The sequence below is a fragment of the Euleptes europaea genome, chromosome 11 (genome assembly GCF_029931775.1).
Source record: "Euleptes europaea isolate rEulEur1 chromosome 11, rEulEur1.hap1, whole genome shotgun sequence".
Taxonomy (NCBI): domain Eukaryota; kingdom Metazoa; phylum Chordata; class Lepidosauria; order Squamata; family Sphaerodactylidae; genus Euleptes; species Euleptes europaea.
The window spans coordinates 71,887,188-72,031,366 of NC_079322.1; the positions used below are offsets into that span (position 1 = coordinate 71,887,188).

Here is a 144,179-nt window from a genome sequence, read left to right on the forward strand (position 1 = left end):
CCAAGGCAAAACCTCCCGTGCATAAAGTTGACTTTTGAGAATTGAGATGGGGGAAATGTGCATGTAAAGAGCAGCAAATCCAAGGCAAAAACCTCCCGTGCAGAAAGTTGAGTTTTGAGAATTGAGATGGGGGAAATGTGCATCTACAGAGCAGCAAATCCAAGACAAAACCTCCCGTGCATAAAGTTGAGTTTTGAGAATTGAGATGGGGGAAATGTGCATGTAAAGAGCAGCAAATCCAAAGCAAAACCTCCCGTGCATAAAGTTGACTTTTGAGAATTGAGATGGGGGAAATGTGCATCTACAGAGCAGCAAATCCAAGGCAAAACCTCCCGTGCATAAATGGCTAAAATGCTGCCTCTGATGGACCGAGGGTCTGGTCCGGTGGAAGGCAGCTTCGTGCGTTCGGCCAAGGAACGCGAGGCTGCAGCGAGCCCGGCGCGAAGAAGAGGCCGGCGGGCCTGCGCCTTCCGGGCCGCCGCCGCCGGGTGAATAGTCCGCCGGGCCTGGGTGATGATTACCCGCAGCCGAGGGAGGGACGCGGGCGGGCGAAAGCGAGCGGCCTCGGCGCTTCCAGGAACCCGCCCGGCCAGGGGGTGAGCGGGGCCGCGGCTCCCTTCCCGCCGAGCCCCGGGGGAGGAAGAGGCCTAGGCCCGCTCGGCGCTCTCCCCGCCGGCCTGCCGCCGTCGCCATGGCAACGGCTCCCGAGGCCTACTACTTGGGCTTCGACTTCAGCACGCAGCAGGTAAGGCGGCCCAGGCGGCCGGGCCGGGAAGGGCTCGCCCGCCCGCCTTTCCCCGCAGCGGAAGCGCCAGGGCCGCGGCTGCCTTCCCTCCCTCCCGGCTTGGCTGCGCTGCTGGGGTGGGGGGCTCGGCCCTGGGCCGGGGAGGAGAGAGGGCCGGGCGCTGGGACGGGAATAGGGTTGCCAGGTCCCTCTTCGCCATCGGCGGGAGGTTTTTGGGGCGGAGCTTGACCAGGGCGGGGTTTGGGGAGGGGAGGGACTTCAATGCCACAGAGCCCAACGGCCCAAACGGCCATTTTTCTCCCGGGGAACTGATCTCTATTGGCTGGAGATCAGTTGTCATAGCAGGAGCTCTCCAGCTAGTGCCTGGAGGTTGTTAGAAAAAGCAAAACCAGCACAAATATCAAATGCAATCGCATATATTAAGTGCAGAAAAACTGAAAGACAAACAATACAATATTTACAATAAGTGCAGACTAACAACAAAAATCTAGCAATGAACAATATATGTAATAATTTATCCTATTTGTCTTCTTTAAAATAGGATAAGATTATTATATATATTGTTCATTGCTAGATTTTTGTTGTTAGTCTGCACTTATTGTAAATATTGTATTGTTTGGTTCTTGTAGGTTATCCGGGCTGTGTGACCGTGGTCTTGGTGTTTTCTTTCCTGACGTTTTGCCAGCAGCTGTGGCAGGCATCTTCAGAGGAGGAACACCCTTCCTACACACTTGACACTGAGAGACACTGTCCTTCAGTGTTACTCCTCTGAAGATGCCGGCCACAGCTGCTGGTGAAACGTCAGGAAAGAAAATACCAAGACCACGGTCACACAGCCCGGATAACCTACAAGAACCGATGAACTCTGACCGTGAAAGCCTTTGACAATAATGTATTGTTTGTCTTTCAGTTTTTCTGCACTTAATACATGTGATTGCATTTGATATTTGTGCTGGTTTTGTTTTTTGTAACATTATATACAGCACAGAGCTTCTTTTTTTCTGGTTAGTTCCTGGAGGTTGGCAATCCAAAAAGAAGGCACCTCTGTGCTAATAACCGTAGGTTAGGAAAAATTGCACAGGAGTCTACAAGTACGAAAGAATCAAAATGCTTATTGTTGTTTAAACATATAACATCTACAGAGCACAGTGGGAACTATTCGGCTACACTTTGAGGAGTATCCCACGTGGAACTGAATACTGTGTGTGATATATAATTGATTGTTACATAACTGAAAATGGAACTTTAAATGGGGCTGAAGAAAAGAATCTGAAACGGCCGTCCCCCATCTTTTCCCCAAGGAAAAAAGGCATCTTTTGGGGAATTTTGTATCATTCATGGACTTGTTGAAGATCAGTTAAGAGATATAAACCGAGAAGATTTCAACACCAATTTGAATTGCATAGAGACTGCATCAAAATTACATGTGTATATATTGTATATATTCTCTAAGATTTATGTTTATGTATCCCACTGTGTTCTGTAGATGTTATGTTTAAACACCAATAAGCATTTTGATACTTTTGTACTTGTAGACTCCAGTACCTGGAGGTTGGCAACCCTAGCCGGGAGGGAAGGCTCTGCCTCCTCTCTTCCCCGGCGCCCTGGCTCTGGTTTGGTGGGCGTGGCAGGGAGAGGCGCTCTTCTTCCTGCTCAGAGGAAGAGCCTTTTCCTCTCTCAGTGCTTGCTTTCACCAGGCTGTGGGTTCAACGTAATAACGTTAAGAAAAGCTAGGGTTGCCAGGTCCGGGTTGGGGAATAACTGGAGGTTTTGGGGGGTGGAGCCTGCGGACAGCGGGGTTTGGGGAGGGGAGGGTCTGCAATGCCGTAGAGTCCAATTGCCAAAGCGGCCTTTTTTCTCCAGGGGAACTGATCTCTGTCGCCTGGAGATCAGTTGTAATAGCAGGAGATCTCCAGCCACCACCTGGAGGTTGGCAACCCTAAGAAAAGCCCTGTAGGATCAGACCAAGGTCCATTAAGTCCAGCAGTCTGCTCACACAGTGGCCAGCCAGGTGCCTCTAGGAAGCCCACAAGCAAGATGGCTGCAGCAGCATTGTCCTGCCTGTGTTCCACAGCACCTACTATAACGCGTATGCTCCTCTGATCCTGGAGAGAATAGGTATGCACCAGGACTAGTATCCGTTTGGACTAGTAGCCATCAATAGCCCCATCCTCCGTAAGAAAAGCCCGGAGGGATCAGACCAAGGTCCATCAAGTCCAGCAGTCTGTTCACACAGTGGCCAACCAGGTGCCTCTAGGAAGCCCACAAGCAAGATGGCTGCAGCAGCATTGTCCTGCCTGTGTCCACAGCACCTAATATAATAGGCATGCTCATCTGATTCAGTACAAGGCAGATGAATCAAGCAGAAAAGAACTGCAAACACGCCAGTCCTATACCCAGAAGGTTCCTATGCAATTCAAGTTCAATTCAAGTAGTGATCCTGTGCCAAAATTAGTCACTACTGAGAGTCTTCAGGATTGTATAAGGCTTAAATCTGCAGTCGGTGTGCCACGTTCCTCTGCTCGTCTTCCCTTCTACTCAGTGTCACAACCTTTATTGGCATAGACAATATCCGCCGAGGACATAATTGTACAGTTTCACTCAACAAAGTTCACCTGTTCCCGTTAACAATAACATTCACGAATCCTCATTGCACGCTACAAAAACTTGGCTATATAGTCAATTGTGGCCACATCCTGGGTAGCCAGAAGAAAAGCTACCTTATGCTCAACAGGTTGCCACTCCTTACTAGTGAACAACGGTTGAAAAAACTTAAGGCAGATTATCTGATAAAGGGGACAGCGCAAAAGAACATGTACAACCGATCCTATATAGTTCGTTCCACAAGGGCATAACCTTGCTGCGAGTGGCATTGTTTGAAATCTCCCCTGTAATATGGTGCAGAGTGGGAAGCTGCAGTACTGCAGTCAAAAGCTCTGCTCACGACCTGAGTTTGATCCCGACGGAAGTGGTTTCAGGTAACGGCTCAAGTCTGACTCAGCCTTTCATCCTTCCAAGGTCAGTAAAATGAGTAACCAGTTTGCTGGGGGGAAAGTAGAGACAGCTGGGGAAGGCAATGGCAAACCATAAAAAAAAAAAAAAAACCAGCCTAGTAAACGTCGGGATGTGATGTCACCCCATGGGTCAGTAATGACCCAGTGCTTGCACAGGGGACTACCTTTACCTTTAATATTGCTGATGGTAACACGTTAAATCTTGCTAGCATATACGTCCTCCTTTCTTCCCTTCTGCTCTCTTTGCTACCCTGCTGCGGGGCAAAATTAGAACCGGTGGCATGTGAAGGGGAAGAGTGCAAGAGCACAGGTGGGGGTGGGGGCGGGATTGGGCTTCCTCAATGCAGTCCTAAACAGAGTGAAGCTCTTCTGAGCCTGATGACCTCCATGGTCTTATAGAAAGGTGTCCCTGTTCGTAGGATTGCACTTTTAGTTCCAGAAGAAGGGTAGCCACGTTAGTCTGTTGCTGTTCAAATAAGTGGACTCTTTGTGGCACCTTAAAGAATCATAGAATCATAGAGTTGGAAGAGGCCATAGAGGCCATCTAGTCCAACCCCCTGCTCAATGCAGGAGCAGCCCAGAGCATCCCTGACAAGTGCTTGTCCAGCCTCTGCTTAAAGACCGCCAGTGAGGGGGAGCTCATCACCTCCCTAGGCAGCCGATTCCACTGTTGAACAACCCTTACTGTAAACATTTTTTTCCTAATATTCAACCAGTGCCTCTCTGCTTGCAATTTAAACCCATTATTCCGAGTGCTGCTGACAGGAACAGCTCCCTGCCCTCCTCTAAGTGACTTAACATGTTTTAATTCTAGACTCCCCCCCAAAAAAAAAAAGGTTTTATTTTTAAAACGATAGAGTACAAACTAAGCATACAATGAACACTTGAAACTGAATCAGACCCTTGGTCCCTCAGTATTGTCTACTCAGACCAGCAGCGGCTCTCCAGGGTTTCAGGCAGAGGTCTTTCACATCACCTACCCGCCTAGTGCCTTTAACTGGAGATGCCGGGGATTGAACCTGAGACCTTCTGCATGCCAAGCAGATGCTCTGCCACTGAGCCACAGCCCCTCCCTGATATATATAACACCATGACATACATAACACAACACAATGCAGTACAGTATGCCAAAACATACTTTGCCAGGGTGCACTTAAAACATATGATTTTATTGTAAGTTCTATCTTATAATATAGAAATCTAATATACTGTTATTGCTAACTGACTTTTATGATAACACTCCAATCATGATATCCATGCTTTACCTTTGCCTTGTTATCTTGCCCTTAATTCTAGACTTGTGTAAGCTTTTGTAGACTAGCTCCACAATCATTTGATGAAGCAGATGTTATCCCAAGAAAGTTTATGCTAGAATATGGTCTTGAAGCTGCTGTGAGACTCCAGTGCATTTAAACATATAAACACTATTTCCACATCTGGAAACGTTATTGACAACGAAGAATACTTATCACTGTTAGCCCGCAGGTCTGTGGTACTTGGTTGGTCACTGTTAAAGATTGAACACCATGGTGGACCGTTGATCTTACCCAACGTAGCAGTTGGCTCAGTTTTTGGGTTGTGTAGCATTTGGAAGTTCAGCTAGCCAAAGCTTGACATCTCTAAAATTTTGTTGCCGTCCTGAACTTTAGCTTTGCAGGGGTTCATCTCTGTGGACCCTTAACTTGCACGAGACTATGCGAAGATACAGAGAGAGGAGAGGAGTCTTAAAACATTTCCCCAGGACCGTGAAGTAGCCATAGCTGAGCCAAGGCAGAGGCACACTTCCCTTCCCCCCTCCCCCCAAAGTTAGCAGCAGAAATAATGAAGTGTATACGATGAGTAAAGGTAAAGGTCCCCTGTGCAAGCACCGGGTCATTCCTGACCCATGGGGTGACGTCACATCCTGACGTTTACTAGGCAGACTTCGTTTACGGGGTGGTTTGCCAGTGCCTTCCCCAGTCATCTTCCCTTTACCCTAGTAGATTTGCACAAAATCAGCTTGTAAAAAAAGAATGAGAGACAGGCTGTAATAATGACGGCGGAAGAGCAGGGCATGGATGGGAAACTGCAACTTTATTTCTGAACTAATCAGGGAAGCTTACTATCTTCTTTGCGAGGTTCTAATTTGCACCCTGGAAGCGGAGCGCTAATCAGTTGCAATCACTTTCAGAGCGTTGTACAAAGTGAAGAACGAGCCAGGTCCTCGCTCTGTTTTCAGGGGACGATCTTGCGAAATAATCATTTCTTCCAAATGGTGATATGCATCTTAGAAATCAATGATGTCTTCTCTTTTCTCTCTCCAGCTGAAAGTCATTGTGATAGATGAACAACTGCGAGTCATCCACGAGAACCATGTCAACTTTGACAAAGAACTTCCAGAATTTCGGTATGTTTCTTCGCCTGGAGCCATTGTTTGGTCTTACTAAGTTGTCTTGCGCTTGGACCTTTCAACTATTTAAGTGTCTCAGATGCTGTACAGGAAAGAACAGGATCTGAACAAAACCAGACATTATTCACACTCTCTTCCCTGCTCCTTCCTGACTTCTAACAGACTTTCTAACAGTTAGAGCGGTTCCTCAGTGGAACAGGCTTCCTCGGGAAGTTGTGAGCTCTCCTTCCCTGGAGGTTTTAAAGAAGAAGTTAAATGGACATCTATCAGCAATGCTGATTCTGTGACCTTAAGCAGATGATGAGAGGAAGGGCATCTTCTGGGCATGGAGTAGGGGTCACTGGGGGTGTGGGAGGGTAGTTGTGAATTTCCTGCATTGTGCAGGGGGTTGGACTAGATGACCCTGGTGGTCCCTTCCAACTCTATGACTCTATGATTCTACATACAAGGAAATTGGGAACAGGTCATTGCAGTTCCATGTGTTTGTGTGAGTTTGGAAAATGAGATACCAGGGATGCATGTATATTCCATAGTCAAGTATTTTCATGGGATGCTTGCTACTGAGTCAGAGGTATTATTCTGTGCTGATACATGCTTCTGGACAAGATGTTCCTTTTTAATGCTTTTCTCCAGTCACTTGATGAATGCCTCTCTCCTCTCCTCGGCTGTCCTCAAGTGAATCACTGTGACCCTTGTTAAAGTCGCTGGGCCTTGCTCGCTCAATTCTAGTAACTTGGGTAGCAGCAGATGTCCTAAACCAACCTAGTAAAAGGCGTAACCATTTACAAGATTTTAATGGAGCCATCCCCCCTGTGTTATTTATTTTCTATATCAATGGGTTAGTCAGTCAGCTGAACAACCCAGACTTTCACCCCCGAGAGTAGCACTTAGACACATTCCGGTTCTTCTGCATGCAGATGACGCGGTGATACTATCTAGAATGTGAGTTGGCCTGAGTAGGGCAATGCAGGAACTTGTCAATTTCTGTCAGACCAAGCAGCTTAGGCTGAATTTTCAAAAGACTAAAATTATGGTTTTTGGCAGAAGGCCAAAGATACAAAAGTGGAGTCTAAATGGTCAGAACATAGAGCAAATGAAGTGCTTCAAATATCTAGGGGTCAGGATGCAGGCTTCGGGTTTGAGGGCTGAGCATTTGAAAGGGGTGGCAGCCGAAGGCCAGAGGTCTGCTAATAATATAGTAAAGTTTTTGCAGGTAAAAGGTGGTCATTACGTCCCCGCAGCCCTCAAACTATTTAGGGCGAAATCCCTGACACAGCTCCTGTATGGGTCATGGCTGGGTGCCCCTTCATCACAATTTGCACCTCTAGAAAGGGTACAATCTAAATTTCTAAGAACAGCCCTCCAAGTCCCTAGTTCTGTGTCAAACGCTAACATCCGCCTGAAGATGGGGATGGTGAGGGTGGAGGCCAGTGTAAGCCTGACATCTATCTTAATGTGGCTTAAAATGATCACCAACCCAATGGGATTTTCCGCCCTGATTCTAAAGGATATTTTCAAATCATCATGGCTTCAGGCAGTCTTTAGGAAGCTGGTTAGAATAGGACTGGACCCACAGGGCGTGTCTCAGATGGGATACGAACAGGGTAAAAGTCTAATAAAACAGAGGATCTGGGACATAGAAAGACAGGAGGATGTGGGGAGGTGTCCTGCCTTCATATCAACAGAGAATAATAGGTACAAAGTAGCCCCAGCATCCTATCTGTTTCAGTTGGAAGGAGGAAGCCATAGGAGAGCATTTACTTTAGCACATGTCCAGGCTCTCCCTTCGGCTATGTTGGAGGGCCGTTTTAGGAAGATACCAATATCAGAGAGACTCTGCCCCTGTGGGTCAGGAGAGCTGGAATCAGTGGCACATGTTTTATTTGGTTGTCCCTGGTATAATGAGGCTTGTGTCCAGCTCATTTTCCCCCTAATAAAAGGTGTCACAGGGGTACCGCAAGCAGATTTATTGCAGATGTTGTTATTGGGGGAAAACAAGCAGGTTACATCCTCCACTGCCAGGTTCTGTGCAGTAGCGATTAAAATTCGCCAATCTAAGAGTATTCCTAAGGAGTGTAAGGATTAACCTCAAAAGGGTGTCCATCGGTTATGTAATTATGTATTCAGACTATTTAGGACTGAGTTCCCAGAAAGAAGGATTATGTTGTAAAAGCATATAGTATGTATATGAGTATATTTGCCCATTGAACTAACCATATGTATTTTTCTGGCAAGGCCGTAATAAAGTGTTTGTTTGTTTGTTTGTTTAATGGAGCCGTCCTGTCTTGTGTTCCAAAACCTTGGAGGATTAAGACATGCATTGACAAACAAGGTGTACCAATCCCTTATTTTAAAGTGCTGGCGCTTGGGGGTATCCGTTATTTTCATGCTTCTGAAAATCACGGTCCTTCTAGGCTTCTGCTTTCATGGTTGGTTTTGTGTCTTACATTCCCCTATAGTATTAGTGCCTTTTTGTGCAGTAGTATTTAACTGTATTTCAAGTTTCCTGTTTGACCTCTTAAATATAAAAAGCACTACAGAATGCTAGTCTGAAAATAAATCATATGCAGCAGTGCCATTGCTATTTCAAATCCACTGGCATGAACTCCTGAGTCAATACCAACAGGAATTGACTTTCAATAGAGCCAGCATGGTGTAGTGGTTAAGAGCAGTGGCTTGGATCAGTGGACTCTAAACTGGAGAACCGGGTTTGATTCCCCACTCCTCCACATGAGCAACAGACGCTAATCTGGTGAACCGGGTTGGTTTCCCCACTCCTACACATGAGTGCCAGATGCCAATCTGGTGAGCCGGGTTGGTTTCCCCACTCCTACACATGAAGCCAGCTTGGTGACCTTGGGCTAGTCACATCTCTCTTAGCCCCATCTAACTCAGTGTGTCTGTTGGGGGGAGGGGAAGGGAAGGAGATTGTAAGCCAGTTTGATTCTTCCTTAAGTGGTGAGAAAGTCGGCATATAAAAACCAACTCTTCTTCTTCCTCCTCCTCTTCTTCCTCTTCCTCTATATGTAGGGATCCACATTAGCGTAGCTCTTATTGAAGGGTGAGGGAATAGTGCTTAAGAGTTTTTATATGCATTCCTTCCGGAGGGTTTCCATTTGTGTTCTTCCACCGAGTTGTCAAGGTTGGTTGGTGTTATTATGCACAAGATTTCCTGAGTGTGTTCTGGCCGCAAATGACCGCAAGAGGAGAATTTGCTAAGGGAAATGTTCAAGTAAAGGATGGATTGTTTGATTTGATTGAATGTTGTGTTTCCTGCAGCACGCAAGGTGGTGTCAATATTCACAAAGACAGGCTGACGGTAACTTCTCCCGTATTAATGTGGATCAAGGTGAGTCCTGTTGGCAGTGTGGGGAAAGAAGGGCAGGAGGCTTGCTGCCCCATGCCTTTTCTGAATATACCATGTTGCCCATTTGCCTAGGTAAAAGAGGCCCCCTTGATTCTGTGACGTGTCATCGGGGAAAAGAAACAGATTGAGTTCTGAGAGACACGGGGTAAAGAGGAATGAAGAGAATTTCTCTGAACTGCTCTACTGATGAGCTGTGTTTAGTTCTCAAGCTGGCCTGGCCTGAGAAGGGGATAAATGGGGAGCGGTGGACTCTAATCTGGAGAACCGGGTTAGTTTCCCCACTCCTACACATGAAGCTAGCTAGGTAACCTTGGGCTAGTCACAGCTCTCTTAGCGCTCTCTCAGCCCCACCTTACCTCACAGGGGGTCTGTTGTGTGGAGGGGAAGGGAAGGTGATTGTAAGCCGGTAGAGAAAGTCAGCATATAAAAACCAACTCCTCCTCCCCCTCCCCCTTCTCCTCTTCTTCCTCTTCTTGTTCTTCCTCTTCATCCTCCTCTTCTTGTTTTTCCTCTTCCTCTTCTTCTCCCCCTTCTTCTCCTTCTTCCTCTTCTCCTTCCTCTTCCTCCTCTTCTTCCTCCCCCTAGCATGTGTCCAGTTGGTATTGTGGCACCCACCAACACCTTTCATGGTGCCCACCAAGTGTTTTTAGGAAGTGAGTGGGGACAGGAGGGGTTTTCAACCAGCAAGATTTCTGATTGCAAATCGAGATGTGACTGGATGTGTGGATTAAAAAAAATGTTGCTTTGGCAGCAGCTGCCTCTACAGCCCAAGGATCTTTGCTGCGTAACTAAAGGTCAGCTGCCACAGACATATTGTGGCTGGCTCCGCCTCCTGCAGAAGCCATTTTATGGCAGCCATTTTGCGGCTTCGCCCACTACCCTGTGGCACAATTCCAAAGGTGCCTGCAGGCTTTAAAGGTTTGGGAACCCCTGGGGTTAGGGTTGCCAGCTCTGGGTTGGGAAATACCTGGAGATTTTGGGGGCGGAGCCTGAGGAGGACGGGGTTTGGGGAGAGACTTCAATGCCATAGAGCCCAATTGCCAAAGCGGCCGTTTTCTCCAGGTGAACTGATCTCTATCAGCTGGAGATCAGTTGTAATAGCAGGAGATCTCCAGCTAATACCTGGAGGTTGGCAACCCTACCTGGGCCTGGGATAGATTGTTATCCCTGGGAAGTAGGTTTGCCAACCTCCTGGTAATAGCTGGAGATCTCCTGCTATTACAACTGATCTCCAGCCAATAGAGATCAGTTCACCTGGAGAAAATTGCCACTTTGGCAATTGGACTCCATGGTATTGAAGTCCCTCCCCTCCCCAAACCCCGCCCTCCTCTGGCTTCGCCCCAAAAACTTCCCGTTGGTAGCAAGAGGGACCTGGCAACCGTACTGGGAAGGAAACCCAAAAGGATGGATGTGTTCACCCATAGGGTGGGAGAAGAGAGCCCATGCGGTCTTCTGTAGATGATTGCTTGTCTGCTCCCCTTCTTGCAACGGGGTGGGAGGAGGAGGAAACAGGAGTGTGAAGCAATTCTCCAGCATAAACTCTAGAGAAAGGGAGGCTGGCAACTCCCTCCTTAATTAGAAATTGCCTTTGTTTTAAATATCAACTGTTTGGCTCTGTCTGTGTCATTAGATGAATCAGCACCGTACTCAGCATTATTAAAATTTGGGCTCTACAAGAAACCATTACATTTGCTAGACAATTAATCATTTGCTTGTTTTCTGTCTCTGTTTGGGTGTTGTTAAGATTTCTTTTGACACTGCAGTTTCCTTCTCCGTGCCGTTTAGTTTTCTGAAGCTGTCACGTTTGTGTGCCATTGTTTGCAATAATAGATGTGTTCATTTACAAATGATGTCGAAATTGTTTTGGATTAAACTGAATTTTGGCACAATCACATTCTCTCCTCACTCCGCCAGTGTTAAAGCTGAAATGCTTTCCCCATATTTTAATAATAAGCGGTGTTTTTCTATCTCTTCACTTTGTGATGAAGAGCCGGCAGTTTGGCTCAACGTGTTCCTTATTTATTTAGAACCACAGCTTGTTCAGTAGCTGTTTTCGCTTTTACATCTCAGACCTAAGCGTGGTTATTTGAGAGCGAAACCCCTGAAGTTCTTCTTCATTTAGTTAGATCTGTACTCCCAAAAGGTGAAAAGGAGGTTTTTTACTGTGTGGAAAAATTAACAGTCTCTGGCTGTGCCTTTTTTTCACTACACAGCTATAAATCAGGTAGTTGTGCAAGAATTATAGGATTTCTCACCTTGTGGCGAGGTTTCTCTTTTAAACGTGAACACGAACCCATCAGAAATAACGACAGCGGATCTGCAAACGAGGAACGCTTTTCCAGACGGGAACGTATTATTGCTTGTGGTGTAGTGGTTAATGTATCACGTTAGGACTTGGAAGACTGAGTTCAAATGTTACTCATCCATGAAGCTCAGTGAGTGACCTAGGGCCCGTCACTCTCTTTCATCCTAACTTACCTCGCAGGACTGTTCTGACCATAAAATGGAAGTGGAGAGAACCATGTACACCATCCTGATCGCCTTAGGGGGTCTCCAGCGTGGTCTCTGGGGGCACCTTACTACCTGCTGACACCTTTCCAGGGGCCCACTGAGGGTTTTTACAAAGTGCGTGAGGCTAGAACATAAGAACATAAGAAAAGCCCTGCTGGAACAGACCAAGCTCCATCAAGTCCAACAGTCTGTTCACACAGGGGCCAACCAGGTACCTCTAAGGAAGCCCACAAACAAGATGACTAGGTGGGATTTTTGCCCATGAAGGCTACTGATTGGCTATTGTACATTTGATTGGCTGAGCATTAGCTGCCACTGCAGCTCAAGAACTTCACTGTGTGACTGAAGGTAAGAAGAAGAGTTGGTTTTTATCTGCTGACTTTCTCTGTCACTTAAGGAAGACTCAAACCGGCTTACAATCACCTTCCCCTCCCCACAATGGACACCCTGTGAGGTAGATGGGGCTGAGAGAGCTGTGACTAGCCCAAGGTCACCCAGCTGGCTTCGTGTGTAGGAGTGGGGAAACCAACCCGGTTCACCAGATTAGCCTCCGCCACTCATGTGGAGGAGTGGGGAATCAAACCCGGTTCTCCAGATTAGAGTCCGCCGCTCCAAACCACCGCTCTTAACCACTGCACCTCACTGGCTACACCAGTCTGGGGCAGCCATTTCATAGCAGCCATTTTTGTGTCTGTGTCCACTACAGTCGTGCCAGACCTCCAAAGGTGCCTGTTGGCTCAAAAAGGTTGGGGATCCCCTGCCTTAGAGGAAATTTTATTTATTTATTTATTTGTTCCACTTGTATTCCTTCCTTTCCCAACTCAAGTCAGGCTCAGGGTGGCTAACAATACTAAAACAGCACACAATCATGAATTGAATAAAAGAAGAAGGTTGGTTCTTTATATGCCGACTTTCTCTACGTCTTAAGGGAGACTCAAACTGGCTTACAATCACCTCCCCTTCCCCACAACAGACTCCCTGTGAGGTAGGTGGGGCTGATAGAGCTCTAAGAGAGCTGTGACTAGCCCAATGTCACCCAGCTGGCTTCATGTGGAGGAGTGGAGAAACCAACCCGGTTCACCAGATTAGCCTCCGCCACTCATGTGGAGGAGTGGGGAATCAAAGCCGGTTCTCCAGATCTGAGTCCACCGCTCCAAACCACCACTCTTAACCACTACACCACGCTGGCTTATTTTTATATTATATAAAAATGTAGTAGATGTCACACCTAAAATCACATATACATCTGTAAAGGGAAGGTGATTGTAAGCCGCTTTGAGACTCCTTATGGTAGAGAAAAGCGGGGTATAAAAACCAACTCTTACTCTTCTTATAATCACTGTTTGACTCTGTGGAGCTACAAATTCATGGGCTGGCCGAACATTTAGCTGTGCACCGATGCGTAGCTCAATGCAGCCGAGGTCAAACATTAGCCACGTGTCATGCGAATCTGCCCGGCAGAACTGTACAGTCTGGCTGCTTTTCCAGCATGTGCTTGGTTTCAGGAGTTGCCTTGGGACGGGATTGTTCTGTGCCCCATTTGCCCTTGGGTTCCGGGCAACCGTGAGTCTTTGTATCACGTGCCGCTGCTTGGTAGCCGGAGCTTCTGTTTGCCCTGATGCAAACCTCTGCAGAAGTGCTGAAGCACAAAGGGAGTTTTTTTGCGCAAGTAAAGGCGGTCCTGTCCAGGGGAGATGAACATTTAGAGCGGGCTCCAGTCTGAAATGGGGTGAGGGTGAGAGATTCAAAACAGAAGGTGAGAGATTCAAAACAGATGAAAGGAAGTATTTCTTCACACAATGCATAGTTAAATTGTGGAACTCCCTGCCCCAGGATGTAGTGATGGCTGGCAACTGGTGGGAGGGGCTGTGGGTCAGTGGTAGAGCATCTGGATGGCATGTAGAAGGTCCAAGGTTCAATCCCCAGCTTCTCCAGTTAAAGGGACTCGGCAAGTAGGTGATGTGAATGACCTCTGCCTGAGACCCTGGAGAGCCGCTGCTGGTCTGAGTAGACAATACTGACTTGGATGGACCGAGGGTCCGATGCAGTAGAAGGCAGCTTCATGTGTTCAAAACTTGCAAGGCTTGAAGAGGGGAGTGGACGTGTTCATGGACGAGAGGGCTATCCATGGCTGCTAGTTAAAATGGATCCTAGTCATGATGCATACCTGTTCTCTCCAGGATCAGAGGAGCATGCCGATTATATGAGGTGTTTTGGAGCACAGGCAGGATAATGCTGCTGCAGTCGTCTTGTTTGTGGGCTTCCTAGAGGCTCCTGGTTGGCCACTGTGTGAACAAACTGCTGGGCTTGATGGGCCTTGGTCTGATCCAACTTTTCCTTTCTTATGTTCTTATGAGGGGAAACTCTTGCTACATGTGAGCAGGTTGGAGCACAGCGAACCACTGAATTGGGGCTGTTGTGAATGAGAGCATTGACTTGGGAAACTTCATTTCTTTGAAAAGAGTTAGCAAATGCAAAACAGGTGTGCCGCTTTTTTCTCTCTTTCACCAACCTTGACAGTGTCTCTCTTGTATATCGGTGCCCTTTGAAGACTAAACAAGGGAAGGGGCCAAACTAAATATTTCAGATTAGCCACGTGTAACGTTGGCCTAGCAGCTGTTGCTCCTGGGCAAGGCACCCTCGGGAGGGGGTGGTTTTGAAGCAGGAGAAGTGTAGTAGGGCAGTGAGGCAGCTGCCAGGCTGCGAAGTGCCCTGGGCCAGGGCATGGCCCGAGGCTGCTGGAGATAGATGTAGGGTTGCCAGGTCCCTCTCCGCCAGTGGCGGGAGGTGTTTGGGGCAGAGCCTGAGGAGGGTGGGGTTTGGGGAGGGGAGGGACATCAATGCCATAGAGTCCAATTGCCAAAGCGGTCATTTTTCTCCAGGTGAACTGATCTCTATTGGCTGGCGATCAGTTGTAATAGCGGGAGATCTCCAGCTACTACCTGGAGGTTGGCAACTCTAGGTAGGCGGAGGAGGCGGGGCAGCTGAAGTGGGAGGTGCATTCCCCTACTTTGCTGTGGCACCACCGCCTAGGCACACTGGCTAGGGCACGAGGAGGCCAGAGGCTGGGGTATGGTTAGGGTTGCCAATTTCCAGGTGTTGGCTGGAGATCTCCCACCATTACAGCTGATCTCCAGGCGACAGAGATTAGTTCTCCTGGAGAAAATGGCTGCTTTGGAAGGTGGACTCTATGGCATTATACCCTGTTGAAGTCCCTCCCCATCCCAAACCCTGCCCTCCTCAGGCACCACCCCCAAAATCTCCTGGTATTTCCCAACCTGGAGCTGGCAACCTTAGGTATGGTGGAAAGGCTCTGGAGCCAAGGCAGAAGAAGAGTTGGTTTTTATCAAACTGGCTTGCAATTACCTTACCTTCCCCTCCCCACAACAGACACCCTGTGAGGTAGGTGGGGTTGAGAGAGCTGTGACTAGTCCAAGGTCACCCAGCTGGCTTTGTGTGTAGGAGTGGGAAAACAAATCCAGTTCACCAGATTAGCCTCCGCCGCTCGTGTGGAGGAGTGGGGAATCAAACCCGGTTCTCCAGATCAGAGTCCACCACTCCAAACCACCGCTCTTAACCCCTACACCACACAGGTAAAATGCCCTGGCCTTTGTCTCCAGAGTCCTCCACTGGTGTGGGTGAAGAGGGGCACAGCGATGCCCCTTTCCCGGGGCTGTTTTACCTTTCCAGTCCATTCTTATTTCCCCTCCTTTTTGTACTGAATTTCCAGCCTGATTAAAGATTCTACAGAACTCGAAAGCTTGCTCCCTTGTGGAGTAGTAACTTGGTCAATTCTAATAAAGAAGTGCCCTGTCCTAAATGGCCCAGGCCAACCCATTCTCATCAAATCTAGAAAGCTAAGAGAGCCAGCGTGGTGTAGTGGTTAAGAGCAGTGGTTTGGAGCAGTGGACTCTAAACTGGAGAACCGGGTTTGATTCCCCACTCCTCCACATGAGCAACGGACGCTAATCTGGTGAACAGGATTTGTTGCCCCACTCCTACACATGAAGCCAGCTGGGTGACCTTGGGCTAGTCACAGGTCTCTCAGAGCTCTCTCAGGCCCACCTACCTCACAGAGTGTCTGTTGTGGGGAGGGGAAGGGAAGGAAATTGTAAGCCGGTTTGATTCTTCCTTAAGTGGTAGAGCAAGCTGGCATATAAAAACCAACTCTTCTTTTTCTAAGAAGGGTCAGCCCTAGTTAGTACTTGGAAGGTGATAACGCAGAAGCAGGCAATGGCAAACCACCTCTGCTTGTCTTTTGCCTTGAAATCCCGATGGGGTCACCGTAAGCTGGCAGCAACTTTGACGGCCCTTTCCACCACCAATAAAGAAGCTTGATGTGACTGATGATTTTGGAACTTTCCTAGTCATTAGTGAAATCATTGTTGCCCTTGTTGTCAGAGGTTTTCATTACTGATGGTAGGCATTTACTCCCTGTAGTTCAAAGGTATGGCAGAGCTCTTCCCTCCCCCCCCCAGGACACTGCATCTTGATGGGGCATCTATCTGATCTGCATCTATCTTGATCGTGTTTCTTTTTTTTAGGCCCTGGATATGATCTTGGCGAAGATGAAGTCTTCCGGATTTAACTTCTCTAGAGTGAAAGCTTTGTCTGGAGCTGGACAGGTTAGCTTAAAAGAGGGGTGGGGTGGGGATTTCATACCTGGGTTTTCTGCTTAAAAAGAAAGAAAGAAAAGGATTAAAATGCTGCGGTGTTATGCAAATTATGTACATTTGTTTTGATAAACCCCTGCCAAGCTGACTTAGAATGTGTTAGACCATTGGCATATCAAGGTCAGTCGAGTCTACTTTGATTGGCAGCAGGTCTCAGACGACCTTCCAAGTAGTCTACACTTCACCCCCAGCAAGCTGGGTACTCATTTTACCGACCTCGGAAGGATGGAAGGCTGAGTCAACCTTGAGCCGGCTACCTGAAACCACTTTCTGTAGGGCTCAAACTCAGGCTGTGAGCAGAACCTTTGACTGCAGTACTGCCGCTTACCACGGGGCTCTTTTCTTTCATCTTACAGAGTTTTAGGCCACATTTATTTACATTTAATTGATTCTGTTCAGGATCTAGATATGAGAGTGAATGTGTAACCCAGCTCTGGTTTATACATAACTCTTCTCTTTTAACTTTCAGCAACATGGGAGTGTCTATTGGAACGACGGAGCAAGCTTGATTTTACAGAATTTACCATCTGATGTCCCTTTGCATCAGGCACTGAAGGTAACGGCTTTGTGGAGTTTGGGCAGGAAGTTCATCTCTGCTCTCATTCTTCCTCATTGATCTTTGATGCTTGTATTCCCACCCCCACCCTGCTTGTTGACGATAGAAAAACGCTCAAGCGTGCTTTGCAGTCTTATTGGTTAAAGGCAAATACGAACGCTAACACGTGTCACTTATCATATTTTCTTGGCCCTTAAATGACAACAACCCGTAAAACATCATGGTGATTAAACATTTCTAAAAACAGCCTCATAAAGAGCAACTTCAGGGCAGCAATAAGGTAGAATCAGCGGGGCCCTGTTTTAGAAATTCATCATCAGATGTCAGGGTAAAACAGAATTTGGGATTAACTAAATGCTCTGGAAAACAAAGCCATCTTGATCTGGGGCTTAAAAGTCAAACAGATTTGGTGCCAAATGACCCTCTTTGGGGAGGGAATGTTGCCTAACCCCAGCCCCTTCGTGGTAGTATCAGGTAGAGATTTATATTTATATGCTGTTGGCTGAATAATTGGGTGATGTATTATTTTGCTGGTTTATCTGGTGTTTAATTATAATGTTGGTTAGCTCATTCATATGTAACCTTGTGAAGTTTCCTACCCCACTGTTTCCTACTCCACTGTTGAACACATGAAGCTGCCTTCTACTGAATCAGACCCTTGGTCCATCAAAGTCAGTATTGTCTGCTCAGAACAGCTGCAGCTCTCCAGGGTCTCAGGCAGAGGTCTTTCACATCACCTACTTGCCTAGTCCCTTTAACTGGAGATGCCGGGGACTGAACCTAGAACCTTCTGCTTGCCAAGCAGATGCTCTACCATTGAGCCACAGCCCCTTCCCCATCTATGTTCTGCTTACATAAAATTTGGTTGCTTAATTTTTATGCTTGGGGGCTGTTCTTAAGTTGTTTTTAGTATAGTTTTGTTGCTACATATTGCTTTTTTGGTGGGTTTTGGTGGCGTTTTATTTTATTTGGTTTTTATTGTGTGTTGAACTGCGCCCAAGAGTTATGGGACGGGATATAAACTTTCAGATAAATAAACATAACTAAATCTTTGGAGCCACAACCAAAAAGGCCCTTGAGTATGGTTGCCAACTTCCAGGTTGGGGAGGGGGGCATTCTCCCAGAATGACAGCTGATCTCCAGATGACAGAAGATCAGTTCCCCTGGAGGAAATGGCAGCTTTGGAGGGCAGACTGTATGACATCACACCTCGGGGAGCTTCATATAACGGGCATGCTCCTCTAATCCTGGAGAGAATAGATACTAGTCATGATGCGTACCTCAATCAATCAATCAATCAATCAATCAATCTTTATTAAAAACAGTCATAGACCAGCACAGCACAATTTACCATTAAAACCCTTAGTGTTACGCTCTACCCACAGGTTAATACAAATAGTAAAAAAGTTGTTTGGAATCTTTGCAAACTATATAAACTACCCATTAAAAATTATTGACACACCGGTGTTCTCAGCAGCGTCTGGCGGGTTCTACAGGCCGCTGCACAAAACTTAGCCGTTCCTACCGTAACCTGTTGTCATGGGCCCTGCCTTCGGAGCTGAGGACCCGGAGGACTCTGAAGCTGAAGTGGAGGAACAGGTTGCCTCTGGGCCTTCAGTACCTCCATTGCAGTCAGTAGTACAGGAGCCTGCAACAACTCAGCAGGAACCACAGCTAGGCAGAGAGATGGAACAAAGGCAGACAGAAGCTACTCGTCCCCCAACTCCTGCAGTGGAAGCTGAGAATGGCAGCCCTCCAAGCTCACCTGAACCTGATAGGCATATCAGGACTCGCCAGCGTATAGTTTTGCAGGTTAGGCGAAGGAGTGCTCGCCTGGAAAGCCTAAGCAGACAGAGAACTGGTGCTGAGTCGTTGCAGGATGAAGCCTAGCTTGGAAGTGCACTGACTGATAAAGGCAGCGCAGGCACGCTTTCACTTTGCGGAAGCAAGCGTGCAATTTCCCTGCCTTCTTGCTACTGCTATGATTGATCTTTCCGGCCGTTGACTCCTGCCTGTTTTGACGACGCCTCTGAATACTGACCTTGGGAGATAGCAGAATCTTTGTTGCCTGCTCCGAAAGGGGCTAGATACCCCCCCGCACGTCTGAGGACTGCGGGCACCGCCCAGCCCTTGGCCTACGCCGGCACACCTGTGGATTTTTGTCTATAAGCGACATTTTAGTTTGCTCCTGACCTGAATGGCTGGAATGCCGACTAAGCCAGGGGGAGATAAACTTAGAACGAACCTCTTGGTATAATGGACAGCGCAGTAGGACATGCTCTGTTGTTTCAATTTCCTTTAAAGCACAGGGACATATCCTATCCTCCAGGGGAACCTTTCTGTATCTCCCATCCACAACCGCTGAGGGAAGAGCTTGGCATCTGGCAAGGGTGAATGCTTTCCTATATCTAAAGATCTCTAATTGGGAGAGGTAGGTGGCAGGAGAGGCTTCATATCTGGATGGTTCTGCTGACAGGAAAGTTGGTGCCTTCTCTAGATCTTTTTGGCGCTCCATATCCATGATGCGTACCTATTCTCAACAGGATCAGAGGAGCATGCCCATTATATGAGGTGCTGTGGAACACAGGCAGGATGGTGCTGCTGCAGTTGTCTTGTTTGTGGGTTTCCACTGTGTGAACAGACTGCTGGACTTGATGGACCTTGGTCTGATCCAGCATGGCCTATCTCATGTTCTTATGTTCCTATGCCACTGTGTTTGCTAGCCCGAATCTGTACGGTGTTGACATCCTCTTTCTGGCATTGTATGTTTCTCACACACCCTCCCCCCGCATAGTCCTGCTTTTCCGTCAACAACAGCCCTGTTTGGATGGATTCCAGCACAGGTGAGCAGTGCTCCTCTCTAGAAGAAGCCGTTGGAGGTGCTCAGAAACTCGTGGAAATCACTGGATCACGGGCCTACGAGGTGAGGGGGGGAAAAATAAAGACTTCAGTGAGCCACACAAAGGCTTGTGAGGTTCCTGTCTGGCCTTAGCCCATGAGTAGAATAAGAGGCTTCTAGGGGCCAGTGTGGTGTAGTGGTTAAGAGCAGTAGACTATCTAATCTGGAGAACTTGGTTTGATTCCCCACTTCTCCACATGAGCGACTGACTCTGATTTGGAGAACCAGGTTCGAGTCCCCTCTCCTCCACAGGAAGCTTCCGCATTATTATTGTTGTTGTTGTTATAGATTTTATTTAAAAACAGAACAGCTGTGGCAGCTTAACTGCTGGCTACAAGTCTTAAAAACATTGAATAGGCTTGTCCCACCACATACACCCCCCCTGCCCCCCCAGCACAAGACTCAACTGACTAAGGTAGGGACTGCTCAAGCTAACCGGAATTGCTCCATCTTAATTAAAAACGCCGCAGACAAGTCCTCGTTTGTGGAGGGATTCTGTTCCGAGCGAGCAGCCCATCTTGGATATTAAAATGTTTCCTCAAATGTGATTATCTCGTCCAGTGCTGGGGCAGCACAGTGATACTGGCGGCAAGTTTTTCACCTTGAACTTGATCCGCTATTCCAGCTGGAGCCAGTGCAGTTGTTTCAGCACTGGCGTTATGTCATCTCACAGCAAGGACCCCGTAAGGAGCCTCGCCGCAGCATTTTGCACCATTTGCAAACAACAGCCTTGTATATTAGGCCTGTGCTGTTGCTGAAAGTTTGAGAGGAGGCTTTCTACAGGCCGTTCAGCATGCTCTCCATATATCTAACGGACTCCTTGCTTAACTGAATTGCGCAACGTGGGTGATTGTAATCTCATAGAATTATAGAGTTGGAAGGGACCACCAGGGTCATCTAGTCCAACCCCCTGCAAAATGCAGGAAATTCCAAACTACCTCCCCCAACACCCCCAGTGACCTCCATGCCCAGAAAATGGCCAAGGTGACCTTCCTCTCATGATCTGCCTAAGGTAATAGAATCAGCATTGCTGACAGATGGCCCTTCTAGCCTCTGCTTAAAAACCTCCAGGGAAGGAGAGGTTACCACCTCCTGAGGAAGGCTGTTCCACTGAGGAACCACTCTAACTGTTAGAAGATTCTTCCTAATATCTAGACAGAAACTCTTTTGATTTAATTTCAACCCGTTGGTTCTGGTCTGACCTTCTGAAGCAACAGAAAACAACTTGGCACCATCCTCTATATGACAGCCCTTCAAGTACTTGAAGATGGTTATCATATCCCCTCTCAGTCTTCTCCTCTTCAGGCTAAACATACCCAGCTCCTTCAACCTTTCCTCATAGGATTTGGTCTCCAGACCCCTCACCATCTTCGTTGCCCTCCTCTGGACACGTTCCAGCTTGTCTACATCCTTCTTAAATTGCGGTGCCCAAAACTGACCACAATACTCTGTTGGGGACCTGGAGATGGCGCTACTTTGTGCTGGGGTCCTATCTAGGTAACATGGCTAATTCATCCCTTTGGCTCATCATATCTGGTGGAAATGGAAATTGTGGCTGGGAATGCTTTTTCTGCAGCCTTTTCCTTTTGAACGGTGAGCAAAATCCTCATAATGAGGCCATGCGTTATAGTCTGCTTAATGCCCGCTGCAGCCCAACAGCAACTTTTCATCATGCATCAAACAAATTAAATATCCAAAGTGCAACGTACCAAACTCATTACCCCCGAGTTAATGATTATTGACTCCATTTAAGAGTTTTGTGTTCCTAAGCACCGGCTTGTCTTCTCTCAGCGTTTTACAGGAAACCAGATAGCGAAGATTTACAGCCAGAACCCCGAGGTCTACGCACAGACGGAGGTTGGCGACTCTTCTGTTCGTTTATTGGAAAGCGCGACGGGTTTTGGTTTTATGTTTTGGAAGGGGAGCTTCCTGCAAATATTTGTGAAAATCGCTTTATAAATAAACCACAATTAAAAAAAAACCCACAAGGGGCAAATGAGGGGTGGTTTAGTAAGAGCCACAGCCGAGGCGTCCGTCACGGTGACCTTGGCCGTAGCCTCACCCACATGATCAAAGAGGCTTTAGGTTCTATGCCAGAGACGATGTAACTCTATCCCAGGGTGTAACCCATTGCCCAGGTGAGAGGTGGCATTTTTTTCCCTTTTGGAAGAGCAGTTTAACATCCATCAGAGACAGGAGATTGCAGCATGAAAGGCTAAATTAGGATTCATAAAGAAGTTTGATGCTGTTCTCCCAATGACTTACAAAAGTCCTTGTGGAACAGGCTTCCTCCGGAGGGGGTTAGCTCTCCTTCCCTGTAGGTTTTTAAGCAGAGGCTAGATGGCCATCTATCAGCAATGATAATTCTGTGACCTTAGGCAGATCATGAGAGGGAGGGCATCTTGGCCATCTTCTGGGCATGGAGTAGGGGGTCACTGGGGGTGTGAGGTAGTTGTGAATTTCCTGAATTGTACAGGGGGTTGGACTAGATGACCCTGGTGGTCCCTTCCAACTCTATGATTCTAAAAGGATCTGGGATTCCTTAGCCATTGCTGGCATTGGTCAGTTTAGCAAATGAAGGAAAAAATAGCATTATCTCTGAATTTTAATCCTAATCATGTACTACAGGTTGATTATTCCTTATCCGGACATCTGATATCCAGACTGATCTGAAAACCGGACCTTTTGAGCCGGCATGCTGGCATTGCTCACAGGCCCTCAGCAGTGCCGTTGATGGATCAATGTACACAAAGAAATTAAAAATATTGTTTACAATTACATTCAGGCTATGTGTATAAAGTATATATAAAACATGAATGAATTTCCTGTTTAGACTTGGGCCCCATCTCCAAGGTATCTCATTACGAATATGCAAAAATTCAAATATTCTAAAATATGGAAAGATCCAAAATATGGACCACTTCTGGTCCCAAGCAGTCCAGATAAGAGATACGTGGCCTGCATAATGAATAAAAATGATAATTGTGTGCTGTCAAGTTGCAACCGATTCATAGTGACCCCAGGCCGAAGGGGTTTTCAAGGCAAGAGATGAACAGCGTAGGTTTGCCATTACCTTCTTCTACACAGCAATCTTGATCTTCCTTGGTAGTCTCCCATCCAAGTACTAACTGTGGTCAGCCCTGCTTAGCTTCCAAGTTCACAACTTGGGCTAGTGTGGGCTATTCAGGCTGCTTTTAAAAGAAAGCATAAGTATATGCAAGGGAACCGAGCATGTAGCCTTCCACTGTTTATTAACCTCTCCCCCCCCATCTTTCTCCCCTTTCTCTTGTGCCTCCTCCGTGCTACATTTTAGATTGTAACCTCCTTGAGGCAGGAACGTCTCTCTTTGTTGTTGCTCTGTGGGAGGGGCTGTGGCTCAGTGGTAGAGCATCTGCTTGGCATGCGGAAGGTCCCAGGTTCAATACTCGGCATCTCCAGTTAAAGGGACTAGGCAAGTAGGTGATATGAAAGACCACTGCCTGAGACCCTAGAGCAGGGGTGTCGAACTCATTTGTTATGAGGGCCGGAAAGGACATAAATGTCACGTGGCTGGGCCAGGCCATGCCTCGCCAGCCCAGATTAAGTGTGTGTGTGGGGGGGCTGCCCCAGCTGGCTTGTGGGCTTGATAAAAGCTCTCAAGGGGCCAGATCCGGCCCTCGGCCCTTATGTTTGACACCCCTGCTGCCGGTCTGAGCAGACAATACTGTCTTCAATGGACCCAGGGTCTGATTCAGAATAAGGCATCTTCACGTGTTCATGTGAATGCCACGGACATTTCAGGGTGCTATGTAAAATGAGTACTAGCAGTTGTCGGCTGTCTCCTCAGTGGGGCTTTGCTCAAGCCATTGATGGATCGCTTTGTACAGCCTGTGAAAAATACACCGTGGGTTGTCCTCCGCAGACCTCCACAGGTTGAGTGGCCCTACGCAGGGAATGGGTCTGTTTTATGTTACGAAGTGTTTGAGTGGATTGCTCAGCTCATTTTGCGTGTTCGTTTTCCTTTCCCCTTGCATGGCGCCTCAGTTTCCTCAACGCTGCCTTGCACTTGTACACTTGGGGGCACGATCAGTGAATGTTAAGTACTTTTAAGTCCCATTGATTTCGGCTGGAGGCCTTAAGCATGTGGCTCCTTGGAAATCAATGGGATTGAACAAAAGGCTTAATTTTTGCTTGATCGTGCCCTTGATCTGCAGATAAAGTGTAGTGAAACGTATTTGGGGAATTCACTTCCTCGTTTTCTCTTTCTCTTCCAGAGGATCTCTTTGGTCAGCAGCTTCGCGGCCTCTCTGTTTCTCGGGGCTTACGCTCGCATTGACTACAGTGACGGTAAGCGTCTTCTGCTTTGTAAAAATGAGCTCAGCTCAACCTTGTTAGAAGCTTTGCCTGGGCTAATGCAAAGAAAGGAAATGATCTCACAGAATCATAGAGTTGGAAGGGGCCATACAGGCCATCTAATCCAACCCCCTGCTCAATACAGGATCAAGAGCATCCCTGACAAGTGCTTGTCCAGCCTCTGCTTAAAGACTGCCAGTGACGGGGAGCTCACCACCTCCCAAGGTAGCTGATTCCACTGTTGAACAACTCTTACTGTAAAAATTTCCCTCCTAATATCCAGCAGGTATCTTTCGTCCCACAATTTAAACCTATTGCAAGTCCTATCCTCTACTGCCAACAAGAACAGCTCCCTGCCCTCCTCTAAGTGACTTAACATGTTTTAATTCTAGACTCCCCCCAAGTTTTATTTTTAAAACTATAGAGTACAAACTAAACATACAATTAACACTTGAAGCTGCCTTATTGTAATAATTTTTTTCTTAATATCTAGCCTGTACCTTTCCGCCCACAATTTAAACCCATTATTGCGAGTCCTATCCTCTGCTGCCAACAAGAACAGCTCCCTGCACTCCTCTAAGTCACAGCCCTTCAAATACTTCAAAAGAGCAATCATGTCCCCCCCCCCCTCAACCTCCTCTTCTCCAGACTGAACATTCCCAAGTCCCTCGGCCTTTTCTCGTAGGGCTTGGTCTCCAGGCCCCTGATCATCCTAGTCGCTCTCCTCCGCACCTGCTCGATTCTGTCGATCTGTATACTCGTCCCCTTTATTTCCTGGCAGATATAAAAGCCAGAGTTCATTCTTGAAGAGTGAAATGAGTAAACAAAGAGCCAATCTGGCCAAGTCAGTCAAGCATCAGCCAGCGTGGTATAGTTTTAAGAGCAACAAACTCTCATCTGGAGAACCGGGTTCGATTCCCCTCTTCTCCACATGAAGAGGTCAGGAAGACAGTGAACACATGCATTTGCCTTCTACTGAATCAGACCCTTGGTCCATCAAGGTCAGCCTCCATGTGGTGGATACAGTGTGTGACAGGCTGAATGCTGCTTGCGTTTTCCTGAGTCTCTTTGTTCCTTTACATTACTTGTTATCTCTAAATATAAAGGATACCATATGTTTTGCAAATCATCTTCAGGTAAAACACAGTTGTTTGCCCTTTCCTCCTTTTTGTAGGGTTATAACATTTAAATGGTAGTGAGTTGTTTAGCATTCCAGTAAGAAAACACCAGGAACTCCAGCAAGAAAGTGTCTCTGTGTCTCTGTGTGTGTGTGTGTGTGAGAGAGAGAAAACAAAATGCAGAATGGAGTTCAGTTTTTTTTAAAAAAAAGGCCAATTCCAGGAGGCGCTAATCTCTTCCTGTAAAACGCTTTGCACTTTTGTTGATTGATTTTTTTAAAATGCCAAAAAGCTATATTAGAATGATAAATTATTTCCATTTATACTGTGTGGATTTTTTTCTTAAGTAAGATACTCTTAACACTAAGTAAGTTAAATGTGTCGTTTGATGCATTGTCCTCTTCAAAAGTGACCCCCCCTCACACACACACTTTTTAAACGGCAGCGTCTTTCCCCGTGGTGGTGGTGGGGTAAGGATTGCACTGTCCAGTGGATTGACAGAAGCTGTACCAGCACGGACATAATGAGGTTGCTACATGCTAAGGAATAAGCGGCATGATACAACCAACATATGTTGGGTCACTGGCATGTGACTGGACTTGCAGTCTGATGTACATTGGAGGAATTCACCTGACCTGCAGCCCTTTTCGTGCAGTGTTTTACCTTCTTCTTCTTTTTTTGCAACCCTAGTTAAGATTGCATTAACATTTGTACAATCCCTATAAAAATCCCAGCTGCAATCCTGGGCCATCTTGAGCAACTAATCAATAGCGCTTTGCAAGGGAGATACTGCATGGCCATTTACGCAGGGTCAGTTTTGATGCTCGCTCATTCGTTTGTTTGCATAGCCATTAGCATGTGCCTAGTTAACGCGCCGCTGTTGTTTTGCATGGTGCCCTTTGGTTATTCTTCCCAGCAGCGGCAGAGCAAACACAAAAGGTTGCACTAAGTGGGCTCTTGTGTAATGCGAAGCAGGTCTGCGCTGGCTTCGCAGTCACTTCCAGAATGACAGTTCAGCGTGCAAAATTCAAAAAAATCTGTGGGGCGATTCAGCCTGGAACGCGCTGCTAGTTACCATGCAAAAATGGCCTATCTTTCCCATCTGCTTATTGACCTCCTCTATTCATCCACGCATTGGAAGCCACTTTTCATCCATTCATTGACCTCTCTTTTCATCCATCCGTGGGACGGGGAGGGCTATTCATGGCTTCTTTCGCCTTTATACAGAGCTGCAGGCAGAACTGTTAAGCAACTGAATACCTCTTGTTGTCGATAGCCTTGAGGTGGAACCAGTTCTTCAGATTGTTCCTTAGTGCAGGTTGTAGCAAGAATGGCTCTTTCTTTCCTTTTTTACACTTCTGCCTCAAACAATATCTCTGCATACAGGTCAGAGCAAAAAAACGAGGAGACAGTTCTAAGCCCTTAGCAGGTCTACTCATAAGTAAGTTTCATTTTATTCAGTGGGGCTTCTAGGAATGTCTTCTTAGGATCGTGGTCTTTATCTCAACAGCTGATGGAATACACAGTAGGCCACTATAGCAGACTATAATTTACTAAGAAAGGAAATTCTCTTAGGTATATTGGTCTCTGGTGGTAGGGAATTGAGGGTAACACTTGGCACTTCAATTTGGGATTGAATAGGATATTGTAAGTGCGTGTATGGCCGGGCTTTGGGCCAAAACAGTCTTTGGGCTCTGTAACTGGACCCCTCCCTCCAAAACACTATCCATAGAGAGCATAGTTTAGTATCAGGAATATCCACGTAACAAATATATTATATTGTTTGTGATGCTGGAAAGTGCTTTCAGGTTGTAGCAGACCTATGACGACCCTGTGGGGTTTTCAAGGCAAGAGACATTTGGAGATGGTTTGCCATTACCTGTCTCTGCTTCATGTCGAGGACTGGGGAATCGAGCCCGGTTCTCCAAACTAGAGTCCGCCGCTCTTCACCGCTCTTCACCGCTACACCACGCTGGCTCTCATTATAGTGTTTAGTAGGTAGTATTTCCTGATGATAAATGGCCTAAACCATGAATGCCGGTTCTCTAGGTGGGCAAGTGGGCTACCTATTGACTGTAAGCAACTGTCCTGAAGGTCACGCACCACCATAGCTGTCAGCCTCATGGAACAGTTTTCTCCCTTGGCCTCTGCTCCCTGCACCCCTACATGGCTGGATCACAAGTCAGTTTTTAACCATTTTAGAATAAGATGTTATTGCTAGGGTTGCCAGGTCCCTCTTCACCACTGGTGGGAGGTTTCTGAGGTGGAGCCTGAGGAGGGCGGAGCTTGGGGAGGGGGAGGGACTTCAATACCATAGAGTCCAATTGCTAGGGTTGCCAGCTCCCTCTTCACCACCGACAGGGTGTTTTTGGGGCAGAGCCTGAGAAGGTTTGGGGAGGGACTTCAATGCCGTAGAGTCCAATTGCCAAGGTGGCCATTTTCTCCAGGGGAATTGATCTCTAGTGGCTGGAGATCAGTTGTAATAGCAGGACATCTCCAGTTAGTACCTGGAGGTTGGCAACCCTAGTTATTGTCAGTATTTGTGACATCTGCGCTGAAGACTGCAAGATCAAGAGTACAGACTATTTTTAAAAGTGTCGCGGCAAAATAATTCTCTTAAATTAAATCGACAGCTGGCAAGTAGAGAGCAATCATCCCGAATAAAAAACCTCTTTAGTTACTATAAAAGATCCTTTTGTCCTCATCCTATGCTGATGAAAGTAATTGACAGCAGTGTAAATCTTAACCTGCAGAAAATATAGATTCAGTCAAAGTATACTTCTATGTTTTCCTTCTTAGTTGAAAAATATATTTTCCAGTATTATGCTGTTAAATTACACCAACCTGTATCTCTATCTAGTAAATTTTTATCGTGCCCTTCTGTCAAGGAACTTGGGTGGTGTACATGGTTCTCCCTTTTGCAATTTATCCTTCCATTTTTTGCATGTCTTTTAATTCTCTTATTCAACTAATGGGGCTTGGAAGGGCCTAGTTGTGGCTTAATTATTCCCATGTTTTAAATCTACAACCCTTGTTTTGAAATCACTCGTTTTCAGCCTGTTTTCAGGCAGGCTCCTCTGATCCTGGAGAGAATAGGTACGCACCATGACTAGTATCCATTTTGACTAGTAGCCATGGATAGCCCTCTCCTCCATGAACACGTCCACTCCCCTCTTTAAGCCTTCCAAGTTGGCAGCCATCACCACATCCTGGGTCAGGGAGTTCCACCATTTAACTATGCGTTGTGTGAAGAAATACTTCCTTTTATCTGTTTTGAATCTCTCACCCTCCAGCTTCAGCAGATGACCCCGCATTCTAGTATCATGAGAGAGGGAGAAAAGCTTCTCTCTGTCCACTCTCTCCATATCATGCATAGATTTATAGACCTCTGTTATGTGTCCCCTTAACCACCTTCTTTCCAGGCTAAACAGCCCTAAGAGTTTTAACTGCTCTTTATAGGGTAGTTGCTCTAGTCCCCTGATCATTTTGGTTGCTCTTTTCTGCACCTTCCCAAGCTCTGCAATATCCTTTTTTAGGTGTGGTGTGACCAGAACTGTACGCAGTATTCCAAGTGTGGTCTCACTGTTCTCTCCCCCATCCCTTCTGACTGCTTTATGGGACACTAGGAATCTTGCCCAGGGTTGCTAACCTCCAGGTGGTGGCTGGAGATCTCTTGCTATTACAGCTGATCTCCAGGCGACAGAGATCAGTTCCCCTGGAGAAAAATGGTCACTTTGGCAATTGGACTCTGTGGCATTGTACCCCATTGAAGCCCCTCCCCAAACCCCACCCTCCTCAGGCTCCACCAACCAGAATCCCCAGGTAATTCCCAACCCGGAGCTGGAAACCCTAGTTTCCCTTCATACCTGGTGGCTGAAGGAGCAGTTTTCACATGTGGGGTATAAGAAGAAGAGGAGGAAGAAGAAGAGTTGGTTTTTATATGCCGACTTTCTCTACCACTTAAGAAGAGTCAAGCTGGCTTCAATCACCTTCCCTTCCCCTCCCCACAACAGACACCCTGTGAAGTAGGTGGGGCTGAGAGCTGTAAGAGAGCTGTGACTAGCCCAAGGTCACCCAGCTGGCTTCATGTGTAGGAGTGGGGAAACCAACCCGGTTCACCAGATTCGCCTCCGCCGCTCATGTGGAGGAGCAGGGAATCGAACCTGGTTCTCCGGATCAGAGTCCACCGCTCCTAACCACTGCTCTTAACCACTACACCACGCTGGCTCCTATAAAGGGGAAAGGGAAGCTGCTTCATCACATTTTGTTCACCGGTAGGTTTATAGTGCCCTCCTAAACAGAGGTGCATCCTTTCAATCCAATTTACTTCCAAGGGTTTAGAAGGGTGTAACTCCACTTAGGGTGCCTTGGTTGCAGAAGGAATCTCTGAGTTCCAGCCTGCTACCCTTTGCTTTAGGACTTCCAAACCCTTAGCATCACAAATTGGCCTGGTGAAAGGTATCACTTTACCTTTGTGTTCCTCCTTTCTCACTTATAGCGACTAGGTCAGTGATGGATTACACCAAAATGTGTTAATAGGTCATGATTTTTCTCCCCCCCCCACCCCAAAGTCAAACATGCCCTTTTCAGCTGGCCATTGTTAGTGGGAGTCATTATTTCCAGATGAGGGGCTGGGAAAGTTGGTCTTTGGATTGTTTAGCAATCCAAATTTTCCTTGGCTGGTGGTTTAGCGTACCATTCAGATAGCTTTACTGTTCACTGTGCTACAAGCCCTATTGAAGTATACTAAATTACTTGAAACGCTAAATAAATATTCTTAGGTGTACAATGCAAGCATTAGCGGGCTGGTTTAACTGGTTTTGTTGGTCCAGAGGCAGCGTTTTGCAAAGGGGAGATTAGAGAATTATGTACAGATGGAGTTTAAAGATTGGGGCTGTCGTGCCCTTTGCAAACTGGCACAAGAGAATTCTGATTAAATGTTTCTCAGGGTTCAGAAAAGTCAGGGATTTCATCTTAAAATCGCCATATGTTACTTTAAAACTGCAGTTGCTCATGGAATAAATTAATCTGTCAACTCTTGGGTGTTTTTTTTTTTTTTTACAATTGGCATTAAAAAAATAAACCCCTTAAACTAGGTGCAGAAGAACAAAGCAAACAGAAAATATCACGTCCACATTCAGGAACTGAGTTGGGATGAAGAGCCAAAAGAAATACAGGGCGGAAGAAAGGCTAAAGTTATTTAATGCACTTACTTGGCCATATCAAATGGTTAATCGACCAAGTGTTAGCCATTCAGCCCAAAGCATTTGTATTAATTGACTAGGAAAGAAAAGGGGAAAACTTTTTTCCCCCTTTTCTGAGCAGTTGGATAGAGACAATGCCTATTCTGCTTTTCCTCTAAGTGGAAGGAGTGGGGCATGAAACCCGGTTCTTCAGATTAGAGTCCACCGCTCATGTGGAGGAGTGGGGCATGAAACCCGTTTCTCTGAATTAGAGTCCACCGCTCATATGGAGGAGTGGGGAATGAAACCCGGTTCTCCGGATTAGAGTCCACCGCTCATGTGGAGGAGCGGGGAATCAAACCCGGTTCTCCAGATTAGAGTCCATTGCGCTTAACCACAGATTAGAGTCCATGCGCTTAACCATTGTACTTAACCATGCTGGCCCTATACCTTTCAGACTATGAGCCTTGTTTGCAGGGATTCTTAAATTTCGACCTATGTGCAGCGCCTGATATGTTTTAGGTGTTGTTAAGGGGTGGCGGTGATGAATGTATTGTACGCTGAGCTGGAGGGAGCCCCGGGTGTGCTGCTTTCTGTCCAGCAGCTCACACCCATGTGTTAGCTGTCTGAGCGGTGCTCGTGCTCCTTATCCCAACGAAATAAATGCCCGTGGAACAACGCCAGGCCACTAATTGCTTCCTGGTCCACGGCAAGGGAGCCAGTTCAGCCTTGTGCCAGTTGGCAGCACGTTTCGATGTCTTCTTCCTCCAGAAGTAACCGGAGAACTGGCAGGGTCCCAGAGAGAAGAGAAGATTTAATAGTGCTCTAAAAAAAAAGAGGGGGGGGGGAGGTAGAAAGAAGTCCCAAGGAAATTGGGACCTACAAGCTCGACTTCTGCACCTTGGAAGATACCAGAACAAATGTCTACAGGGGAAAGGGAGGGTGTTGCCAATTGCAGAGTGAGACTTGGGAGGCAGAGAATAACTGAACTGAAGCTGGAAAAATGAAGAAAAGCAGAAGGGGGTGGAAAAGAAAGAGCCATGGGAAATATCAGCATAAAAAGAGGAGGTTTCCATGCTTGTTTTTAAAGAAAGAAGGTGGGGTAGAAGACACAGAAGAAGAGTTGGTTTTTATATGCCAGCTTTCTCTACCTCTTAAGGGAGAATCAAACCGGCTTACAATCACCTTCCCAGACACCATGTGAGGTAGGTGAGGCTAAGAGAGTGTGACTAGCCCACGGTCACACAACCGGCTTCATGTGTAGGAGTGGGGAAACAAATCCAGTTCACCAGATTAGCCTCCACTGCTCATGTGGAGGAGTGGGGAATCAAACCCGGAAACCCATTATTGCGAGTCCTATCCTCTGCTGCACACAGGAACAGCTCCCTGCCCTCCTCTAAGTGACCGCCCTTCAAATACTTAAAGAGAGCAATCCTGTCTCTCCTCAGTCTCTTCCAAACTGAACATTCCCAACTCCCTCAGCCTTTCCTCGTAGGGCTTGGTCTTGGTAGAGCAGAGCTTTTGACTGCAGTACTGCAGTTTACCACTCTGCACCATGGGGCATTTGAGGGGTTATTAGGATAACATTTTCCCCATTCCTCCCGGCCAATGAAATTACATCATATAATCAGTAGTTCTTGCTTTTTTTTTAAAAAAATACTGTTTTCCTCCTCAGGTTCTGGCATGAATTTACTACATATCCGTGAGAAAACATGGAGTTCGGCCTGTCTTGATGCTTGTGCGCCTGGATTAGAAAAAAAGTTGGGCATTCCTGTACCCTGCAGCAAAATACTGGTCCGTACATACTGCTGTGTAGATGGCTATTCAAGAGTTAGTCCAAAGTTAGTCGTTCTCAGAACTGAAGTCTTGGACCCAAACTTACGTGACAGAGAAGTTCCTTGACTGGAACTCCCAATGTGTCATATGACCCTAAAGACGGTGTGTGAGTGTCTCTCTGTGTGTGTGGTGTGTGAGAGAGAGATTTGGAATGGGGCTATGGTGGTGTTGGGGGGGGGGCATTAGAGATTTGAACGCTTTCTGCCCAACACAATTTTGTCAGAAGTGTCCCTGCCTAGGGCTGCTTTAAGCCCCAGTAGGGAGAAAAGACGTGTATTGATCGATCAATATCTACCTATCTGTTCCCCCCGCCCAAATCAGTGTGGGGCCACAATCCAACAGGAGAAATGGCATTGGGAAGATCAGGCATCGGGAAGATCAGGCCCAAACCACAAGGTCAGAGGGGTAGTCTTCCCAATGCCATTTCTCCTGTTTTTTCTTTCCAATCTCTTCACGGAGCACTAGGAGATGCTTCGCAGAGAACCAAATGCTCCTTGGAGCACAGTTTGGGAACCTCTGCACGAAGCAAGCTGTCTGTTACTTGTCCCCCCCCCCCCCTAAATCAATCTTCATTTTGCACATTCTCCCCCCATTTAGGGTTCTGTGTCGCCGTATTACGTTAAGCGCTATGGTTTTAATCCCAACTGCAAAGTTGTCGCCTTTACAGGTGACAACCCAGGTGAGAAACTGATGGCTTTTCTGTTTACAGTCTGAGGCTTTGTACGATTGAATCCCATGAATAATTTTCTCTTGCCCTCATATAATCCGAATGTTCAAATATTGTTTATTTGGGAAACGCTTCAGTTCTCGATGGATTGCAGCCATACAGGAAAGCCCTATTAAGAGCAATTGGATGTGCAGCTTATGTCTATGCGTAGGGTTGCCAACCTCCAGGTACTTGCTGGAGACCTCCTGCTATTACATTTGATCTCCAGCCGATAGAGATCTGGAGTTAAGCTGGAGAAAATGGCCACTTTGGCAATTGGACTCTATGGCATTGAAGTCCCTCCCCTCTCCAAACTCCGCCCTCAGGCTCCACCCCAAAAATCTCCCGCCAGTAGCGAAGAGGGATCTGGTAACCCTACCTATGTGTGTTTACTTGACAATAAGTCCCCCTAACTATTCAGTAGACCTTACTTACAAGTACAGGGTCACAGCACTAACGGTACAATTCAATGTGTAAGTGCTGTTGATATGAATGGTTTTTTTCTATTAGATCAGGATTTTCTTCCTGATCTTTTAAAATGGACTGAGCTTGACCCTTTTGTGTCCTCTTGGACAAAGATAGTAGACAAAAGACTTTAAAGTTTACAGATTTCCTATCCAAGTTTTCCCTTAGACCTCCCTTTAGTAACGAATAAGATACTCATGGACTTAAAACGAAGGGACCATCTTGAATTATGTGGTGATGCCAGAAGGAAATGTGCACCCTCCTTCTGGGGACAAAGCAGCCCATCTTTTCCAGCGCTCCCAGATTATCTTAAATTCTTAACCATTCCGACTTTTCGCAGACTTCTCGGCCAGACACAATGCCTTACCCCTCCATGAATTAACTGGCAGGTTTTTTGAAAACCCCAATCGAACAGAGAGTCTGCCCATGCGGAAAGGCAAAACCAGAAAAACTTACCCATTTTTTATTCAGTTGTGATTTATATTCTTCTATAAGATCTTCTTTGATTATTCCATTGATTTCACACTTTCCTGTATGTTCTCATGACCACTGCTTAATCTATCTGCTGCCTGGTAACGATAAGGCTGTTAACTTTATCAGTAGTTTACTACTTAACAGCCACTTTGAAGATATGCCGAAAGTTATAATCAAGTTACGCCTAAATGCTCATTTGCATTCAGGAGCTCTTTTTGCACTGGAACTGGATATGAATGGGGTTTTTCTGTCTTTTTGATCATGGTCTTCATGGCAGTCTCATCTTGACCTCTTACACAAAACCTAACTTGGTGTTTAATTGAACTCTTATTTGCATTTGCAGCATCTCTGGCAGGAATGAGGCTTGCAGAAGGGGACATCGCAGTAAGTGTCAACACTTTTTTTAAAGAAACATGTAGACAAGCTGGAATGTGTCCAGAGGAGGGCAACAAAGATGGTGAAGGGTCTGGAGGCCAAGTCTTAGGAGGAAAGGTTGAAGGAGCTGGGTATGTTTAGCCTGAAGAGGAGAAGACTGAGAGGTGATATGAGAACCGTCTTCAAGTACTTGAAGGGCTGTCATATAGAGGAGGGTGCCGAGTTGTTTTCTGTTGCCCCAGAAGGTCGGACCAGAACCAACAGGTTGAAATGAAATCAAAAGAGTTTCTGTCTAGACATTAGGAAGAACTTTCTAAGAGAGCAGTTCCTCAGTGGAACAGGCTTCCTCAGGAGGAGGTAAGCTCTCCTTCCCTGGAGGTTTTTAAGGCTAGATGGCCATCTGTCAGCAAAGCTGATTCTATGATCTTAAGCAGATCATGAGAGGGAGGACACCTTGGCTATCTTCTGGGCATGGAGTAGGGCTCACGGGGAGTGTGGGGGCAGGTAGTTGTGAATTTCCTGCATTGTGCAGGGAGTTGGACTAGATGACCCTGGTGGTCCCTTCTAGCTCTATGAGTCTACGTCTATGCTGACTGTTCACATTGGCCGGTCCAATTAGATTAGGCACCCTGCGAAGTATGAGGTAGTGACCTTGGATTGCAATGTTAACTTTGGCTGGAGGTGAACTCAGCTAGGTAAACTCAGCTAGGCACCGTTGATTTTTGTGGAGGAGATTTCAGCACACCTGTACATTTTCTCCGTGGAGATCAAGGGCGCTTAAGTACTTACGTTCGACCGGATTGTGCCTGATACCAAGATCGGAGGTGTGTGCTGCTTTTAAATTGATTTCATTTCTGCTGAGTAAAGTACTTCAAGCGAGTTCTTGGAACAGTGCTTCAAGAGTGTTGAAACACAAGGTTGGGAGGGGACCTGTAGCTGAGTGGTGGAGCACGTACCTTGCAAGTAGAATGTCTCAGGTTCAATCTCAAGTAGCTCCAGTTAAAAGGTTTCCCAGGTAGCAAGGCTGGAGAGCTACTGCCAGTCAGAGCAGCTCATAGAGTCATAGAATCATAGAGTTGGAAGGGGCCATACAGGCCATCTTGTCCAACCCCCTGCTCAATGCAGGATCACCCTAGAGCAGTGATGGTGAACCTTTTAGAGACTGAGTGCCCAAACTGCAACCCCAAACCCACTTATTTATCACCAAGTGCCAACACAGCAATTTAACCTGAATACTGAGGTTTTAGTTTAGAAAAAACAACTCATACATTAACTTCCCCACTTCATCTGATGCTAGCGGAGTCGCTCTGCACAGGATTGCGTGGCCGGACAGTCTCCGGGGGGCGCCCCCCTCACCTTATAGAGCGCGTAGTGCAGGTACAGGTAAGGGGTGCATCGCTGTAAGTCACGCAGGGTCTCGGGTGGCAGGGAAGCGGAGCTGGAAGACGAACAGGCCACGCTTGCAGCGCTGCAGGCAGGAGGAGCGCCGCAGTACGCGCCCGAAGAGCTCCAGCTCAGCCAGCCCCTTGTCCGGTGTGGCGCCAGGGCCTGGCTCTCCAAAGGCCGGCTCCCCAAGCCAGGGCATCTCCTGGCACCTCGCCGCTGGTGCACTCCTGGTAGCAGTGTGCCTCGCTGTCGCGCAGCAGGCGGTGGAGGTGCAGGCTGGCCTCCAGGGCGCAGATGCTCTCCTTCCAGCCCTTGCCCTTGTACTGCTCCAGCGCATAGGCATGGTGCAGCGACAGCAGCTCGGCCGCCGGTAAGCCGCGGAAGCTGTACTTCTCGTACTGCGCGCTGGCCTGGGCGGGCAGCGGCAGCAGCCCCTGGTTTTGCCGCTCCAATCCCGCCCCTCTGCCACCTGCTGCTGCTCCGGAGCTGTTTGGAGGCCCATCGGGAGGCTCCGGGAAGCAGGGGGGAAAGGAAGGCGGGAGGCAGGCCTGGGGGGATCCCGCAGGATCTTAGCGCGGCCGGCGGGTGAGGGACCTAATGGCCAAAACGCACGGGAGGGTTTGCCTTGGATTTGCAACTCTCTAGATGTGCTGGGGCGACAGCGCGTGTGCCCACAGAGAGGGCTCTGCGGGACACAGGTTCGCCACCTCTGCCCTAGAGCATCCCTGACAAGTGCTTGTTCAGCCTCTGCTTAAAGACTCCCAGTGAGGGGGAGCTCACCACCTCCCTAGGCAGCAGATTCCACTGACAATCAACTCTTACTGTAAAAAATATTCCCCTAATATCCAGCTGGAACCTTTCCGCCCTCAATTTAAACCCATTATTGTGAGTCCTATCCTCTGCTGCCAACAGGAACAGCTCCCTGCCCTCCTCTAAGTGACAGCCCTTCAGATACTTAAAGAGAGCCATCATGTTCCCCCTCAACCTCTTCTTCTCCAGACTCAACATTCCCAACTCCCTCAGACTTTCCTCATAGGGCTTGGTCTCCATTGCTGGGAAGCATGGGCCAACCGTGTGGCTCAGTCTAAGCCAGTTTTATATGTTCAAGGACTGATTCACAGATGCATCCAATGCTCTTCAGGGTCTCCCTCACTCGATATCTCAAGGCGGAATGTATAAAGAGTCCATTGATTCTTGTAGGTTATCTGGGCTGTGTAACCGTGGTCTTGGTATTTTCTTTCCTGACATTTCGCCAGCAGCTGTGGCAGGCATCTTCAGAGTAACACTGAAGGACAGTGTCTCTCAGTGTTACTCCTCTGAAGATGCCTGCCACAGCTGCTGGCGAAACGTCAGGAAAGAAAATACCAAGACCACGGTCACACAGCCCGGATAACCTACAAGAACCAATTAACTCTGACCGTGAAAGCCTTCGACAATATAAAGAGTCCATTTAAAAGTCTAGCTTTGGACAATTCCCTACCTGGTGTATGATCGGGGCGGGGGGAGTTTCATTCATGCAAGCGGGGCATCAATGTTGCCATCTTTTGGCAACGGATCCTCAAGTGTGAGGTTGCCCCCCGAGGCCTTTCCATCTGCTTATTCTCTGGCTTTAATCTTTATCTTCCGCTTGAAGGTGACAAACCAAGCCGATACCTCAAGAATCCCATTGCCTTAATGTGTAATTTAAAGATAATTAGTACTGTTAATGGGTGGCCTTAATTTAATTTCTGTATTGCTTTTTGTGCACATTGTGCTAACTCCTCCGTCACTTCCTCCCACAGATTAGCCTTGGCACGAGTGATACATTGTTCCTGTGGATCAGAGAACCAAAGCCCGCTTTAGACGGCCACATCCTTTGCAGTCCAATGGAGACAAATGCCTACATGGCCTTGCTGTGGTAGAGCACCTTTTATTGTGGTTTTGCCTGTGAATTTGAGAGGTGTCTTTATACTGAGTCTATTGGCCCCATCTACACCAGGGTTGTCTCCTCTGATTGGCCCATTGGTCCATTGTCACCAGTGTTGTCTCCTCTGATTGGCCCACCTATCCGTCGACACCAGTGTTGTCTTCTCTGATTGGCCCACTGCTCCGGCGACACCAGTGTTGTCTCCTCTGATTGGCCCATTGTTCCGTTGACACCAGTGTTGTCTCCTCTGATTGGCCCACTTGTCCGTCGACTCCAGTGATGTCTCCTTAGACTGGCCCATTGGTCCGTTGACACCAGTGTTGTCTCCTCAGATTGGCCCATTGGTCTGTTGACACCAGTGTTGTCTCCTCTGATTGGCCCACTGGTCTGTCGACACCAGTGTTGTCTCCTCTGATTGGCCCATTGACACCAGTGTTGTCTCCTCAGATTGGTCCATTGACAGCAGTGTTGCCTCCTCTGATTGGCCCACTGGTCCGTCGACTCCAGTGTTGTCTCCTTAGATTGGTCCATTGGTCCATTGACACCAGTGTTGTCTCCTCAGATTGGTCCATTGACACCAGTGTTGTCTCCTCAGATTGGTCCATTGACACCAGTGTTGTCTCCTCAGATTAGCCCACTGGTCCGTCGACACCAGTGTTGTCTCCTCTGATTGGCCCAGTGCTCTGTCGCACCAGTGTTGTCTCCTTAGATTGGCCTATTGGTCCGTTGACATCAATGTTGTCTCCTTAGATTGGCCCATTGGTCCGTTGACTCCAGTGTTGTCTCCTCTGATTGGCCCACTGGTCCGTCGACACCAGTGTTGTCTCCTCTGATTGGCCCACTGGTTCATCGACACCAGTGTTGTCTCCTCTGATTGGCTTATTGGTCCATCGACACCAGTGTTGTCTCCTCTGATTGGCCCACTGGTTCGTCGACACCAATGTTGTCTCCTCTGATTGGCCCATTGGTCCATCTACTCCAGTGTTGTCTCCTTAGATTGGCCCATTGGTCCGTTGACACCAGTGTTGTCTCCTCTGATTAGCCCATTGGTCCGTCGACACCAGTGTTGTCTCCTCTGATTGGCCACTGCCCACAAAGGCCTTGGGCAAAACCTCCCCTCCAACCCTACGCTTTAATGGAAAATATAGGCAATTGATCCCTGGTCCTTCTGTGTGCAAAAATATATCATCTTACACTAAGCTGTTGTTCTCAACTTGGAGAACAGTGATTGGTAGATAACTGATAAGATGCATGTTCTTGAACAAGTGGCCCAAACAATGCTTTCTGCCATTTTGATGTAATCACTCAAGGATATGCAGTGGAAAAGCCGCCGTTCTTTAATTAGATGAAAGCCTAATTTTACAGAAATGTTCTTGTTCCATGTCGCCTGTCCCTGAACATATCTTGGATCAGGGCACTGACTTAGGGAAACTTTCTGCTTTCTCCAGAACAATACCTTCTGTAGGAACAGCTAGAAGAATCTCTCCTTAGCAAACAATATTCCCCCAGCTTAAATGTACTTTAATTAAACGGACAATGGGATCTTGGATGCCTGAGAGAAACACCAGCTCCCAGCAATCCAGGTACACTTTTTCGGACTGACTTTTGCTACTTTTTCGGTCAGACTGAGAAAAGATGGTATGGAGGCTGCAGCTTTTAATACCAGATATCGAATGAATATATTGCAACGATTTATATTAGAACTGCATTCCTATACTTAGTTTCATAGGGTAGCAGTGTTGGTCTTCAGAAGAGCTAAGTTTAAATCCAGTGGCACCTTTGAGACCAGCAAGATTTTCTAGGTAGAAGCTTTTGAGAGTCAAAGGTCCCTTTGTCAGATACCTTCATTAGAATCTAGCATTCCTATACTTGGAAGTCAATCCTATGCCTGTTTCCTTGGAAATAAGTACTTCTTTTTTTTGCTGTCAAGTCACAGTTGACTTATGGCAACTCCGTAGGGGTTTCAAGGCAAGAGACCTTCGGAGGTGGTTTTCCATTGCCTGCCTCCATGTCATGCCCCTGGTATTCTTTGGAGGCCTCCAATTCAAATACTAGCCAGGGTCAGGGCTGAGAGTGTGTGACTGGCCCAAGGTCACCCAGCAAGCTTCCATGGCGTGAGTGGGGATTTGAGCCTGGGTTTCCCAGGTCCTAGTCCAACACCTTAACCACTACACCACACTGGACACTTCCAAATAAGCCTGCATAGGATTCACTTGTAAGTGTAGGAGAATAGATTTGAACAATGCTATTCATACATCCAAATAACACTTTTCAGACATTATGGTCATGCACCCTGGTTTACAAACCACACGTATCAGGAGCTCATGCTACCCCAAATCCTCCTGATCTTTGCGATCATTGTGTTCAGTAAACAGGGGCAATGTGCGTATTTACCATGCAGATATAGCCTTGGTCTGCATGAATGCAAACCCTGCAAAAATCCAGTGGTGAATTCACATGGGCCAGAGCTGTAGGGGGAGGGGCTGTGGCTCAGTGGTAGAGCATCTGCTTGGCATGCAGAAGGTCCCAGGTTCAATCCCCGGCATCTCCAGTTAAAGGGACTAGGCAGGTAGGTGATGTGAAAGACCTCTGCCTGAGGCCCTGGAGAGACACTGCTGGTCTGAGTAGACAATACTGACTTGGATGGACCAAGGGTCTGGTTCAGTATAAGGCAGCTTCATGTGTTCATGTGTACTTGGTACACATGTGTGTTGCCCATGTTTCTACAACATGGTGACTGCACATATCACGAGTTGGTTGGCTCCTGGTATGCGGAACTGAAAAGTCTGAAAAGGGTCAGTGTTACGGCTGCAGGAAATACTTAGTGTTCTGTGCTGTGCTTTTGAAAAGCCAAAGAAAAAGATTGGTGTCATCTTTGAAATTGCAGCCAGATGTCTTGGTAATTGCAATTAGCATTTCATTTTTATGTTAATATTAACATTAATGTCTCCTTTCCTCCATTTTATTCTCATGACAATCGTGTGCTGGGGGTGGGGGTGGGAGAGAGATTTACCCCTCACTCAGCAAACTTTGTACTAGAATATCCCAGATCCTAGTCCCAGCACTTTTACCGTTATTGTCAAATAAAATAGCTTTATTCATCATGCTATAATTTATTTTAGTTTTAAGAATGGTTCTTTGATGAGAGAGAAGATTCGAGATGAGCTTGCCTCTGGTTCCTGGGAAGAATTCTCCAAAACATTAACATCGACACCTGCTGGAAATAATGGAAACATTGGTATGTATTTTTTTTTGGGGGGGAGTTCCTTGAGCTCCTTTTCCATCCTGTTCCCATGGGTCCCTTGTGCCAGCAAATAAATGATTTGGGCAAGGAACTGTAACTGCTGTTGCACCCAAATGCCATGAGGATCCTCTGCCAGGGTTAAAGGATGTGCTGGTTGCAGTTAGCTGGCAGTCACCACCAACTGTGAATATAAGAACATAAGAAAGGCCATGCTGGATCTGACCAAGGTCCCATCAATTCTGCCTCACATGTACTTAGTGCAACAAAAGATTGCTTTTGTGACCTCCAGTAAATAGGAGCTTTTCCTAGATATATCACATACCCTGAGGTCAATTTTGCTCCTTCTTGGTCTCCCCAAGATGCATCTGCATAACCTAACAGATTTCCATCACTTGCATTCAGGCACAACTGATTATTTATTGAACCTTTCAAGTACCTTAACACTCTTTTTGCAGCCTTCCAATCATTTTGATTTGGACTCATATTCTTTTTACTTAGGCAATGAACTGCCTGGAATATGTCTGGTCTAGTCCAACATGAGAGATATAGCAGACTCCCTACCAGAGATTGATACTCTGTCTTATCACACACGACTGTGCTTCTGCTTCAATGCTCTCATAACCTGGTATCATAGGGGTGTCAACTATGTTTGCATCTTGCATACTGAATTTCACCAGTAGCTGCTCTATCTTATCAGCTTGAGACAAAGAAATCCCTTCAGAGTCTCTGCTCACTTTCACACCCAGGTAATTGCTTATTGGCCCCATAAACTTCAGTTTAAAGCGGCTGCTTAATTGCTCCTCAAAGTACTCTATCACCCTGATTGTTTGTTAACAGACAGATATCATCCACATAAATCAGAAGAAAAGATGTCTTAGATCCAGAGCACTTCTTAAACAAACAGGCATCAGATACACACTGCTCAAAACCTATTTGCTTTATGGCTTCAGTCAAGCAATTATTCCATTCCCTTGCTGACTGGTGTAAACCATACATTGCCTTGTTCAGCTTTAAAACCTTGTTCTCCTGTTTTAATTCATACCCAGGTATTTGTTGCATATAGACTGTTTCAATCAGTGGAGCGTTCAAGTAAGCTTTTGGACGTCATAATGAAACACATCCAACCCCTCCAAACCTGCTATAGCTAAAGCAATTTTAACTGATTCACATTTTGCAGTGGGACTGAACACTTCATCATAATGAAGATGCTTTTGCTGACTATAGCCTTTGCACACTAGTCTTGCTTTCCTTTTTAAAGTGCCATCGGCTGACTTCTTCAGTTTGAAAACCCATCTGCAACCTATTATCTTTTCACCTTTTGGCAATTGAGTGGGTGTGACGACCTTGTGCTCATTTAGAGAAGATATTTCACTGTCCATGGCTTCTAGTCATAAATTTCATTCCGTTTCTCCCAGTGACATCACTTCATCATAGCTATTTGGTTCCACAGCTTGGTTCCACATGATATACAAATTCACATTCATCATACCCAAACCTTATAGGCTTCACACCTTTTGTGCTGTGGCTTGACACGCTAACCATTTGCTCCTCAGCCCTTTCTCCTTCTGGAGGTTCTGGGTTCACCGCTCCCTCCCTGGGCTGCTTCTAGGAGTAATGCTGTTATCACTGGCTTCCAGCTGCTCGTTTATTGGTAATGACACCATATCAGGCTCCTCCGAGGCGTGCAGCCTTGCCCAGTTAAATGACTCACCAAAATTTGCAGATCTGCTTAAAGTTATTCTGTTGTGCTGGTCTGCAAAACGGTATGACTTGGCAGCATTTTGATAACCCCAAAAGGTTAATGGTTTAGATTTATGTCCTCCCGCCCTCCTATGTTTCAGCGGGATATTTACCCAAGCCTTGACACCAAACACCTTTAAGTGCTTTAAACAAGGATTTCTTCTGTACAGAGCTTTATAGGGAATATTGTCTATGCTAGAAGTCCATAGCCTGTTTATCAGATAGTTGGCAATCTTGATAGATTCTGCCCTGAATCTTGGCTTTAAGTTGGCATCCTCAAGTAAAGCTTGCATCATTGACTTGAGTGTATCCTCCTTTCAACTATTGAATTTTCCTGAGGTACACAGGGATTTGCGAACCTCTGTTCTATTCCCTTACTCTCCAACCCCCGAGTTAACTCCTGGGATAGGTTTTCTCCCCCATGGTCTGTTTGTATGCTTGACACTTGGAGACCTAGCTGTCTCTCCACCCTTCTAATCCAGTACTTGCTTGTTTGTGTTGTTTCACTTTTCTGTTTAAGGACATACACCCATACAAAACATGTGAAATCATCTACAATCATAAGTGCCCACCTATTTTTGGAAACACTCTCTGGAAAAGGGCCACAGAGATCTAAATGTATGAGTTGTAAAGGTCTATTTGTCACTCTGTCGCTCTCTTTAGACACTGGGTGCCTTCTGCTTTTCACTGACTTGCGTACAGTGCAGTCCAGAAACTTACTGCATTTATTCACCTTAACATCCTCCTCCCCTAGCAAGCTTAGGGTTTTCTGGAGTATTTAAAAACTTGCATGTCCCATTTTTCTATGCAGCAAATGAATGCAACTGGGGTGTGGATTTTCATTTACAGCCCCAACTGTGCCTGTGGCTTTCTTAGCCCCTCTGGCTATCACATACACATCTTGCTGTAACCTCCCACTTAACAATGTAGCTCCTTCTTTGCCCACCTGGCAGGAGTTCCCTACAAAGTTTACTTCAAACCCAGCTCTCACCAATGCTGACACACTTAACAGATTGTTCTGTAGGGACGGGACATACAGCACACCTTGGAATGTGTGATTTAACTCAGGAAAATAAAGACTTCCCTCACACTTTACCTCCAATTGCTTCCTGTCTGCCAGGCTTACATGTTCTCTGGTAGACTGCTTATGGTTTGTTAACAATGCAACCTTATTAACAAATATTTTACTGGCACCAGAGTCCAATAACCATAACTCCTCACCACCTCCAGTTTCTGCCAACACCACGGCCGTGTGTGTAGCTCCCTGGAACTGTCTCTCAAACTGCTTCTTCTTTTGCTGCTGAGGACAGTCTTAAGGTGGCGGGTCCTCCCACAGGAAAAACATTTCCTTGCAAACAGAGCACATTCCTCTGGTTCTTGCTTGTAGCTCTGCCGCTGCCTCCAGCTGCTGCCCCTATGCGCTTGCATCCCTGGACTCTGCGCTGAGTAGACCTCTTGCCCGTCTCTGGGTTGACTCCACTGCTCAGCTGATGCCCTCGGCGTGGACTGTACGTGGTCTCTCTGCCTGGGATGGAACTCACACTCCGGGGCTGCTGTCACGGAAGAAGGACGAGTCGCTGCTTTTCCCATGTGATGAGGCATTCTCTCCTTGGCTGAGGTCATCTGATTCCTCCCCTCCTGCCGGCGTTCTTCATCTTCCAGGATCCTCCCGCTGACATATTCAAACGTTAATTGTGCTGAAGACATGCACTCCAACGCTGTTATCAGCATATCAAATCCTTCGTCCAAAGACCCGAGCATGATATGCACCCGGTCTTTGGCTGAGTAATTTTTTCCTCTCAGTTCCAGCTGGCTAAACAACATAGCTAACGCTCTGAGGTGCTCCAAAGCAGACGTGCTTGGCGATTTATGGCACCTATAAAGCTTCCTGGTCAAAGCGAATATAGTGCCGGCTGAGTCTCTTTGATAAACGGCTTGTAAAGCGTCCCAAGCTTCTTTTGCTTCTTGCTTTCCAGCCATGTACACGAGCTGACTATCTCCTACAGACAAAATGATATTAGCGAGGGCTTTTTTATCTTTTTCCCGGTCCTCTGGAGTTGCTGGAGCTCTTTCAACTGCCTCCCACAGGCCTTCCCGCTTCAGGTATTGCTCAATCCTCACCGACCACAGACTGTAGTTCTCCGAGTTGAGCTTGTCCACGGGAATGAGCATCTGTGCCATTTTCCTCGCTCAATTTCTGCACCAGTAGCCTCTGGAAGTCTTGGACATGGAATACCTGCTACCATACTCAAACCTGCGGTACAGCGGTTCCGGCTGGGCCCATAACCCTATTGCGGAGTACAGCGGGTTTATCAGTTGGTCCAAAACACTCCACCAGACTTCAGCTACTATAAAAGTGCTTAGTTTATTTACAGTGTATAAAATATCCAGCATACACTTTCATTCAGTATATTCTCCAGCATAACCTCCGGCTTAGTTCTCAGCATAACACCCCAACACTGAGCCCTAGAGGCTACTCACTTAAATACATATCTACATCCAGATATCTATCAGGCCACCTGCTGTTACACCCAAAGCGTTACATCATGCTTCTGGCCATATCTGGTTTATCCCAGCTTGCACTGCTGCTTCCAGGCTATTGCCACCTGTTGCATCAGCTCAGATCCTACTGATCTGACAGGTCCTTGACAGCTCTTAATGACCAGCTGTCTGTCACAATATTATGACATGCTTGTATTTCTGACAGTCCAGCAGTCTGTTCACCCAGTAGCCAACCAGGTGCTTCTAGGAAGCCCACAAACAAGACAACTGCAGCAGCATTGTCCTGCCAAAGCAGGCCATTGCCTGCCTCTGCATAGCAACCCTGGACTTCCGTGGTGGTCTCCCAACCAAGTACTTACCAGGGCTGACCCTGCTTAGCTTCCGAGATCTGAGTCATCCAGGACCATAGAGCACAAATCTTTATAATCGTGTGAATATTATGTTGACAGACATAAACATTGTGCTGCTTTCAACTTTTTGTCTAGGTTTCTATTACGACGTGATGGAGATTATACCTGAAGTGGTGGGGATTCACCGGTTCGACTCGCAAAACAACAGTGTAAGAGCAGCCTAGCTCACTAGTTCAAGGGTTGCGTTACGAATGTTTCCCGCAGGCCATGGGTGGCAAGCTTTTCCTTCCTTAGACAGCTCTCGGACCAAAATCAGCTTCTTGGCATCAACAGTGGACCACTTAACAGAGCCTCAGCCCCAGGGATCCTCCACTAAACCAAGATGCCGACTTTGCCCCCATATCCACTCAGGCAATACCATTACAGGACCTAATAAAGGTAAAGGTCCCCTGTGCAAGCACCGGGTCATTCCTGACTCATGGAGTGACGTCACATCCTGACGTTTTCTAGGCAGACTTTGTTTACGGGGTGGTTTGCCAGTGACTTCCCCAGTCATCTTCCTTTTATCCCCAGCAAGCTAGGTACTCATTTTACCGACCTAGGAAGGATGGAAGGCTGAGTCAACCTTGAGGCTGCTACCTGAAACCAACTTCCGTCGGGATTGAACTCAGGTCGTGAGCAGAGCTTGGACTGCAGTTCTGCAGCTTACCACTCTGCACCACGGGGCTCCTAACAGGACCTAATAGCAGCAGCTATATCATCCGGGGTTCATCCAGTTGCTCATCTTCCCATGCAACATGTGCCATCATGTGTCAGCAGTTCTCTTCTGCTCTCTACATAGGACAAAGTGGTCCATCCCTACATAAAAAGAATAGAAATGTAAATGCCATCAAGTTGCAACTGACTTACGATGACCCCAGCAAAGGGCTTTCAAGACGGGTGAGAACTAGAGGTGGTTGGCCATTGCCTTCCCCTGCAGAGCCTTCCTCAGTGGTCTCCCATCCAAGTACCGATCCTACTTAGCTTCCAGGATCTGGGGAGATTGGGCTATACTATAATAACATGCTGTACCAGAAAGGCCATGCTGGATCAGACCAAGGTCCATCATGTCCAGCAGTCTGTTCACACAGTGGCCAACCAGGGGCCTCTAGGAAGCCCACAAACCAAACGACTGCAGCAGCATCGTTCTGCCTGTGTTCCACCGCACCCATAATAATAGGCATGCTCCTCTGATCCTGGAGAGAATAGGCATCATGACTAGTATCCATTTTGACTAGTAGCCATGAATAGCCCACTCCTCCAAGAACATGTCCACTCTCCTCTTAAAGCCTTCCAAGTTGGCAGTCATCACTACATCCTGGGGCAGGGAGTTCCACCATTTAACTATGCGTTGTGTGAAGAAATACTTCCTTTTATCTGTTTTGAATCTCATACCCTCCAGCTACAGCAGATGACCCCGCATTCTAGTATTATGAGAGAGGGAGAAAGCTTCTCCCTGTCAAAAGCTTGACTCGCTCCAGGGCCATATTTACTTCGCTGTCCATTGCAGACCGTGCAGTTCCCATAACAGATGAGAGAAAAGATAAATGTAACGCATCACTATTATGAGTCCGTAAACTGCCCCTCTCCATACCCAGCCTTTTAGAAGCATGCGTATTTATTCGGTTTCTTTCTTCTCCCATACAGGTCCCATCATTTTCCAAGGAAGTGGAGATACGGGCCTTGATTGAAGGACAGTTCATGCTCAAGCGGCTTCACGCGGAAATGCTGGGATATAAAATCTGTGAGTGCACTTTCGGAACGGCAGCTGGACTGGCGGAATGGTGGAGTAAGCCTCGGGGAAGGGCGCTCAGATAATTTAGCCCCTTCCCTCTCCCCAAACCACGGAGCTGGATCTCGAGGGGTACAGCTGCCCCTCCTCACTGTTGAGTAGGAGAGAGGCCCTGGTAGGCTGCTCAAGATCAATACTTCGAGTTGGGAGGGAAAAATTTTTCCCCAGATTAATTTTTTAAAATTAAACCTATTACCAAAGTTGTGAGGGTAGGAATGATATGGTGGCATGTGAATGGGAAAAAAATGGGACCTAGAATGGATGCTTGGGAAGAGGGTAGAAAGTAGAGTTTTGGTGGCGAGATAAATCCGTCCTTCTTCAGAGAGCCAGCGTGGTGTAGTGGTTAAGAGTGGCAGACTCTCATCTGGAGAACCGGGTTGGATTCCCCACTCCTGCACATGAAGCCAGCTGGGTGATCTTGGGCTAGTCACAGCTCTCTTAGAGCTCTCTCATCCCCACCTACCTCACAGGGTGTCTGTTGTGGGGAGGGGAAGGGAAGGTAATTGTGAGCCTGTTTGATTCTTCCTTAAGTGGTAGAGAAAATCAGCATATAAAAACCAACTCTTCTTTTCTGATGGTAGTGTTTCATTGTTACCTCTTTGGTTACTTGGAAATGGTAGATAACACCTTATTCTTGCAAGTGGATGTATATGAGAGTGTCTTTTACAATTCCAGTTCTAAAGCGTTACATGTAAAGGGAATTATAATGATACCGTTTAGTCACTTACAGGTGACTTATAGCTAATCTCTTGAGTAGGAGAGTACAGATGAATAATAAAGACACACTTGGCATGGGGATTAGTGCGCAGTGGCTAGAGTGTCAGACTATTGGCATCCAGGAGACCTGGGTTCAAATCCCCTTGATATGATGCTCACTGGGTGACCTTGGGTCAGTCACACTAATTCTAACCTAACGCACAGTGTTGTTGTGAGCACAAAATGGGTAAGGGAGACCCATGCATGCTGCTCTGGGCTCTCTTGAAGAAGGGACAAAAACACATTATGAAGACAAATCGGAATTTTGGGCATCTCTTGCAAAATGTTTTAAATTCTGATTGTGTGAGAGACTGTGCAGTGAAGTATGGGTGTTCATGTGAAATCTGATATCTCCCAGTCCTACGCGGGTTCAGGGTCGGGGTGAAGCTTAACAAGATGCGGATGGTCTGCACCTGAGTCTCCAGCTGAGGCACCTGCATTTAGCTGTCGCCATGATTCAGAGCTTGGCCAAACTGTGAAGTGTTACGTCAAGCCATGGACCTACATGTTCATAGGCAATCAACCTTGGAATCCCAGTGCCGGGAGGCATCATTGGGGAAAGGCTTCAGTCTCTGTGCCCTGTTGTTAGACCTCCAGAGGAACCGGTTGGCCACTGTGTGAGACAGGATGCTGGACCAGACAGACCACTGGTCTGATCCAGCAGGGCTCTTCGTATGTTCTTATCAAGAGAAGGCCAGATTGGCCAGGGTTCCTGGAAGGTTTTTTTTTTTTTTTTTTTTTTTGCCGTCTTCTGGGAATGGAGCAGGGGTCACTGGGTGTGTGTGTGGGGGGGTGGGTGGGGTGGAGGTAGTTATGAATTTCCTGCATTGTGCAGGGGGTTAGACTAGATGACCCTTGAGGTCCCTTCCAACTGATGCTAAGCTTTGCATGCATGTGAGCAAAAGCTGGGAGGAGCCAGGGACTCAGGAAAGCACAGCAAACAACTGTGTTCTTGCACAGTCGGAGGATAATTTCAATTTAGTGTGACGTCTGAATGAACAGTGGCTATTAGCTCCTGCTCCAAGATGAGAATTTCCTGGAGATTAGGGGGCCTTGGGGAGGGCAGCTGGGCAGGGTTTAGCAAGGGCAAGGGCATCAGTGGGGTATAGTGTCATAGAGTCCACCCTCCAAAGCAGCCTTTTTAAGAACATAAGAAAGGCCCTGCTGGATCTGACCAAGGCCCAACAAGTCCAGTAGTCTGTTCACACAGTGGCCAACCAGGTGTCTCTAGGAAGCCCACAAACAAGACAACTGTGGCAGCATGTGTTCCACAGAGCATGCTTCTCTGATCCTGGAGAGAACAGGTATGCATCGTGACTAGTATCCATTTTTACTAATAGCCACGAATAGCCCTCTCCTCCATGTCCACTCCCCTCTTCAAAGCCTTCCAAGTTGGCAGCCATCACCACATCCTGGGGCAGGGAGTTCCACAATTTAACTCCAAAGCAGCCTTTTTTCTCCAGAGGAACTCTATAGTCTGGAGATGAGTTGTAATTCTGAGAGATCTCCATGCCCCACCTGGAGGTTGGCAACCCTAACTAGCCATGATGGTGACATAGCAACTCCACGTTCCAAGGCCTTTGAATATCAGAAGCCGGCAGGAGAGGCTGGCATCCAGCCTGCATGTAGGCTTCCCAGACTCATCTTGATGGTTGTGTTTGGAAACATAATACTGGGCTAAATAATCCCTTCCTCTGTTCTGGCCAGACGGCTTTTTTCATCCGTATGGATGGGGAGAGAACTTCCCTTCGAAATAAGTCCATCTGTGTTCTAAGTCCACATCAGGTGCTGAAGAGTGATACAAATACAAGATGTTATTACTTATTAAGCAATTTTACGGGACTGTAATCTGAACTCTGCATGTCATCAGTTATGAATAGTTTCCAGGCGATTCCCTCCAGAAGAGGGCGGTCGATCCCATCTGATGGCACTTTTGCACGCTTTGCCTTCGAATCATTTGAATGCGATGTCTCCTGCTGAACCCCAGGCAGGCGTTTGCGACTTTCGGTTCCAGCCACAGCGTAAAAATGAAAGCCTTTCATGTGTCGCGCGCCTATTGTTCAAATTGGCCTTAATCTGATTTCAGGGAAAATCCTTCCAGAACGCCCTGCATCCTGTTTTGGGTTGTTGACCTAAGGGGAGGGAAGCGCGAATGAAGTCATGCTCTGAGCATTTCTTGTTTCCGTGCTCTTAGATTCGTGCAGATGCAAACTGTTTGGGTTTGACCATGATCAAACAGAGCCATGGTGGACCCGCTCACTGCATGATAGTGGAACAGCTTGGTGCAGGCCAGAAGGGTGATCCTGTAATGAACTGATCAAAGGGGCTTGAAGACCTAGCAGGATTTTGTTTGGCCCTGTAAATGTTCAGACTTTGACCTCCATCCTCACAACAGCCCTGTGAAGCAGGTTAGGCTGAGAGCATGTAACTGGCCCAAGGTGTCCCAGCGAGCTTCCTTGGTGGAGCGGGGATTCGAACCTGGGTCTCCCAAATCCCAAGAACATAAGAAAAGCCCTGCTGGATCAGACCAAGGCCCATCAAGTCCAGCAGTCTGTTCACACAGTGGCCAACCAGGTGCCTCTAGGAAGCCCACAAACAAGACGACTGCAGCAGCACCATCCTGCCTGTGTTCCACAGCACCTAAGATAATAGGCATGCTCCTCTGATCCTGGAGAGAATAGGTATACATCACGACTAGTATCCTTTTTTACTAGTAGCCAATAGTCCTCTCCTCCATGAACATAAGAAAAGCCCTGCTGGATCAGACCAAGGCCCATCAAGTCCAGCAGTCTGTTCACACAGCACTCTATAATCACGACACCACACTGGCTGCATAAGAAAGGCTTCTCTGTAATTCGGAAGCTTGTAAGCTCTCACTGGGTTGGGTTCAGTGGAGGAGACCACCTCGATGGTATTGTGTCAGATTCTCTGTTCACGGACTTGACAATGATGTCTTATCTCACTTCTCGGAGCTGACGTCGCAACAATATCCCAAAGCATAAGCAACGTGGACTGCTAGATTAGTTGTCAGTCGGCCCTCGAACGCTCGAGAGGCATCAAGCCGTAGATAGCGACCATGTTTTATCTCTCATCTGGGCAGCGTTTCTCAGCCCCAGCTGATAGCAGTAGGGAACCGTAGCGGTGAGCCAGGGGGCTGGGGTGGGGGGCTGGATGCTTCCCAAAGCGGGAGCCAAGCAGCCCAAGTTGGCCGCCGCTTCCAAATGTGGCCAGCAGCCAGTTTTGAGATCCTTTTCTGCCTCCTCCTTTGTATTCATCGCCGAAGAATTATGGCTACCTTCCTCGTAACTGATGTTGTTCCTTCTTAGATGAGGTGAAGAACTCTGCGAAGAGGCCATTCTGTAATTGCATACAGATTAAATCGATGGCTCTTTTTTCTTTCCTCCCCCCCCCCATTGCCCAGAGGGACTAGCAGTTCTCAAAGACAATCAATACTAAAACGTTGCCCTGGTTGCCAGCTCGTGCCTGTCGCCATTCTGTGCTCCGAGTTCTCATTGTGTTCCAGCAGCCCGACACTGCCAGTTGTGTCTCATGTCTGCTCTGGGTCTTTTGGGTTTTTCTTTTTTAAAAAAATAAGCAGCGGCAGAACGCAGGAGTGCACTGACTGAAGTTTTAGAAGAAGAGTTGGTTTTTATATGCCGACTTTCTATATCACTTAAGGAAGAATCAAACCAGCTTACAATCACTTTCCCTTCCCCTCCCCAAAACAGACACCCTGTGCGGTAGGTGGGGCTGAGAGAGAGTGACTAGCCCAAGGTCACCCAGCTGGCTTTGTGTGTAGGAGTGGGGAAACCACCCTGATCCATCAGATTAGAGTCTGCCGCTCATGTGGAGGAGTAGGGAATCAAACCCGGTACTCTAGATCAGAGTCCACCGCTCTTAACCTTTACACCATGCTGAGGTAAGTGGGGCTGAGAGAGTTCTGAGAGAGCTGTGACTAGCCCAAGTTCACCCACCTGGTTTCATGTGTAGGAGTGGGGAAACCAACCCAGTCCACCAGATTAGAGTCCGCTGCTCATGTGTAGGAGTGGGGAAACCAACCCGGTTCTCCAGATTAGAGTCCACCGCTCCTAACCACCGCTCTTAACCACTACACCACGCTGGCTCTCTTGTAGTTTCAGAAACATATTTAAATTGCTGTTGATACCTGCAAGGATTTTTGCATGTGGTTCCTTTAAAATAAATAAATGCACAAATCGCTCTTGCGGCTGTTTAGAGAGGGACAAGGTGGCCGAAGTCAACCTGGCCCTGGCACCATTCCCATCTCCAGGCTGGTGTCGATAGCACCGCTATGGCCGTGTGGCTTCCAGATTGTTCAGGGCTAGCTGGTGCATGTGCCGTGCCGCTAATTGGCAGATCGAGTGCATCAGTTGCACGCCAAGCTCGCCTGTGGATTTGCAGAACACGTGATGTTGCCTGAGCTGCAGCAACTCATCCTTTAGATTGCTCACTTAATGTGGGGCACGACCAGGGTGGCAGTTTTGTTTTTAACTTCTGTCAGGCCAGTCTCTGCGCAAGACACGGCAGCAAGGTCTAGGGAGTAGGAAAGAGAAGAGGCAGAGACGATGTCTGGAAGAGCACAGGCACAAACTGGGTCCCCTTGTGATTTGGACCAGGGTGTGTGCCTGACCCATGAGCTTTCATAGGACCATAGAGTTAGAAGGGACCACCAGGGTCATCTAGTCCAACCCCCTGCACAATGCAGGAAATTCACAACTTCCTCCCCCCCACACCCCCAGTGACCCCTACTCCACTCCCAGAAGATGGCCAAGGTGCCCTCCCTCTCATGATCTGCCTAAGGTCACAGAATCAGCATTGCTGACAGATGGCCATCTAACCTCTGCTTAAAAACCTCCAGGGAAGGAGAGCTCACCACCTCCCGAGGAAGCCTGTTCCAATGAGGAACTGCTCTAACTGTGAGAAAAGTCTTCCTAAATGTCTAGACAGAAACTCTTTTGATTTAATTTCAACCCTTTGGTTCTGGTCTACTTTTAATAGGGTGAAAAATAGTGGAACCCACTGTAATCATCAGGCACTATAAACCTCTTGCTAGCAATAGGACCACATTGACCTGGATGGCCCGGGCTTGTCCAGTCTTCTCAGAACTTAGAAGCTAAGCAGGGTCAGCCATGGTTAGTATTTGGATGGGAGATGACCAAGGAATACCAGGGTCACTGTGCAGAGGCAGGCAACAGCAAACCACCTCTGCTTGTCTCTTGCCTTGAAAACCCTACGGGTCGCCATAATTCTACTGCAACTTGACAGCACTGACCACCACAGCAGGGGGGACCCCAGTGCCTTCAAATAATTCTGCGGGGATATTGGTGCCAGATAGTGTGGCTGCCAGCCAGCGTTGACCAGCGCTCGAGTTTAAAGGAGTGACCTGAAGAAAGATTCTTTTGCGCCTTGCCATTTTGCTGAGCGAAGTGCACCGTGCAAAAGGCTGTGCTGTGAAAGCCTAGCCTAGCCTAAGGATATAACAAACTCGGTTTAATTTGTTTTTAACACCTCTAATGAGCAATAAAAGTGGATTACATGCATGAGATATTTTTTTGCATGCAAGAATTCAGGCTGGCTGGGAATTTTATGTATTTTTTTTAAAGCCACTTTTTTCCTCGGTAGTCTTGTAAAAAGCTCTGTAGTTAAGATAGAAGAAAATAACATTATTATGGTTACTTATAGACTAACTTGAAAATCTCTGCCAGGAGGAGGTTACAGTGTAAAATGTGATGATGGGGAACTCTAAAGGGGGCGGTGGGGAAGGATAGGGAGGAAAGGGGGAGGGGCAAGCAAACGAAGGGGGAGGGGAAGATAGAGACAGAAAGAATCTGTTGTGGTTTCTAGGATCTGGGAGATCCAGGGTTGAATTTTGGTTCTGCTGTGGAAGCTTTCTGGGGGACCTTGTCCTCCAAAACGACCTATCTTTAACAGCCTTGCTCAGGTCTTGCAAACCGAGGGCCATGGCTTCCTTTGTAGTCAATCCATCTCTTCTTGGGTCTGCCTCTTTTCCTGCTGCCTTCTACTTTTCCTAGCATGTCTTTTCCAGTGACTCTTGTCATCTCATAATGTGACCAAAGTACGACAGCCTCAGTTTAGTCATTTTAGCAGCCAAGGAGAGTTCATGGCTTGATTTGATCTTTGTGTGTGCATTATGCGCACTCAAGTCCCTTCCAGCTAATGGCAACCCTATGAATTAATGACCTCCAAAACGTCCTGTTGTTAACAGCCTTGCTCAGGTCTTGCAAACTGGGAGCCGTGGCTTCCTTGATTGAGTCAATCCATTTCTTGTTGGGTCTTCCTCTTTTCCTGCTGCCTTCAACTTTTCCTAGCGTTGTCTTTTCCAGTGACTCTTGTCTTCTCATAATGTGACCAAAGTATGACAGCCTCAGTTTAGTCATTTTAGCGTCTAGGGTCAGTTCAGGCGTGATTTGATCTATAACCCATTGATTTGATTTTTTTTGGGGGGGGCAGTCCACCGTATCCGTAACACTCTCCTCCAACACCACGTTTCAAAGGAATCTACTTGCTTCCTATCAGCTTTCTTCATTGTCCAGCTTTCACACCCCTACATAGTAACAAGGAATATGATGGCATGAATTAACTTGATCTTGGTTGCCAGTGACACATCCTAGCACTTAAGGATCTTTTCTAGCTCCTTCATGGCTGCCCTGTACTGCTCTAATATTTAAGGCTGTACAGGTTGCAGACAACATGGTTAGATACTATGCCAAGAAGAAATTCCAGAGAAGTTTGAAGGATGCAATTAAATTGAATTCTAAGAAGCATGTCTATCCTCTAGGGGCAGATTCCTAATAATTTTGCAGTTGATAGTTTGACAGGGCTAAATCAATTTTTAGAGGCTGTATGCATGTTACAAATAAACTGATAAATGTATTTGTCGATCCTTAGCTCAGAGCATCACTAAATTGTGTGTTGGCGCTCCTTCCCATCCCCCCTCCATCTGTGCCTGACCAATCAGCTCCATACACCGAAAAGGCAACCCGAATAGATGTTGCTGGCAGCTGATTTACTGTGACGTGTCAGCTTCTAAGTAGATCCTATTTGTACGGATCAGCTGTCTCTCCCACAAGAAGCCACCCTGCATGGTTTACTTATCTGTTTTAATTACAGGTGAGTGAAACAAATGAGCAACTTTTCCATTGGACCTGGGGAGTTTTTACACAGCAACCTTGGCGTAATCCAATTGTCTGAGAGAAGGCTGTGATTGAGCTGGGGTATCTTCAACTTTTTCAGACCCTTTTGCCTCGCCCTGCAGTACAGGACCCGCTTTAAACATTCCTTACCACTCATGTCAATCTTTATTTTTTTTCCTTTCTGTCTCTTTCTCCCACTTCCCTCTTTCCTACTCTCAGCCAGCATGGTGTAGTGATTTGGAGTGGTAGACTCTGATCTGGAGAACCGGGTTTGATTCCCCACTCCTCCACATGAGCGGCAGATGCTAATCTGGTTATGTCTTCTGCAAGGTGCATGACTTTAAAGAGTTGGCGGATCCTTCAGTTGTGCGCCATTCTGTCAAAGCTGGGATGTTTTTTTCCGAGGCCGTTTAGGGGCCCCTTTCTGCTCTACCAGGATGACATGGCTGGAATATGATATGATTTACCGACTGCCGATGCAAGGTGAAATCATATGCACCGGAGGGAGATAGTTGACAAATGCAGCCGCTTTTCTTGACTGGAGTGCTATATTGATAGCTCTGCACCTCTTGGCCACAGCAGGGGAGCCTTTCAGCCATAATCGATTTGAAGATGATGCTATTTCATAGTGGAAGAAGATGCAGAGACAATAATTTCTTGCACTTTTTGTGATTCCCAGAATGGAACCCTGCATAACCAGTAAGGGTGTTTCAGTAGGCCAACTTTCCCAGTGGGAACATCTGCAGAATCGGAAACCAACAGTGCATTTCTTGAAGAGCCAGTGTGGTGTAGTGGTTAAGAGCGGTGGTTTGGAGCGGTGGACTCTGATCTGGAGAACCGGGTTTCATTCCCCACTCCTCCACATGAGCGGCGGAGGCTAATCTGGTGAACCAGGTTGGTTTCCCCACTCCTACACATGAAGCCAGCTGGGTGACCTTGGGCTAGTCACAGTTCTATTAAGAGCTCTCTCAGCCCAACCTACCTCACCGGGTGTCTGTTGTGGGGAGGAGAAGAGAAGGCGATTGTAAGTCGGTTTGATTCTCCCTTAAGTGGTAGAGAAAGTTGGCATATAAAAACCAACTCTTCTTCATCTTCTTCTTCAATCCTAAGAAGAGCGACTCCAGTCTATGGGTTTAGTCTGGAGTATCTCTGCATAGGATCGCAGTTCAAAGGTTCCTCATGGCAGAGGTTACCTTTTACCAGGGAGGGGCTTGCTGGCGGTGCAAGATGGTGGCTGATAGTGTCACCCATGCTGATCTTGTTCATAAGTTAGAATCATAGAATCATAGAGTTGGAAGGGATCACCAGGGTCATCTAGTCCAACCCCCTGCCCAATGCAGGAAATTAACAACTACCTCCCCTCCACATCCCCAGTGACCCCAACCCTCCCTTCGCCATGCTGGATCCCACAATCAAAGCACTCCTGACAGATGGCCATCCAGCCTTTGCTTAAAGACCTCCAAAGACGGGGACTCCACCACCCTCCAAGGTAGGGTGGTGTTGCATGGAGATCACCAGAACTGAAGTCTAGGTTACAAGTGTCAACCATTGCAGTTGCTGGAGAGAACCAACACCCAGAAGCATTGAAAGGATTAAGGAGAAGTATCTTGGTAGCCATTACTGCAAAAAACAAAAACAAAAAAACAATATAGTGTTGGAAGATAGAAACCCCCCTCCCCAAGGTCAGATGGCACTCATTAAGCTACTGGAGAAGAGCTGAGGACAACTACAACCAGCGCTATTCTTAATGATGCAACTAGACTATTCCCCTGACGTATCTTTACATCACATGAAGCTAACTTATACTGAAACAGACCCTTGGTCCATCAAAGTCATTATCATCTACTCAGACTGGCAGCAGCTCTCCAAGGTCTCGGGAAGAGGTCTTTCCCATCAACTACTGTATGTATTTATGTGTTCCTGTGTTGGTGACTGTGATTATATCTATATCTTTTATTAAAATGTATTTAAAATATATTAAAAAAACAACCCTACTGTCAGATTCTTTAACTGGAGATGCCGGGGATTGAACCTGGGAATTTCTGCATGCTAAGCAAATGCTGAGCTATTTCGCCTCCCATTTTAGGCACAGTAGGGAATGGAGGTAGACAACATCAGACCCTGCAATTAAGAAGCCTCTGGATAGGTTCCTAGGCATGAGCCAGTGTGGCGTGGTGGTTAAGAGCGGTGGACTCTAATCTGGTGAACCAGGTTCTATTCCCCATTCCTTCACATGAACCCTGTTGGCTGTTCTTGGGCCAGTCACTGTTCTCTCTGAACTCTCTCAGACCCATCTACCTCACAAGGTGTCTGTTTTGGGGAGAGGAAGGGAAGGCGATTGTAAGCTGCTTTGAGACTCCTTAAAAGGGAGAGAAAGTTGGTACATAAAAACCAGCTCTTCTAAATACTAGCTTAAACCTTCTGTTCTTGCCTGGTCAATGGAGCATTATCTTTGCCTCCACTGCGCTCCAGCCCCCAGATGAAGCTCCTAACTCCAGTTCTAGTATTGGATAGCAGGGACCTAAGCTTGGAAAACACTCATCCCAGGGGAAGGGCTGTGGCTCAGTGGTAGAGCATCTGCTTGGCATGCAGAAGGTGCCAGGTTCAATCCCCGGCATCTCAAGTTAAAGGGACTAGGCGAGTAGGTGATGTGAAAGACCTCTGTCTGAGACCCTGGAGAGCGGCTGCCGGTCAGAGTAGACAATACTGACGGACCAAGGGTCTGATTCAGTATAATCAGATCCATGTGTTCATGTGTGTTCAGATCAGAATTTGGCTAAAGCGGCCCACAATCCCAGCATAGCTCAGACCAGGGGCATTTTTTAATTTAGATAATGGGAAAGAGCTCAGGGCTGAAGACCAACATATGCAAATACAGGTCAAGAAACAGCACTCCAATGACACTGATTGCTAGACGCACAAAACTTTTTTCAGTGGAGATCTGCGTTTATATTTCGTTCTCCCTGAAGCAAACTATGTACAGTTTTGACATTAAGGCTAAAGTTGGTTTCCTGATCTCTGTGTTCATTATAACGTAATGAAAGATGAGAAACGCTTGAGCAGTCTTTCCAAATTAAAAGGGTACTTCAAGTTTAAATAGTTCCATTAAATTTATCAAGGTCTCCGAACATTTGTGCTCCAGATGGAGTCCATCAAGCTAGTTACTCAACGTGTGATTATTTCGATTGATGCTAATGCAAGGAAGGCTCTTGTGAAAATTCACTCCGGCGTCAGAGCCGGGAATTGGCTGCTGCTTGGAGTGGTGGAAGTGGAAAAAGCCGGTGGCAGTCTTTCCTGCGTAGAACGCTGCTCGCCATACATTTGACCTGGCTTTGGACACTTCATAGTTGTTCAGAAGAGGGATTTTCATCCGGCATTGCTGCATGTGCCAAAATCTTTTTTGCACAACAGTTGTGGACAGGAGCCCTCCTTCACTTTATATCCGGTCGGCAAATGGCGAAAGTTTCAATTGCGACATTTCTGCTCTTCCCGCCGCAGCTGTTTAGGCCATGCCAGGAAAACCAGTTGGCGGGCCTGCTATGGACAGAGCCTTCAAATGCCTTGCAATCTATTAAAAGGGAAGCTAAGAGTCCCGTACTTTAGACCAGGGCTTCTTAAACTTTTCCCACTCGCAGCCCCTTTTTGCCTGAGAAATTTTTGCGCGACCCTGTGAATATAGGTATATAAAATAGGTATTCAAATCAAACATTTACTGATAATCATAAAGAAATTTATTTTTAAACTATTCTTTGGTATACATATAATTTTACCTTTTACTGTTGCCAATTTTTTCCACGACCCCCACATTCAGTTATGCAACCCCATATGGGGTTGCGACCCACAGTTTAAGAAGCTTTACTTTAGACCAGTGCCTCGGGCATTTAGCAAAAGGAGGAAACTAATGGATAAGATATCCCTAGATGGCTCCCATCAGGAAAGTATTTCAATAAAAGAGCAATTATCTCAGTGGAATGCAAGTTTTTTTAAAAAAATCCTCATTTATTTTACTGCCACTCTTTACACTTTTTAAAAAAACAGAGCTTTAATATATATTAATTAATTGCATGAAATAATGTCAATAAATCTAACAAGGTTTGTCTAAAGCATGGCTGCACAGGGGAAACCTAGTGTTTGTTGCAAAGGGGAAAGTGGGGAGAGATTTACTGAGATATTAAGAAAAGCTCCTGTTACTGTAGATAGTACTTAATGAAACCTTTTAACAGCACTTTAAAATTGTTTTAATTTTACCCCGGACTTTAATTTGAACGAAATCATTACTATTGTGGAATTAGTTAAACTCTAAATTAGGAAAGGCAAATGAAGTCAACCCGAAATCCAATGTGGATATTGTTTTTATTGACGTTCTTTAGAGCGGCGACTTGGAACAAATTCCAATTAGATGTGATTTGTTCTTAGCCGTGCAAGCCCCTAACGGTTCCCCAAGCTCGGCACCTTACATGTCAAAGCTGTGCCCAAGGAGAAGATGCCACAGTACAATAGATGACTTTTGTGATACGTGCCTTTGCTTTCTCTCTCTGCTCTCTCTCTCTGAGTTTTTAAAATTATTATAACAAATATATGTTTCCTTTAACAGCAAGTATGACGTACAGTTGTCCTGAACTTCTTGACCATTTATGCGTGGCTGTTTCCTCACGGTCACCCCGCTGGATACTTTGGGGTCCCTTCCTTACTACAACCCCCATTCCATATGGCTTTTGTCAGTATAGAGCCCCCAATCCCCAGCATAGCCTTTTTGCTGATCAAAGGGAACCCCATCCTCCCTTTGAGAGACAGCATGGTGTAGTGGTTAAGAGTGGTGGACTCTAATCTGGTGAACTGGGTTTGATTCCCCGCTTCTCCACATGCAGCCTGCTGGGTGATCTTAGGCTAGTCACAGTTCTCTCTGAACTCTCTCAGCCCCACCTACCTCACAAAGTGTCTGTTGTGGGCAGGGGAAGGGAAGGTGATTGTAAGCCAGTTTGAGGCTCCTTAAAGGTAAATAAAATGGGGGTATAAAACCCAACTATTATCCTCCTCCTCCTCCTCCTATTGAAAAACTGATTGGATCCAACCCATTGGTTCACAAGATACAAAAAAGATCAGTTCACAAATCAGCTGGTCAGGAAAAAGCAAATGAGGCATCCATGACCACTTGGAAGCTATAAATGACATAGTAGTGTGGGTGGAAGAAGTACAGAAATGACCATAGAAGGTTGCCTTATACTAGCTCAGACTGTTAGCCCATTGAGTTCTGCATTGTCTCTTCTGGCTTAACGGGCTCTCTGTGGCCTGGAGAACGGAAAGGTCTTTAACAGCTCTGCTGCCTGAGATTCTCAAAGGGCCCAGTCATACAATAGATGTGATGTGAGCCAGCCGGACTCACAGTGACTTGGACCATCAGGGGACTCATCGTACAAACTGCTCCATCGCTCGGGTTGGCTCAGAGTACTTCGATGGGGCAGAAGGGGCTTATATCCCAGTCTGAAGACGGGAGGGGTGTTGTAAAGAAAGGATGCAGAGGTAGAATGCTGACTGTATCTCTGCCACTAAGCCCTTCTCCCCTGCTTTAATTAAGCTGATTACATTTTTCATAGTAACTCTGCATCCTTTCTTTGCAACACCCCTCCCGCCTTCAGACTGGGATAGAAGGACTCATGGATATCCATTCCTATTTGTATCTGACGAAGGGAGCTTTGACTCTAGAAAGCTCATATCCTCCAAAATCGTGTTAGTCTCTAAGGTGCTACTGGACTCAATTCTAGCCATTAAGTTAGGGTTGTCAGGTCCCTCTTCGCCACCGGCGGGAGGTTTTTGGGCGAAGCATGAGGAGGGCGGGGTTCAGGGAGGGGAGGGACTTCAATGCCATGGAGTCCAATTGCCAAAGCAGCCATTTTCTCCAGGGGAACTGATCTCTGTCAGCTGGAGATCAGTTGTAATAGCAGGAGATCTCCAGTCACCACCTGGAGGTTGGCAACCCTACGTTAAGCTCTTTGACACTGAAGAAAAGGGTGCCCACCTCCTTGTGCTGGAATAAAACATTCTTCGCTGAAAAATATGACCTCCATCCTCCTCTTCCCTGCAAATGAAGAAGTCCATTTTACATTATCATTTATCTTCCCCTCTCTGACCTTTTAATGCCTTCAAGTGTGTAAAAAACGCAAAGCGTTTCAAGGTTACTGAGCTGACTTAACACTCTAGGGCGATGAGAACGAGAGACCTGCCCAATGGGACCATCTTCTTTTCTGCCTCATACATATTCTGGGAAAGAGGATGAGTTTAACCACTGAAAATACATGTTTACTGTATTCTGTTCAGGGGTGAACGTACGAAGCTGCCTTGTATAGAGTTGACCATGGGTCCACTGATTGTCTAGTCTGATTGGTAGTAGATCTCAGGTAGAAGTATTCCTCAGCCTGACAGACCTGAACTGGAGATGCCAGGGATTGATTCCCCACTCCTTCACATGAAGCCTGCTGGGTGACCGTGGGCTAGGGTTGCCATCCTCCAGGTGGTGGCTGGAGATCTCCTGGGATTACAACTGATCTCCAGGCAAAAGAGATCAGTTCCCCTAGAAAAAATGGCCACTTTGGAAGGTGGACTCTATGGCATTACTACCACACTGAAGTCCCTCCCTTCCCCAATCACGCCTGAGGCATGCGGGGTTTGGGGAGGGGTGGGACTTCAATGCCATAGAGTCCAATTGCCAAAGCGGCCATTTTCTCCAGGGGAACTGATCTCTGTCGACTGGAGATCAGTTGTCATAGCAGGAGATCTCCAGCTAGTACCTGGAGGTTGGCAACCCTGTCTGGCTCCAACCCAAAACCTCCAGGTATTTCCCAACTCGCAGCTGGCAGCCCTACCTCAGGCCAGTCACAGTTCTCTCAGAACTCTCTCAGCCCCACCTACCTCACATGGGGGCCTGTTGTGGGGAGAGGAAGGGATTGTGATTGTAAGTCGCTTTGAGACTCCTTACAATAGAGAAAAGCCGGATATAAAAACCTACTCTTGTTCTTCCAATTCGAATGTTGGACTGAGGACTGGGGGAAACCAGGTTGCACATCCCTGTTTTGCCAGGCAGCAAACTAGCTAACCTTGGGCCCGTCACTCTCTCTTGCGCTCTACGGTTTGAATATGTTACTGTTTAAATATATTAGAGTTTTCCGTGTCTCAATAAATGCCAAGTGAAAGGAAATTAAGCAATTAGAGGTGACGTGTGTGGCTGCCGCCGAGCACAATTGGTTCTTCTGGGGATACGCATACAGATTCTGTGGTAAAATATACTGGGAAAGGAGGTTGAAAGCTTTGATTGGTTTAATCCACATTAATCAAAGCTTCAATTGATTAATGTTGAGGGGAGCATTTTTAATTATTGGGGCTGGGAATTAAATGGCCTCCTTCTCTCGTTTGGTATCACTGTGATGGGGAATCAAAAATAAATTATTGAAAGTGGCCTTTCCGTCGTTACGTGGTAGCTTTTCCTTTGTTCAAATCCTAAATGCACGCTGTCTCAGTAACTCAAAGGAAATTATCATCATGCAGTTACAGTAACGTAGAAATTTATTTCAATTTAGTCCGTTGTTTAAGAGGCAGGTTATTGATTTTTTTTAAAAAAAAACATTTATTAGTGGATAGCCTGACTAAAAAAGAATTCAGTGTTAAGAACCAGTTTGGAAAACAGTGGGAAAGGAAATGCGACAGAAAGGGGACAATAAGAGAGAATGCGTGTGCTGTGGACCACTGGTTTGATCCAGCAGGGCTGTGGGAGTACCTCTTCTGATAGGGCAACAGCTGCTCTTCTTGCATGTCACACTGAAAAAAATATTATTTCAGTATTTTTGTTCATTTTTGTCCATAGATGCAGTTGATCAATCACTAGGGGCTCTCCCATCACACACCATTCCCATCCAGACATACATCTTAAGAACATAAGAAAAGCCCTGCTGGATCAGACCAAGGCCCATCAAGTCCAGCAGTCTGTTCACACAGTGGCCAACCAGGTGCCTCTAGGAAGCCCACAAACAAGACCACTGCAGCAGCATTGTCCTGCCTGTGCTCCACAGCTCCTAATATAACAGGCATGCTCCTCTGATACTGGAGAGAATAGGTGTGCAACATGACTAGTATCCATTTTGACTAGTAGCCATGGATATCCCTCTCCTCTATGAACATGTCCGCTCCCCTCTTAAAGCCTTCCAAGTTGGCAGCCATCACTGCATCTGGGGCAGGGAGTACCACAATTTAACCCTCCAGGTCGGTATCATCTACTCTGATTGGCAGGAATTTTGCATCACCTACTGCCTGATCCTTCTAACAGGAGAGGCCGGGGATTGAACCTGGAACCTTCTGCATGCCAAGCAGAAGCTCTACCACTGAGCCACAGCCCTCTTAAAGCTCTTCAGGGGTTGAGAGGCAGATCTTCACTGGTGGGCTGGATAGTGTGGGAGATGACAGTCTTTGAATAGTTTATTCAGAGGCTTATACTATAAAGAGAGTGAGCGCAGTTTTTCCATGTATCCGGTACTGATTCGTATCCTTGTTGGCATATGGGTGTCAGCGTTCGAGTTGCTTGATAAATATCACATAACATGAGCTTGTAGGATTCACACCATCAACTCCGAGAACACTCTGATTTGTCAGCACGCTCTTGAGTAAGAAACATGTATCCCATCTCTTTCAATGAAACCACAGCCCAAAATTCGAGAGAAGCATAATTGCGAACAGTTTTCCGGGAAATACCTCCTTTTCTCAACCCATAGTTTCACCACTTTACAGCCTGAACAGTAATGTTCTGGAAGCCATAACATAATCTCCTTTAACCAACAAGTCCAACTTAAGTAAACTTTGATTATAATAGACAATTGACCTTTTTATACTTGATAGAAACCTCCAGCCATTCGATAAGCCTTTCAGCAAGCAAAGCTAGAAACGTCTGGCTGAGGTCAGATCAAAGTCAGGCATTCTCAGGCTTTTAATATCAAATGTAATCTGGGCTGCTGCTTCTTTTTTTACTGCCCATGCCACTCAGCTGTTGGTGAGAGGGAGGGTCAGCAAAGCCACCCACCTGGCTCTTCCTGAAACTTCTTGCCCTCCACAGCTTAGTTGTTAATGGCAGGAAAGTCTACCTTCCTGGAGAGAGTGGCTTGATTGATTGATTGATTGATTGATCGATCGATCGGTTGCATTTATAGTCTGTCTTTCTCACTGAGACTTAAGGCAGATTACACCACGTAAATCAATGCAGTCAACAGGAGGGTCAGCCTATAAGCAGTCCAATAGGGGGGGAAAACCTGAAACCCAGCAGAAATCTAAAACAGAGCTGAAACCGTGGCCAACCAGGTGCCTCTAGGAAGCCCACTGCAGCATTGTCCCGCCTGTGTTCCGCAGCACCTAATATAACAGGCATGCTCCTCTGAGACTGGAGAGAATTGGGATGCATCATGACTAATATTCATTATTGACTAGTAGCCATGGATTGCCCTCTCCTCCATGAACATGTCCACTCCCTTCTTAAAGCCTTCCCAGTTGGCAGCCATCGCCACATCCTGGGGCAGGGAGTTCCACAGAAGGAAAGGCAGGGTGCAAATATTCTGTTAATAAATAAATGGCAAAGTGGAATTGAAATCCAGAGGCATACTCCCGCACTGCAAAATTAGACCAAGATGTGTTTCGGTGGAATATTTATTGTCAGACCTAGGAATAAGCCCCGTTCTGTACTCCCACCAATCTTGCTTGGTAGCCAGGATCCAGTATTCAGATCAGTTGCTGGGGTCTGCCCTGCCAGACAAAGCAGGGTCTAGAAAGCCAGCCGCCCCGTGACCTTTATCGCTGCGTCGAGTGCTTCTCCCTCCCTGTTCTTCTCGACGTTGCTAGAAGCATCTTCCTTTTGTCTGTTTACTGATGCCAAGAACGTGGTCTCTTGTCCCATGCTGTTACGTCTGCCCGGAGTGGCTGTCTGGAGGGTGGTGATTGGAGGCGTCACAAGCTTGATGGTTAGGAGCAGGATGCTTGCAGTCTACTAGTTTTCGGGCAAAATTTGCCCCTGCTTAGCCTCCTGTATCATCCCAGGCATCTGAACCTTTTTCTTGTGAGGGTCAGAGCGGCGCTACCAAGAGGCAAGGTCAGGAGGCCGCCTCCGGTGGCGGTGGATTTTGAGTGTCATCAAAGGCAGCAGAGCAGGAGATAAGACATATCTGACTCGCGGGGCACACTGAATTTTTTCTGTGCAAGCTGTGTCATTCCCATTCATTTCTTGATTCTTGATAGCCTTTCTGGTGGATTGTGGTGGAGCGGTGGGTGCTACTTCGATGTCCTGTCTCAAGAATCCAAGCATCTTGGGACCCCCTTCATTGGTCTTTTATGCAGGGGTACTTTCACTCACATTGGTCTGCCTCGGTTGTTCCTTGGAGTTCTGCATGAGTTTTCCACAAAGAAACAAGTGGGGAGTACATGGAAACTATTCCCACATGGATGCAACCACTGAGAGATGATTCCTGTTTACTAAGGGTGTTTCCAGATGTAGTGCACTGAAAAAGATCAGCACTCTGGATTGGCCAGATCCCTGCAATGGAGCACATCTTGGGAGATAACCTCCTTGAGAATTGGTGCTAGGCTATGCGCAGTAGCAGGATCAGCACGAATAGTGCAGCTACTGTCATATCAAAACAGCAGCAGTGACGCCAAACTTTCCCAATAGGAACACGGGTCTGCACATTCAGCAAGGAAGCATAGTCAAGGGCACATGGAACCAGAAAAAAGGGAAAACAGGGCTCCCCCGCAGCTGTTTCCACTGGTAAAAATGGCACAGGAAAGAAGAACAGTTGGTTTTTATATGCCAACTTTCTCTACCTTTTAAGGAGAATCAAACTGGCTTACAATCACCTTCTCTTCCCTCCCCCCACCCACAACAGGCTCCTTGTGAGGTAGGTGGGGCCGAGAGAGTTCCGAGAGAACTGCAGCTGTGGGGAATCAAGGGTCTTTTATGCAAGGGTACCTTCACTCATGTTCACCCCCAGTCTGTCTCAGTTGTTTCTTAGAGTTATGCATGAGTTTTCCCTCCATTAGAGATGCCCGAAGCTTGGACTAGGGCTATAATAGTCCCCATTTATAAAAAAGGTGACTCACATCTGGCAGATAACTAAAACCCCATTAGCCTCCTGTTCATTATTGGCAAATTATACGCAAGACACCTTTTAGATAAACTTTCTTTATGGATGACTAGTTTTAAAATCTTGGGTAGGGAACAGATTGGGTTTTGCACTGGTCGTTCTACTTTAGACCACTGTGTTACTCTAACCCATTTGGCTGAGAAATACAGTGGCCATGGTGGGAAGAAACTTTATGCAGCCTTCCTTGATTTAAAGAGTGCTTTTGATTCTATACCCAGGAAACTCCTGTGGGACAAGCTGAGCAAAACCTCAATAGTCAAGAGACTCCTTTTCCTTGTCCAAAAATTGCACTTAACAACTACTTGCCAGGTTCGCTATGGCTCACGTGGTGAGCTAACCAGAGAGATTCCTACCAACCAGGGAGTGAAACAGGGTTGTGTGTTGGCCCCCTATCTCTTTAACCTCTTTATAAATGACCTTGACCCAACGTTAAGAACAGTAGATGGCCATTTCCCCAAGCTGGGCCCTTCCTCCATCCCTCTACTATTGTATGCCGATGATGCTGTGGTATTATCACTAACACAGAAGGGGCTAAGGTGACTGCTGCCCATGTTTGTAAGCTATTGCAATGCCAACTTATTATCTATCAATTACAAGAAATCTAAGATCCTAGTCTTCTCTAAATCTTGGAGATGTCACAGTTGGACAATTAAAGGGCACGAAATTGAACAAGTGAAACAATATAGATACTTGGGCTTGAATCTCCAATACAACAGCAATTGGACAACTCACAGGAACTATGCTGTGTCCTCAGCTAAACGTAATAACGAGGCCACAATTCGTTTTTTTATGTTTATGGTGGCCAATTAGTTCCTGCTGCCTTACGAGTGTTTAAGGCTAAATCCATCTCCCAACTCCTATATGGAGTTCCTATTTGGGTAAGTGCCTTTAATCAGGACATTGAGAGGATTCAGTCCACCTTCTTACGCCGCATTCTTGGTGTCCCCAATTGCATAGGGTATGCAGCTCTGTGCCTTGAGATGGGACAGGGTTTTTTGGAGACCAGAGCTTGGATCCAGACCATTAAGTTCTGGTTACGTCTGCACTTTCTAACTGAATATCCTGGCTATATTCCTGCATTGCTGGGAGATTCTTACATAAGCCAGTGGTCGAAATTAATTATCAGGAAAATCAAGTCTGTCGATATCCCATTTGATTCTCTTTTGATGCTTGGGAAAGAACAAGCATTTAGATTGATACGTCAGCGCCTACTAGATATAGAAATGCAGACCCTAACCTCACTAGCTAATAGACACTGTTCCCCCCATGGTATTACTCCGGCTTATGGAGCTGCAGCTTCCTACTTGTCTTATTTGGAGTCACCAGACATTTGCAGAGCTTCCATACTCATCAGACTTAACATTCTTCCCTCAGCTATCCTACAAGGAAGATACAAAGGAATCCCTTTTATTGATAGGTATTGTCCATGTAAGACTGGGGATCCTGAACACTTAACTCACGTGCTGTTGTACTGCCAGCTTTACATGAGGTCGAGGAATACTTATATTAAACCCCTACTGCCTAGTGAACAGAGTCTTTCAGATCAGCAGTTGATGATGTACCTTTTATCTGATAGAAACCCTACCGTTACCCAACAAGTAGCTAGTTTTCTCCTGTCTGCACAAAGGATTCGCGAGCAGTTTGTACGTACTTCTAAGTAATGTCCTTTTAATGTAACATGTCTTGTTATTCAGGACCTTGGCCTTTGATTGTACAAAACCCAATGGCTTGCGCTCGAAACCATTCTGACGACCAGTTTTAAAGAGCTGTCTTTTTTTGTCACTCACTTGAAGCTCTTCTTCTGTTGTGACTCTGCTCCTTCTTCACTTCATCTTTGAACCCATGCCTCTCTTCAGCCACTAAAAGCAAAAGTGAAGTATGCAAATTCACACAGGTCATTTATGCATGGGAGTTTTACCTGAGGTTCGTTGCTCGCTGGAGCCACACCTTCCTGTTGGGAATCTATGCACCAGCAATTTCCAAGCTAAAATAAAGTCCCCACCCCTTTAAATGCTGCTTTGTAATTGGCTTACTTTGTAGTGCTTACTGTGAGAGAAAATCCCCCCTTCCAAAACCCAACTGCCAAATAAAAAAGCATTTTAAGAAGAAAAAACAAAAATATTGAGCAATCTGAAAGGGGGGGAATTGTAAAAATCCTTTCTTCTGCTCAGAAAGAACTCCCAGGAAACAGGAAGCATTTTAATCCCCACCTCTTTACACACTGCTTTATAATTGGCTGGATGCTTTCTGTGATAGAAACCAAGTTTGGGTGTCCCACGCTTTGCCTTATGCATAGGGATTAGACCCAGGCTGAGCTCAGAAAGAGGGAAGAATTGGGTTAACAGAGGAACAGGAAGGTCCAGGATTTGTGAGGGTTGGCAGTGAGGTAATCTCTAATGGAGGGAAAACTCATGCAGAACTCCAAGGAACAACCGAGACAGACCGGGGGCGAACGTGAAAGTACTTGTGCATAAACGACCATGCAGATATAATTTTGACTAGATTAGCTGGTAAATTTGGAATTTGTAAAAATGAAACTGTGTTTGGTTATATTTTGGGTTATTAGCTGGTATACTTGCACTTTGTAGAATCGAAACCGTGACACTGTTGAGGAAAAGGATAATATAACGTGCAGCAATTCTGGGCAATTTATATGTATGTGTGTGTAAATCACCTTTATGCATCTTGTGTGTATGTGTGTGGGGGGAATCAACAGCCTTACAAGAGCTGCTGTTGGTTCTCAGACTCTTAATGACTGGAGGGGTCATTTCTCTGACCTCTGAGTTTGAAGGTCTTGAAACCCCTTGCTACTTGCCTTTCGGAATAAGGGTTGTGCATTAACCTCTCTCTGTCATTTGCTGGCCGCTGACCGGTCAGCGCTGCAGATTTGCCCCCCTGTGTAACTTTGCCGTGTTTGAACAGTCCAAGCTAATTACATTAGGTAGCACAGTCCAAATTTTTACAAATTAATTTATGGCATAATGAACAGGCTCGGTGATGGAGAAGCGGCCGAGGGAAAAAAAGAGGGACGAGCCTGACCTTGTCAGTCAAACGGATCTGGAGATGCACTGCTCTTTTCCCAGATGGTTCTTGAGTTATGCAGAATGTCGGTGACATGTTTAATTATTTTTGACAAATGAAGAATGCCTTCATCTTTGTGCCATGTTGCGTTACCTCAAGGGTTCTCTGACTTTGGCGTTCTGAGGCTTGGTAAGTCAAGGGGAGAAAAACTATTAGAGGCACCCCCTCCAACACACACTCACATGACTGACGATCCTAGTCATAGTGCCATATTGTAAAGATTTGGATAAGAGTGAATTTACATGGTAATAATTGTTATTTATGCAGCACTTGGCCTCAGAGCTCAGTGTATTTTGCATGTGCCGTCTCCACAGTCTTAAGAACATAAGAGCATGCCATGCTGGATCAGACCAAGGCCCATCAAGTCCAGCAGTCTGTTCACACAGTGGCCAACCAGGTGCCTCTAGGAAGCCCACAAACAAGACAACTGCAGCAGCATTGTCCTGCCTGTGTTCCACAGAACCTAATATAACAGGCATGCTCCTCTGATCCTGGAGAGAATAGGTATGCATCATGACTAGTGTCCATTTTTACTAGATGCCATGGATAGCCCTCTCCTCTATGAACATGTCCATTCCCCTCTTAAAGCCTTCCAAGTTGGCAGCCATAACCACATCCTGGGGCAGGGAGTTCCACAATTTAACTATGCATTGTGTGAAGAAATCCTTCCTTTTATCTGTTTTGAATCTCTTGTCTTACAGCTTCAGCAGATGACCCCGCATTCTAGCATTATGAGAGTGGGAGAAAAGCTTCTCCCTGTCCACTCTTTCCATACCATGCATAATTCTATAGACCTCTACTATGTTTCCCCTTAACCACCTTCTTTCCAAGCTAGTCTTCTTTATTAGAACCTTGTGTAACCCCAGTTGAAGGAAGAAGGATGGGTCCTGGCTGGGGTGGTTAATGGAAAGATCTTATGGCAACCCAAGGGACAAACAGAGATAGTTTGCTATTGCGTGCCTCTGCATCAAGACCCTGGACTTCCTTGGTGGTTTCCCGCCCAATTACTAACCAGAGCTGGTCCTGGTTAGCTTTTGAGATCTGATGAGATTAGCTGGGGCCATCCAGGTCAGGGCAGAGACAAACAGAGGTGGTTTGCCATTGCCAGCTTCTGCGTAGTGACCCTGGACTTCATGAACGCATGAAGCTGCCTTATACTGAATCAGACCCTTGGTCCATCAAAGTCAGTATTGTCTACGCAGACAGGCAGTGGCTCTCCAGGGTCTCAGGCTGGGGGTCTTTCGCATCACCTACCTGCCTAGTCCCTTTAACTGGCGATGCCAGGGATTGAACCTGGGACCTTCTGTATGCCAAGCAGATGCTGTACCACTTAGCCATGGCCCCTCTCAAAATTATGAAGCTGCCTTATACTGAATCAGACCCTCGGTCCATCAAAGTCAGTACTGTCTACTCAGACTGGCAGCAGCTCTCCAGGGTCTCAGGCTGAGGTCTTTCACATCACCTACTTGCCTAGTCCCTTTAACTGGAAATGCCAGGGATTGAACCTCGGACCTTCTGCATGTTAAGCATGTTATGCTCTACAAACTGAGCCACAGCCCCTCTCCCACAGCCCCTCCCCTGCTCAGTGGTCTCCTATCCAAGTGCTTAGCAGGGCTGACCTTGCTTAGCTTCTGAGATCTGATTAAATTGGGCTATGACATATAATTATACAGTGCTGAGCAATAGTGGCTTAGCTATAAAGTCTATGGATATGACGAGGGCCTCCAAGTTCTCAGCTCATGCTCTTAATCACTACCTTGCACTAACTCTCAGTCTCATGTGGGTTTGTTTGCCTTCTCTGCGTTCACATTGGTGTTTGATAATTTTTATCGTAAACCGTATGTGGGAATACATTTCACAATGCAGTCTGAGGCATTGCTTGTGAACTGAAAGTTTTATCATGTGGTTGAGTTTTTCTGGCATGTTTGAGTAATGTTCCCTTCCAAAGAACTGGAATATTGTGAGATTAGCCACAGATTTGGCAGGAAAGGGCAGGTGTTGATGTGTGTGTGTGTTTTTGCCATAAAATCACAGCTGACTTATGGCAACTCCATAGGGCAGGGGTGTCAAACTCAATTCTTATGAGGGCCAGATAGGACATAAATGTCACTTTGTCAGGCCGGGCCATGTGTACCATAAAATTTAATGGCAGGTACTGGAGGGTACCCAGTACAAGAGTACCCAACTTACTGGGAGTAAAGAGAAGATGACTGGGGAAGGCACTGGCAAACCACCCCGTAAACAAAGTCTGCCTAGTAAATGTAGAGATGTGACGTCACCCCATGGATCAGGAATGACTCAGTGCTGGCACAGGGGGACTACCTTTACCTACTGGAGATACAAACTTTATAGAAGACACAGGCAAAGCCAATTAATATTATTTTTTTTACCTAAAATACAAATATTCTTAAAACAATAACACTCTCACAGTATTTTCTTTTATTTAACGGTCTTTGATAAGTGACACCTCTTGCTCTGAACTACTGCATCAAAATCTGATGTCAAAGTCTGTGCTTTAGCAATTTTGAGTAGGCTGTTCAGGTGTGTCTCTAAGAACGTACTTAGCGGCTAATCTGATGAATTGGGTGACCTTGGGCTAGTCACAGTTCTCTTAGAGCTCTCTCAGCCCCACCTACCTCACAGGGTGCCTGTTGTATGGAAGGGAAGGGAAGGTAATTGTAAGCCTGCTTGATTCTTCCTTAAGTGGAAGAGAAAGTCTGCATATAAAAACCAACTTTTCTTTTTCTCCTCCTCCTCCTCTCTGAAAGAGGCAGGCAGGCAGCAGCAACAGAAGCTTCCCCCCTGCCAGAACCAACAGTTGCTGCCTGGAGCAGGCCCCGCTGTTGCTCAGCCATTCTACTCATGAGCAAGCCAGCAGTTCTGCTCTACTTGCAAGTATCCTGGCCACAGGCCAGGAGGCCTCTGCCAGTACATAGAAACAAGGAAACCCTACCCCCCGCCTCCAAGCTTACCCTCTTCCAAGAACTGAAGCTCCTCTTGTCCTGGGAAACCAAGCCCCACGTGTAAGGTTGCCAACCTCCAGGTACTAGCTGCTATTACATCTCGTGCTATTACATCTGATCTCCAGCCGATAGAGATCAGTTCACCAGGAGAAAATGGCTGCTTTGGCAATTGGACTCTATGGCATTGAAGTCCCTCCCCAAACCCCGCCCTCCTCAGGTTCCGCCCCAAAAACCTCCCGCCGGTGGCAAAGAGGGACCTAGCAACCCTACCCGCGCGGTATATTTTATTTTATTTTATTTTATTACATTTCTACCCCACTCTCCCCAACCCGAAGGTCTGGCTCAGAGCGGCTTACAGTGTAAAACACAATAAATAATCCATTAAAATAGTTTAAAATACAATTTAAAATAGCCCAATAATGCTTCTCAATGGCGCTAAAACTCCAGGGATAGAAATCTGCAGGTGACAGATGAATCTAACCACTCCCTAAGGTGGTATAGAAGGGATGGTGCTCAGCAGTGGGGAAGGACTAGGGAGGCCAGTAATTATAATGACCGTCGCAGGCATCAACCAATAAGTCCAGCGGAATAGCTCCATCTTGCAGAAAGCAAGGCCATCTGCACGTGCTGTAAAGGAGAGTGCAGTTTGGCGCGCTCTCCTTGTAAAAGCAGCCTGCAAACCAGAGGGAACTCTCTCTCGGCCCGCGGCAAGCCTGTGTCACTCCCTGCCACCCACTGGCCAATCTAGAATGAGCAAGGATCCTCAGCCAGTAAAAACTAAGCTGACCCGGCTTTCACCCAGCAGCCTCCTGCCTTTTCCCCAGGTGCCCGCGGGCCGGATCAGAGCTATCAAGGGGCCTGATCAGGCCCGCTGACTGTATGTTTGACACCCCTGCTGTAGGGTTTTCAAGGCAAAAGACGTTCAGAGGTGATTTCCCATTGCCTGCCTCTACGTCACAATGCCGGTATTCCTTGGAGGTCTCCCATCCAAATACTTGCCAGGATTGAGGCCGGGAGTGTGTGACTCGCCCAGGGTCACCCAGAAAGTTTCTGTGGCAGAGTAAGGATTCGAACCTGGACTTCCCAGATCCTAGTCCGGCCCCTTAACCACTACACCACACTGGCTGTCACTGCTGTTCAGCATCACTGCTGTTGATGGTCTGCTTGTGTTCTGCCGTCAAGTCTCCACTATAGGGGCACTTGGTGGCTGAATACACACATAATAATAATATAATTTATTGCAGTCATAGATCAGTAAATATAATATTGCATTGCATTGCTATGCTAAAAATCGAATGCACACATTAATAGGGCGCTTTCAAACATGCTGAATAACGCACTTTCAATGCACTTTAACGATCGTCTGCAAGTGGATTTTGCTGTTTCACACCGTAAAATCCACTTGCAAAGTGTATTAAAAGTGGATTGAAAGTGCATTATTCGGCATGTGCGAAAGCGCCCATGGTATTAGAACACTTTTCCCCAAAGGGCTGTGAGTGAGTGAGAGAGAAAAACACCTGGACATTCAAATTCAGAGAGGAAACATTAAAGAAACAAACATCCAGAACCCACCAATATCTGCTCCGAAACCCAGGTAACTAATGGCAAAACAAATGGATTGCATAAACACGTCGTGAGAGTGGTCCATTTGTCGTGAATTCCGAAGGCCGTTCCCGCTCTCCGTTACAAAGGGGTAACTCTCATTGATTTCTTTAAAATCAAGACAGGATTGGAGGATTCAGCTCCTGGTTCATGAAAGCAGTGAGTTATGTGCTCAGAGCAGAGCATAATGCTGAATATGTTGAAGCATTGTGGATGCCTCATTGGCAAATGTTGCAGGATCAGAGCTGGCAGAATACTATTTGCTCAAGCACTTAAAAATGTCAAGTCGGTGACTAGGAATTTAAAATATTTTCCCGGCTTGTCTAAGATGAGCACTAATAGTTGAATCAGAACAACAACCAGGTTCTTCTCTGAACTCCTGTCTGTGCTTTGAATAGCTTTGTGCCCTGGGTAAACATCATGCCTTTACTCTTGAACGTTTACATTTAACAATTTAACGCTATAATTCCCAAATTCTGTCTTGGGACACAGTATTGTGCTTCGAGACGACTGCTAGAGTGCCGCTAGAAAAAAAACACATTGATTTATGAAGTCAAGACTCATGTCAGCCCAAAGTAAAGTAGTCACCCACAGAGGAGGTTGCCCACTGCATCTCTGCGTGATTTACTGCTCTGTCCATATCTCCTGCCAGTCAGCCTCCAGTGGTGGCAGTTAACTCTGCCTTGTCACTATATGAAGGGGGTTGGGTTGGAGGATTCAGTTACTCCAGATACAGACATGGGGCAGAATCCTCCTGTCCCCAGGAAGTTACCTGTTATAATTATGCAGAAGTACCTGCTCTAGATATCCCTTATTCACTCACATCTCACCCCCCAGACCTTTTATGCAGGGACGTTTCCTTTTATGCAGGGACCAGGTTGGTCCTGGCTAGTACTTGGATGGGAGACCACCAAGGAATGCAGGACTGTTGTGCAGAGGCAGGCACTGGCAAACTACCTTGGTTAATCTCTTGCCTTGAAAACCCTACAGGGTTACCGTAAGCTGGCTGTGACTTAACGGCAAAGAACAAAACAAAGCCCAAAACAGTAGGGCTGATTCCAACACCTTCCCTTTCAGCAGACGGCCTCAACTGCAAAACATCAAGAAGAGCAGACGAGTCTCAAGGTGTTGTGTTAAATACGAATTGTCAAACCAAAGCACCAGTTCTTTTCTTTAGCAGTTTTATCCTCTATCGTCGAATTAGTCTTTTGATGAAGAATGCATCTGGTCCTCATTTTTTGCTAGCCCCCCCCCCCCGATCTATTTTGTAGCTTTACTGGTCGCACTTTTTATTTGTTACCTTAAGGGGAAAAAGTGGCATTATCCCATTATTGGCAGCATTGTTTGTTTGTTTTTAACTTTAAAAATGGCCCCAACTTGGGGGCAGGCCCCACTGAACTCAGTGGGACTTAAAGACAACAAGTGGGGTGGTGTCAAGTACCATCAAGTCGCAGCTGACTTACGGGTTTTCAAGGCAAGAGACCAACAGAGGTGGTTTGCCATTGCCTTTCTCTGCACAACAACGTTGGCATTCTTTGGGGGTCTCCCATCCAAGTACTAACCACGGCCAACCCTGCTTAGCTTCCGAGATCTGAGGCAGTTGGGCTGGCGTGGGCTATGCGGCCCAGGGCAAAGTCAACAAACAGAGAGCTGGTTTGTTCGATGGAGTCCCAGCAGATTTTGGTGTACAGAGTGGATCCTTCTTTTTTTCCTTTTCTTTCTTTTTGACAAGATCAAGGCTGTTTGGTGCCCTTGAAAAGTCATTTTGTGTGTGCGGCTGTGCTTTCCGCAAAAGGTGGTAAGTTTAAGAGGATGATTAGCAGAGATGTCACTCATTTCAGCACACAATATATCAGATCCGACTGGCTGCGAAGCAGTGAACCCGGCTAAAAGCTGTGAAAACAGCCTTGTTCGTGGGGAAGGGGGGTTGCGGTGGGGGCATCAGCTGCTCCAGTTTTGCTACTTTACAGTGATTGGAATAGAGTCAGACAAAGTATTTGCAGATTTGCTGTGACTGACAGCTTGCCACGAGGGGATGGGGAAAATGTGAGTTCTCCCTAAAGATAGTTTTTAGTAACTAAGACTTAGTAAGTATTTGACATGAACAAGGCTTTTGTTGATTCCCCCCTCCCCAAAGACTGAATCAGGCACGCATGAGGAGGGGGCTTGCATGTGTGTTTCACTGTGCATGCAGAGTTCACTTTGGCACATATTACTGATTCTAAGGGAAGTATGCTGCTACTTACACATCTGTGATGACCAAACTCAATGCAGTCCACCAGGCATATATTTAAAGGCTCCCAGGTACTTGATTGCTGGAGAACTGGGTTTGATTGATCACTCCTTCACATGAGCGGCAGAGGCTAACCTGGTGAACTGGATTTGTTTCCCACTCCTACACATGAAGCCTGCTGGGTGTCCTTGGGCAAGTCATACTCAGCCCTACCTACCTCACAGGGTGTCTGTTGTGGGGAGGGGAAGGGAAGGTGATTGTAAGCTGGTTTGATTTTCCCTTAAGTGATAGAGAAAGTCAGCCTATAAAAACCAACTCTTCTTCTTCTTTCTCTTCCTCCTCTTCTTCCTCTTCAATTTTTTTGCAGTTTTAGATATTTATTTATTAATTTGTTCATTTGTACCCCACCCTTCTATCCGTGGAGACCTCAAGTGGCTTACATGATTGTCCTGTCTTCCGTTGTATCACAACAACAACCCTGTGAGGTAGCTTAGGCTGAGAGCATGTGAGCGGCTGAAGGTCACCCAGCAAGCTTCCATGTCAGACCAGGGATTCAAATGTGGGTCTCCCAGATCTAATTCTGCCACTTTAACCCCCACACCATGCTGGCTCTCTTTCTAGCAGAAAGGATGATAATCAAGTCCCTGCTGAGCCACTGTACATGGGGGGTGGGCTGCAGTTGTCTTGCCGGGGTCAGAGATTTGACTTAAATGGATGAGCTGGGAGCATAATAAATTCAGCGATGCTGCATTTGCGTCAGCAAAAACCTGATGACCATGTTTGCAAAGTTTAACTGGACATGTGTTGATAGAATAGAATTTAATGTTGTAACCACAGGTCATAAGAAGAAGAAGAAGAGTTGGTTTTTGTATGCTGACTTTCTCTACCACTAAAAGGAGAATCAAACTAGCTTACAATCACCTTCCCTTCCCCTCCCCTCAACAGACACCCTGTGAGGTAGGTGGGGCTGAGAGAGTTCAGAGAGAATGGTGACTAGCCCAAGGTCACCCAGCTGGCTTCATGTGTAGGAGTGGGGAAGCCAACCCGGTTCACCAGATTAGCATCCGCCGCTCATGTGGAGGAGTGGGGACTCAAACCCGCTTCTCCAGATTAAAGTCCACAACTCCAAACCACTGCTCTTAACCACTACACCACACTGGCTCTAACATAACGGGATATGCATTGGTATGAGATACTTTTTCCAAAGTGTTGAAGGCACAACACCAGAAGTATCATTGCCCGTGACACGCACTCTCATCCCATGAAACGGGGCTTTTATTTTTTTAGTGCCTCCAATAGCCTCCAAAGCCTTGTGTGGCCAGAGACAATAAAAATAAAAGCATCGCCTTCAGCTCTCATAAAAATCTTGTTTCTACCCTGTTCTAGCGAGCTGCCAGGAGGCAAGCTGAAGTGTGGGTTCCGTAGCTGGATGGAGGGAAAGGCGGTAAGGGCAGGATGGATACCAGGCTGAATGGGGAGGAGGGCAGAACAAAGCCTGATTCCAGGCAAGTCACAGGTTTGGGGGAAGAGTTAAAAAGAGAGGTGGACCAGAGGAAAAAGAAGGGGAGAGAAAAGAGACACTTTCAGGGGCATAAGTGGTGTTACAGCCACTTACCTGCATGCCAGAACGTCTTTCCTACTTCCTTTTGGGGGGATTGCTAGCAATCTGGAGCCAAAGGAAGTAGGTAGACGTAGAAGAAAAAGATTTGTTTTTTATACCCCACTTTTCTCTACCATAAGGAGTCTCAAAATGTTCATGGAGGAGAGGGTTATTCATGGCTATTAGTCAAAATGGATACTAGCCATGATGCATACCTAATCTCTCCAGGATCAGAGGAGCATGCCTATTATATTAGGTGCTGTGGAACACAGGCAGGATAATGCTGCTGCAGTCATCTTGTTTGTGGGCTTCCTAGAGGCACCTGGTTGGCCACTGTGTGAACAGACTGCTGGACTTGATGGGCCTTGGTCTGATCCAGCATGGCCTTTCTTATGTTCTTATGAGATTTCCAGCCACCACCTGGAAGTTGGCAACCCCAGTGGGGGCCCATCTAATGCTCTTTGACCTAAGGCCTGCCTCCTCTGCACATTGCTTGAGAACCGAATAAAATTATGCCAGGTTAAGGAGCTGAGTCTCAACTCAGCAGAAGCCTTAACTTCAGTCACAGCTACGTTCAAGTAGCTGTTTTAAGAAAAAGAAGAAGAAAAGGTGGGGGGAGATGCCAGGCACTTGCCTTAGCCCAGTAGCGGGTTTAATTTTACCTTGGTGAAGGGCAAAACTGATGGAAGGTGTTCAGGTCATTGGAGAAACACTGCACCGTTTTATATAACAGTCTCCCCTCCCCGAAAAAACACGAATCTTCCATTAAACGGGAGCATCTAATTTTAACTGGGACCACAGGAAATGTCTTTTCAATCAAGGCATGTAGCAAATTGAATGCCTCTTGTAAGCAGGTGTTATTGTGTTATATTTTCATCAGAGCTGCTGGGAATAAGTTGGAGGGAAATGACAAAGTGAATTGGACAAGGAAGTGTCTGAGCTAGATGAATAATTCAAGGCTGCAAAGCAACAAATGCTGATATTTTCTGAAAGGCGAAACGACTGTCTTTGGGTTAGGCAAAGATGATGATCATATCTTTAAACACCGCACCGAACTTCATGAGTTCGTAATTCTGGTTCACAGTTGATCTCAGGGGGAGCCACACCTTGGAGGGGGGGGGGAGCAGAGACCGACTGATCTATGTTCAGCCAGGTGCTAGCCAAGTTGTGCATCTGTGATTCTTAGATAATGTGGCCAATAAATGTTCAAAAGCCTCCTCCACCAAGCCAATTACATTTGCTTCCTTAATTCCTTGCTCAGTAGCACCCTGGCATCCAGAGGGTGGATTGTCGTAGAGCCAATCTGGAACGTTGCCTCCTAGAACAATGTGCATATTCATTGAAACTTGCAGTTGCCGTATCAAACAAACAAAAACAAAACACGCATACTTGCTTACACAAACCTATGCAAACACACACCAGCAAAAAAATATGCAAACACACACCAGGAAATTTCCTCACCTTTTCTGATTTAACTGCGAGCTCCAAAGAATAGCCCAAACTGGGGAGACTTGCAGTGCTTCCAGAAGGTTCTCAGGGTAAGATTTGGGTCCCCCAAGAATGTCACTCACCGGGGGGAGGGGGGAACACACCAGGGCAATGTCTGTAATTGCTGAAAGCAGTTGGTATGCCCAGCCTGGTTCAAACATATCACCCTTTATCCGGGGTATACAATAGGACAGAAAACAGGCAGCGAAAGGAAAAGGAATGATAAAAAGTAATATTTCTGAAATGAGCCCCATGGCGCAGAGCGGTAAGCTGCAGTACTGCAGTCAAAAGCTCTGCTCACAATTTGAGTTTGATCCCGACGGAAGTCGGTTTCAAGTAGCCGGCTCGAGGTTGACAGCCTTCCATCCTTCCGAGGTTGGGGAAATGAGTACCTAGCTTGCTGGGGGTAAAGTGTAGATGACTGAGAAAAGCAATGGCAAACCACCCCATAAACAAAGGCCCACTTTTCACGGAAGATTTTGATGTTCTCATGTTTTCATATCCCTGTCAATCCAGAAGTAGTTTTGGTTTTTCATGGGAACAAAGCAAGCAGTATTCTACAACGGTTTGGTCTGTCCCCTTCTGAAAAGCTCATGGTTTATGCCCACCCCCAACTCCGCCCCAACTCTGCCCATCGGATTACCCAGTGCAGTTCACCTCTGTGGACACAGCCCCAGCCAAAAAAAACACCAGTTCCTCCGGTTTCCTTATATATCTTTTCTATTTACCATGCTCCCCGTTCCCCCCATACTTGGCCACGCCCCCCTTTCCCAGACTTTGACAGACGGTCATCATTGTGCCCCCCCCCGTAGAGCTCTGCCCATCCATTGCCAGGAACTTCCATCCAGATAGAGAAGGGAGACCCAGAGCAGACTGGCTGCCCCTCTTCAGAAGGGTGACGGGAGTTTTGGCTTGGATTTGTAGGAAGGAGATCTGTCCTGCCTTGGAGGGAGGCTGTCCCCTGGGCTTGAAACTCTCCCAGCCAATCGCCGTTCACAGGGAGGAGAAATTAGCCGACATGGGCGGGGACAATTGGTCCAAACCCAGGAACGTTTTTCATGGAGCGAAAAAAAAATCACGTAGCAACTACAAAAAGCAGACCAACACAGGTTTGAGAAGACCAGGGGTTGACACGGTTTTTCTGCTAAAACTCGAAGCATTCATGAAAAATAAAAAATTTGCAGTGGGGCAAAACAAAGGCGAAACCATGCCAAACCGTGAAAAAATGACCATAGTCTGCCTAGTAAATGTCGGGATGTGACATCACCCTATGGGTCAGTAATGACTCGGTGCTTGCACAGGGGGACTACCTTTACCCTTAATGTGTCTGAAGCCCTGACCTGGATGGCCCAGGCTAGCCCGATCTCATCAGATCTTGGAAGCTAAGCAGGGTCAGCCCTGGTTAGTACTTGGATGGGAAACCACCAAGGAAGTCCAGGGTTGCTACGCAGAGGCAGGGAATGGCAAACCCCCACTGTTCACTTCTTGCCTCGACTTTAGAGGGTCGCCGTAAACCAGCTGTGACTGGACAGCATTTTTTCCACCTGAAATGCATTGGTAAACTTCAGAAAAGAGACCCGTGTTGCGTGGCCCCTGCAGGTGTGTTGTCCTGGTTGTGTCCTCTTTGGATTTTGATGAACTTCCAGAGGCATGGACTTTCTCTTTGTCGTTTCTATATTTGACTCTTTCCATCCCATAATGTCTATATAATCTATGTCTAAAATACGACAGATGTTTTGTTAATTTATGCAGATATGCAGATATTTTGTTAATTTATAGACTGCTTCGTGTTTATATCTTATCTATGATATCTAGTTGTTGTGCAAAACAAATGATCTTAATTAATCTAAAATTAATTAATTGATCTAAAATTAATCTCTCGGATCCCATGCTCCCCTTCAGACCAAATTTCGAGAGGAGTAAATGTAGTAGGGTTTCCATTTGTCTTGGAACTCTTTGATTGGTCAGTTGGTCGTATTAATAAATTCTGATTCTGGAACTCTTTAATTGGCCTTAAAGCGATAGCATCCTTTCTTGTTAATACTTCATTTGCCTGCTTGGCAGCGGTTACTAACTCCTAACAGGGACCCCCCCTCCCCCGCACTAGACAAATCTACCCACCTTCAACCTCCGTTACCTATAAAATATACAATTTATTCAAGTACTTCATTTTATTCATGGTATAATTAACCTTTTCAGTGTACCAAGCCTTCTGTGCCTCTTGAAGTATTAATGAAGAGAGGAGTGGTTTTTTCTTTTCTTTTTTGGTAGCCAGTATATCATACTATTTCTGGGAATACAGATAATATTGATAGTGCATGTCTATATATAGAGACTTGCATCTGAACAACGTATTCCTTACTTCACGCTTTTCACAGCCAGTTCGGGGCTTGTCAGAGGGAATGCCGTACACTGTGAAAGGCAGCTGGGTGTGCATAAACATGAGATGGACTCATGCCACAGAGGCATGGACAATGGGGAGGGGCTGTGGCTCAGTGGTAGAGCATCTGCTTGGCATGCAGAAGGTCCCAGGTTCAATCCCCGGCATCTCCAGTTAAAGGGACTAGACAAGTAAGTGATGTGAAAGACCTCTCTGCCTGAGACCCTGGAGAGCCGCTGCCGGTCAGAGTAGACAATATTGACTTTGATGGACCAAGGGTCTGATTCAGTATAAGGCAGCTTCATGTGTTCATCGCAGCTCCTTAGTACATGTCTCCTATGACGGTGCATGCAGACCTGTGTAGTTGAGAGATAACCCCCACCCCAATGGATGTTTTTAATTTCACGATGTGACGGTAATGTTCTACGCATTTACCTTTTTTGGATTTCATTGTTGGTTTAACCAGCATGGTGTTGTGGTTAAGAGCGGTGGACTCTAATCTGATGAGCCAGGTTTGATTCCCCACTCCTCCACATGAAGCTAGTTGGGTGACTCTGGGCTAGTCACAGTTCCCTTTGAACTCTCTCAGCCCCACCTACCTCACAAGGTGTCTGTAGTGGGAAGGGGAAGGGAAGGTGATTGTAAGCCGGTTTGAGACTCTCTTGGGTAAAGAAAATCAGGGTATAAAAATCAATTCCTTCTTCTAACTGCCCTTCTCCCTCCACTTTCAAAGAAAATATGACTTCTGTGGCATTCATCGGTTGTGCATAATTCTACTTCGGCTACTCAGGGAAGGGAGCAAAGAGCCACTGTTCTGTTCTGGTTCAGAATGGTCCTTCGGAGGTCCTTAACTTCCCTTCTAGGTATTAGGGAGATGGTAGGAGAGTCTCATTGTTCTGTTTCAGGTTTTTCTCTCTCTTGAGTGCAAATCTTTTGAAATTCCACTTAAGGAAGAATCAAACAGGCTCACAATTACCTTCCCTTCCCCTCCCTACAACAGGCACCCTGTGAGGTAGGTGGGGCTGAGAGAGCTCTAAGAGAGCTGTGACTAGCCCAAGGTCACCCAGCTGGCTTCGTGTGGAAGAGTGGGGAAACAAATCCAGTTCACCATATTAGCCTCCGCCGCTCATGTGGAGGAGTGGGGAATCAAACCCAGTTCTCCAGATCAGAGTCCACCGCACCAAACCACTGCTCTTAACCATTGCACCATGTTGGAAACATTGTGAGAAGGAAAGGGCTAACTCTTCTCCTTGCCCACTGCCCATGCTTGTATCCAAAGGCTCCTGTAAATAACACATTTTAAAGGTCTAAAAATACTTTAAAGGGAGCGGATCCTGGATTTCCACTGTAGCGTAGAGTTTTACCCTCAACACTAAGCCATCACTGTCTCTTTGGGGAGTGAACTCCATACCATAATTATGTGAGAGGGAATTTTGTGTTGTTGTTTTCCCTGAACCTCGCAGCAGTTTCTTTGGGTGACCTTTAAACCCTAGCGTTAAGAGAAATCTCGCTCTCCATCCTGTTCACAATTTTATAAATCTCTTTTAACGTGCTCCTCACCAGCCCCACTGCTTGTCTATCTGGTGTGGGGAGGGGAAGGCGATTGTAAGCCGGTTCGATTCTTCCTTAAGTGGCAGAGAAAGTCAGCAAATTAAAATCAACTCCTCCCCCTCCTCCTCCTCCTCCTCCTCCTCCTCCTCCTCCTCCTCCTCCTCCTCCTCTTCTTCTTCTTCTTCTTCTTCTTCTTCTTCTTCTTCTTCTTCTTCTTCTTCTTCTTCTTCTTCTTCTTCTTCTTCTTCTTCTTCCTCCTCCTCCTCCTCTTCCCCTTCCCCCTTCCCCCTTCCCCCTTTCCCCTCCTCCAAATAAAAAATCCCCAAATGCTTCAGCCTTTTCCTGCGGGGGAAGGTACTCTGATTGCTTGATAATTTTTGGTTGGCCTTTTCTGTACTCTTAGAACTATGACATCCTTTGAGTAGGGTTGCCAACCTCCAGGTACTAGCTGGAGATCTCCTGCTATTACAACTGATCTCCAGCCGACAGAGATCAGTTCCCCTGGAGAAAATGGCTGCTTTGACAATTGGACTCTATGGTATTGAAGTCCCTCCCCAAACCCCGCCCTCTTCAGGCTTTGCCCCAAAAACTTCACGCCGATGGTGAAGAGGGACCTGGCAACCCGACCGTTGATTGACAGGGACGGCCTCATGGTCCTTGGCTTCAGATGCAGAGCAAGGGTGTCCGATTATTTACAAGGTGGAGGCCGACGAGGAATAGCGAGAAGAGGAAACAATTTGGGAATACTACCCACTACCAAAATCTCTGCCCCCTGCCTCAGAATTCTATAAACTCCACAGGGACTTGTACACCCTTCCATCTTTTCCCCCATTCTCATCTGCTCTCAATTTTCCCAGCCTCCTTGAGCATAATCAGTCCTTATCAGGCTGTTTATTTTTTCCTTCTTTTAGTCAGTTTGCAAAGTCATTGGTGCGGGACTTGAACCTGTTTAGCATCGACATCGGGCCCTTTGAGCAAGACCATCTGGAGCTTTGGCGTAGGGTGCCACCAATATGCTGGTGATTCCCAGTTCTGTATTTGTTTGATTAACCTAACGGAATCTGACTGTTTGTGGATAATGCCACCTTGGTATGATCGAGTAGCTGAGAGAAAAATTGCGCACAGAAATTGAGCCCAGGCAAGATGGAGGTAATGCCTGGTTAGTAAGGTTGATGTTTTTGGGAGGATTGTACTTTCCACTCTGAATGGCGTGCTTGTTCTGACAGACTTTATGAGGAACCTACAATTCTTGATAGATCACACCATGTTGTTTGAAAATCAGCTTAATGTGGTAGTGAAGAATGATTTTTTTTTTTTGCAGCTGCATTTAGCGAGAATGTTTTCTCTTCTCTTGGGCCTAGCCTGTCTTGTCACACCTGTCTCCGCGTCTGTAACCAAGTCTGGACTACTACAGTGTCTTCTATTTGGGGCTGCCCTTGAAGGCAACCCAGAAACATCAATTGATACAAACCACAGCAGCTTGTTTAATGACTGAGGCGCATAGGTGTGATCATGCCATCCAAAAAACAAGTTAATGTGGTAGTGAAGAACAATTTTTCCAACTACATTTAGCTTTAAAGTTGTCTCTCCTTTTGGTCCCAGACAGTCTTGCCTCATCTGAATGCACTATGTAGGTCACTTATGCATGGGTACTTTCACTCACATTCGCCCCCGGTCTGTCTCAGTTGTTCCTTGGAGTTATGCATGAGTTTTCTGTCCATTAGAGATGACCTCTCTGCCAGCTCTCACAAATCCCGGGACTTCCAGTTCCTCTGTTAACCCGATTCTTCCCTCTCCCCCGGTCTCAGCCCGGGTGAAATCCCCATGCATAATGCAAAGCGTGGGACACCCAAACTTGGTTTCTAGCACAGAAATCATCCAGCCAGTTACAAAGCAGCATGTAAAGAGGCAGGGATTCAAATAGTTCCTGCTTCCTCGGAGCTCTTTCTGAGCAGAAGAAAGGGTTTTTAAAAACAAGGTTTGGATTCCTCCCCCTGTTCAGATTGCTCTGTTTTGTTTTGTTTAAATGCTTTTTTATGCAGCAATTGGATTTTGGGGGGTATTTACTCTCTACAAAGTAAGCTAATTACAAAGCAGCATTTAAAGGGGTGGGGACTTTATTTAGCTTGGAAACTGCTGGTGCATAGATTACCAACAGTAAAGTGTGGGTCCAGTGAGCAACGGACCTCAGGTAAATTTCCCATGCATAAATGACCGTAGAAACCCTCAGGTTGTCTGTGGGTGTCTTGGTTTTGCTGCTTTGTTGATTGGCCTGTAGGCTAGCCAGTTTGTTTTAGATTTTAATGATGCACAAATCCCATTGCAGACGTTAATATTTCTCCTGTTATTTTGAAGCCAGGAACCCAGGGTGTGTCTGTTCTCACATTGTAGCTGCTGTTATCATTTCCTCTCACCATTGTCCCCCTGTCATTCTGCAATTGGTTTGATCTCTCTTAGCTTCATGTGAATATTGTGGAGTGCAATGTAGACCCAGGTTATTGAAAGACAAACCTCCTTCCAAGCCATTCCCTTTCCTGTAGCCACCCTTTTTGTTTAGTGTTGTGCAGCAGAGTTGGGTGACATTTAGTGATCATTAAAACAAGGAATTTATGGCGCACACTTAAGACCAAGAGTAGTTTGGGTTGTTCCCAGGTGTGCTTTCCCCACTTAAGTCTGTCAAATACCACTGAACCCAAACCTGGAATAAAACCTTTCTCGGCTCGAAAAGTACTAATGGATTTTTGTGTAAAAGATGTCAAGAGAGCCCGTACCTCTGTAAAACAACAACAACGTGGCCGCTTCTCTCGTGTTATGTTTCTGCGCTTACAGAAGTCACCATGCCTGCGTATGTGGGAAAAATTTAGTGGCAATTCCGTTTGTCTCCGGTATTTAATTACTGGCAACATTTATATCTCTCACTTTCAGCTTCTTCTTCTGAGGCAGCTTCCCACAATGAGATATTAAGAACAATTTAAAATACACAGGGAAAGGAAACAACACTGTACAATCCCTAATGGCCAAGAATAAAAGCAGGGAGCGCCATAAAATCAGCTTAATTAAAAACACACTAAACAGTAGCCACATTTCTTCAGACTCACCAGAGGTGTGTTCAAGGGCAGAAAGAAGCCAGAGGGAGTCAGAAGAAAACCTGGGAGACTTAAAATGTTTTGCCCAGCACCTGAAATTCAACAACCTTAAAAAAGGTAAAGGTCCCCTGTGCAAGCACCGGGTCATTCCTGACCCATGGGGTGACGTCACATCCTGGCATTTACTAGGCAGACTTTGTTTACGGGGTGGTTTGTCAGTGCCTTCCCCAGTCATCTTCCCTTTACCCCCAGCAAGCTGGGTCCTCATTTGACCGACCTCGGAAGGATGGAAGGCTGAGTCAACCTTGAGCCGCCTACCTGAAACCGACTTCCGTCGGGATCGAACTCAGGTCGTGAGCAGAGCTTGGACTGCAGTACTGCAGCTTACCACTCTGCGCCACGGGGCTCCCTACAACAACCTTGGCTCCAGCCAAATTAGGGTTGCCAACCTCCAGGTACTAGCCGGAGATCTCCTGCAATTACAACAGATCTCCAGCCGATAGAGATCAGATCACCTGGAGAAAATGGCCGCTTTGGCCATTGGACTCTATGGCATTGAAGTCCCTCCGCTCCCCAAACCCCGCCATCCTCAGGCTCCGCCCCTTCAAAACCTCCCGCCGGTGGCGAAGAGGAACCTGGCAACCCTAGGACAAATCTTTGTGGAGAGGGCATTCTTCAGCTGGGAATTACTCACATGGGACATCACAGCTCTGTGTCTGGGGTTCACCCATTTTACCTCTGCCCCCAAAGCAGAATTTAACCCAGTGATTGCTTAACAGGCCCTGCTTATTAATTTACAATCTGCCTTTCTTGCCGATACCCAAGGAGGATAACAGGATATAAACAATGCAATAAGACTTCCAGTGAATTGCCTCCATATTGTCCAGCCGCCAGTTAAGATCTGCTGTACAAGCTCTGCTCTTAGGGTTGCCAGGGCGTGGGGAGACTCACCAGCTGTGGAGGGAGGCCGGTGCTGGTGTGACGACATCACTTCCAGAAGTGACATCATCGTGCTGGCGACGTCAAGGCCTGGGGCTCGTTTTAAGCCTGGTAAGACCCCTGCCAGCCAGCTGCATGGGGCAGAGGGGAGGGGCCGACACGGGGGATTCCCCCACCCATGGCGGGAGTCTGGCAGCCCTACCTGCTCTCTGTGCCCTATCTTCAGAGGTGAGGTGAGTGGCAACCCAGAGACAGGGCCTTTTCAGTAGCAGCCCCTCGCTTGAGGAATGCCCTTCCCCGTGAGGCTCACCTGACGCTGAACATTGCTTTCTTTAGGTGCCAGGCCAAAATATTTCTCTTTATCCCGGCTTTTAATTAAGCAGTTATTCTTCTGACACTGTTCTAGTCTGGAAACTTTTTTTTTAAGAAAAACTGGCAGCTCTCTGTTTTTATGCTGTGTGTTTTCATGCTGGGCTGGGGCTTTTTTAATGATGGGTTTTAATTAATGTTTTGCTTTTATTCTTTTATTTTGTAAACCAGCTTGGGCAGGTTCCAGGAGAAAGAGCATACACGTTTTTTTAATTAAATACTTTTAAAAAAATAATTGAATAACACAGCTTTTTGAATTGCACCAAGGGCTTGCAGTCTGATGTTACGGCATACCAGGCTCGAACCGGATTCGATTCCCCACTCCTACACATGAAGCCAGCTGGGTGATCTTGGGCTAGTCACAGTTCTCTGAGAACTCTCTCAGCCCCACCTATCTGTCTGTTGTGGGGAGAGGAAAGGAAGGCGATTGTAAGCCAGTTTGATTCTCCTTAAAAGGTAGAGAAAATCAGCATGTAAAAATCAACTCCTCCTTCTTCATCCTCGGCTTTCCTTAAATCAAGAGCACACAACACTACACTTCCCAGCGTTTTTTGGGCATTGTTTTGCCCATTAATTATGGTTTCTGAAAATACACTGATCACACCGGCCGTGTCTTCTTCATGCGCACGCGCGCATGCACACACGGAGCATCAGATGAGGCGATAAATCTTAGATTAGATAGTGGCTTTGTTTCTCTTCGGGCTGTTAGATTTCTACAAGCTAAATTTCAAGCCTTAAGTATCTTCTGGTTGCTAGGCAACACCATCATCCTGTGTGCGTGAGCCCCATCCATGGGATAGATTGGTGCCACCTGGCGCTTCCCTGTTAAGGTACGCATCAGGTACCAATCTCCATAAGCAGGTTTGTGGAGGGAAGAGGAGTGATTCTTCAAAGGATTCCTCCGGCTTATTAGCCTGTTTGTTTGCTGAAGCATGCAGCCATAGGACAGCTGGCGGCATGGACACAATTGTTCTTTGCTTAAAATATCAGGTTCATACAAAAAAAAGGAGGAGAGGGTTATGCTAATGGGGCAGGGCCCGGTGTAGACTCTTTGGCATTTGAAGCATGAAGGGGGGCAAACGGCTTGTCATCTCTTTTGTCTCCTGGGGCTGATTGTCCCTTCTCTCATCATCCGTTTGGGTCTGTGGCTCAATCATCCCAGGCAAATTGGAAGGTCAGAAATAGAAAAGAGTCTCTGAGCCCTGTTTGGAGGACCAGATGACTCCTTCCAAAACGCTGGGGAGCCAGCATCGTGTAGTTGTTAAGAGCGGTGGACTCTGATCTGGAGAACTGGGTTTGATTCCCCACTCCTCCACATGAGCGGCAGACTCTAATCTGGTGAACCGGGTTGGTTTCCCCACTCCTACACATGAAGCCAGCTGGGTGACCTTGGGCTAGTCACAGCTCTCTCAGCCCCACCTACCTCACAGGGCGTCTGTTGTGGGGAGGGGAAGGGAAGGTAATTGTAAGCCGGTTTGATTCTTCCTTAAGTGGTAGAGAAAGTCGGCACATAAAAACCAACTCTTCCTCTTCCTCTTCTCCTCCTCCTTCTCCTCCATGCCCCATCGGCATAGAGATCAGCAGGAAAGAGATCTTTTGATTGCTGGCCAACCTGTAGTCCAATGGCAGACATGATATCGAAGCCACCCAGCACTGAAGGGATAAATGGCTCTAAGAACTGATTCTGCCCCTTTGGTAACTCTTTGACAGATCAGCCGTTGGCAGTGAAGCCATGCTTCAAATGAGTCCCCTGTTTTCCTTACTCGCTGGGTGCTAGGCTACAGAGACGTTTGGTCTGATCCAGTATGAAAGTTCTTGCGTTCTTGTTTCACGCGCCTTGAGATTTGCTGTTAGCATGTGCTTGGTTCTTGGCCAAAGCTGGCCTGATCATACAAGCAGCCTGGGCAATCAGCTGGGGAGACAATGAAGTGGAGGGCAATTAAAGACATACGCCACAGCATTCCTTGCTGAGTTGCAAAGGATTCTGGGGCTCACCTCTTGGGTTGCACATTTTGCATTGGACTTGCACATCGGGAGTTATCTTCTCTTGAGAAACAGACCCACAACTGACTGCAATATCAAGTGTCGGACATTTGTACATGGCATTCAGAAGAGAGGATTTAGAATAGAAAGGCACCTTCCTGACCAAACTGTAAAGATTTCAGAGCTGTTGTTGTTATTGGGCTGCTGCTTTTTTTGGTCTTGTTTTCGAAGCCCAGTAGTTTTAGTGGTTATTTTTCACTGGTTTCTGTGACACGTTTCTGAAAATATTGGCATGGCTCTGTCACTCCACGCAGGTATAATTGAAACTTGTTTTCTCCCAGGAATCACTCGGCTGTGTGGTTTATTTGTTTACTGACATTGACAGAGATCTTAATGGCTTTTAAAACCCAATTTGTGCATCGCTGAATATCCTCCAAAGAGGAAGATCTGATTAAATTTATCGGTGGAATGAAGTCTCTTCTTTGCAGAGCCTTTGGCTGAATTGCCAAAAAAAAAAGATAAGAAAAATCTGCACCTAAGTAAAGCATGCTGGGCTTGGAAACTGTGTGCGGTACTTGTGCAGTTGGTTGTTAGTCCTACGGTGTCTTTTTAAATAAGGGTAATACAAAATTGGAGGAGAGGTCTATTGTCTCTGTTGCATAGTTAAATTGTGGAACTCCCTACCGCGGGATGTGGTGATGGCTGCCAACTTGGAAGGCTTTAAGAGGGGAGTAGACATGTTCATGGAGGAGAGGGCTATCCATGGCTACTAGTCAAAATGGATACTAGTCATGAAGCATACCTATTCTCTCCAGGATCAGAGGAGCAGGCCTATTATATGAGGTGCTGTGGAACACAGGCAGGACAATGCTGCTGCAGTCATCTTGCTTGTGGGCTTCCTAGAAGTACCTGGTTGGCCACTGTGTGAACAGGCTGCTGGACTTGATGGACCTTGGTCTGATCTAGCGTGGCCTTTCTTATGTTCTTATGTCTCACCGTGGGATTGTTTTCTCTCTCTAACTGAAGGTCTGTCAGTTTTTTTAAGGACTGCAGTAACAATAATCTGCCCCTTGGTTTGCTAAGATGTCACCAGTCTCTGTTTTGTGGTCAGCGCACCGGATCTTAAGAACATCAGAAGAGACCTGCTGGAACAGACGAGTGGCTGATCTGGTTTCCTGTTTCATACAGAGGCCAACCAGTTGCCATGGAGGGCCAGAGAAAATAGAGGCCAAGGCCATCCTCTGGTTTTGCCTCTTAGTATTCAGAGGTTTACGGCTCTGCTCCTGGCAGTTCCCTTTAATCAGGGTCTGTTGCACACATGGTTGGAATCATCCAGCACATAATATGACCAGAGGGAACTGAGCCCATTAAGAACATAAAAACATAAGAAAGGCCATGCTGGATCAGACCCAGGCCCATCAAGTCCAGCAGTCTGTTCACAAGGTGGCCAACCAGGTGCCTCTAGGAAGCCCACAAACAAGATGACTGCAGCAGCATTAGCCTGCCTGTGTTCCAAAGCACCTAATATAATAGGCATGCTCTTCTGATCCTGGAGATAACAGGTATGCATCATGACCAGTATCCATTTTGACTAGTAGCCATGAATACCCCTCTCCTTCATGAACATGTCCACTCCCCTCATAAAGCCTTTCAAGTTGGCAGCTGTCACCACATCCTGGGGCAGGGAGTTTCACAATTTAACTATGTATTGTGTGAAGAAATACTTCCTTTTATCATTGCCCTATGCAGGAATGGGAAGTGGGCACCTATCGAAAGTATAGGGTAGAATCATAGAATCATGGAGTTGAAAGGTTGATAGAATCATAGAATCATGGAGTTGGTCATCTAGTCCAGCCCCCTGCAAAAGCAGGAATTTCACAACTACCTCCCCACCACACCCCCAGTGACCTTTACTCCACGCCCAGAAGATGGAGAAAAAAACTTCCAGGATCCCTGGCCAATCCAAACCTGAAGTGAGGGTTGATCGGGGACATGAGAGGGCACAGTAAACCCAGAGTTTCTAGCAATTCCTAAAGCTATCCAATGTCACTTCTGGGTTTTCTCCAGAAGTGATGTAGCAATGCTACCAGCGGGAGACCTGGCAGCCTTATGAAATTACCATACAGCTGCTTTACAACTGTCTGCAAATCACCTCTGAAACAAATTCCCAACAAATTCAAAACAAAGCCACTTATCTTTTTCGCGTGAATTGGCTTTGAAGCATGTTTGAGAGGAGGTAGCTGCGTCCATCTCTCTTGGCAAAACAAAAAGGAGTTCTTTCGGCACCCTAAAAACTTAAATAGATTTATTTTGGCATACGTTTTCCTGGACTAAAACCTGTTCCATCAGATGCCTTCAGCTTTGAGTTTGTGCTCTTTATGCAAAACTGTTAATTTTTTTTCTAACAAAAACACGATATTCCTCCTGTTAGTGGCACACACTATATTCATGGTGATTTTTCTCTCTCTCTTTTTTTTTGCTTTACAGTGCCAACAACCAGAATCCTGGCTACTGGTGGGGCATCCCACAATAAAGAAATCTTACAAGTATGTGAGGTCTTATGAAATCTTTGGTGTGGTGTTTTGTGCTGTTTTGGCCAGGCTGTGAACCTGTGGGAAAATGAGCAGAGGGTGGAGGTGTCTGGTTTTGAGCAAGACTCATCCAGCAACATGAAGAAGGTAGAAGGTACAGGATGCCATTAACCAGGGGAAGGGCAGCTTCTTCAGGACCCAGGAGAGCTCCCAGTGAGAATTTAGATGTTGCTTCAATAGTGACCTGAGTATACAGGCTGATTACCTGCAAGCATGTGTATTAACCCTTGCTTGAGAGCCAGCATGATGTAGTGGTTAAAAGCAGTGGTTAGGAGCAATGGACTCTGGTCTGGAGAACCAGGTTGAATATGAATGAATACATTTATTTATGGCAAAAGCCAGAATAAAATGACTAAAACCAGGTTTGATTCCTCACTCCTCCACATGAGTGGTGGTCTCTAATCTGGTGAACCGGGTTGGTTTCCCCACTCCTACACATGAAGCCAGCAGAGTGACTTTGGGCTAGTCACACTCTCTCAGCCCTACCTACCTCACAGAGTGTCTGTTGTGGGGAGGGGAAGAGAAGGTGATTGTAAGCTGGTTTGATTCTTCCTTAAGTGATAGAGAAAGTCGGCATATAAAAACCAACTCTTCTCCTTCTCCTTCTCCTTCTCCTTCTCCTTCTCCTTCTCCTCCTCCTCCTCCTCCTCCTCCTCCTCCTCCTCCTCCTCCTCCTCCTCCTCTAGAGAAGTGGAAAGCATTTAACCTTTCCCCCTATCTCCCTCCCTGCTTCAAGTCAGTATCCTCACCCCCAGCTTCAACAGAGTCCTTCTGACCCCCCATGTGCAGAACCCCTCTAAGCCTTGGGTAGTGGTTTCAGGGCCCACCACTAAGAAGAAGAGACTTGCATCAAATGCCAATGGGAAACCACGGAAGATGCATCCAAGTGACCAAACATGTCCAGTTCAAGCGGCTAGTAATGGTTAAGAGGTGACTGTTTAATAACATAGCACATGTTCTGGAAGCCATATGTGGTCACAGTTTTCTTTTGCGTGCACACAGTGTGTACCTGCACAAAACAGAGATGTGTTATCATCGCACAATGATGACACACCTTGTCATTGTGAAAGGTAAGCACAAGACATTTGTAAGAGCAGCCTTGTTGAGTTTTCATAATATGAAGGAGGCCATCCAGTGAAATCAAGGACATTCTTGAATCTCTTCCTTGAAACTTTACCAGCATGCTGTGGCTCATCAGAAGAGCCTCTGGTTTGCATGCAGAAGGCTTCAGGTTCAATCCCTGGCATCTGTACTTAAATGGATCGGATGGTAGGTGATGTGAAAGACCTCAGCCTGAGACCCTGGAGAGCTGCTGCCAGTCTGAGTAGACAATACTGACTTTGATGGACCCAGGGTCTGATTCAGTGTAAGCCAGATTCATGTGTTCATATATTCATTGACCTTGTGATTTTAGGGGAGGGGCTGTGGCTCAGTGGTAGAGCTTCTGCTTGGCATGCAGAAGGTCCCAGGTTCAGTCTCCAGTTAAAGGGACCAGGCAAGTAGGTGATGTGAAAGATTTCTGCCTGAGACCCTGGAGAGCTGCTGCTGGTCTGAGTAGACAATACTGACTTTGATGGACTGAGGGTCTGATTCAGTATAAGGCAACTCCATGTGCCCCTTAAGTGAGCTGGGAGACAGAATTCTAGACTTCTTGCTACTCTGGTTCTCTCTGCCAATTAGTGCAATTGAGGCAATTAGTGTCAAATTCATGGTGCAGCCCTTTGTCCCAGTTATGGGGCTGCGCCCTCCTGGGCTGGGAATCAGAAAGCAGCTTAGCTGAGGTAGCTGGTAGAAAGTGGAGGGCAGCCCATTTACCTGTGTCGCAGAACAGGTATCTAGTGGAAGGCAAAGGGCGGGGCGGGGGAGTCAGAGACAGATACTCTGCAAGAAAAGCTGCAGTAATTCCACCTGCTTCCTTTTATCATCATTTACAAGTCCCCAAAACCTGCTGTGCCACGTGAAATTATACAGATGGGATAGCAAGGGCCGTTTTTCCGAGGCTGATCTCCTTTTACAGCGACTCACCCGTGTGCTTCGGCACTGGGAAGGAAATTGCCCGTTTCCCACAGCCTAAATTGTAACAGATGCATTTTGCTCTTCTCAGGTCCTGTCTGATGTGTTCAGCGCTCCAGTTTACACTATTGACACTGCTAATTCAGCCTGTTTAGGTTCTGCTTACCGAGCAATTCACGGTAAGTCAACAAAAGAGCCCTCTAAGCGATTCGAACACAGAGAGCAGAATACATATTTGGCTGCGTTTGGGAAAGATGTTAAAAATAGCCCCCAGGAGAGCGTTCCACGCATTGGGGGGGGGGGACGTGTGGTATTGTAGGCTTTTGGTTTTCAGACTGCTTAGCTTCAGAAAATCCTTGCCTGCAGAGGAACTTGTAAACATTGGCCAAGGAACCTCTCTGTGTTGCAAAAGGATTCTTGAACTTGCCCTGTGGTTGATACTCTGTTGGGGTTTTCCATGGTTTTCCATTGTCCTGCATGAACTTGTTTTAAACTGTAGAACTTGTGTATTGTGCAGAGGATGCATATTTTCACTAGTAAGATTTCTTAGAACCTCATAATGTGTGGAATGAACCATGAAACCCTCTGCTAGATACATTCCTCTCTTCTGTTCATAGCTTACATATACCCTACATACCCTACATATTTTAAGGTAAAGGTCCCCTGTGCAAGCACCGGGTCATTCCTGATCCATGGGGTGATGTCACATCCCAACGTTTACTAGGCAGACTTTGTTTACGGGGTGGTTTGCCATTGCCTTCCCCAGTCATCTTCCCTTTACCCCCAGCAAGCTGGGTACTCATTTTACTGACCTCGGAAAGGTGGAAGGCTGAGTCAACCTTGAGCTGGTGACCTGAAACTCACTTCCGTTGGGATCGAACTCAGGTCATGAGCAGAGCTTGGACTGCAGTACTGCAGCTTACTACTCTGCGCCACGGGGCTTTTACATGTATGTAAAATATAACCCAGCATAGTGTAGTGGTTAAGAGCGGCAGACTCTAATCTGGAGGACCGGGTTCAGTTCCCCGCTCTTTTTTTTTTTTTTTTTTTATAAATTTTATTAGGTTTTATACTAGAAATTTTCCATTACATTGAACAACATCTATAACAATATCAAATTTCAATTCTAACTTAAAGTTGTTATAGTTCCATATCATATAATAAAAAAGAAAAAAGAGAAATGGAAAAGTTTTTTTAACTTCCCCTTCACCTCTATCTGCCTCTTAATAAAAAGTTCATCCCGTCGTAGGTAATCTAATCTTAATAAGCTATCAATACCATATATAAAAAAAAAAAAACCATAGTCTGTTAGTAAATATACTTATACTTAATCATTATAAAAAAAATCAGAAATAATCCTCTGGATCAGATTAGAAAGTATTCTTCCATTCTTCCCATTTTTAACTCATATTCACAATAATGCATCCACGCCCCCCATTCCCCCAAAAACCGAACGTCATTTTCTTCATTTAGAATAGCTGTGAGTTTTGCTATTTCTGCCACTTCAAACATTTTAACAATCCAGTCTTTTTTCTCAGGAGTTTCTAGCCCTTTCCATTTCGCTGCATAAAGCAGTCTCGCAGCTGTTGTGGCATAAATCAAAAAAGTTCTTTGTATTGCTAAGTCGTCTGGAATCATACTCAATAGCATCATTTCTGGTGTTTTGGGTATATTCTTTTGTAATATTAATCTCAATTCATTATAGATCATGTCCCAGAAGTCTTTGGCTTTGTCACAGGTCCACCACATATGATAAAAGGAACCAATTTCTTTATTACATTTCCAACAAGTAGGGGACATCGTTTTATAAATCTTTGCAATTTTCTTGGGTGTTAAGTACCATCTATACATCATTTTATAAATGTTTTCTCGCACTGACTGTGCTTTTATTCCTTTTAGATCTTTGGACCATAGTCTTTCCCATTTATTTAAAACAATATCATGTCCCACATTTTGAGCCCAATCGATCATAGTTGGTTTAATCGTATCCTGCTCACAATATATTGTTAAAAGGAGATTATACATTTTAGAAATCAGTTTTGTATTATTATCTAGTAAAATCCTTTGAAAAGAAGATTTTTCTTTAGAGAAACCTTTTTTAGCATCTTGTACAAAAACTGATTTGATTTGGTAGTATTGGAGCCATTGTAAATCATCCTTAAGAAGTTGAAAGTCTTTTAGTGAGCATTTCTTTCCTTCCCAATTAATTAGATCTTGATAAGTAATAAATTTGTCTGGTCTAAGTGGGCGCAAAGTTAGCATTTCTTGAGGCGATATCCACATCGGTGTTTCTGGTTCCAAAATGTGTTTATATCTCATCCAGATACGAAGTAAAGAGGACCTGATTATATGATTACGAAATGTTGCTTGTAATTTAATTTTATCATACCACAAATAACCATGCCATCCACTTAAGTTATTATAACCTTCCAGGTCTAACAAACGTATATTTGACAAGTTCATCCAGTCTTTTAGCCATACTAAAGCTGCCGCTTCAGCATAGAGTTGAAAATTAGGCAGTGCTAAACCTCCTCTAGTTTTTAGATCCACCAAGTATTTATAAGCAGTCCTTGGTTTTTTCCCTTGCCAGATGAAGTTTGAAATGTCTTTCCTCCAAGTTTCAAAATATTTAGTTTGTGATATTATTGGTAAATTTTGGAATAAGAAGAGCATCCTCGGTAAGACATTCATTTGGATCGTTGAAATACGTCCCATTAGTGACAATTTTTTGTTTGACCATATAATCATATCAGTTTTAATCTTACCCCATAACTTGAGGTAATTGTTGGTTATCAGATCTTTATTCTTTGCAGTAATCCAAATTCCCAGGTATTTAACTTTGTTAGCTTTCTCCCAGCCAGTATATGATATAAATTCCTGTTGCTGTGTTTCCGATAAATTTTTAAGTATTATCTTTGTTTTTTCTTGATTCACTTTAAAGCCTGATACTTTTCCAAAATCGTCCAAAGTCTCCTGAAGTATATTCATTGACTGTGTTGGATTTTCCAAAATTAGCAGTAGGTCATCCGCGAATGCTCTCAACTTAAATTCATGTTTTTTAATTCTTAACCCGCGGATGTCCTCCATACTTCTTAGTTTCACACATAGCGGTTCCAACACCAACAAAAATAAAAGTGGAGACAAGGGACATCCCTGTCTAGTCCCTTTCGTGATTTGGCAATTATCTGACATTGATTCATTAACCAAAATTTTAGCTTGTTGGGAGGTGTAAATAGCCGATATACCTTTCTGAAAACGATCTCCAAAATTCAATTTATCCAAAATCCGTTTCAAAAAGTTCCAAGAGACCATATCAAAGGCTTTTTCTGCATCCAAAAATACAAAAGCCGCAGTTTGTTGAATATTCTGGTCATAATATTCCAGTGAGTCTAGTAAAATTCTTACATTGTCTTTTATTTGCCTTCCTGGTATAAAACCTGCTTGGTCCTCGTGTATAAGATCCTTAATAAATTGTTTTATCCTACATGCCAAAACCGAAGCAAAAATTTTGTAGTCCACATTTAACAGCGATATAGGTCTGTAGTTAGATGTTTTTTCTGGATCTCTTCCTTCTTTGGGTATCAATGATATAAATGCATGTGACCAAGTCTCCGGGGATGTTCCCTCGTCCAAAATTGCATTGTAAAGTGAGCCAAAAAATCCAACTAAATTGTCACTAAATGTTCTATAAAATAATGCAGTAATTCCATCTGGTCCAGGTGTTTTATCCGTTTTTTGTCTCAGTATTGCTTCTTGTATTTCTTCCCTTGTTACTGGAGCTTCAATACATTCTCTCTGGGTCATTGACAAAGCTTTCATCTGTATTGAGTTTAGAAATTTATCTATTTTCTGTTTTGGAGTATTTTCTTTCTGATATAATTTAGAGTAGAATGAAACAAATTCTTTCTGAATTTCTGAAGTTGAATGAACTGGTCCTTTAACAGTTTGGATTTTTGTTATAATCTTCTTTTGGAATGAGTCCTTCAGTTGTGTTGCTAAAAATTTTCCTGGTTTATTTGCATATTCAAAATACTTTTGTTTAGCAAGTTTCAGATTTTTATTCATTTCTTCCATTATTACCAAATTTAATTGGTGTTTAGATGCAGAAATCTTTATTTGAATTTCTCTTTTCTCCTCTTCCTGTGTTACCATTACCAATTTCTGCTCCAAATTTTGTAAGTTCCAAAGTATATTGTTTGTAAATTGCAATTGAGTCTTCTTCCAGGCCGAATGTTTCTGTATCATAAAACCTCTCAGAACAGCTTTGAATGCATCCCAAACTGTATTCAAAGAAGTTTCCCCATTAAGGTTAATTTCAAAAAAGTCTTTCATTAAAGCCTGTAATTCCTTTTGTATCTTGTTGTCTTTTAAAAGTTTATCATTCATTCGCCATCTAAATGCTTGTTTATTGTTCCAATGAAAAGTAACAGGATTGTGATCAGAAAAAGTTCTAGGTAAGATATGAATTTTACGTAGTTGCGTGAAGATTGATTTACTGGCCCATATCATATCGATTCTGGAGTGTGAATCATGTCTTGCTGAATAAAAGGTGTATTCTTTAGCTGTTGTATTCATTGTTCTCCAAATGTCTTGTAATTCTAATTCTGAAGCCATGGTAAAGAAAGTTTTAGGCAAGCATCCATCATTGATGTCTTTTGCTTTTGATTTTTTGTCCAGAGATGGGAGAATAATTCCATTGAAGTCGCCCATCAATAAAATTTGGTCTTTTGCGTGCTGGGCTATCAAATCGTGTAATTTTTCGTAGAAGGATTTTTTCCCTTCATTGGGTGCATAAATTCCAACCACTATTGTCCTTTGTCCCAATATTTTAGTTCTGATAATTACAATTCTTCCTTCATTGTCTTTATATACTAATTCTGGACAAAGATTGGGGTGGGCATAGATTACCACTCCCTTTGTTTTAGTTTTAGCTGAAGCAATAAATGCTTGTCCAAGCACCTGTTTCTCCAAGTATTTTTTATGCTTTGAAGCTATATGGGTCTCTTGTAGACAAATTAGGGAGTATTTATATTTCTGTAGATATTTGAAGATTCTAGCCCTTTTAGTTTTCTCATTCAATCCATTTACATTCCAAGAAATTGCTTTTGCCATAATGTAGTATTTTTTAGCAAAATAAAAAGTCTATAATTTGGTACCTCCTTCTGCACCCTGTACCTCTTCTTCTTCCTCTTCTTCTTCCTCCTTCTCTCCAGGTAATTCTTTAAGGTCCATCTTATATTTTCTCAGAAATTTCCCCACATCTGCTTGAGATAGAATTGTCGTTTTCACTTCCTTGTAGGTGAAAGCCAAACCTTGTGGCATAATCCAACGGTATTTGATACCGTTAGCTTTCAGTGTAGACACAAAGTCTTTGTAGTTATTCCTCTGTGAGAGTAGATGCCTTGGAATATCCTTCAGTAGTATAAGAGAGGAGTCTCCTGCTGACACTGGATTTTCATAATGAATCTTCATAATCTTATCTTTAACTCTGGTGTCATAAAACACTATCATCAAATCTCTTGGCTTAGATCTTCTCATTCTAGCAGGTAATGGTATCCTATATATTCTATTAATGGCTTGTTTTAATTCTTGTTCATCTATCTGAAATAAGTAGGCCAAGTTTGGTATTGCAGTTTCTTTATTGTCTCCCATCATATCTGGAAAATTGCGTATACGAAGATTGGTCTCTCTCACTCTCATCTCCATCATTGCCATTTGATTTTTTGCCGCCACCTGATCAGTTTGTATTGTTTCAATCTGTTTTTCTTGGCTTGTTAATTTTTTCTTTGTGTCCTTGTGCTCATCCATCACTTTCTTAATTGATACATCCATCGCTTGCATATCTGTCTTCATAACAGTCATTTGAGTTTTTACTTCTTTCAAGTCTCCAGTGACCACATCCAACTTCTGATTAATAGCTTGGGATGCTTGACCAAGATTTGTCATCATAGAAGTCAACTGTGCCATCTGTGTAGACATCTGTTCAAACTGTTTATTTGTTGCCTCAGTTTGTTTAGTTAGCATATCCTGTAACTTTTTTTCCATGGTCGAGGTTTGTAAAGAGTCCCTTAGTTTAGTATAGGCAGGGCTGTGTAGTGAGCCAGAGCGGGGTCGAGACATTTACATTCAAAAAAAGCTGGTAAAATACATGTCCACAGACAGGGCCTTTAAGGTGCTGATTAAAAAATGATAATTCAAACATCAGCCTAATAATTTTTTCGGGTTGAAAAGAGTCGAAATTGGCTTTAAAATTGCATTTTAAAGTTTTAAAATACCAGTGAGTTTTTTCGGTCGCTCTAGATCGGGTTGATCAGGAAGTATACCGGAAGTTGCAAGTGCTGCGGACCTTCTACCGCCTCTTCTCGATGGTTATTCCTTCAGGAATGATTTCAATGTAACTCGAGTGTATATTCAGTCCCACAGCTGCTTCCTGTTGTTTTAGTTCCGATGATAGAGAGGGTGTTATAGAGAGTCTTCCGTTCCAGGCGCTCCCTTACTACAAACGTGGCAGGAAATTCTTTTCGCCGGAAAATCAGGAAGAAAGATCACCCTCCCCTTCCCTCGGACCTTCTCATTGGTGATAGTTCTTGTCAATCTAAAAGGTATCCTTCCGACTCTTTGTTATGGTTTAGGCTGATCAATTTGATAAAGGTCCTGTCGCTAATCCCGATGACTAACTCAGATCAAACTTTTTCAGTTCGAATTAAGGAGGAATGGGGGTCTCAGAAATGTTCTTATCAACCCCCCATCTGTTCAAATATTCCAGTAAGTAGACGCAGATTTCTTTGTACTCACTTGGGTGTCAAGAGGTGAGGTTCTTTTCTTTATGTAGTCCTTATGCTGGTAATAAGGTGGTGGAGGGTAGAGCTTGAGGCCAGAGTTGCGTTTTGGCGATGTCCTTCCCTAGTGCCCTCGCAGGACCGGCGTCCAGGACTCCGAGGGGCTTAAAAAAGCCCCCTCAGAGTACCTAGGAGGTCAAACCGCGTTTGCGGGCTGCAGGGAGTTCCTGCTTTCCAACCCACTTGCAAGGGTCGGATTGGGGTATCTATGTACCCCAGAAATAACGCAAACTTGGATTTCTCCCAGGACAGCCTGGGGAAATGGAGTGCTCTCTCCAGCGGCACCACCGGAAGTTTCCAGTTCCCCGCTCTTTCACTTGAAGCCAACTGGGTGTCCTCGGGCCAGTCGCAGTTCCCTCAGAATTCTCTCTCGGCCCACATGGAGGCAGGCAATGGTAAGCCACCTCTGAACATCTCTTGGCTTAAAAACCCTACGGGGTTCCATAATTCAGCTGTGACTTGATAGGACTTTCCACCACAAAATCTAAGGGCCTTCATTTACACATTCTAGAAACAAAGTGCTAGCCCTCATTTTTAAAATCTTAGGACCTTAGTTTCCACATCATAGAAACAAGGTTCTAGCCCTCTTAAAAAAAAAAAAGCTTGAAAATGCACGTTAGACCATGTAATGACTGAGAACCCAGAGGAGGGGAGGGACCGTGTCCTGAATCTTTCTAGTGTCCCCGGCCCTCTATTAAGCCTTTCCTAATTTCTCTGCTCTCCCTTTGTACTGTTGATTGTTTGATTGATTAGTAATGCTCATGAATCTCCTGCCAGAAGAGATGTACAATATAAGCATTAAAAAAAACAAAAACGTACACCACAAAAATTCTGTACCAGCGGCATTCCTTGCTCGCTGGCTCATACATGCTCTCCCCGGTTCCTGCCATACTGCTCTTTTTCGATTTGGAAACACAGGGCGGAACTACGTTTTATGTTTAATCCTGTGATCATTTCTTTAGAAGACTTATTTTTCTTTTCCAAATGCAGCCACCAGGGCTGCTTTATTGAGGGAAAGAATGGGGGGGGGGAGAGAAGGGGCCTTTAACCCTTTCCTTCCCTGGACATGTGGGAGAGAAGCCTGTGTACCATAAAAGCTTTCCTTCCTGTTCAGACTGTCTCCCCCTATGGACAAAAACAGGATCTGGAGGGATTCTACTACCGGAGGGAATCGTCGAGCCTTGCCCATATATGACTAGAGTCCACATAGTGAAATTGTGGAACTCCCTACCCCAGGATGTGGTGATGGGTGCCAACTTGGAAGGCTTTAAGAGGGGAGCGGAAATATTCATGGAGGAAAGGGCTATCCATGGCTGCTAGTCAAAATGGACACTAGTCATGATGCATACCTATTCGCTCCAGTGTCAGAGGAACATGCCTGTTATATTAGGTGTTTTGGAACACAGGCAGGACAATGAAGAAGAAGAAGAGTTGGTTTTTATATGCTGACTTTCTCTACCACTTAAGAAGACTCAAACTGACTTACAATCACCTTCCCTTCCCCTCCCCACAACAGACACCCTGTGAGGTAGGCGGGACTGAGAGAGTGTGACTAGCCCAAGGTCACCCAGGTGGTGTCATGTGTAGGAGTGGGGAAACAAATCCAGTTCACCAGATTAGCCTCCACCACTCATGTGGAAGAGTGGGGAATCAAACTCACTGCTGCTGCTGCTGCAGTCATCTTGCTTGTGGGCTTCCTAGTGGCACCTGGGTTAGCCACTGTGTGAACAGACTGCTGGACTCAATGGGCCTTGGTCTGATCCAGCAGGGCTTTTCTTATGTTCTTACAGATACTAGTCATGATGCATGCCTGTTCTCTGCAGGATCAGAGGAGCATGCCTATTATTATTAGGTGCTGTGGAACACAGGCAGGATGGTGCTGCTGCAGTCGTCTTGTTTGTGGACTTCCTAGAGGCACCTGGTTGGCCACTGTGTGAACAGACTGCTGGATTCGATGGGCCTTGGTCTGATCAAGCAGGGCTTTTCTTACATTCTTCTTATGTTCTTATGACTGAGAGCATCAGTGGCAGCTGGAAAATGTGCCCCCCCCCCCACAATAGAGTGCTCACGCACATTTCCAGAGCATGCTGTCTATTTAATCTTAGGGCAGTCTGGTTCAAACTATATGTAGATTCATTAGACTTATAAACAAACGCTGGCAGGGGATGCCCGTGGGGAGCAGCAGTTGCTTCCAGGTAGGAAAGCTTTGCAAAAGGTGGTTCTCCCCCCCCCCTTTTAGGTCACAAATGACTATTGTGATATGTGGGTGGGCAGCCTAGTAAAAACACTTGCAAGACTAGGATAATCTTTCTCTCTCCCCACCCCATCTTACTCTCCTCCCTCCCCCAGCTCTTCATTTTCTATCTCCCAGGCTTGTCTGTGGGATTTTTGGTCACGCTTCGTCCTTGAACTCATTCCTCCTCCATATTTTCTCATCTGTTTACTGCTTTATCGGTGCTCCGCAATGATTACTGATACTGTTGAACTTGCAACTCTGTGGCTAGCGTCACTCTCCACGGGACAAATGGGACTGATTGGCATAAACTCAATCCCGACACCCCGGCTCGCCAAGGCCCAAGTGCATTGGAATGGAAGATCTCGACCATTTATCCTTTACTCCTGAATGCTGACCCGGCCAAGGAAGATCGATGCGACGTGTTCATTTGCCAGGGAGTCCAGGCGTATCCCTCATCTCGTTTCCGCGCATTGATCAGGTCTGTGATCCTTGTTACAGGGCTGGTGGCGGAGACCAACGTGTCCTTGACCGATGTCGTGAAATTAGCGCCCGGACCCAGATTAGTGGCTACTCCTGCAACTGGCGTGGCTCAGGTGAGGTGGCTGGGGCTGGTTTTATCATACTGGCTTCGTTTTGTTTCTTCTTTTACTTTAAAAATAGAAGGGCTGATGAAGAGAGCCAGCATGGTGCACGGTTAAGAGCGGTGGACTGTAATCTGGAGAACCAGGCTTGATTCCCCACTCCTCCACTTGAGCAGTGGACTCTAATCTGGTGAACTGGGTTTGATTCCCTGCTCCTTCACATGAAGAAGAAGAGTTGATTTTTATATGCCAACTTTCTCTACCACTTAAGGGAGACTCAAACCCGCTTACAATCACCTTCCCTTCCCCACAACAGACATCCTGTCAGGTAGGTGGGGCTGAGAGAGCTCTAACAGAGCTGTAACTTGCCCAAGGTCACCCAGCTGGCTTCGTGTGGAGGAGTGAGGAAACAAATCCAATTCACCTGATTAGCCTCCACCACTCATGTGGAGGAGTGGGGAATCAAACCCAGTTCTCCAGATTAGAGTCCACCGCTCCAAACCACCGCTCTTCACTACTACACCATGCTGGTGGTGGTGAGCGGCGGACTCTAATATGGTGAACCGTGTTTGATTCCCTGCTCTTCCACACTCTAACCTGGAGAATGGGTTTGATTCCCCACAGATGGGCCACAGGTTTGATCCAGCCGGTTCAGCATATGTTCTCATGTTCTTCATCCCCTTTTAGACTCACCTACCAGCCATCGCTATTATATCCTGTGTTAGTGAATCCCACAAGTTAATTGCTCTGAGTGAAAAAGTCCGTGCAGTAATTTGCATGAACTGAGGGCACGGAGTATACCAAAGAGGGCAGTGTGAAAGATCACACCCCTTAGCCCACTCCCCTGTTGGCTGCATGTTGGAGGGAAAGATTGGTAGTGGGAGGCAAGCTGTCTTTCTGGGAAGTTGGTGGGCCACGACATGATAACCATCTTCAAATCTTCAAGTACTTGAAGGGCTGTCATATAGAGGATGGTGCCGAGTTGTTTTCTGTTGCCCCAGAAGGTCGGACCAGAACCAACAGGTTGAAATTAAATCAAAAGAGTTTCCGTCTAGAGATTAGGAAGAATATTCTAACAGTTAGAGCTCTTCCTCAGTGGAACTGGATTCCTCTGGAGGTGGTGAGCTTTTCTTCCCTGGAAGTTTTTAAGCAGAGGCTAGATGGCCACCTGTCAGCAATGCTGATTCTATGACCTTTGGCAGATCATGAGAGGGAGGGCATCTTGGCCATCTCCTGGGCATGGAGTAGGGGTCACTGGGGGGTGGAAGTAGTTGTGAATTTCCTGCACTGTGAAGGGGGTTGGACTAGATGACCCTGGTGGTCCCTTCCAGCTCTATGATTCTATGACTGATCTTTTCACTGCAGATCCCTGCTGAGCTTTTGGGAAGCCCCAGGGTTCCCCAGTACACCGTTTGAAAATCACTGGCTTAAAGCATCGGGTTTCTCTATGCCTTGTTTCTCCCCAGCTGAGCATTTGCCTCCCTGGCTGTTGGGACGTCTCCCTTCCTTTATTGCATTTGTAAATTAGTGCCACATTGCCGCCAGTGGAAGCTCTCTTAGGTGGGATTAGCTGCAAGTACAGGGATATCAAGGGTTTAGAGCTGTTTATTAAGCCCTTGGGAGCTCTCCGCTTCCTCCGGAGGACATGTACTGTCGCAGCAAGCAGCGGCGAGAGCACAAGTAATTATGCCGAGCAAATTGTAACTCACTAGTAGTAAAGAGCTTGTTGGTGATGGGAATGGAAATTGGTTAGTCCTATTATGGAGGGTCAGATTCATGGAGCCATGCTCTCAGAAGGCCTCAGCAATGCATTTGGAAACATTCCCTTTCACCTGCCTTTCCTTGCAGCTGGCATGAGAAGGAATATCCTAGTAGGGGAATGGTACCCAAAGCACGTGTATACAGAAAAAAATACCACTATGCAACTGAATGTGATAAATTACCTAATTTCAAAAAGCTGATTTATAATTCCACATGTAGATTTATAACATACACAATACTTATGTCCAAACAGTGCAAACTATGTGTTACAAGGTTTCACAATTTCATCCTCATTTCGCATCAGCTTCATCAGAAGCCCATTGCTTTTTTATCTTGCTGTTGACAGGAGAATCTTGACCGCTTCTTTTGGTATCTCTGATTCTAATCCTGTTTCCGAGCAGATTATTCTGTCTGAATTGGCAGACTGCGCTCTTTGGGCATCAGCCCCTCTTTCTCCAAGGTCTGTTTCGCCAAGGCATGAGAAGGAAAGCAGTCACTCACTGAAAGCATTGCTGGATTGAACGGATTGAAATTAAATCAAAAGAGTTTCCGTCTAGACATTAGGAAGAATTTTCTAACTGTTCAAGCAGTTCCTCAGCGGAACAGGCTTCCTTGAGAGGTGGTAAGTGTTCCTTCCCTGGAGGTTTTTAGGCAGAGGATAGACGGCCATCTGTCAGCAATGCTGATTCTATGACCTTAGGCAGATCATGAGAAGGAGGGCATCTTGGCCATCTTCTGGGCATGGAGTAGGGGTCATTGGGGGTGTGTGGGGGTTTATGTTTTCATAAATGTGTGTAGAGTTTATGAAAAGTGAAATACAAAAATAAATATATTTGTATCACAATATGACAGACAAAGTACTCAGCACCCCAATACTTAAATGTGCGAAAATACTTAACAACTATTTACAAAGTCACACATCAAGAAATAAATTCACCGCAAGGGATGATTCCTAACAAATATATGCAGAGCCACACAGCCAAATTACGAAGAGTTCTTCAACACAAACAAATAATTCTTCAATACAAATCTTCAATAAAGAGTCAGGAATGCTAGCTGATAGTTCCTGTTTTGATTTCTTCATCAGTCCACCTGGCCCATAGCTGGAGAGCCAGCATGGTGTAGTGGTTAAGAGCGGTAGTTTGGAGTGGTGGATTCTAATCTGGGGAATCGAGTCTGATTTCCCACTCCTCCACATAAACGGCGGACACTAATCTGGTGAACTGGGTTGGTTTCCCCTCAAGTTATTTGCTCTGAGTGAGAAAGTCTGTGCAGTAATTTGCATGAACTGAGGGCAAATTGATTTGCATGAACTGAGGGAGGGCATCTTGGCCATCTTCTGGGAATGGGGTAGGGGTCGGTGGGGGTGTGGGGGGGAGGTAGTTGTGAATTTCCTGCATTGTGCAGGGGGTTGGACTAGATGACCCTGGTGGTCCCTTTCAAATCTATGATTCTAGGATGTTTTTGTTTTCAATGGCAGCCTCTCTCTCTTATCCTATAATTTTCTTCTCTTCTTCTTTTTGGTGTCCTCCCCATGGGCCTTGATGTCCCCAGATATGATCCTTTCAAAATGTCCTCCCTGGTCGCGTATCTAGCACCTGCTCTCTGTGCCTCAGTACGCCCATACCCCCTCCCATTTGTTGTTTTTAGAGATCTGCAAAATGTTGTCAGTTGACGGTAGGCCTCTCAGCGAGCGTCGTGACTGGAAAACGACCAAAGCCAGAGGGCCTGTCAGCCATCCGGTGCGCGAGCATGAAAAGCGCCGTGGAAGTTCATAATCTGATGAGTCAGTTTGGTTCTGTTTTTAACAAGGGCTGCATCTCGCTGTCCGTCCGATTTCGTTCTGTCGGGTTTCACTGCTCTCGCTCAACTGATGGTTCTTTTTATAAACTTCAAAGTCAACCAGAGGTTAAGCGCTGTCTTCCCGGGGAGTTCTCTGAAAAGCAACCTGGCTAAACCCATGTGAATCAGCCTGGTTCATAGCCCTGCGTTTGTTTCTGTGGAGTGTATGAGGTTTTTTTTGGGGGGGGGGGATCGTCTTTGCCAAGTAAAGAAAGAAGAAGAGTTCGTTTTTATATGCCAATTTTCTCTACCTTTAAGGAGTCTCAAATCGGTTCACCATCACCTTCCCTTCCTCTCCCCACAACAGACACCTTGTGGGGCTGAGAGAGTTTGGCGAGAACTGTGACTAGCCCAAGGTTGTCCAGCTGGCTTCATGTGAAGGAGTGGGGAAACCAACTCGGTTCACCAGATTAGCGTCTGCCGCTCATGTGAAGGAGCGGGGAATCAAACCCGGTTCTCCAGATTAGAGTCCACTGCTCTTAACCACTACAACACTAAGCTCATCAGGATTCATAACTTTTTTTGGTCTTCTAAGGTTCGTTCACACATGAACATACATGATGTGATAACTCCTCACTAGATGGCGTGTAGCTGAATGAGTGAACTGCCTCTATTGAAAAGTATTGCATTTGAGGTTACACCAGCTGAGATGCATTTTTTACTATGGTTTTAGATCTGTGTCATGGTCCCTGTTTCAAATCCCTAAGATCGGGCACAGATTTCTTCCTCCCTGTGATAACCAGCGCTCACATTGGAAAGTGCCGTCGAGTCCCAGCTGACTTATGGCGTTCAGAGGTGGTTTGCCACTGCCTGCCTCCACGTGGGCTGAGAGAGTTCTGAGAGAACTGTGACTGGCCCAAGGTCACCCAGCAGGCTTCATGTGGAGGAGTGGGGAATCGAACCCGGTTCTCCAGATTAGAGTCCTGCTGCTCTTAACTACTGCACCACGCTGGCTCTCGTGATACCCGGACATCTGGTCAAAGGAGACCAGGCAGTTTGAGCTGAGATACGAACTCTCCAGAACCTGAGGACCCCAGAAGATAATTCCATTCCTCTGCTTACAATTTAGCTCCAAAATCTGCTTCGCTCCTTCAGTCTGGGCAAGCCTTGGCTGAGGAAAGCCACCAGGCGATTCCCCTGAGTTTGCAGAATGCCTGCCTGCACCCCTGTTACCCTGTACGTAGCGCTCCACTTCTCCCTTGTATCCTCACCCCAACACTGTGAGGAAGGTTAGGCTGGGAAAATGCGAGAGGCAGTGCTCTTCCACCGCAGTGTGAGGCTCTGAACCTGGGTTTTCCCGGTCCAACGCTCCAACAGGTGAACCACACTGTGCACATGACAGTGTAACATCGCCAGTGATTTGGCTCGTTCGCACATGCTTCACCACCTAACGTTGCAGCTGTCGAGCAATGAGCGTGCCCGGGTGAAACCGCTCCTAGTGTCTGTTAAACTTAGGGCTACTTCATGTGTTGCCAGCATGATGAAAGCATCGTGGATCCACAGGTTTTACATGTGCCAGGTTGAAAGGTATGCCCGAATTGTCTGTTTGTTTTCCCATTCAGTGTTGAACCTCCTGCGTTTAGCAGTTTAAAAGGCAGGCTGGGAGTGAAAAGACGACAACCTGACAATGTCCCTTTTGTACTGAAGCCGCTTTGCCAGCTTCCATCCATCCTCAGTCTTCATCCATCCTTCCATCCTGTCCCTCCACGAAACCTGCCCACAGGGTGCTTTTAAAAAAATAATCTTGAGTTTAAAAAACAATTTAAAGTTGTCGGATAAGGGCTAAAGAAATTTCAAGTGACTAGTATGAACAAAGCCATGTTGAACTCAGAGGAAAACTTTACTGCTTTTACCTCCCGGCAGCTTTGCAAGCCGTGCTCCAGAGAGCCTCAGAATAGCAAAAAAAGAAGGCGAAGGATGGTTTAGGTTTATGTTTTAGGTTTTGGAAAGGAAGTGGGTTTTGGAAAGGTCACGGCGTGGTCTGGAGTTGGAGATCTTTCCAGTGACTCCTCCTCCTCCTCCTCTTCTTCTTCTCCTTCTTCTCCTTCTCCTCCTCCTCCTCCTCCTCCTCTTCCTCCCCCCAGCCTTCAGCTCTCCCTCCTTCCTCCCCACTGTCATCCTTTCTTTGTTTCTTCTCTCTCTTTCACCTAACTGCCCTTTCCTTTTCTCCTTCCTTTCAGCTTCTCCTTCTCTCCTTTTTCTTGTTTCTTGCCTTCCCTTCTGTCTTTTACCTTTTTCACACTTTCCGCCCCTGCCTTTGACTGCTAGTAATCAAGGTTTGGAAAGCTCACCAATGGTGTTGTGGTTGCCTAGCAACCCCAAACTTGCCACCAAGATCTCAGGTTGTAGTGAGATCTCAGTAGGCATTCATCTCTTAAAACTACAGTCATTGCTTCTATTATTTTGGGGTTTTCAACCTCCCCATGCATTATTTGTTTTTACAGATTTCGTGTTTTTCTGCAAATTTGGAGCTTCTGTCATATTCAGAGAAATCCCCGTCTGCCTCTGTTCCCACTATGTGGGATTTTTTAATCCACACTCACGAGCCTAGTTCAGAATCAGATATAATTATATTATGTATTAGTATTAGTAAAAGAAAATGAGGCATGGTAGCTAGAGAGAGTGAAGAAGGGTGAATTCTCTCTTCACATCGAATGTATTGATTACAAGTGGGGCTTGAGACCCCTGCCCCAAAAGGGGTGAGGACCACTGCCCTTCTGTTGGTACAGAACGAGGCCGGCCGTATGGGTTTTCACAAGACGAGAGCTTGATTCAAAGCCATAACGGGAATCTGTCTGCCTTCGTGGTCCGGATTTTTGGTGAAGGCCCTCATTCATCACGCTGATGTTGCTGTGTTGGAAAGCTAGCCGGGAGCAACTGATCCTGCCTCCAGATCAGCGGCCGAATGAATAGGCTGTTAAAAGAGCCATCTAATGGTAATTAACTTTTGCTCATTACCCATCCAGGATGGATTTGAATGACCAGCTGAGCCCGTCTAGCTCTTTTGTGTCTTGTTTCAGCAAACCCATTGAGCATTTTCCCCCTTTCTTTATTTAAGGAAGAAAAGAAATTGAAAAAACATTTCTTTTAGGAAAAGGAAGATTAATCTGAAGCAGAGGCATGACTGAAATAACTGGGGAGATTTTATAACACTAAGTATATGCTAACAGACAGTAAGAATCCATTATCGCGGCATTAAAATGCAGCACTAGTTTAGCAATCTATTAAAACCGGAGATGCTTGGCTTGTTGGTTAATTAAGCCAAAAGGCACGGGAAAGGAGTACGATTATCTTGAAGATAATCACAGCGCCGGTGTTTTTACAAGCCCGCGAGCCCCTGCAAAACGGCCTAACAGCAGTTATGCACATGATAACGTGGAGTCTTTTTGCTATTAGAGCATTTGCTGTTGATACACAAAGATTGTTTGCCTCTCATCATACCTAAATACCCTGTATCCCTTTACAGCAGTGCTGCCCAAGGTGGTGCCCAGCCCTGCTTTGCCTGGTGCCTGCTTGGCGCCCCTGAGCCGTACTTTCCCCTTTGCCTCTTTTCAGATTTCCATCTTCTCTTTGTCCTTCTTCATCTTGTTTACACTCCTGCCATCCTTGTTGAACACATGAAGCTGCCTTATGCTGAATCAGACCCTCGGTCCATCAAAGTCAGTATTGTCTACTCAGACTGGCAGCGGCTCTCCAGGGTCTCAGACAGAGGTCTTTGACATCACCTACTTGCCTAGTCCCTTTAACGGGAGATGTCAGGGATTGAACCTGGGACCTTCTGCATGCCAAGCAGATGCTCTACCTCTGAGCCATGGCCCCTCCCTTTTTAATCTCCCCCCTTTGGTGCCCAGAGACCCATGCTTAGGAGGCCAATTGGCGGAGGAACATGGCATCTATGTGATTGTTAATCAAGGGCTCCAAGACTTATGGCGACCCCAGCAAAGAGCTTTCAAGGCAAGTGAAAAGCAGAGGTGGTTTACCATTGCTTTCCTCTGCAGAATCTTCCTTGGTGGTCTCCCTTCCAAGTAAAACCCCTGCTAAGCTTCCGAGACCTGATGAGATCGGGCTATACCATGCCACCCTCCCTCCCCAAGAATCCCTTTATTTGCCATTCCTTTTAAATGATCATATGAATCTGCCTTATACTGAATCAGACCCTTGGTCCATCAAAGTCAGTATTGTCTACTCAGACCGGCAGCGGCTCTCCAGGGTCTCAGGTAGAGGTCTTTCACATCACCTACTTGTCTAGTCCCTTTCACTGGAGATGCCAGGGATTGAACCTGGGACCTTCTGCATGCCAAGCAGATGCTCTACCACTGAGCCACAGCCTTTGGACCTTTCACATTCCTCTTTCACAATCCCCAGCATCTCCAATTAAAGGGACTATGCAGGTAGGTGATGTGAAAGACCCCTGCCTGAGACCCTGGAGAGCCACTGCTGGTCTGAGTAGACAGTACTGACTTTGATGGACCAAAGGTCTGATTCAGTATAAGGCAGCTTCTTGTGTTCATGTGAGGCGACCTCTGATGGGCGGAAAAGGCACACATAATCAAAAGGAAGCCCCGAAGCAATCGGCGGGGGTGACCACGGGGAAGCGTCCCTGCATAAAAGGCCATAGAGCTGGAAGAAACCTTAAGGGTCATCTAGTCCAACCCCTTGCACAACACAGGAAATTTACAACTAACTCCCCCCCCCACTCCCCCAGTGACCCTGTTCTATGCCCAGAGGAAGGCAAAAAACCTCCAGGATCCCTGGCCAATCTGGCCTGGAGGGAAATTCCTTCCTGACCCTGAAGTGGTGATTGGCATTTCCTCCTTCTCCAGCAGATCCCAACAGTTTGAGGTTTCTGCTCTGGTCTGATGGGAATAGGGGGCTTGTGTACTTCCTGGGAAAGGCACATTTTCGGTTTGTTGAAAAGGTTGCTTTGTAAATGTATTCATTTTCCTCTCTGCTAAAATCACCAAAGTCAGTTTACAGTGTAAAAAGAATCAATAAAAACAGGTATTAAAATACATTTAAAATGCTAAAACCACCCAGTTCCAAAGAGCAGCAGTAAATCACCTGAACAGGAAATCAACAAACATCGTAAAGTATAATTCAAAAGCCCTCCAGATTACAGATGTGTATTCTAGAAGGCCTGAATAGATGGGGCACGTCTCCCCTTCTGGGTAGGGAAGAAAGCTCCATAGTTTGGGGGCAGCCACTGAGAAGGCTCTCCCGTGGGTCCAGTCCAACTTTAGACAAGGTTTGGGAAGGGGTTGTGGTTCAGTAGCAGCCATCCTCTTGGCATGCCAAAGGTCCCAGGTTCAATCCCCAGCATCTACAGTAAAGGATCAGGGTGGTAGGTGATGCAAAAGACCTCCGGCGGAGACCATGGAGAGCAGCTGCCAGTCTGAGTAGACTGAGTAGACAGCTTCACATGTGTGTGTTCAAGGCAGTTCCCTGCAGCAAAGCCCCATCCATCTATCCCACGGTTGAGGCAGGTGGACAGGTTTATGTGTTTCTTTTGGGTGGGGGGATGAAAAATGTGTTGCACTGGGAGATTTTAAGTGGTATGCATCCCTTTCCATCTTAGACAAGGACCAGCCATCAGTGGGAGAAAAGTGTAGCTCATTGGTAGAGCATCTACTTGGCATGCAGAAGGTCCCAGGTTCAATCCCCGGCATCTCCAGCTGCCAGTCTGAGTAGACAGTACTGACTTTGATGGACCAAGGGTCTGATTCAGTAAAAGGCAGCTGCATGTGTTCATGTGTGTGGAAATGATTTTATTACCAGGTGAACAGAGTGTCAACAAATGTTGTGATTCTAATTGTAGGGTGGGTTTCCACATTATCTCCCTCAGACCACTCACCGGGGTCAGTTATAGTACTGAGAGAGTGCCTTGCCCAAGCAATTGCTTCTTCCTCTGGTGGATTTTGCGTTATGATGACTGCTATCTGGCTTTCTTCGATTGCTTATGGATTTTGACTTCATCTGGTGATGGCTTTATGGATTTTGTTGTTTTTAATCTTGCTTTAAGAGCTCTTGTTGCAAAGAAAGAAACCAGTATATTTTGGCAACAAGGGAATACAGGTACAGGTCTAAAAAACAAACAAAAAGGTTGCTGTACATAGTGATGCTAGTTTTGTTTGTTATATTTTATGCGGGGGGGGGAGAGAGGGGGCAGAGGAAAGAGGTGGAAATTGCCTCCCCGCACATGCATTTTCTTGCTACCGACCAATTCTGCAGGCCCTGAGCCAGTGTGGAAGGTAGACTCTATGGCAGGGGTGTCGAACTCATTTGTTACGAGGGCTGGATATGACTACTACTACTACTACTACTACTACTACTACTACTACTACTACTACTACTACTACTTCTTCTTCTTCTTCTTCTTCTTCTTCTTCTTCTTCTTCTTCTTCTTCTTCTTGTATAGTTGATTGATATTTGTGTATTATTTAAAATGTTGGGGCTGATTAAAACGTGGCAGGAATGCCTTTTCAAAGATGGTGCCCTTCTGTGACTTGGAATGGCATCTACTACACTCCAAGGTTTCCCCCCACCCTTCAGAAAGATTTTTTATTCGTATGCAAATGCATGCAGCTTTAACTGACTGATTTAAAAAGAGTACAATTAATCAGCTCAGATTTCTTTAATCAGGTGACAGCCCTATTCAGCTTGGATTCTCTGAGTCCAACTCTCTCCCTGCTACACACACACCAAATAGCCTGTTTTCAAACTTCAGCGCTCCTTCCTCCTGCTGGACACCATATTTCAAGAGTCCAGGATGGGTTACTCCCACCAAAGGGCTTTAATTTCTATCTCATATTTCCAGTTTTAAAAAAAAAGATAGGGAAAGCCCCCAAAAGGTGATTTTCACGCAAAATTAATACAGACAAAGAAAGAGTGATAGGTTTAATTTTCCCTCCACGTTCACATGGGTATAAAACAACAGCCGAACATCAGTTATTCGTGCTAATGGCTGGGAGACCCATTGCAGCAGATGCTTGAATTTTTGCAAATTAGCAAGTTAAGCATTCAAGTCCAATAAAGCAGTCAAAAGCACCGTAGCCTTAAATGTAGTCGTTCATTTCTTTTGACACTTTTAATTTACAGTGATGCGTTCCGCCACGACACTTCATAGCGCACCCCGTATATAAAGGCGCCATAGTTATGGGGGTATGGACAGAGTGGTTGTTTTTGTTTTTTGATTTTAATTTGTAAAAACAACACTAATAATATTGGCGCTGGGAAAGGAATACGAGAGCTTGCTATCTCGGCAGCCCAGACGCTTTCGGCAGTCCGTGGCTGCTCTATTAAATCTCAGCTGGCATAAAGCAAGAGGGTTTTATCAGGGCTGCAGATAATCAAAGTGAGAATTAGTGAGGCTTGACTATAGATATTTCAGTAAATAAAAGAGCTATTTTTGCCTGACGTATTGATACCCCTAATACAGCCATAAGTGCTTGTTTGGTAATTTGCTAGCTCCAATGTATATGTTTAAGGAAAACAAGATGCCAGGGCACGCGGTAGGGGGCTATAATTTCCTGAATAGGTCGGAGGTTCCAAAATAGTCTCTCTCTTTCCAAGAACATGCCCCACCCGATCCTCTGAGGCTGCATCCCATGTGAACCCTTTCCCCCTTCTACCTTGGGAGGGAGAAAAAAACCACCACTACTTGTAAGCATGACCACGCCAAGATATGTATGACTGTAATTACTGGTAAAATCATTATATTTTAGCACATATATTATTAAATCCTCTTAATTGTGCCATGAAGAGTAGAATAGGTGTTTTCATACCGTAGTGACTCACAATGCAGAAGAGAAAAGGGTTGGGGAGGGAAGAGGAAAGTGAGCAAAGTCAGGTACTACCTAAGGACCAGGTGGAATGGCCACTACGAGAGATTATTCTAAGTGTGAACGAATCCGCTAGCGCTTGTCCTAGCCAAGCCGATGGCTTTCTGCCTCTCTGGTGTAACCCAGTGGAATGGCCTTAGGTGGAGAAATCTCTTCCCTCCCTATATGAAGAAGAAGAGTTGGTTTTTATATGCTGACTTTCTCTACCACTTAAGGCAGAATCAAACCAGCTTATAATCACCTTCCCATCCCCTCCCCATAACAGAAACCCTGTGAGATAGGTGCAGCTGAGAGAGCTCTAAGAGAGCTTGTGACTAGCCCAAGGTCACCCAGCTGGCTGCATGTGTAGGAGTTGGGAAACCAACCTGGTTCACCAGATTAGCATCCGCCGCTCATGTGGAGGAGTGGGGAATCGAAGCCAGTTCTCCAGATCAGAGTCCACTGCTCCAAACCACTGCTCTTAACCACTACACCATGCTGGTAGAAGCCAATGACATTATGAACGTGTGCTTCACGTATATATAATTTTTAAATTCCAAAAATTAAAAACACCAATGAATCCAGACAATTAAATACAAGCTGTCCACAATGGGGTTTCACAAATGTTGGGACCAGGTGGTGGAGGAAGGGCTGCCATGCCTAGGAGCTCTGGAATGGAAAAGACACATTTATTTCACCCAAGTTTACCCAAATGCCAGCGATCAGCCCTGTATTGTGTGATTAGCGAGGTGACTTCAGCAATTTTTTTGTTTGTTTAATGCATCTCCTTGAAGCAAGTGACTGATACCTACTCCGAGAACCGTATACTGAGACACCCTTATCTGGTCTCTGCCACAATCTCCATAGAAACTGTCTGAGGGTGTCATTAAAATGTGGCTGGAAAAGAGCTGTTAATATAAGGCCACAGAATACCCGTTATTCATTTTATAGCCCTTTTTTTAATGTGCGGAATGTTTTACAGTCCATCTAATCTGTCCCTACGAAAGCCTATCCAGCCACTCTCCGTTTTACGGTGGGGGAAGAGCTGAGGCAGTGCTCAGTGAAAACTGCAGCAATCACACAGCTGAAGCAAGTCTGGAAATTGGACCTCCCGAAGCCAAGCCAAGCATTTAATCCGCTACCTTTTAGTTGAGCTACCTGGTCAAGAGAAAGAGCATCTTGGAGCTCTCTGGGGGGTGTACGTGTGTGCATTTAAATGTTCTCTCATGAGGAAAAAATAACCTCCCCTCTACATATTTACATTAGAACACTTCTCCATGATCGAAAACTAGCCCATGTATGGGGAAATTAGTGTTTTGGTGGAGAAGTTTTCAAATTCAACCACACAGGTCCTCACACCTCCCATTCAAAGTATCACAGCCCAGTCTAGCCCAATCTTGTCGAATCTAGTAAGCTAACCAGGGTCATCCCTGGTTAGTGTTTTGAGGGGAGACCACCAAGGGAGTCCAGGGTTGCCACACAGAGGCAGGCAATGGCTCAAACCACCTGTACTCATCTCTTGCCTTGAAAACCCTAGGGGGGTGCCATAAGTCGGCAGTAACTTGATGGCAATAAGACAGAGTAATAACTGTTCTGTGTAATCCAGATGCGTGCTAGCCTGGCTCTCACAGCTGATCTCTTGGAATCACACTGCCTTGGCAGGGTTTTTTAGTGGTTCTCAGGCAGGCTTGCGCATGGGTTCCACACATGCACAGAATAATGTCTGGGACCTTTCTAGAGGTAAAGGCATGGAGCTGGACAGAAACTCTTTTGATTTAATTTCAACCCATTGGTTCTGGTCCGTCCTTCTGGAGCAACAAAAAACAACTCGGCACCATCCTCTGTATGACAGCCCTTCAAGTACTTGATGATGGTTATCATATCCCCTCTCAGTCTTCTCCTCTTCAGGCTAAACATACCCAGCTCCTTCAACCTTTCCTCATAGGACTTGGTCTCCAGACCCCTCACCATCTTTGTTGCCCTCCTCTGGACACGTTCCGGCTTGTCTACATCCTTCTTAAATTGCGGTGTCCAAAACTGAACACAATACTCTAGGTGAGGTCTAACCAGAGCCAAGTGTAGATACTTTCAGAAGGTAGCCATGTTGATCTATAGTAGAAGAGTTAGATTCGAGTCCAGTAGCTTCGTAGAGGCCAACAAGATTTTTAGGGTATATGTCACAAGACTCAAATCTAACTCTTTCCCCACGCAGTCCTCGTTTCCCTGACTGTAGATTCTAACTCTGAAGAGGACTGATGAGCTACCAGTTCAGAGGTATCTGCTAAGGCTTCAGAACTGTTTGTTCTTTTTTACCCTTTTAGTTGTGGTCTGCCTTGGATGTGTGCGGAGAAGCGGCACACAGATCTTGTAAATAAATAAAATACTTTATTTGATTATGAGGCTAAAAGACTGGTGTTTTTTTTAAAGTCGCTAAAAGTAATTTATATCTTCTTCTATAGGTGTACCAACCCCTCCTCAAAAGATACATGGTACTTGAACAACAAGTGCTGACCGAAGCAAAAAATCCACCTGATGCCGCATCTGAGTGAAAATCAAATGAAAGATCAGAAGAAATGGTAGACGTAGTGACCCGTTTCGGAGTTTTGTATTTGAAACAGAGAGATCGTGATTTGTCGTCTTCTAAGAGCTGGGCAACAAATGTTGTATTCCTTGTATCTCTTTGTCTGCCATGAGAAGACATCCGATATCTGTATATCTACCTATCTCCCTTTTCCAAGCCATCTTTTTCTTCTTCTCTGTTTCCACCATAGTATTGGATCATGGAAAGGAATTCTTGTTCTGCAAAGCCCAGTGTTGTGGCTTGCGCAATTTGTGACCTACTGAGGCAAACCAGCCTCCCAACCATCTATTGAGGCCTGCCAGAGGTTTGATAATCCAGGCAAGATCACCATTAAAAAAAAAAATCAATTGAGCCTGTAGCCAGCTGCACTGCATGGTTGGTGAGTAGCGTTCACAACAAGTTGGGCAGACCTGCTTTATATCCTGTATCCACAGCTTTTTGTATCTCATGTTTGTACAAGCTACCCATGCAGGCATGGAACCCAGTATTTTGAGAATCTTAGCATGGTTCTTCAACGTTTTTGGCGGTGCAGACAAAGGCTCACACATGCACTAACTTGGGTAAGTGGAGGCTCGGTATACCTGCACTACCAGTGTCTTAAAAAGCAGTGTGACCAATTTCACCATGGGGAATTGTAGGAATTTTATTTTGGCGTTCTGAATATTCTGTGTAAGACGTCACCCACACATGCACACCTTTTGCAAAAGAACAGTTCCCTGGGGGAAAAGCAATGACTGTTAAATGTCGGTCAGTCTGCAGAGCAGAGAGAGACCCTTGTGAGCCAGCAGGGGACTGAGCAGACTTCCCAAGGTTACGGTGGTGGGTTGAGCGCTCTCCACAGGGGCTTCACCTTCTTGTACCTTTCCTACTCCCTCCTGGATCTAACCTCAGTCTGCATAGTGTTTCTTCTCTACATTCCTTTTTTCTGTTACAGGATTCCTCGTTAAAAAAACAAAGAAAAGAAAACTAAGCTAAACTGTGGATACAAAATAAATATGGGCAAGGGGCTTTGTATGTTGTTATTCATTGTGAGTGTACCTCTGTTCTATCTGGTGCAGAAGGCATGGCTGTTATGCACAAGATGAGGCTTGGGCTCTTACAGTGAGAGATGCCCTCGCAAGAAGAAGAAGAAGAAGAAGAAGAAGAAGAAGAAGAAGAAGAAGAAGAAGAAGAGGAGGGGGAGGGGGAGGGGGAGGGGGATTGGTTTTTTATGCCGACTTTCTCCACCACTTAAGGAAGACTCAAACCGGCTTACAATCAGCTTCCCTTCCCCTCCCCACAACAGACACCCTGTCAGGTCGGTGGGGCTGAGAGAGTTCTGAGAGAACTGTGACTAGCCCAAGGTCACCCAGCTGGCTTCTTGTGTAGGAGCGGGGAAACAAATCCAGTTCACCAGATTAGCCTCTGCCGCTCATGTGGATGAGTGGGGAACCAAACCCGGTTCTCTAGATCAGAGCCCACTGCTCCAAACCACCCCTCTTAACCACTACACCATGCTGGCTCTCAGGCGAGGGATCGTGTAAACGTGGTGTAGTGGTTAAGGGTGGTGGACTCTAATCTGGAGAGCCGGGTTCAATTCCCCACTCCTCCACATTTTCCCACATTTTGGTCACATTTTCAGAGACCTGTTTTATCTCGATTTTGAAAACGTGGGCCGGGGGCAAGGCAGAGGGAGAGCGAGATGACCTCTGACAGTCGGAAACGGCATGCATAATCAGCACAAAGACCGGAGGGGTGAGCGAAGCAGCAGTGCATAAAAGACCACAGTGTACTGGTCGGCTAGTGGGACTTCCCCTCCCTGTTAGAGCTCACAAAAAACTTGATCAATGACAAATGTAATGAATGCAATTTATCTCTTTTTCTCCGATACGTTCCTTCACTTTATTTATTGATCATATGAAACTGCTTGATACACTGAGAAAGACTGCCAACTCTGTTGGTACATCTAGCTTGGTATTATCCACTCTAGAAGCGGCTCTCCAGGGTGTCATGCAGAGAAGGGTCTTTCCTGGCACCTGCTACATGAGATCCTTTATTTTTAAAAAAGTTTATTAAAAAATAAAAAAAATAAAAAAGTAATATTACATTCAGCATTGCTGCAGGTATGATTAACATATATAAATTCAACTAGGAGGGGATTTTTAAAAAATTCTGGATAGTGGCCAGTCCTAATATTCGATGATTAATGCCCCAGCAAGTCTCCCAGAGACAGGATAGGGTATACCTTTTCTTTGATGGCAGGTGTCCATTCTCAGCAGTGTTCATGGACTCCTTAGTTGTCATTGTAAAGTTGGAAAAGGGCACATTTGTCTTTGGGCAATACAACAGATGTTGCTTCGCACAATGCATAGATAAATTGTGGAACTCCCTGCCGCAGGATGTGGTAATGGCTGCCAACTTGGAAGGCTTTAAGAGGGGAGTGGACATGTTCATGAAGGAGAGGGCTATCCATGGCTACTAGTTAAAATGGATACTAGTCATGATGCATGCCTATTCTCTCCATGATCAGGGGAGCATGCTGAATATATTAGGTGATGTGGAACACAGGCAGGATAATGCTGCTGCAGTTGTCTTGTTTGTGGGCTTCCTTAGAGGTAGGGCTGTCGATTCGGTTCCTTCCGAACCGCAAAACCGCCGAACTTCCCCTAATTCGGCGGTTTTGCGGTTCAGAAGGAACCGAACCGCAAAATGGCGGGAAACTGCGGTCCCGAACTCGGCAAGTTCGGGGGACTGCGGAAAAAATTTGGCAGGTTCGGGATCTTCCAAACCTGCCTTTTCCCACCTTTAAGGAGCTCTCTGGAAGGCAAGCAATCTTGCCTTCCAGAGAGCTCAACCCCGCGGGGGACAGGATTTCCTTCCCTTTCCCCCCCAATATCCCGGGCGATCCTGGCACAGGATCTGTTCCCCCCCAAGCGCCTTCACAGGGCTTCCCTGAAGGCGCGCGGGGGGGGGGGGCTTTAAACAGATTGGTGCCTCCCGGCCGGGAGGCACATATCTGTTCCACACACACACCCGTGCGCCTTCAGGGGGCTTCCCTGAAGGCGTGCGGGGGGCCCTTTAAACAGATCTGCACCTTCCAGCTGGAAGGTGCAGATCTGTTTAAAGGGCCCCCCGCGCGCCTTCAAGGTAGCCCCGTGAAGGCCCGCGGGGGGGGGGGAAGGGAATTTCCCCCCAAACTCCAGATCTCGCCGAATTTTGGGGATCCAAAGCGGGGGAGTTCGGACTTCGGCACGGCCTGAATTTAAAAGGGCCGAATTTTGCCAAAGCCGAACTGTACCGAATTTTTTTTTCAGCAGCCCTACTTAGAGGCACCTGGTTAGTCACTGTGTGAACAGACTGCTGGACTATGTACCTTGGTCTGATCCAGCGTGGCTTTTCTTATGTTCTTATGGCTCCTCTTGGTGGCTCTCTGATGGTAAGTGGCGAGTTCCACATCACTAGTAGGTGATGGACACCCTCCCCAAAGGTGAACTGGTGTAACCTTCCTGTGGGAGCCCCATTGCCCGGGAGTGTATCTGCGATATAAAGATTCCACCTCAGCTACATGAGATCCTTCAGAGGGGGATTGAACTTGGGACCTTCTAGATGCAGCGCAGGGACTCTGCCACAGAGCCACGACCCCTCCTCTCTCCCTCCCACCACTTCTGGTTCTCTGGATCTTAAATACAAAGTGTCGACTTAAGACAACCGGCAGCTGCGTCCGCTCCCTTTAGCGTGATGGTCCCCGAGACCTACCTCTAATCCATCTGCGAAACGTTTATTGATTCTCCAATAAGCTTGACACAATGAAAAATTATTTTCTTTGCTGCCTAAAGCCCTTTATCATGGAAATGGAAACAAACCAGTCGGCGCTTTCTGAAGGGATTTGCTTTCAAAGTGCTGACAAACTGAAGCGAAAGGGCCGCTGCTCATGCTTTAAAAGACACCATTGATCCGGCAACACCTAATTTGATCTCGACTGAATCCTCTTCTGTTTTAACTGTTCTTGGTGCACATTTGTGTATGGCAAATGCAAGAGGTGTTTAAGGAAGCAGTGCTATTTCAGGGTGTTGCTCTTATGATTAGATCTGAGACCAGCTTGGAGAAAGGAACTCTTTTCAGGCGATGCATTTGATGACGTGTGATCTCTTTTTGTCTGAAAGGCGCAAAACATGGATTGGAACATGCATACCATAAAGGTAAAAGGTAAAGGTCCCCTGTGCAAGCACCGGGTCATTCCTGACCCATGGGGTGATGTCACATCCCAACGTTTACTAGGCAGACTTTGTTTACGGGATGGTTTGCCAGTGCCTTCCCCAGTCGTCTTCCCTTTACCCCCAGCAAGCTGGGTACTCATGTGACCGACCTCGGAAGGATGGAAGGCTGAGTCAATCTTGATCCGGCTACCTGAAACCAACTTCCGTCGGGATCAAATTCAGGTCGTGAGCAGAGCTTTCAACTGCAGTACTGCAGCTTAACACTCTGCACCACGGGGCTCCTATGCATACCGTAGAACAACAGAAAAGGAAAAAACCTCAACCAAATATGTCAAGAGAGCTTCAAAGGTTGAACTACAAACTATCCACTATAACAAAATAATTGTATTTATTGTAAGGTATACACTATAAAATTAACCACTACACCACACTGCCTCTCCCAAAATAGCCAATGTGCATGCAGTGGGTTGGATCCAGCCTAAATTTTCCAATGGCAGCATAGAATCTTCCTGCCTCCCCCTCCGATTACAGTCCACTGATCTCCACAAAATGCTTCTCCTGGGGGGGATTGGGGACCCCAAGGAATGACGCGGGGTTGGTCTGCAGTGGGAAAGGGGAATTGGTGGAAATTGCCAATTTAGGCTGGATCCAACCAGCTTTTCCACAGGAGAAGAAGGGGCAAGCAGGTTCCCTTTGCCTCAGGACAGCCCACGTTGGTCATGTGGGGACCTCCATGGATGATGGAAGCTGCAATAAGGAGGGGAACTGGATGACATAGCTGGCCAATGTCCTTCAGGAACCATGTATAGTTGACAGCAACTGGAGATGCCGGGGAGAGAAAATTAGCCTGCTGGAACATCTGAGAGTTTATAGAATCCAGGAAGAGAATATTTAGGGGTGGATGGGATATCCTATCCCACAGTTCCCTGAAGGCCCCCATTTTGTAGAAACACTGTTTACAAAATAGTAAAACAAAGAGGAATCTAAGAGCACTAATGATTTCATCAGTTCAGTTGATTCAGGGAATAAAAGAGCTTTCATTCTGCATCTAAATCCTCACAGTGAGTGGGGAGGGGGGTCTTCCTGGGCAGCCAATTCTAAAACTGCAACTACTGAAGAGAAAAACATTCACCTTGAGCCGTACAAGATTTTACAACATACACCAAAGAGACCCACCTGGAGTGTGCAACGGAACAAAAAGAATGGGGAAGCAGATAGTGATTGCCAATAGTCGGAGACCAGATTGATTTAAAAGCAAAAAAACGGTGTTTGTCTGGTCAAAGATCTGTTAAAAAATTATAGTTATCCCTGCAGCAAGTTGTCATATTGAAGAGCTCAAAACGAAACTCTCCACTGGCAGCGCATGTGCTATGATACTTATCTATTTAGAAAATAGAGGCCTGCTGGTGGTGACTCTCAAAGTAAAAACAACAGAATAAAATAAACAACGGCAACCATAAAATTATCCATATTAAAAAAACGATTAAAATGCCTCAGTGTTCATGTGCTCGTGTGAACACATGAAGCATAACCTGAGTCAAACCATTGGTCTATGCAGGTCAGTCTTGCCTCCTGTGACCAATAGCAGCTCTCCAGGGTCTCAGGAAGAGGTCTTTCACATCACCTCCTGCCTGGTCCTTTTTAATGAGATGTGGAGGATTGAACCTGGGACCTTCTGCACACAAAGTTCAATGCTGGGGATTGAACCTGGGACCTTCTGCATGCAAAGCAGATGTTCTGCCACTGAGCCACAGCTCTTACTCCTTCTGCTCCTGCAGGGATTTAACTTCAAGAGATCCAGGGGACAGAGATGAAATCTGAAAAGTGTAACTATTAGCAAAATCTCTCCCAAACGTGAAACATTGTTGATGATGTACCAGCAACTGCTAGCATACCAGGATGTCCCAGATGGGATGTCCCAGATGGTTCTATGCACCATTATATAGTGTGCTGTTGTTCTTTAGCAATCATTCTTAACTGGATTGTCTTGTCCACATCCAGTTGCTTGTCATCCATCTGGCAAGAAGCGCTTACAGAGCAGTGAATGCACAAGATTCAGCTCCGCGTGGACACAGCGGGTGGACAAATGTGGAGCAGCCCTTTCAGCTCATGAAAACATGAAGCCACCTTATACTGAATCAGACCCTTGGTCCCTCAAGGTCAGTATTGTCTACCCTGACAGGCAGCAGCTGACAGGAGAGCCAGCTTGGTATAGTGGTTAAGAGTGGTGTACTCCGATCTGGAGAACCGGGTTTGATTCCCCACTCCTACACGAGTGGCGGATGCTAATCTGGTGAACCAGGTTGGTTTCCCCACTCCTACACATGAAGCCAGCTGGGTGACCTTGGGCCAGTCACAGCTCTCTCAGCCCCACCTACCTCACAGATGTCTGTTGTGGGGAGGGGAAGGGAATGCAATTGTAAGCCTGTTTGATTCTTCCTTAAGTGGTAGAGAAAGTTGGCATATAAAAACCAACTCTCCTTCTCCTCCTCCTCCTCCTGCTCCTCCTTCTTCTCCTTCTCCTCTTCCTCTTCCTCTTCCTCCTCCTCCTCCTCCTCCTCTCCAAGAACTCAGGTAGAGGTCTTTCATATCACCTGCTCCCTAATTGTTTTAACTGGAGATGCCGGGGTTGAACCAGGAACCTTCTGCATGCAAAGAGATGCTCTGCCACTGAACCATGCTCCCCTTGAAGAGCCCCTCTCAGCAAAAAGGGCCAGCTTGCAATGCTTTCATTCCAAGCAATGCATGGCTTCCGACTTCAGATTTTAACCTTTGGATGCAGTAATGGCTAAAGAGAAGTTTGTAGTCAAGGGGTTTTGTCATGTTGTTGTTGTTGCTTATATTTCCCTGCATGCTGTTTTTGCGGCTCTCTACTCATGAGGCCCAAATAGGGAATCTTCCTGCTTCGTCCTGTATGGCTGATTTTTTGCTTGCTTGTCAGAATTCTGTCCAGGACGGCTCAGTGTAAGGACCGCTGTTTATTGAGAAACACTTCCTTTGATCAAGGGAGCTGTCCTTGAATGGCCACAATCTGTTGTCTCCGTTTCCCCTTGATGTGACATTAATTATTGTTGTCGCTGCCATTCTTGTCCCAGTGAAGAAAACCATTATTTGGGCAGGGAAGAGCTGTCTTTGAATGTCATCGGTTCACCATGCCGGCTCATGCAATTTCATCCAATTCAGTTACTTGGGGGATTCAGCCCTCCCTTGGAGTTGAAAGAAAAGGGTGTCTTCTGTTGGCTCAGGAAACTTGGATGCTCCATTCCTTTCGCTTACAGTTCATTCCTTTAGAAACGTAATTGAGTTTGCACAGATCAATATAGCATCCTTGCAGAAAGCACCTCTTTTGGTATTGACCCAATGTGTTCGGGTTTTGATTTCTTTCAAGCCCCACGCTGTACTGCCTGACTTTGAACTGTGAGCTGGAACTGTGAGGCCAGAATGCCAAATGGTAGACCACTGAGGTATCATAACAAAGGTGACCCTCTGGACTTAATGGATCTCAAGGTCCTCATTCATCAGCACTGCTTGCCTCTGAATGTCTTTTTGGGTGACTCAGACGATCAACCCTGTGTGTCTATTAATATCAAACTTGAGCCAGAGTGGTGTAGTGGTTAAGAGTGGTGGACTCTAATCTGGAGAACTGGGTTCAATTCCCCATTCCCTCCACATGAAGCCTGCTGGGTGACTGTGGGCTAGTCACAGTTCTTTCAGAACTCTCCCCCCCCCCTAGAATCATAGAGTAGAATCATAGAATCACAGAATTGGAAGGGACCAACAGGGTCATCTAGTCCAACCCTCTGACCAATGCAGGAAATTCACAACTGCCTCCCTCCCACAGCCCCAGTGACCCCTACTCCATGCCCAGAAGATGCCCAAGATGCTCTGTCATCATCTGCCTAAGGTCACAGAATCAGCATTGCTGACAGATGGCCATCTTGCCTCTTCTAAAAAACCTCCAGGGAAGGAGAGCTCACTACCTCCCGAGGAAGCCTGTTCCACTGAGAAACTGCTCTCACTGTTAGAAAGTTCTTCCTAATGTCTACCTCACAAGGTGCCTGTTGTGGGGAGGGGGAAGGGAAAGGCGATTGTAAGCCACTTTGAGACTCCTTAAGGTAGAGAAAAGTGGGGTATAAAAACCAACTCTTCTCTTCTTCAGTTCACAGATTATGGGCAGACACCACACAATTGCCTTGGGTGTATGTGCTGTTGCATGGATAGCCCAGGCTAGCCTTATCTTGTCAGATCTCAGAAGCTAAGCAGGGTCAACCCTGGCAAGTATTTGGATGGGAGACCTCCAAGGAATACCGGGGTTGTGATGCAGAGGCAGGCAATGGCAAAACCACCCCCGTTAGTCTCTTGCCTTGAAAACCCTATGGGGTTGCCATAAGAGGAAGAAAAAGAGTTGGTTTTCATATGCCAGCATGGTGTAGTGGTTAAGAGCAGTGGTTTGGAGTGGTGGAGTCTGATCTGGAGAACCAGGTTTGATTCCCCACTCCTCCACATGAGCGACGGAGACTAATCTGGTGAACTGGATTTGTTTCTCTACTCCTCCTCATGAAGCCAGCTGGGTGACCTTGGGCTAGTCACAGCTCTGTTAGAGTTCCCTCAGCCCCACTTACCTCATAGGGTGTCTGTTGTGGGGAGGAGAAGGGAAGGTGATTGTAAGCCGGGTTGAGTCTCCCTTACGTGGCAGAGAAATCGGCATATAAAAACCAACTCTTCTTCTTCTTCTTCTACCACCTTTTAAGGAGAATCAAACCAGCTTATAATCTCCTTCCCGTCCTCTCCCTGCAACAGACACCTTGTGAGGTAGGTGAGGCTGAGAGAGTTCAGAGAGAACTGTGACTAGCCCAAGGCCACCCAGCTGGCTTCATGTGGAGGAATGGCGAAATCAACCCGGTTCATCAGATTAGAGCCCGTTGCTCATGTGGAGGAGTGGGGAATCAAACTCAGTTCTCCGGATTACAGTCCACCGCTCCTAACCACTATACCACGCTGGCTCTGTGAGTGTGACTCTCTCTCATACCACACCGTACCCGCTTGCTTTCATCTCTCTCACCTACTCCCAAGTCAATTGTGTGACCCAGCAGATAAATGAACCCTGGATTGCCAGCGTTGAGTCTGATGCCCTTGCCACCCTGCCTTCTCTATTTTGTGGCCCCAAAGCCTCGATCAGAAGCATCAAGTCAGACCTCCAGGTTATAACCTGCTTCTTGGATGGGTAGGCTGCTCAAGAGGGCCCGGTCTTTGGCTTGGGCAAGCCAAAAACATAATTGGACATTGTTAGCAAAGGTCAAACGCGGCAAGGGACGCAGATTGCAACTGAACCCACATCGCCATGCTCCGTAACACTCTGGCTGACCCTCTTTATAGCTTTAGGAATTAAATTAATTAGCATGAGGAGGCACAGATTGCGGAAGGTTTCAAAAATGTTTTGCGTAACCTTGTGGAGGGGGGGAGAAGATCCATTCGTCAGACTTTCTCCTGGGCCGGTCCTTTGCAAACAAGATTAATTTACTCCGCAGCCATTTGTCTCTGCCAGGACCCTGTGAAAGAGACAGGAGGCTTAATTAGCATTTTAAAGTGGGCAGCCTTGAAGTTAATGATATTCAATAACGAAAAATTGTTTTAACCTTATTTGCACTTTTCAATTTACTTATTACAGGCCATCTGTTAAAAACCGGAGCGAGTGCGGCGGGGGGCAGGAAGTGCTCTCCGATTGTCAGATGAACTGTTGACTAGATAGGCAACGGGGGTGGGGGAACGGGAAAGATGAGCGATTGGTATTAACCGCCCCTGTAGATTCCTGGCAAGCACGACAGAAGGCAGAGAGCTGGTTGCAAGTTTATTCTCACGCTTTTGGTCAATGTGACCGTTTGCACGGACTCGAGATATGGTCATTACACAACGCAGCCCAGTAGGGTATGTTGGTATCAACAGGGTACCTGAATCCAGTTCATGCTGAAGAAGAAGAAGAGTAGGTTTTTATATGCCAACTTTCTCTACCACTTAAGGAAGACTCAAACCAGCTTACAATCACCTTCCCTTCCCCTCCCCATAACAGATACCCTGTGAGGAAGGTGGGGCTGAGAGAGCTCTAAGAGAGCTATGACTAGCCCAAGGTCACCCAGCTGGCTGCATCTGTAGGAGTGGGGAAACCTACCCGGGTCACCAGATTAGCCTCCGCAGCTCAAGTGGAGGAGTGGGGAATCAAACCCGGTCCTCCAGAGTCCACCGCTCCAAACCACAGCTCTTAACCACTACACCATGCTGGCTCTCTGGTCGTGCTACCCCCCAGGGGTTTACCTCCTCAGAACCTCTCGTTGTCATGGGCCCCAAGCTATCAAAAGTGTCTGGCTCTGGTTGGGAGAAACTTGCTTTTGGGGAGGCCAATGGCAGTGTGGGAAGCTCTCCGTGCCCGTACTGACCTTTTGTGCCAAACATCAGACTGCCCGTTTTGCACGCCATTGAGACCTTGGTTTAAGAAACCAGGCCCACCACGATTTAGGTAACCAAAAAGATTTACAGAAAAGCTTTTTGGTTACCTGTTGTTTCTGGGTTGAATTTTATCCTTCCACTTTCTGTTCGTGTTTTGCCACCACGAATTAGAAGCATAGCCCATGCTAGCCCGATCTTGTCAGTTCTCAGAAGCTAAGCAGAGTCAGCCCTGGTTAGTATGTGGATGGAGAGCACCAAGGAATAGGGTTGCCAGCTCCGGGTTGGTAAATACCTGGAGATTTTGGGGGGTGGAGCCTGAGTATCGCGGTGTTTGGGGAGGGGAGGGACTTCAATGGGATATAATGCCATAGAGTCCACCTTCCAAAGTGGCCATTTTCTCCAGGTGGATGGATCTCTGTTATCTGGAGATCAGTTGTAATAGTGGGTGATCTCCAGCCACCATCTGGAGGTTGGCAACCCTACCAAGGAAGTCCAGGGTCGTAGTGCAGTGGCAGGCAATGGCAAACCACCTCTGAATGTCTCTTGCTTTGAAAATCCAACTTGGTCGCCATAAGTCTGCTGTGACTCGACTGCACTTTTCACCACCACTGCTGGCTGGGTTTGGAAAACCTCTTTGAGCAACAAGTCTATTTGCCCCTTTCCGAATAATTTCTAGTACAGGCCTGCAGGGGAGCACAGGCTTGGTTCTGTTGGCAGGACCTGGTTTATCATCCCTGCACATAGGGGAAAGGCCGTGGCTCAGTGGTAGAGCATCCACTTGGCATGCAGAAGGTCCCAGGTTCAATCCCCGGCATCACCAGTTAAAGGGACCAGGCAAGTAGGTGATGTGAAAGACCTCTGCCTGAGACCCTGGAGAGCTGCTGTCGGTCTGAGTAGACAATACTGACTTTGATGGACCAAGGGTCTGGTTCAGTATAAGGCAGCTTCATGGGTTCACAATGGTGTGGTTGACCTAAGAGTTAATCCAGCTCTGAGCAGGAGCAAATTCCAGTCTTGGTTAAGCTACTCGTTGCAACTCGGGTCAGACACGCGAAAAGGTTTGTGTCGTTTGTCCCCCGCTTCGGCAGCCTGATTCTTCACTCATAAGTTAATCCCTCTGCGATCAATGGGCCTCCCCATCCCCTGCTAATAACTGTGCTTCAGACTGTAGAAAGAGCCGAGTGGGTCGGGGCTCCGCAACCCCTTTCCCTTCACTGTAATCGACGTGTCATTGGGGAGTTTACTCACTTACTGGAGGTTATTTATGTCAAGGGAAGCAATATTTCCATCTCATGTGCCTGGGGGCTCATGAGCCGATGAAGAGTGAGAATAGAGACTCCGGAAGCAACCCCGTGGCAACATCGCAGAGGAACGTACAACCTTGGTCCGATTTCAAAATAATCCCACACAGGCAAAGAAAGCCGTTCTGCTCAGTGTGAATGCTTCCTCTCTGCTTCGCCCACCGCAGGTTGCTTTTCAGTGACAGGGGGATGGCATGGGGGAACTGGTTTTTTTTTTTTTTTTTTTTTAAACCCCACCTCCTCACTCTGTTCTCCTTTCTGCTAACAAGGAGAAGATGAATGAATGTATGGCGGTGCTGGAATCTGATTTTGCAGATTCGAATTTTGAAAGAGGCGAAAGCCAGCAGCGGGTAAAGTCATCCCAGCCACCTGGTCCGACGTTACATTAAAAAAAAACAAGAGGCCAATACTCCTTAGTTGCCCTGAAAAAATGTTGTTGTTTTTTTTAAAAAAATCTAAATATTCAACTCTACTTTACTCTGCCCGCCCAATAGTCAAAGGGGCTTACAAAGAGAACAGTAATAAACAAATCACTTTGTATTAATTGGTCAGATTACAATAAAATGTTAAAATCTATTTATTACATTTCCCCCTCCATTACGCCAAGGAGCTCTAGACAGGATAACAATATTAAGAAGAAGAGTTGGTTTTTATACCCCAATTTTTGCTACCTTTTAAGTAGTCTCAAACTGGCTTACAATCTCCTTCCCTTCCTCTCCCTGTGACAGACACCTTGTGAGGTAGGTGGGGTTGAGAGAGTTCTGAGAGAACTGTGACTGGCCCAAGGTCACCCAGAAAGCTTCATGTGGAGGAGTGGGGAAACCAACCCGGTTCTCCAGATTAGAGTCCACCACTCCTAACCACTATATCACGCTGGCTCTCCACCCATGTAATTACGGATTCTCAACAACTCCTTTTTTTTTTTTTAATTATTTTATTTATATAATTGAAGGGTACAGGGAGAGAAAAAGGGGAAGGGGTAAACGTTAACATTATAAAAACAATACAGTATTGTAAAATGATTTCTAAATAAAATATAATTACAAAATATCTTTAGTTTGTTGTACTTGCATCAGGCTGATCTCTTATATTTTAAAAATTCATATTCTACTTGGCAGTTAATTGAGATAAAAAAGTGTAAAACAGAGTTTGTTATAATATTTTAACATACTTCGTTCGCGTTAGTTGCATTCTCAACAACTCCTGATCTCTAACTTCTAATCTTGTGTAATCTTCTGTGTACCTAGTCTTCCATTCCGACAAGCACCCCATATACCAACCATGTTTCTACCCTAATTACTATGGAGAAAATACTTGGACCTACAGTGGAAGTTTCTCATAGGGGATCCTGTTTGTGGGATGGGAGGAGTCAGCCTAGGGGTACTCCTGATTCCAGCTTTGCAGATGGAGAAGCCAAGCGTCATCGTTGCTAGCAGTGCCTTTTTAAAGTTACATCCAGCTCAGAAGTTGCACCCTCTGCTGGATTTAGCTGATCTGACCATTCCAATCCATGCTACTGTTAACGTCAAGATTGGATTTAGGGTTGCCAACCACCAGGTACTAGCTGGAGATCTCCCGCCGTTACAACTGATCTCCAGCCGATAGATATCAGTTCACCTGGAGAAAATGGCCGCTTTGGCAATTGGACTCTATGACACTTAGGGTTGCCAGGTCCCTCTTTGCCACTGGTGGGAGGTTTTTGTGGCGGAGCCGAGGAGGGCGGGGTTTGGGTAGGGGAGGGACTTCAATACCATAGAGTCCAGTTGCCAAAGCGGCCATTTTTCTCCAGGTGAATTGATGTCTATCATCTGGAGATCAGTTGTAATAGCAGGAAATCTCCAGCTACTACCTGGCAGCCGGCTGCACTTTGGAGTAACCCCCGGGGAACTGAGAACTGAGTGAAATATTTGATTGTTGAGTTTACTTTTGGAAACGGACTTTTGATTGGGGCTGAAGAAAAGACTTGAAACGGCCGTCCCCCATCGTTCTCCATCCTTTCCCAAAAAGTGGTTCTTTTGGGACTGTACCTGTTATTGGACTCATTGAAGAAAAAAATACACTTTAAAGAACATGGCATTGGGTGCATAGAGACTGCACTTAAATTTAAACTGTATATATTGTATATATCTTCGAGAGTTCTTATGTGTAGTTTTCACTCTGCTCTGTCATTGTCATTTATGTGTAAGCACCAATAAGAATTGTTTGCTACTTTTGTATTTGGAGACTCCGTTGCAGTTTTTTCTAACCAATTGGTACTTGCAGGGAGGTGTCTATTTTGGATAGTACCTGGAGGTTGGCAACCCTATTATACCCCCCAAATCTTGTTGAACCCTAAGGTGCTACTGGACTCGAATCTAGCTCTTTCCTAATGAGGTTTTGGAAATACAACTTGCATTGAATAGAATGGGACCCTTTCAAGGCCCTGGAAGATGAAAATAAAGCCATTCCAGTTAGGGAGACTGGTAGTTTCGATGGTCTTTTCCTAGTCCCCATCACCAGCTGAACACCCAATTCAGAACGACAGGCAGGGTCTGCTTAAGAGCCATTTTTAAAGGTCAAAAGTGGGTTACATTTGCCTGATCCATGCCAAAACCAAAAATCCCTCTGTGAGCTGCATGATCAGTTTGCTTCTTGTTCTAATGAAATCTGTGTGCTTTTTAATGTACTTGATGGCAAATTACTTCCTGGTAGAAACGGTTGTTTTGATCAAAAGAAGTACCCCTAAATCCTTAGCAGCTTGGTGAGTGTTTTGTCCTATTAATTTGTTTTTTTTTTTAATACAAGGAAAATAAGTTTGCTAGATTTCATTTCCTACAGCAAACGCAAGCAGATTTAGACTGAGGTATGTTCTGCTGTTAGTTATGTATAAAGCACCCAGGTTGCAGGCCTGTAGCTAGAAATTTTGTATGAGTTGGGGGGAAGTTATAGAGTAACGATAACATCTTATAATGTAAGAATTTGATGTTTATATGTTTGTATGCCTTGTAATTAGGGTTGCCAGGTCCCTCTTCACCACTGGTGGGAGGTTTGGGGGGTGGAGCCTGAGGAGGGCAGGGTTCGGGGAGGGACTTCAATGCCATAGAGTCCAATTGCCAAAGTGGCTATTTTCTGTAGGGAAACTGATCTCTATCGGCTGGAGATCAGTTGTAATAGCAGGAGATCTCCAGCTAATATCTGGATATGACTGATCCTGCCTGTTCCAGTCAAAAAGTGGACTGTTGCATTTTGCACTAATTAAAGTTCCTGAGAGCTGCCTCTAAGGGTAGCCTTGTGTAGTGTATGCGGCAGTAGTCCGGTTAGGGTTGCCAGGTCCCTCTTTGCTGCTGGCAGGAGGATTTTGGGGCGGAGCCTGAGGAGGGTGGGGTTTGGGGAGGGGAGGGACTTCAATGCCATAGAGTCCAATGGCCAAAGTGGCCATTTTCTCCAGGTGAACTGATCTCTATCGGCTGGAGATCAGTTGTAATAGCGGGAGATCTCCAGCTAGTACCTGGTGGTTAGCAACCCTAGTAGCAACCCTGGCTTCCTTCGTGGTCTCCCACCCAAATACTAACCAGGGCTGTCCCTACTTAGCTTTTGAGATCTGACGAGATCAGGCAACTCTGGGCCAGCCAGGTCAGGGCTGGTGGTAAACTGCAGGTTGTAAACTGCAATACTGCAGTCCAAGCTCTGCTCATGACCTGAGTTCAATTTTGACGGAAGTCGGTTTCAGGTAGCTGGCTCAAGTTTGACTCAACCTTCCATCCTTCCGAGGTCGGTAAAATGAGGACCCAGCTTGCTGGGGGTAAAGGGAAGACGACTGGGGAAGGCACTGGCAAACCACCCCGTAAACAAAGTCTGCCTAGGAAACGTCGGGATGTGACGTCACCCCGTGGGTCAGGAATGACCCGGTGCTTGCACAGGGGACCTTTACTTTAACCTCCAGGTAGGGCCTAGTTCTCCCAGGATTACAAACTGATCTCCAGACTATGAAGATCAGTTCCCCTGGAGAAAATAGCCACTTTGAGAGGGGAATTTACGGTATCACATCTCTGCCGAGTTCCCTCTCAAACTCCTCCGTCGCCAAACCTCCCACAATTTCCCAGCCACAGTTGGAAACCCCAGCACATACACTTCTAGCAGAGGGTTAACATTATTCTAAAGCCCCTTAAAATTCATGCCGCAGACATATCTTTCCACCGGCTCTTATATCGTTCCAGGCCTGTTTAAATGTCACTAGGTGAAACTTCCTCCTTTCCTGTTAATTAGTCCCACACCCTCAAACTCTGCAATTCATGGTTATGCACACTAGAATAAAATACAATTGTGAATGCCAAGGTTAGGTGTGTGTTTGGTTCAGGGAGAACTGTAGCATCGAGGGAGAGAGAACCGGTTTGCCACGGTCCTGATTCAGTCCCCTGAAGGTATCCTCTTTGGGCGCTTTATTTTGGGGATCTGGGCCAGAAGAAATTCCAGAATGTTCACGACGGCTATCAGTTTAATTTCACAAAACTGGAGCCCAGGTTTTTCTGGAGCTTCTGGAGTCTGATGTGTGAAATCAGAGAGCAAGACCGTGATGGGCAAATGCTCAGGTGGAACGGGTCGCTGTGGTGGAAAGTGCCGTCAAATTCCAGCCGACTTACGGCAAACCAGGAAGGTTTTCAAGGCAAGAGACAAAAAGAGGTGGTTTAATAGAATCATAGAGTTGGAAGGGGCCATATGGGCCATCTAGTCCAACCCCCTGCTCAATGCAGGATCAGCCTAGAGCATCCCTGACAAGTGATTGTCCATCCTCTGCTTAAAGACTGCCAGTTAGGGGGAGCTCACCACCTTCCTAGGTAGCTGATTCTGTCAATTCTTACTGTAAACTTTCCCCCCCAATATCCAGCCGGTACCTCTCCACCCACAATTTAAACCCATTGTTGCGAGTCTTATCCTCTGCTGCCAACAGGAACAGCTCCCTGCCCTCCTCTAAGCGACAGCCCTTCAAATACTGAAAGAGAGCAATCATGTCTTTCCTTCAACCTCCTCTTCTCCAGACTAAACATTCCCAACTCCCTCAGCCTTTTGCCATTGCCTGCCTCTGTATCACAACCCTGGACTTCCTTGGTGGGCAAATCCTGGCTTTAAAACACACACACACCAACAATGCAAGCTTCAAGGTTTCAGAGAATATCTTGGAAGCCTCTGGTATTTATCGAGCAGGAGTTTCCAGAATCCAGCCTAGCATCTTAATAGCATCTTGATAAGTGAAACTGAACGGTATGGTGATAGTGACTTGTCTGCTTTGCCTCTGGTTTCTCTCTATTGTACTGTGAGGAGTTATCTCATTCCGGGCCTGACCAATAATGGAAGAAACTGGATTCTCTAAAAGTTAACACCGAAATGAATGGGAAGGGGAGAGGACGATGCATTGCACATCATGCCCACCAGAGGGCACAAGTTTGCTTTATTGCAGGGATTCTTCTCTTCCGCCTACCATGGGGTTGACCTTTTCCCACATCTTGGCTGCCTGTTCTGGAACCATACAAAATCTCCATCAACTTGGTTACCATGAACCCATGAAGCTGCCTTCTACTGAATCAGACCCTTGGTCCATCAAAGTCAGTATTGTCTCCTCAGGCCGGCAGCGGCTCTCCAGCTTCTCAGGCAGAGGTCTTTCACATCACCTATTTGCCTGGTCCCTTTAACTGGAGACGCTGGGGATTGAACCTGGGACCTTCTGCATGCCAAGCAGATGCTCTAGCACTGAACCACAGCCCCTCCCCAATAACCTTGTCATTTAAACTTTGACTGCGGATTTGGAAGTGTCCACAAAGTGTGGCACACATCAGGGCTGGGGGAGCAAACTGGAGCTAAAGTGGGAATTTAGTTTTGGTTAAAATGGGGCAAAGTGAAACCCGGCGGGTGGGGGGTAGTTTTAGATTTTTAAAAATACCTTTAAATATGCAGCATAGTTTATTGATAGCTCCTTTGCCTTCAGCAGGGCAAGGAGCCATTAGGGCTGGTTTACACATGCTTGTTTATCCTGAAGAGGAGAAGACTGAGAGGGGACATGATAACCATCTTCAAGTATTTGAAGGGCTGTCATATAGAGGAGGGTGCTGAGTTGTTTTCTGTGGCCCCAGAGGGTCGGACCAGTGGGTTGAAATTAAATCAAAAGAGTTTCTGTCTAGACATTAGGAAGAATTTTCTGACAGAGCGGTTCCTCAGTGGAACAGGCTTCCTCGGGAGGTAGTAAGCTCTCCTTCCCTGGAGGTTTTTAAGCAGAGACTAGATGGCCATCTGTCAGCAATGCTGATTCTGTGACCTCAGGCAGATCATGAGTGGGAGGGCACCTTGGCCATCTTCTGGGCATGGAGTAGGGGTCACTGGGGTGTGTGGGAGGTAGTTTGGAGTTTCTTGCATCGTGCAGGGGGTTGGACTAGATGACCTTGGTGGTCCCTTCCAACTCTATGATTCTATGATCCTTGATGAAATGGTGACTTTGCATATGTGAATGGGGCTATCGCCATTATAGCACCATAGAGCGAACTTTCAGGTGTTTCCCAACCTGGAGCCGGCAACCCTCACACAGCTAGGTTATGTTTCCTTTGTTTCCATTGTCAGAGTGTGACAGTGTAGAAAGAACGAATTAATGATGTTTCTTCCAATTTCACCCCTCCCTCCTTTTGCACGCTGTCCCCCCAAAGTCATTTTGCATCCTTACTGTGGAAGAGCAAGGCCTTCATTTGGAAATCCTTGGATTGGCGAATCTATCTATTAAGAAGGTAAAATGCTGGCGTACCAATGTAGATTTTGATTAGGCACCTTTTTTTCTTCTAGTGGTTTAGAATCGAGATTTGTCTTTTATTTGTGTTTGGGATTACTAATTCTGCGAATTCTGCTGTGGAGGGGAATCCAGTCACAGCTGCTGAACAAACGTGTGGGGGACGTCTCTGCCGCCCCAGGATCATCGATTCATAGATGTGAGGGGAAAATTAGGGTCACAGGGGTTCAGATGTAGCCAAGGGATACCGGGAGCCGCTTGCCATTAATCCAGAATGATGTTTGGGTCAGGAACATGTGATGCCTAATTACATCTCTGAGCCCCATTCCTCGAGCTCACCATTGATTTTATTTGTCCTGGGAAAGCTTTGTCATCTCCGGTAGTATCCTGAGGTTAAATTTGAAGAGGTTGGTCCCTAGGGTTGCCAACCTCCAGGTAATCACCTGAAAAAGAAGAACCTAGGTTGTTAGAATGATAGTGTTCAGGCAAAAACAACCTATTGTAATCTTAATCAAGTTTCAATATCAAAGTTACAAGCTCTGTGGTTACTACCCTCCTGGACCAACCTAAGGAGGAGAAAAATAAATAAATTTTAGTTCCCAGCCTCCAGGGCTGGCCTGGAGAAACAATTCTCTGTTGCCACCCTCCAGGAATTGCCTGGAGAAAAGAGTGTGCCAATCTCAAGGGCTTTCCTGGACTGAAATTCTGAGGTTGCCAACCTCCAGGGCTTGTGTTCTAGCAAAAACAACCTATTATAATCTTTACCAAGTTTCCATATCAAGGTTGCACATTTAATGGTGATATTCCTATGCTATATATTCTTACTATAACTATAATGCTAGACATAAACCAACTCAATACTATACATACAAAATTGGACTCTATGGCATAGAAATTCCTCCCCTAACCCTGCCCTCCTCAGGCTTCGCCCCAAAACCTCCCGCTGGTAGCGAAGAGGGGCCTGGCAACACTCTCGGTCTCCCACCCACTCATCTACCACCGCCAAACGCCCCCTTTAAAAAGAGAGGCGATTTGTCAATCAAATAACAATCATTATTTTCTCCCAGTTCCTCAACCTGGAACCATCTTTCCCCAGGTGTGTGCCAGCACCCACAACTTTGACTCAAGAGACAGAGAACTGTTGGGGTGTCATGAGGGATACATGAATTACATGCTCCCGGGACGTTTGGGGTGTATCCCCTTCTATTCAACCCCCCACGAGTTCTGGTTGGGAAATACCTGGATATTTTGGGGGTGGAGCCTGAGGAGGGCGGGGTTTGGGGAGGGGAGGGACTTCATAAGAACATAAGAAAAACCATTCTGGATCAGACCCAGGCCCATCAAGTCCAGCAGTCTGTTCATACAGTGGCCCAAACAGATGCGTCTAGGAAGCCCACAAACAAGACAACTGCAGCAGCATTATACTGCCTGTGTTCCAAAGCTAGGGTTGCCAACCTCCAGCTACTAGCTGGAGATCTCCTGCTATTACAGCTGATCTCCAGCCGATAGAGATAAATTCACCTGGAGAAAATGGCCGCTTTGGCAATTGGACTATGGCAATGAAGTCCCTCCCCTCCCTAAACCCCGCCCTCCTCAGCCTCCACCCCAAAAACCTCCTGCAGGTAGCGAAGAGGGACCTGGCAACCCTACTTCTGGGATTTCACCTCCACTCTTGCAAACGCACAAAGCCCAGGCCAGATTTCAGCATATGTTATTCTGGTTTATAGAATGCCAGAATTCATTGTTTGCAATTTGGAGCGGTGGGATCCAATCAATAGCAGACAATAAAAATTTATTTCAAGTGATGTCGACGTTTCGAGGGGCCTTGATTGATTGCTTTAATTTCTGCAGTCTTGAGGTCCCCCCATGCCTTCTCCCGATCTCTTTTACTCTGTCTATTTCTCTTCAATGCTGGTTAAGTAAAGTGACATATTTATTATGTCAGATTTATTTGACAGATTGCGGTGTATCGTGTGCTGCAGGGGTATGTTTTGCACACAGATATACATGTATATGAGCAAACAATACCTCTGCATAGATATATATTTCTTAAGATGCAGCCACTCATTGGCTAATTGCTTAGATGAACTGATGAAAACCTTTTTTGATCAACTAAAACAGGCATGCATTCGTAGGGTTGCCAACCTCCAGGTACTAACTGGAGTTCTCCTGCTCTTACAACTGATCTCCACCCGATAGAGATCAGTTCACCTGGAGAAAATGGCCGCTTTGGCCATTGGACTCTATGGCTTTGAAGTCCCTCCCCTCTCCAAACCCCACCCTCCTCAGGCTCTGCCCCAAGAACCTCCTGCCGGTGGCAAAGGGGGACCTGGCAACCCTATGCAACACACAACCCGCCATTCATTGGGCCAACAGATTTCTAAAAATGGTAATTATTTTTTAATATTTGTTTCCTTCTTAATCCCTTCTTTTTCCAAAGGAAAAACTCAAGATGGCTAACAAAAGATGGTGATAGTGGAAAGCGCTGTCAAGTCACAGCTGACAAAAAAACAAAAACAAAATATAAATTGGGATAAGCCAGCTGATGAAAGAATCTTGTCCAAGGGCATCTGTAGAAATAATTTGGGTGGGTGGGTTGGGAGAGCTATTGATTCTAGCTGCAGATCAATAGACTGCTTACAGTCTTTGGTGGTGGTGGAAAATGCTGTCAAGTCACAGCTGATTTACGGTGACCCGTAGGGTTGCCAACCTCCAGGTACTAGCTGGAGATCTCCTGGTATTAAAACTGATCTTCAGCTGATAGAGATCTGTTCCCCTGGAGAAAATGGGCGCTTTGGCAATTAGACTCCATGGCACTGAATTCCCTCCCCTCCCCAAACCCCACCCTCCTCAGGCTCCTCCCCAAAAAGCTCCTGCTGGTGGCGAAGAGGGACCTGGCAACCCTAGTGACCCCCATAGTGTTTTCCAGGCACGGACCATTCAGAGTTGTTTGCCATTGCTTGCCTCTGGGTAGTCTTTAGACCAGTGAATTTAGGATTCCAGGTTCAGAGGTCTCCCCCCTGCCTCCACTAGGGCTGCCAACCTCCAGGTACTAGCTGGAGATCTTCTGCTATTACAATTGATCTCCAGCCAATAGAGATCAGTTCCCCTGGAGAAAATGGCTGCTTTAGCAATTGGACTCTATGGCATTGAAGTTCCTCCCTTCTCCGAACTCCGCCCTACTCAGGTTCTGCCCTAAAAATATCCAGGTATTTCCCAACTCAGAGCTGGAAACCCTAGCCTCCACCGTGGACACCCCTAATCTTGTAATCTTCTTCTGGTCTTCTGCTCCTGGAGAGTGGTCTGTTCCTGATAGACAGCAATACGGCACATGGGCCAGGCAGGTGAATGGAAAGATTTCCCACTCGCCCCCTCTGCAGAATGGCTAAAACTGGAGTGGGCTCGTAGGGAGGGGGGAGAGGATGCAAATGGCAGGCCAATACAAAGGGCCTCTATTTCTCTCCTCCTTCTTCTGATGAGCTGCTGCAGGTAAATTCTGGTAAAAACTGTATTCAGGGTGGCCAGCTTCCAGGAGTTAGCTGGCAATCTTCTGGAACTGCAATTGATGTCCAGATGACAGAGTTCGGTTCCCAGGACTAAAGGTTCTTCTGCTATCCCAGAACTAGAAGGTTCTTCTGCTGTCCTCTTGCAAACTCCAAAACCTCCTTGTTCAGCACTGTCAAGCTGATCATATTGTTAGGATTTCTTTCTTAGAAGGGCCGGCATCTTTTTTTGGGTGGGGGGTGAGGGGGCTCTAACAGTTGCATGAGAGTGAGAAATTCAACAGGGAGATTGTTTCCCCCCCCCCCAAGATCATATGTACTGCTCTCTTTGATTTAAATACAAATCAACAGAAAAGTATTCCAGCAGGCGTGGCTTTTCTGGTTGGCTGACTCAGGGATGGGGGAAAAGCTTCATCTGCTGAATTTCTGGATTCCGATGAAAGGTAGTGAAGCTCTGCCAGAGAAACAGAGTTGCCTCAAGAGGAATTTGAAGGCACACCGCAGAAAACTCCCAGAGGTGCTTTCATCCTCTAATCTCTGTGGCATTATGATTGTCATGAGTCGGGCCTCATCTGGTGACATTCTCTTCTAAAGGGGACTTCCATGAAGATAGTTTCAGAGATTAGCTATGTTGGTCTGCTGAGGAACAATGGGATTAGAGTCCGGTAGCACTAGATTAGAGTCCAGTAGCACTAGATTAGAGTCCGGTAGCACTAGATTAGAGTCCGCTAGCACTAGATTAGAGTCCGCTAGCACTAGATTAGAGTCCGGTAGCACTAGATAAGAGTCCGGTAGCATTAGATTAGAGTCCGGTAGCATTAGATTAGAGTCCGGTAGCACTAGATTAGAGTCCGCTAGCACTAGATTAGAGAACGGTAGCACTAGATTAGAGTCCGGTAGCATTAGATTAGAGTCCGGTAGCACTAGATTAGAGTCCGGTAGCATTAGATTAGAGTCCGGTAGCACTAGATTAGAGTCCGGTAGCACTAGATTAGAGTCCGGTAGCATTAGATTAGAGTCCGGTAGCATTAGATTAGAGTCCAGTAGCACTAGATTAGAGTCCGGTAGCACTAGATTAGAGTCCGCTAGCACTAGATTAGAGTCCGCTAGCACTAGATTAAAGTCCGGTAGCACTAGATTAGAGTCCGGTAGCACTAGATTAGAGTCCGCTAGCATTAGATTAGAGTCCGCTAGCACTAGATTAGAGTCTGCTAGCACTAGATTAGAGTCCAGTAGCACTAGATTAGAGTCTGGTAGCACTAGATTAGAGTCCGCTAGCACTAGATTAGAGTCCGGCAGCACTAGATTAGAGTCTGGTAGCACTAGATTAGAGTCCGCTAGCACTAGATTAGAGAACGGTAGCACTAGATTAGAGTCCGGTAGCATTAGATTAGAGTCCGGTAGCACTAGATTAGAGTCCGCTAGCACTAGATTAGAGTCCGCTAGCATTAGATTAGAGTCCGCTAGCACTAGATTAGAGTCTGCTAGCACTAGATTAGAGTCCAGTAGCACTAGATTAGAGTCTGGTAGCACTAGATTAGAGTCCGCTAGCACTAGATTAGAGTCCGGCAGCACTAGATTAGAGTCTGGTAGCACTAGATTAGAGTCCGCTAGCACTAGATTAGAGAACGGTAGCACTAGATTAGAGTCCGGTAGCATTAGATTAGAGTCCGGTAGCACTAGATTAGAGTCCGCTAGCACTAGATTAGAGTCCGGTAGCATTAGATTAGAGTCCGGTAGCACTAGATTAGAGTCCGGTAGCATTAGATTAGAGTCCGGTAGCACTAGATTAGAGTCCAGTAGCACTAGATTAGAGTCCGGTAGCACTAGATTAGAGTCCGGCAGCACTAGATTAGAGTCCGGTAGCACTAGATTAGAGTCCGCTAGCACTAGATTAGAGTCTGCTAGCATTAGATTAGAGTCCGCTAGCACTAGATTAGAGTCCGCTAGCACTAGATTAGAGTCCGGTAGCATTAGATTAGAGTCCGGTAGCACTAGATTAGAGTCCGCTAGCACTAGATTAGAGTCTGCTAGCACTAGATTAGAGTCCAGTAGCACTAGATTAGAGTCCGGTAGCACTAGATTAGAGTCCGGTAGCACTAGATTAGAGTCCGGCAGCACTAGATTAGAGTCCGGTAGCACTAGATTAGAGTCCGCTAGCACTAGATTAGAGTCTGCTAGCATTAGATTAGAGTCCGCTAGCACTAGATTAGAGTCCGCTAGCACTAGATTAGAGTCCGGTAGCACTAGATTAGAGTCTGGTAGAACTCTAATTCTGACAAAGGGGGTTTTGTTCTCGAAGGCTTATACCCCCAAACTCTTGTTGGTGTCTAAAGCACTATGGGACTCTAATCCACTTCTCCTAAAAGGGTGATCTTCAGAGCAGCTGGGGATTTAGGAAACCTGAAGAACAAACGTGGCAGTTTTATAGACAGTCCCTGAATATAGAAGAAGAGTTGGTTTTTATATGCCGACTTTCTCTACCACTTAAGGAAGAATCAAACCGTCTCACAGTCACCTTCCCCTCCCCTCCCCACAACAGACACCCTGTGAGGTAGGTGGGGCTGAGAGACTGTGACTGGCCCAAGGTCACCCAGCTGGCTTCATGTGTAGGAGCAGGGAAACAAATCCAGTTCACCAGATTAGCCTCCGCCGCTCACGTGGAGGAGTGGGGAATCAAACCCGGTTCTCCAGATCAGATTCCAGAACGTTTGTCCAAGGAGAAACTAAGATGCACAACACTGCATCCGACCCAAGTGGGCTTGCAAACCTCCATGTGGAGCCTGGATTTCTCTCAGGGTCATAACTGCAGCGATGAACACCCCTGGAGAAAATGGCAGCCTCAGAATGTGGTCCCTCCGGCACCCCATCCCTGCTGAGTGCCGTGCTGAGCTCCCAGTCGCAGTGATCTTTCAAAAACAGCCGGAGGTCTGTCAAGGCTGGCCCTGGTCCCAATCCATTGTATTTTGAACGAATCACCATTTTGGAGGAGCCTTTAATGGAAGCCCCATATTCTGTATATAGAGGTAATCTAATCTGGATGCTACCAGGGCATGAGTAATTGCGATAAGAGGTAATCTCGGTGCTGGATCAGCACATATGTTTTGCCAACATTTTGTGTTCTTAAGCTATCCACTTTTTAAAGAAAGCTATCTTGCCTTTTACAGCTTCCTTGTTTCTGCACAGGAACCACACTGGCACCCCCTTGGATTTTCTTCCATCTGCCTGATGTGTGGGATACATTCTCTTATTATGGCTGTAAATAACTTCCAAGCATCCTCGGGAGCTTTGGTCCTCTTGATTTCCCTTGTCAACTTCTTTCTAAATCTCATCTTTTTTTTTTTTTTTAAACCCATCCCATATTTTGAAATGAAATGTGATTGTGCTAGACTTCAGGGACAATTTTCCACTTACCAATATATTGAATTTGATAGCAGGGGTCACTGTGGCCAGATGGCTTGAAGTCACATCTGACGCCAGGTTCTGGGCATTCTTTAGTTGATACATCTGAAGTATACGTTGCATCTGGTTGGCCATCATGTGATAGGGGACACTGGACTAGATGGACCATTAATATGAATTTATATTCCTATGAAGATAATTTCAGAGAATAGCCATGATGGTCTGTAATAGAACAGCTAAATGAGCCTGGAGAGGAGAAGACTGAGAGGGGATATGATAACCATCTCCAAGTACTTGTAGGGCTGTCATATAGAGGAGGGTGCCGACTGCCAAGTTGTTTTCTGTTGCTCCAGGAGGTCG

General features: G+C 46.2%; 1 protein-coding gene across 3 annotated transcripts; it reads left to right on the forward strand.

Annotated features, from left to right (window-relative positions):
* The first annotated feature begins 685 nt into the window (after positions 1 to 685).
* On the forward strand, positions 686 to 118,199 carry XYLB (xylulokinase). 3 transcript variants are annotated; one of them, XM_056857887.1, is made up of 19 exons: positions 686 to 745; positions 6,063 to 6,145; positions 9,428 to 9,497; positions 16,571 to 16,651; positions 17,169 to 17,255; positions 20,050 to 20,178; positions 21,946 to 22,011; positions 24,408 to 24,480; positions 32,463 to 32,581; positions 33,221 to 33,302; positions 34,612 to 34,652; positions 37,811 to 37,926; positions 41,058 to 41,173; positions 45,907 to 45,980; positions 47,458 to 47,554; positions 92,458 to 92,516; positions 94,666 to 94,753; positions 104,148 to 104,242; positions 118,110 to 118,199. In XM_056857887.1, the coding sequence occupies exons 1-19, from the start codon at positions 692 to 694 to the stop codon at positions 118,197 to 118,199; spliced, it is 1,620 nt and encodes a 539-aa protein (XP_056713865.1). In that variant the 5' UTR covers positions 686 to 691. The 3 variants fall into 3 exon arrangements, with proteins under 3 accessions (XP_056713865.1, XP_056713866.1, XP_056713867.1); XM_056857888.1 differs by lacking the exon at positions 104,148 to 104,242 and having other exon boundaries at positions 118,110 to 118,187; XM_056857889.1 differs by lacking the exons at positions 92,458 to 92,516; positions 94,666 to 94,753; positions 104,148 to 104,242 and having other exon boundaries at positions 118,110 to 118,179.
* Positions 118,200 to 144,179: the final 25,980 nt, after the last annotated feature.

Coding starts and splice junctions, on each gene's coding strand:
- XYLB (XM_056857887.1), top strand. CDS start 692: ATGGCAACGGCTCCCGAGGCCTACTACTTGGGCTTCGACTTCAGCACG. Junction 37,927..41,057: donor GCCTACATGGCCTTGCTGTG/GTAGAGCACCTT, acceptor AATTTATTTTAG/TTTTAAGAATGGTTCTTTGA. Junction 92,517..94,665: donor ACAATAAAGAAATCTTACAA/GTATGTGAGGTC, acceptor TGCTCTTCTCAG/GTCCTGTCTGATGTGTTCAG.